This window comes from Mustela erminea, chromosome 1 (assembly GCF_009829155.1).
Source record: "Mustela erminea isolate mMusErm1 chromosome 1, mMusErm1.Pri, whole genome shotgun sequence".
NCBI classification, from domain to species: domain Eukaryota; kingdom Metazoa; phylum Chordata; class Mammalia; order Carnivora; family Mustelidae; genus Mustela; species Mustela erminea.
Window position 1 is genome coordinate 4,900,169 of NC_045614.1, and position 128,565 is coordinate 5,028,733.

Consider the following 128,565-nt stretch of genomic DNA (forward strand, 5'->3'; position numbering starts at 1 on the left):
GGGAAGCTGACCCACGAGTTCACTTATGATAGCTTGGTTCTCAGTGTTTTGCTTGTGCAGAGAGTTCAATACGAAGCCACAGTTCTAAGGAATGGTGACAAAAGACGGCATGGCTCCTACCCATCACAAGTTGTGGTAGATTGATTGCATCGGTGGCCTCAAGAGGGGACTTCCAACTCTCTACATCCCTTCCCTGACACTTTGTGACCTCTTATTGCTCTCACTCAGGCTTGGCCTTGAGACATGCTTTGGTCAGTAGAATGACTCAAAGACAGAGGGTTTCACAATTGGGTGTGCATGTCTTCTTGCCCCTTACAAGGTTAGTTTTACTTGCCCTCGCATCCTTGCCTCCACCCTGAGACCCTACCCAGCTACGTTGCCGGAGTGGTGTGAGAAACATGCGGGACAGCCATGTCACCGCATTGTACCAGCTGAGGCTGTCGTCCGTCGGCAACCTGTTGGACCTATAGCTGGCCCCAGTCAGGTGAGCAAGCCCAGCTAGTGTGGCCCCGCTGCCCAGCCCAGCCAACTCAGAGACCCAGGAGCGGCAATCAAGTATCCCTGTTTTAAGGTAGTGAGTTTCAAGAGTGATTTACTCAGGGGATGCCTGGGTGGCTCAGTTGGTTAAGCAGCTGCCTTCGGCTCAGGTCATGATCCTAGCATCCTGGGATTGAGTCCCACATCGGGCTCCTTGCTCCGCAGGGAGCCTGCTTCTCCCTCTGACTCTGCCTTCCACTCTGTCTGCCTGTGCTCGCTCGCGCTTGCTCTCTCTCTGACAAATAAATAAATAAAATCTTTAAAAAAAAAAAAAGAGTGATTTACTCAGAAGTGTTCTTTGTGGTGGTTACTAACTGATAGAGTAACCAATGGATTATCAACATCTTGTATTTAATTGCAACAATTTGGTACATATGAAAAGAAGGACTGGGGTTTTCATTTTCTCTTAGCTATCAGGATCTATAAATTTGTAATGCTTAAACTTCTTCCTGATAGAAGACTTACACAAAGGCTTGTCTTTATGATGATGTTACCTGTGGGTCAAAAATACAGTGGCCTTAAGGAACCATATAATTATGTCTATATCTCTTTATATATATGTTTAAGGGGACATGTGCTCTCATTTTTAATTTGTTTTTTTTTTTTTTTAGAGAGAGAGAAAGTAGGGGGAGGGGCAGAGAAAGACAGAGAATCTTAAGCAAGCTCCACACTCACCACAGAGCCTGACTTGGGGCTCAATCTCACGACCCTGAGATCATGACTTGAGCTGAAACCAAGAGTCAGATGATTTTTTTTTAAGATTTTATTTATTTATTTGACAGACAGAGATCACAAGTAGGTAGAGAGGTAGGCAGAGAGAGAGAGGGGGAAGCAGGCTCCCCGCTGAGCAGAGAGCCCGATGTGGGGCTTGATCTCAGGACGCCAAGATCATGACCTGAGCCCAAGGCAGAGGCTTAACCCACTGAGTTACCCAGACGCCCCAGGAACTCTATATTTCTAAGGTAAGTAAAAGCTGTAGCTTCCACAACAAGAATTTTTCTTATTCTAAACATCAAGCTACCTTTTGTATGGTCCTTTCCCCCACCACCTCCAGTGCCTCTACTAGAGGGAGAAAAGGGACTCAAAATAAACACTCCATCATTCTCCAATCCTATAAATATAAAGATCTATTCAATCAAGGAATATTTCTTGACCACCTACAATGTACTTTCCCCAGAACATTATAATAATTGAAAGAATGTTGAAAAATTGAAGTTAAGGAAATTAGAACTGAAAACATTTCAAGTTTAAATATCTTATTTTTTCCCCAAATCAGAATTTATTAAAATTTTACTTTTTTGGTTTTGATGGCAGTAAACTCAATAATATTTTCAAAATCGAGTTCTAGAAAAAAATTCAGTCTTAAAAAGTACATTAATGGATAATTTAGATAAATGGATAAATTAATGGATAAAATGGATAAATTGTCCATATACACAATGGAGTATTATGCCTCCATCAGAAAGGATGAATACCCAACTTTTATAGCAACATGGATGGGACTGGAGGAGATTATGCTGAGTGAAATAAGTCAAGCAGAGAGAGTCAATTATCATATGCTTTCGTTTATTTGTGGAGCATAAGGAATAACACAGAGAACATTGGGAGAAGGAAAGAAAAGTGAATTGGGGGAAATTGGAGGGGGAGAGAAGCATGAGAGACCAGACTCTGAGAAACAAACTGAGTGTTTGGAGGGGAGGGAGGTGGGGGGTTGGGTAATCCTGGTGGTGGGTATTAAGGAGGGCACGTATTGCATGGAGCACTGGGAGTGGTGCATAAACAATGAATCTTGGAACACTGAAAAAATAAAATTAAATTTAAAAAATAATTTAAAAACTTGAAAGTACATTAAGAAAATATATATAAGGGTACACATTTTTCTTTTTTGCCACAGGGAAAAAATGATGACCTGGCATAGTCCCGGGCATTTCGGATGTTGGGTTTATCATGCATCTTCTTGCATTGATTTTTGATGTTTTGAAATGTTGCATTGACATAGTATTTATCTTGATTACTCAAGGGATTGCCTCTTTTTCTATTGTGTCTGAGGTGGGTGCTTTCTTCTCCCTACCCTTGTGCTGGCCCTGATCATGACCTTTTGGGGGCAGATTTACACTAGTTCTTCAGGAAGTAGGACAATCTCCTTGGCACCCTTTGCCTAAAACCAATAATTAGTAACACTGTGTTAGTTGCACCTGCTTACATGTAAAGCGAAAACTAGAGTGTGACAATGATGGATGTCTCATGTCACCTGAAGATGACCTAGAGCAGGTATACCTATACTATTCTGAGATCTGTATTATTATTATTATTATTATTATTATTATTATTATTATTTTTGCTCTTGTCAGATGAACATTTATTTCAACTTCTCAAACCTTTTTTTTTTTAAGGTTTTATTTATTTATTTGACAGAGAGGAATCACAAGTAGATGGAGAGGCAGGCAGAGAGAGAGAGAGGGAAGCAGGCTCCCTGCTGAGCAGAGAGCCCGATTCGGGACTCGATCCCAGGACCCTGAGATCATGACCCGAGCTGAAGGCAGCGGCTTAACCCACTGAGCCACCCAGGCTCTCAAACCTTTTGAAACTTGTTCTGTTTTCATGGCTGCATGGTGGTCTGTGGTATACATGTGTTATAATGTATTTAATCTGAGTTATGTCATCTCCAACTTTTCAGTGTAAACAATGCTGTAAGGGACACTGTGAGCTAAATTTCAAACTCTCTACAATTTAAATGCTTTTGAGACCAGTGATAGGTTGTGAATGGGGAGAAGCTTGTATGTCTTGTTTAATGTCTGGTTGCAGAAACATGTAACTCTACCAAAGCTGTCAAAACTTTCTAAACTTCAAATTACTCAAGAGTAATGTGTACTCAAGAGAAGCTTTCCATTATCGGTTCTGAGTCATCTGGTCACCTCCTTGTCTTAACTTTCCATTCCATTGTGTCTAAAGCTATCAACCTTTTATTTGTAATACTCAGCATGTTGAATTATAATCAGATGTTCTTGTGTTTTGTCTTCATTTGTCTCTGTATGCCTATGACCAGCAGAAGACTGGGCTCACACATGGAATCTATAATGTTTGTGGAATGAATGCATCAAGAAAGTGTTGTGCCAGTCTGCTGCACAGTAATAGGACAGGTTTCTGATATTCTTCCCTCTGAAGGACATGTTCTCCTGGTTTTCCAAATCATCTCCTGCTCTTGCCCAGCGACTGAAACAGGGTCCTTTTCCATTTCCAAGCACAACTCCATGATAATTCCATTACAAATACTACTATTTCCAAAATGAAAATGGGTGACTTAGGGCAGTTTCCCTAAAGGCAGAGCCTGAGACAGGGATTTTGGTGCTCATGATTTATTGAGGGAATGTTCTGAGCAAAGAGAAGGTAAGGGAGGCAGGATGTGGTAGGAGAAGGATGTGGGTTCAGCCAGATCCCACGGTAAGCTCTGGATTGTACCTCAATGTCTGCCCCCCTTTGAGGTGGGTTTCATACCCGTGTCAGTCAGTTACGACACAGTGCTGTCCTCGTGGTATGGGGGAGGTGTGTTGCAGCTCCTATTCAGCTGAGGCCAATCTGCTGAAGGGACAGCTGGACCAAAAAGAGCTTTAACAGCAGACATCAACAATATTGACTACTTCTCCCCATTCCCATGACCATTAAATATGAAAAAGAATGTTGTGTTAATCACTTAGATACTGCTTACCTGCTCATTGTAATGAGATTTTGAACTGTATTTTATTTTATTTTATTTTATTTTATTTTTTATAAACATATATTTTTATCCCCAGGGGTACAGGTCTGTGAATCACCAGGTTTACACACTTCACAGCACTCACCAAAGCACATACCCTCCCCAAGTCCATAATCCCACCCCCTTCTCCCAACCCCCCTCCCCCCAGCAACCCTCAGTTTGTTTTGTGAGATTAAGAGTCACTTATGGTTTGTCTCCCTCCCAATCCCATCTTGTTTCATTGATTCTTCTCCTACCCACTTAAGCCAAGCAGAGAAAGACAACTATCATATGATCTCCCTGATATGAGGAAGTGGTGATGAACTGCATTTTAAAAAGTTTGTTTCAAATGATGCTTCTTAGACATTAGGATAAGAATTTCCTCTTGACGATCTTAGGGATTATTTACCATTATTATTTGGCTTTATTGAGTCTAGAATGTAATGGTGTTTGTATTTCCAAATATACTTTTAATCAACTACTTTCATCTTTTAAAAAGAAAATTGAAAGCTTCAGAAGGAGACATTTCTAATGCTTACCCTGGGAGGGGAACGTCTTTTTTTTGAAATCCTATAATGTACAACGCACGAGAGGACTTACCACTTTTCTCCCTGAATGTTACATCCCTTTAAAATCGGTATTAATCTTTGTAATGTCTCATTTCTATGGCCTTACTTCATGAATAATTCCTAAGTTTGATGAAATTATCCACTGTGTGTGATTTGAAACCTTCAAGCTGCATCTGTCTTTGCTACAAGTGTGGGCTTACTCAATTTACAAATCTAGTTTTTGACCATAGGATCTCAGATGGTCATATATTTTTATCCCCAGGGGTACAGGTCTGTGAATCTTCTTCTTTCTTACTTCTCAGGAAACCCCTTTCTCAGGAATTTGTGAGTGCTGATGAAGTAGACTCCGGTCTCTGCTCTGAATGTGTTTCTCCCATCTTGACTTTGATCTTTGTCCAAGTTCCTCATAGGCTTTCCCCAAGCATCTGTTCCACCTAGCACAGTGATCCTTACCCATGGCCAGGTCCAGTCCACAGAATGCCGAGGCTCCTCCTGACTTGTGCTGTAGGAAATAGGTTCTGTCTCCAGTGTGGAACTGCCATTGTGTCCTGGTCCCCGGAGCTGCTGTACTTGGGCACAGAGTCACTTCTGACTCCCAAATGTGGTACCATCTCTCATCTATCCCTTCACTTAAGGGACCTCCATGTAGCCACACAGGTCTGCTTGCTGGACACACAAACTCTCTCTACCTTTTTGTCTTCTCTCTTTTTTTCCCCCCATGGCTTCTTCCCAAAACTTCCATGAATATCAACTCATGCAGGTAGGTGTTTTAGAAGCGTTGTAAGGGTCCATCCTGATTGTTTGCCAAAAGCATCTAAACTCTACCTCTTGCCCAGCCAAAACACCCAGCAACAAGTAGATAAGAAAACTCAGGAGTTTTGGAGATGTTAAAGAATTTGCACAAAGTCATTTATCTATTTTATGAATATTTATTAAGTCTCTACTGTCCAGAAACTGGGGCTGGGTTACAAAGAAAGACACACACACTGTCTTTCCTTTCATGGGACTTACGTTCTAATGGTAGGGGGATACTCAATAAACAAGAAAGTGAAATATTTGAAATCTTTATTTTTGCTTTTGTCACAGTGGACATCTTTTCAGTGCATCAAACTTTTGAGATTTATTTTTTTAACTTGTTGTTTTTCTGAGTGGGCTGGCTGCCTTCTGTTGACTCCTTCCAATGCATCAAGTTGTCTGTCTGGAATGCTGACATATTTGGAGTATAACAGTAAACTTCCTTGGCCTCTGGCTTCCTGTTGGTTTTAGCCAATGGGAAACACCAACAGGATATCAGAAAAAAAGAGGAGAGTGAGGTCAAAGTATTTGCTCTGTTAGTTCCTCTCCTGTAGGTCACCACAGGCTGTCTGCCCCTTGAATGAAGACCACAGCTCCATGAGCTAGTACACAACCCTTAAAATTATAGTTTCCTACACCTAGTCCATGCTGAAATTTTCTCAAGAGCATCACATGTAATTCTGAGACCTCCTCAGCTTATCCTGTGATTTTATTTCTACATAAAATGCAAAAATATTTAGAAAGCTTCAGTTATAAAATTTGGGGTATTGATATTTATATTTTTTTGCATGAATTACAACACCTCCTCCTCTCCCACACATTGTGATCGCCGTAAAGATAAAACAAAAGGCTAAAGTTGTCTGGATTTCACAGAAAATAAGTTCCAACAAAATCCACTGGGTAAGGAATATGAGTTTGCCGACATCCAAGCAGGTCAACCATGCACCTGTTTAAACTTGAATGAGACCAATAGTTTCTTTATTTCTTTATATGTTATTGAGATTAAAGTCATAGAACACAAAATTCACCATTTCAACCACTTTAAAAGTGTATAGTTCGAAGGATCTTAGAACAGTGAGAACGATGGGGCACTTGGGTAGTTCAGTTGGTTGAGCGTCTGGCTTTTGATTTTGGCTCAGGAGGTTAGAGGCACTTAGGTGCCACACAGTCAAAAATCCAATCTGCAAGCTGGTGCAGCCACTCTGGAAAACAGCATGGAGGTTCCTCAAAATGTTGAAAATAGAACTGCCCTATGACCCAGCAATTGCACTACTGGGTATTTACCCTAAAGATACAAACGTAGTGATCCAAAGGGGCACGTGCACCCGAATGTTTATAGCAGCAATGTCCACAATAACCAAACTATGGAAAGAACCTAGATGTCCATCAACAGATGAATGGATCAAGAAGATGTGGTATATATACACAATGGAATACTATGCAGCCATCAAAAGAAATGAAATCTTGCCATTTGCGACAACATGGATGGAACTAGAGCGTATCATGCTTAGCGAAATAAGTCAAGCCGAGAAAGACAACTATCATATGATCTCCCTGATATGAGGAAGTGGTGATGCAACATGGGTGCTTAAGTGGGTAGGAGAAGAATCAATGAAACAAGATGGGATTGGGAGGGAGACAAACCATAAGTGACTCTTAATCTTACAAAACAAACTGAGGGTTGCTGGGGGGAGGGGGGTTGGGAGAAGGGGGGTGGGGTTATAGACATTGGGGAGGGTATGTGCTTTGGTGAGTGCTGATTCACAGACCTGTACCCCTGGGGATAAAAATACATGTTTATAAAAAATAAAAAATTAAAAAAAAAATCCAATCCTATCTTTTGACTCCAAAAACTTAACTATTAACAACCTGTTGTTGATTGGAGGCTATACCGATAAAATAAACAATTACTACATATTTTGTATATTATATACATCATAGACTGCATTCTTATTTGTAGTAAAGTAAGCTAGAGAAAAGAAAATGTTAAGAAAATCATAAGGAAAATACATTTACAGTACTGGACAGTATATCTATCTATCTATCTATCTATCTATCTAGATATCCATGTGAAAGTTGACCTGTAACTGTGGGTCAACTGTATGTTCCAAGGGCAAGGTTCAGTTGATTTCCAGAGAACCAGATGCTTACTTGTACTGCTTTAGTATTAAGTCTAGACTGCTGTTCTGATAGGGGATAAATACTGGGCTCTGCTTGGTTCTTGCATCCTGTTTCTACAGGGTAGAACGCTTTCACTATATTTTCCATTTCCAGTCGATGCTTCTATGGAACACCGCCATTTCAAAGTGTGGGAAGTTTTCTGAGAAACAACGGTTTCTTTGTCTTTTTAGAGAGAGGAAGAGCTGGGGGTGGTGGTGGGGGGGGAGGAGAAGAGGCAGAGAGAGAATCTCAAGAAACCTGTGCTCAGTGTGGAGCCAGTGGCAGGGCTCATCTCAGGACCCTGAGATCATGACATGGGCCAAAATCAAGAGTCAGCCACTCAATCCACTGAGCCACCCAGGTGCCCTATAGAAGCAACTGTCTTTAAATGAAAGCAAAAAGGCGCACCTGGCTGGCTTAGTTGGCAGAGCAGGAGACTCTTAGCCTCAGGGACCTGAGTTTGAGTTCCATGTTGGGCCTGGAGCCTACTGTAAAAAAAAAAAATAAATAACTTTTAAAAAATAGGGGTCTCTGGGTGGCTCAGTCACTTGAGCGTTGGACTTTTGGTATCTGCTCAGGTCATAATCTCAGGGTTATGAAATCGAGCCCTGCATTAGCTCTGCACTCAGTGTGGCATCTGCTGGAGATTCTCTTCTTCTCCTCCTGCCCCTCCCCCACTCATGCTCTCTCTCGCTCGCTCTCTCTCTCTCTCCAATAAATAAATAAAATCTTTAAAACTAAAAAAAAAAAAAAAAAGCAATGGTTAAATGACAAGCAAAAGAGGAAGTGGTGTTTGTGTTTTGTGTTTCCTTCTTTTCTTGAAATGTGGTTTCCTCTTGCATGACAGTTGATAAGAAAGGCTTGGCTTCTGGTTAGAATGGGTAGAGCCAGTGTAAGTGCCAGGGTGTGTTTTGCCTGGCAGCTTGGTGAAAAGCAGCTGGCTCAGCCAAAGTAGTTAAATGAAGAGGGTTTAACAAAGAGACTATTTATTTATACAGGTGTGGGGAGGCAAAAAAAAAAAAAAAATTGGGTTCAAGGCAAATTGAACCCAATTCTAGTGTGTGAGTGAAGTTTTTACCTCACCCTAAATGAGACACCAACATCAGCTGGGTGCTCTACAATTCAACTCCATTGTGATACCATCTACCTGGAACTAGCATAGTGTCAGATTCCATAAGAAAAAGGCTCAGTCCCACAAAAATGCCCCTGCCCCACCTCTAAAGCCAGAAAAGCCGGGTGATCACAATTTCCCCTTGGAGTTTTATTAATTTGCTAAGGTGGCTCACAGAACTCAGAGAAACCTCTTACTTACTAGATTACTGGTTTGTTATGAAAGGATATAACTCAGGAGCAGCCAGATAGAAGAGACGCACAGGCTCAAGTGTGGGGAAGGGGCTCAGGAAGTCGGGAGGGCACTGAAAGTTCCAACCCTCCATTTTTCGTTGGTTCCCCCTGGCAACCAATCCCCATCCTTAGGTGTTTTCCAAAAGTTAATATAAACCCTGTTGCGATGAAAAGGGGCTCGTTACCCATTTCATTGTCTTGTGATACTACTGTCCTCCAATGTCACAAGAGACAACATATTGTAACAAAAGATGCTCCCAGTGCCCTTATTACTAGGAAATTCCAAGGGTTTTAGGAGCTCTGTGCCAGAAGCAAGATGAACACCAAATATATATTTCTTATTATAAATCACAATATCACAGCAGAGCTAAGGGAAACCAAGAAAGGATGGGGAACGGGGAGGGAGGGAGTAGCAATAGGGGGAACTCTTATCAGTCTTTGTCTTAAAGGGGCAAAGGGATGGAACAAGTATAGGAACCTGGGATGCCTTAACCCGTGACAGAAGAATCTAACCATTGCCCAAATGTGCAGGCACTGCAGGGAAGGAGGAGCTTGGGAAATGAATATCCCCATCTCTCTCTCCTCCAGCTTTACACCTTCCTTCCACAGCTACCACTGGTCAAAAAAGGGTGGAAGCGAGAGCGCAAGGGAAGCCTGATAATGCAGTCCATATAGGACAGCCTCCCAGTGCACAGAGCAGAGTGGAGAAGGATGGAAAACAGATTCTTTCACCATAACCCAAAATGAATTGTTACAAGCTAGGAAAGTTTGAAAAGCAACCATACCCTACTGAACTGTTCCTTAGATTGGGCATTTGCTTTCTTGGATTTTCAAACCCTAACCCTAACTGACCGGGCTTCTGTTATGGTGACAGTGACAGTCTCCTGCTCCATCAAGGAGAGATGAGCAAGTAGGAGTTAAAGAAGAAGATCACCAATGGATTGTTCCTTCTGATGGTTTCTGCTTTTGTTATTTCTCAGCTTGTTCATTGTCTCAGGGACCACTCTACTGTTTATCTGTGTCTCTCTCTGAGGTTTTGCGTTCATATCTCCAAGAGAGAAACCAGCTGAATGGATTGGCCAGTCAGCATCCAATACGGAGAAGTACTCTAAGGTAGACTTCTCTGCCTGGGCCACCTCATTGTTGGTGCCGAATGGACCAGCCCATGGTCCCATCAACTGTGGTTAGGAGGGGAAGTCCCATGGTACCATGCTTGACAACACATGTGTAAAAATTTTCTTTCAGTCCACTTTGTGATGGGTATCAGTTCACCTTACTTATGTAACAAACCACCCCCAAATTTCATTTCTTTAAAATAACAACTATATTATTTTGTTCATGATTTTGCGGGTCGGTTTTACTTTCCTTCTGGTCTAGTCTAGCCCTGCTGGTCTCTGATAAGCTCATCCATGCATTTGCGGTTAGTTGGTGGGTTAGCTGGTTGCCAGATGGTCTAGCATATTCTCACTGCTCATCTGGAAGGTTGACAACCAGAGTGGTGGATTGTTGATTAGGGAGATTTAGCTCTCTCCCACATGGTCTCTCATCCTCCAGTAGACCCACTTGGGTTCATCCACATTGTGATCTTGAGGTTTCAAGTGCAGAAAGAGAGGGCAAGCCCCGATGTGCAAGAACTTTTCAAATCTCTGTTTCCATCCTGTTAGCTGCTGATCCAGTGGCCAAAGCCAGCCACATAGTCAAGTCTACAGTCAGCACAGAAGGACAACACAACAAGATGGGGGAGTTCTCTCATCTCTTTGGGCAAATATTCTGTCATTTGTAGAAAACGGGCTGAGAGCACATGAAATGCTTAAAATTTCAGGGATTTCCCATGGATTCAGGAATTTCAGTTTAACATGCAGACAGTTTTAACTTCAGCTCAGCTGACAGTGATAGGCTTACACCATCTTTCATTTATCATTCAAAGAAACATTTTGATTATCACCTGGAACAAATATTTTGAGACTCACATGGAAGGACTAATTGCCTGCATACCCTATCTAAGTGATTATTTGAATATTTCATTGCACTGACTCTAATTCATTTATAAGATAAGTGGGACACCAAAAAAGGAAAATATTTGTGTTAGGGATAATAAAGCTATGCCTCATGAATGCAACGAAACTAAGATAAGGAGCAAATCACTAGGTGCGTGTTTGGACTTGCTAAACTAGGGTTTTGTTGGAGGGGGTTGCCGTGTTTGTGCTGGCTCTTACAAAGATTCTTCTAATATGAACAAGAAGAAAATTTCAGGACACCATGCTAATGGAACCAACCAAGAATTTCATCAGCCACGTAGATGAGTGTAATTATGTTGGGTGACCCTATCTCTAAGTCCAAGAATATGGATATGTTGTTTTCCCAAGACGGTAAGCTGAGAAGTGATACCTTAATAGGGAACCAGGTCTATACATAGAGACAGAAGTGCAGTGGGATACACTCTCCCACAGTCTGGCCTTCAACTCTCTAGGAATTTCACCCACTAAAGGAACCTACTCAACGTCGGATCCATTTTCTTGATGTAGACAGAAGTTGGCGCCACTCTCCATTACATGATTTTCTGCACTGAACATTGTCAAGATTTCCAAATTCACTCTTTGAGGCACTTTAATACGATCCACTCTAATGTAACACACTATTTAAGTTGCCCAAGTGAAAAGAGAACTAAGGGGCTTTGCATTTTGCCAACTGCCCAGTCAACGCCCTCAGCCTTCTCAGGCACTCACGAAGCTCCTTAAGAAAGTGGAGCTCAAGATAAGAAGTGATGTACTTCCTTCTTCGTTAGCTTGAGAAGCTACTGGACTGGGTAAGAAACAAGAAATTTTCATCTTGTGGGTAAGAGCTGGTTAGGTCTTTCAAGAGAAAACAGAAAATGTTTCATGTGTGTTCTTGGGTCTAGAAAAACATCTGGTACTGTAAAAGTGTTCAAGGGGATCCTGTTATATGCCTTTTTGCTTTGTTTCTGAGAGGGGCTGTATGGGCATCATTTTCCAGCTTCTGCTTGGGCAATGTGTGTATTATGTGGTGCAGAACATACTGAAATGCTTTGGGATTCTTGACAGAGATGATGAGTTGTGTATTAAGGAACTTAATGTGAATCAAAGTACGGGCATACCTTGTTTTACTATATTTTGCTTTATTGTACTTCACAGAAATGGCATTTCTTTTTCTTTTTTCTTTTCTTTTTTTTTATAAATTGAAGGTTTGCACCAAGCAAATCTACTGGCACTATTTGTCTGAAAGCATTGGCTCACTTCCTGTCTCTATGTCACATTTGGGTTATTGTGATATTTCACATTTTTCATTATTATTATGTTGTTTGGTGATTTGTGATTAGGGATATGACTCTCTGAAAGCTCAGATAGTGGTTAGCATTTTTCACTCATGAAGCAACTTTTCATTAGAGGAAGTACATTTTGTTGAAACTTGATGCTATTGCATACTTGATAGATCACAGTGTAATGTAAACATATTTTTTATATGCACTGAGAAACCAAAACATGTATCTGACTTGCCACAGTGAGGGAGTTTGGATCCAATCCTGCAATATCTCTGAGCTATGTCTGTGATAAAGTTTCAAGAAACAGAGTCTGAAGCAAACATAGTATAGAACCAATTTGCGGTTAAAAATGAAGAAAACAAGACCTAGGAAGATGAATAGGTTTATCCAGGTTGCATGGTGAATTGACAAGCTTGTCACACACCACATGCCTCACCTCCATGAGAAACACATCAGCCCAACTAAATGCATTCATTGTATTATTATTGTATGTCTTATTTATGGCCAAAGTGACCTAATGTACATGTCAGTGTTCCTCCAGCTGCTGTGACCCACTAGTGGGGAGCAGAGTCATGAAACCAACTTGATGAGTAATAACCAGTATTTTAAAATAAATTTAAGATGCAATCATCATACAATGTCAAATGCAGCAGATTGATTTGTGAAACTTGGTTGAGTTCTGTCTCTGTCTGATGGAATACGTGGATCTCAGTCAAAAATCTCTCCACGTCAGCATTGCTAGAAATGTAAAAAAAGCCAGACGCAGAAAGACAAATGCTGTATGATCTCATTTACATGTGGAGCTCCAGTACTCACGTTCATGGAAGCAGAAGGTAGAATGGTGGTTGCCAGGGGTTAGGGAAAATGGGAAGTGATGGTCAAAGGGTACAAAACTTTAGTTACTCAAGATAAATAAGTTCTGGAGATGTACAATTCTACGTGGCACCCATAGCTAATAATACTGTAATTGTCTACTTTAAATTCGCTGAGAGGATAGATCTTATGTTAAATATTCTTACTGCATGCACGCACACAACTAACCACAGAGGGGCAGGAGGAAACTTTGGGAGGTGATAGATATCTTTATGGCCGTGATGGTGGTGATGGTTTCATGAGTGTGTACTTATGTCCAAATTCATTGAGTTGTACACATTAAACATGGACAGCTTTTTACCTGCCAATCATACCTCAGTAAAGTTATTTTAAAAAGTGAAAAGACCAAATCAGCATTGCTAGAGGTCTTGGCAGTTCTGGAAAACATTATCACCTCTTCCATGTAAAACACTTATTTTAGTTAAACCAGTTTCCAAAGAGGCCTCCAAAAAGATTCATCCTCATCTACATCCAAAACTAATGATGGGGGCGCCTGGGTGGCTCAGTGGGTTAAAGCCTCTGCCTTTAGCTCAGGTCATGATCTCAGGGTCCTGGGATCGAGCCCCGCATCGGGCTCTCTGCTCAGCAGTGAGCCTGCTTCCTCCTCTCTCTCTGCCTGCCTCTCTGCCTACTTGTGATCTCTGTCTGTCAAATAAATAAAAATCTTAAAAAACAAACAAACAAAAAACTAATGATGTATTGTATGGTGACTAATATAATAATAATAATAAAAAGAATCATCCTCATCTAGACACAATTTTGATTTTGGGGTTTTTTTTTTAAGATTTTATTTATTTATTTGACAGAGAGAGTTCACAAGCAGGCAGAGAGGCAGGCAGAGAGAGAGGAGGAAGCAGGCTCCCTGCTGAGCAGAGAGCCCAATTTGGAACTCGATCCCAGGACCCTGAGATCATGACCCGAGCCAAAGGCAGCGGCTTAACCCACCGAGCCACCCAGGCGCCCCTTGATTTTGTTTTTGTAAAAATTTTTAAAGTTATCTCTAAACCCAACATGGGGCTTTATCTCACTACCCTGAGATCATGACTCACATACTCTACCTACTGAGCCTGCCAGGAGCCCCGGACACAATTTCTTTACAGTGTATTCTGTAGTAGGTTTTTGGAAGGGAAGAGAACTAAGAATGAAACAGGGAAATAGATGTTGAGAGAAGGGAGTGGACCCAGGAAGTGATCAAGTATCAGTCCTCAAAGATGCTTACGTACAGAATTTGACTTGCAATTAGGTGGTATTGTCCATTGCTGTAAGCAATGTGGCCCACTGGTTCTGCATTTGGGGAAAAAGTAGAATTGAGTATCTCTAGATAGAGCCCAGGGTTTTCAGTTCCGCACCGTCCTTCTTGCTTCCCCAAAATGGCCCCACTTATTCTTATTACATGTTTTGCACTTAAGAGGTATTGGGGCTTGGGATCTTGGTGCAAGGGTTATACGGAGGCTTTGGACTCAGCCTGAATTTTCTAAGTCTTAGCTTTCCCTTTTGCTAGCAGCATCAGCTGGAGCAAGTGACAGAATGTCTTTAGGTCTCGACTTTGTCATTTGAAAAGTGGGAAGATGTTATTCGATCTACAGTATAAGGTGGTTGTGAGCTTTCAGTGAAACAATAGTGTCGGAGCACTTAGTAAGGGACTGGACCTACCATAGCAGTTCCATGAATGTTTTTAGGAAGGGAGAACAGAAGGCTTAGAGAAGGATCTGTAGCAAAATTTGATTTACATGCTAGACACCAATACCTAATATGTGACTAGGCTGTTCAGGCCAACAGAGGTAAGAGTTTTTTTATGGGATAGGTCTTCTCAGGCCACTACTTTGTTTTGGGGGGAGCTTCACAGGACCCTGTTAATTCTCATCACCACTTGATAGTGGGTCAGTCAGTCCTTAATACACAAAGTCATGGCTATAACCAGAGTCAGGAAAGAGGCATGGGAGACCTCCATCACTACCACCATGACCACCAACGTCTTCACCACCACCATGACCACCATAAGCGCTACCATCATCAACATTATGATGCTATTATCACAGGCACCACCATCACTACTATCACTGTCATCACCAAAACCACTCCCTCCACTGGCCCCGCTACCCTTTATAGTACTTACACCATTACTGGCATCACCATCATTGCCATCACTTCCACCTTCACCAACACCATCACGTCCATCACCACTACCATCATCATACCCTGTCCCCATGACAGTTAACTTTATTCAGCACTTGTCACATGCCAGGCAGGTGCCACAAGGTCGTCTTCACTGCGCCAGCACCAACGTTATTAGAAGATATATGCTCTTTCTTTCCTCCTTTTTTTTTTTAAGATTTTATTTATTTATTTAATTTTTTTTTTTAACTTATTTGACAGACAGAGATCACAGGTAGGCAGAGAGGCAGGCAGAGAGAGAGGAAGGAAAGCAGGTTCCCTGCTGAGCAGAGAGCCCGATGCGGGGCTCGATCCCAGGACTCTGGGATCATGACCTGAGCCGAAAGCAGAGGCTTTAACCCACTGAGCCACCCAGGCGCCCCTATTTATTTATTTATTTGACAGAGAGAGAGAGAAGGAGAGAGAGAGAGAGAGACCACAAGTAGGCAGAGAGACAGGCAGACAGAGAGGGGGAAGCAGGCTCCCCACTGAGCAGAGAGCCCGATGCGGGGCTCGATCCCAGGACCTGGGATCATGACCTGAACCAAAGGCAGAGGCTTAAGCCATTGAGCCACCCAGGCGCCCTGGTATATGCTCTTTCTTAGTGCCATTTTGCAGAATGAGAAAACAGGCCCAGAGACAAAGTCCCCACCTTAGAGTGACTGAACTGGTAGCTGCCGATTTGCAATCCAAACTTGGGTTTTCCTGGGCACCGAGTCTCATATAACTGCTTATAGCCAATAGCTAACTGTGGGTGAAGGGTTGCAAGAATCGCCCCACAGGCGGACCCCTAAGGATTCCAAACTCAGAGATCAAAGCAGAACCTACACATCAAAGTGGGGGCATGAAGAAAGGAAGGACCTGCCAAGAGAATTCATTTTTCATCCATTTAGTTTCCTCTTCTCTGAAACTACGTCATTGCTGTTATTATTTTCTTATTGCTAAAGTCACATATAACATATAGAGCTAGTTAAATAAAAAGAAATTTGAGGGGCGCCTGGGTGGCTCAGTTGGTTAAATGGCTGTCTTCAGCTCAGGTCATGATCCTGAGGTCCTGAGGTCCTGGGATCAAGCGAGCCCTGCATCGGGCTCTCTGCTCAGCGGGGAGCCTGCTTTTCCCTCTCCCTCTGCCCACCTCTCTGCCTGATTGTGAGCTCTATCTCTGTGTCAAATAAATTTTTTAAAAAACCTTAAAAAACTAAATTTGAATCACTCACAATGCCATTCTTCTATTAACATTTACAGAATCTCCTTTAAAAGTCAGATCACATATTTTGCTCTATAACCTGCCTTTATCCTAACGCTAGATTACAGTTACCTCCCATGTTATGTTAGTAGCCTCCTACAGCATGTTTTTCATTTATAATATCTGATTACTGGCGTTACACATCTTTAAATGCGGCCTTTCTTACATTTTATTCAAGACAGCATTTTACCTTTACATGCTCCCACTTACATTTTATGAAACTATCCAGATGCTTCCGTTCTAGCTTCCCCATTGGTGCCTTCACTGGCACCACATTTGGTGGTTGAACAGATTTGAGGGCATGTAGTCTTTGCTAATGTGCACTAGAGGTCTTATCCTAAATCTTAATTGCTCCTGGCATTACCTGAGGACAGTGCTTTTTGCATTTCAAAATGATAGCCACAGAGCAAACACTAACAACTTAAAGCCTTCTTTGAAAGGCTCTTTTTCAGTGATGGGCATCACTGCCATTGTTTTCTCCAGGAGGAGACTTAGGTTTTGAACATGAACTACCTTCACTTCAAAATTCAAATGGCATCCAAATGTGAATGAAATGTGAAGTCTCCTTGCTCCTGCTTCCCAGCAGCTCAGTTTTGAAAGGCAACAGGTGGCTTCCAGGAATATTTCATGCAAATGCAAAATCGTAATATGGATATACGTGCGTATGCCTTTATATGTTTGTGCTTAGGTGTGTATGACCTACATAAGCTAAGTACACACACATAACTGTATAGAGAACAGCTCACATCTGTGCATAGTTTCCCTGCTGTGTAAATGTATTATAAATATATGCATGCATAATTCTGATTGTGCATAATGTGCTAATGTCTTCTTTATTAACCCCCTGTCTTACACAAATGCTAGCACACATACTTCTGCCCCTTGGTATCTATCTATCTACTGAATGAACAATATATCTTAGGATAATTTCCTCTTTTTTATTATAGGACTTCTCAAACATACACAGATGTAGTGACAATGGCATCAGGAACCCCATAGACCCTCCACTCAGTTTTAGCAACCATCAACACCTGCCCAAACTTGGATCAAATGTATTCCCACTTGCTCCCCAAACCATTCCCTCACTCCAATTATTTTGACATAAATTCTGCATAGTGTACGATTTTGCCTGCAAAATTTTAGTGTCTATCTCCAAAATACCAGGACTCTGTTTGTAGCCATTTTATCATACCTACAGCTTCCTCTGGAGCAACCATCTGAGTGAACAGATAAGGAAACGGAAGTTGAATGATCATGTTCACGAGAATAAACAACCATTTCTTTTTTTTTTTTTTTAAGATTTTATTTATTTATTTGTCAGACAGAGAACCCAAGTAGGCAGAGAGGCAGGCAGAGAGAGAGGAGGAAGCAGGCTCCCTGCTGAGCAGAGAGCCCGATGCGGGACTCGATCCCAGGACCCTGAGATCATGACCCGAGCCGAAGGCAGAGGCTTAAGCCACTGAGCCACCCCTGAACAACCATTTCTTTAATGTTGTCATGATGCCAGGCTTCAAGCGTTTAAAAAAATTATGTTTGATTTGGGATCCAGTAAGACACTGCAGTTGCAACCAACCAACTGTATTTCTGTGTCTTTTTAAATCTAGGTCTCCCCTATGTTTTTCACCCCTTAAGTTTTTGAGGAGGGTGAAGAAATTGGATAGTTTGTCCTGTGGAATTCTTCACAGTCCAAATCTTGGTGGTTGCGATCGACAGGATATTTGTTCTGTTAGGGTACGGAGTCGACCACCCCTCAGTTAGACAGAGAACACTCTCGATAAAGCAAGTCACACAGCAAGGTTTATTTCCAACGAGCTGGGGTCCAAGTATCTGCCCAGCGCAGCAGGTTTCAACAAGGACCCTGAGCACTCAAAGCCAAGGGTTTATATAGCATTTTCAAGGCACTTCTCCATGGCCACATACATATCTTGTGCCCCACTTTGACAGTTTAACTTTGTCTAAACTTTTGCCACCCCAGCATCACCCTGGCGCCATCCTGGCGGTTAAGTGAGATTTAGGTTTAGAAGAAATTTAACTTTATTTACATTTCCTTCTGCCTCTGCCTCCTTCAGTTATATGGTGGGGAGGGTGACCTTAGGCTTTGAGGAACTGAGCCACTTGCCTCTGGAAATTGGGCCATTGAAGAGATAGCCTTTTTGTTGTAAATCACCAGGACATTTGCAAACCAAGGGAGACTCCTGTCTTGCAGGATTGTGATCTCTGCATGTTAACTGTTTTTCTTTAACATCTGGTCCCTGTGGCGCCACTGCCTAACCGCCCTGGTGGTGTATGATTAAGTTGTTTCTTAGGTTTTAGTTACTTTCTCTTATCTCAAGTTACATGCGCCACGTGGGCTGGTTAGGGACGCTCTGTAACATGGCTTCCCAGCCTTCAGGATGGCCATTGTTTTGCTAACCCACTCTTACAGTGCAAGGTGCCAGCCTTTGCTTTGCCAAGATGGCTGTACTTATGTCAGGGCTAGACTCGAGGTGGGTACAACCTTGTTTTTGTTGGCCTTCACACCTGGAGCTGGTTTCTGGGACTTGTTTTTAAGTCCCTTGAGGGAAGGGGAACAGGGACAGTAAAATAGGTCCTTACAGTTCCACGGTGGCTGGGTTGTAAGCTTGTTTCCTAGAATCTACTCTCCCTCGATCCTCCTCTCCTGGTAACTCCCCAGAAGTGGGTCAAAAGATCGGCCGAAATTAAAGGGTTTTGAGAAGCGTTAGCCACCTGGCCTCCAAAGTCTGTGACCCACCGAAATTGACTTTCACGGGGCTTCTTCATTACAGACATCCTTGCCACGTCCTGCTTGAGAGAGCTTCTCAGATTGGTGCCCTGAGATCTCAGTGCTATGGGAAGTAGGTGCCTGCCCCTGCTCTCAGGTAAGTGCCCATGAGCCCAGCATCCTAGTTTGGGTTGGTCCCCCCAGTTGGGGCACTCTGTGCCGAAGTGATTGTGTGCACCAGTCCTATCAGAAACTCTCACGCTGAGTCTCTTAATTGGTCTCCCCAAGCAGAGCTGAGACAAAGACTTGCATGTAAGTAGTTTATTTGGGAAGGGATCCCAGGAGGCCCAAGGAAGGGAGTGGAGGTTGCCAGACCAGGAGGAGACAAGAGCCGATGAGGGGTGTGTTAATGAAGAGTTACTCTGTGGGTAAGTGGCACTCAGGCCTGTTGGGGCACCTCTAAGAGAATGCCTTATGTGCTTTAGCAAGGCTAGGAGGCTGGGTTATTTACCCTGGGTCCTCATCCCTTGCTGCTGGATAGCCACTCTCGCATAACTCCCAAATATTTTGGGCTTGCCCTCCACAGTCTGCAGAAAATGCCCTCTTACAGAAAGATATCTATTTGCATGCGTAGGAACCCCCTCTGGGGAAGTCAAAAGGGAATACTTGAAGGACCTGCTACACTGTTCAGACTACCTAGAGGAGCCATGTTTGGAGTATTACAGATTAGTGGTTAAATAACCCGGATCCACCCACCGTTCTACTCTGGGATTTTGGTTCTTCAAAGCAATACACAAACACCACAAGAGGACTCATACAGTTTAAGGCAGGTTTGGGAAGGAGATCTTATTAGCAAGCATGTGATGTCCAGTACTCTGTGTCAGGGATGGGCAAACTTTTTCTATAAAGGGCCAGATAATTACTGTTGTCAGCCCTGTGGGTATTTGGTCTCTCTCTAAACTCACCGACTCTGTCTGCACTGCCATGTAACAGCAGCCCCAGGCCTTCTCAGACTGATGGGCACCTCTGTGTTTCAGTAAAACTCGATTTATACACATAGAAATTTGAGTTTCATATCATTTTCGCGTACCATGACATTTTGATTGTTTTTAGCCATGTAAAAACTGAAAACCGTTCTTAACTCACGGGCCATATAAAAACTAGTCCTGGTCTGCGTTTGGCCTGAGGGCAATGGTTTGCTGACCCTTGCCCCATAGGAATCAAATATTTCTTTTTGCGAAGAGAGCATTCGCAGGGAAAGTACTGATATTGGAGCATTTTTTGACTTAAAGACATGGCCATGTCCTGTGATTCAGCCCAATACCATGAGTCCTTTAAGGTGATGAGTACCCATAATATGGAGCCTAGTAAATATTACAGAGGACGTAGGAAAAGCAGGTGTTGATCTGTTCAGGGGATTTGTCCTGTTCTGCGATAATCCAAACGGGCCATAGGCAGATTTCTTACTCCTCCCCTTTCCATGTGATTCGAATCCAAATTACCTCGATTTTACTTGTCATACTTAAGCCACTTGGGGGCTGGTGTTAGCTATGAAAGTAGATGCCTCCAGAGAGAGAGAGAGCGCGCAAGCATGCATGAGTCATGGCAGGTGGGTAGGGATAGAGGCGAAAGGAGAGGGAGAGAGAACCTGAAGCCCATCCCGTGGTGAGCGGGGAGCTCTAGTGGGGCTCCATCTCACAACCAGGAGATCATGATTGGAGCCCAAACCAAGAGCCCAATGTTCAACCGACAGTGCCACCTAGGCAACCCCACCCCCCCCCCCGGCCCCGATGCCTCCAGGTTTTAGCCAAGCATCCCAGCACAACCTGCTTGCAATGAAAGGGAGGCAGGAAAATCCGTCTTTCAAGTGCCTGGTTATTTGCCACCTATGTACCTTGAGGAAGTGATATTAGGAAGTGTGTAGGGAAGTTTTCCGTAGGTCTGATTTCATCCCAGACTTTAATATAAAGCTTTATCTAAAAACGTGGGAGACATTTTTACATCATTCTACAAAATGGACCATGCCCCAAACAGGCTCATCCTTTCCAAATTCGCCACGGTTTTGGACTCCAGGATTCTTATGGTCTGTGCTATTCAGATCCCCTCTTACTCCAGAAAAAAACATGGGTTTTTAGCAGTCAGACCTGTCCTGTGCAGGACGACAGCCACCAACCACCTGTGGCTCCTGAGCACTCCAAATTAGGCCAGCCACCATGGAGATCAGCGGCACATGCAAAATTCCTACTTGGTTTCAAAGACTATCTTACACACAGAAGCGTTGGCTCTATCGGGTTAACCGTAGTGAACCTAATTCCCCCTGTTTTTCTTTGCCTTTAAAAAAAAATGTGTCTACCAGAAATTTTAAAAGGACCCATGTGGCTTGTACTTTGTCACCATCGGACAGGGTGGGGTAGAGGTCTGGACAGGCCCAGAAAGACCACGGCATAGGAAGGAGGCTGGCACTTGACCTTTTGGAACTAGATTTGGAGAAAAGGAGCTTTCTGAGCCACTGGTTTTTCAGAAATTGGGACACACAGCTTGTGATACTGTGATTTATAATAAGAAATACATATTTAGGCTTTGTCCCCCCCCCCCCCCCCCCCCAGCTCTTAGAACCCTTGGCGTTCCCGTTCCCAAGGAGAGAGTGATAAAGGTGTCTTCTGTTATGGTAATGAGGCGATTTGGGAAACTCACCGCTGGTCAGGGGATAGGGGCGGGGCTGGGAGAGGAGCCAATCCTGTATTTGAAGGCTGGACCTTTCAGGAGGAGCTGGAGACCGAATCCCGGGCCCAGGGCCAAAGATCTAATCAACCCTGGGGGTGCGAGGTAGCCTCCTGAGGCCGGGGAAGGCTGGTCTGCTGGCGTTGGTGAAGCTGGAGGCCTGGGGAGAGTGGCCACCTCTAGAGGGAGGGCATGGAGGTTCTGCGCCCTCCCCAGCGCCTGGCCCCGCCCCTCACCCGCCTCAGGTGTTCCCACATGATACCTTTTCCTAATAAACCAGCAATCTGGTAACCCGAACTGTTTCCCTGGAGTCCTGAGTTGCTCTAGCAAAGTAATGCAACTCAAGGAGGTGGTGATAACCTAGGCTTTCCATGGCTTCTAAAGTTGGAGGCAGGCTTGTGGGAGGGAGCCCTCAACCTGTGCGATCTGATACTGTCTCCAGGTAGATGGTGTTGGAATGGAGTTAAATTGTAGGACACCCAGCGGGTGTCAGAGCACTGATTGTTGGTGCGAAGAACACCTCTCCCGGAGTCCCCTCCCCCCACCCCAGCTTGAAATTGGGTGCAGACCCTCTTACAGCTGCAGCCAGATGGCCCCGGCATGCTTCAGCAGTAGATGCCCCCTGGGACTCGGGTGTTTGTAGCCTGCTTGGAAGGACCTGTGGTGAAGTTAGCTCACGTGTGCCCCGGCAGTGGGAGACGAAACCCCTAACCCCATGGGCTTCGGCCAAGCTGAACTGTCCTCTTCTCTCTGTGCCAGGTTTCAGCATCCTGCTGGCTTTGTCAGGATCAGATACCAAGAATTCTGGAGGTGAGTTTACTTACAACCAAATGCCAGGGAAAGGAAATTAGGATCTGGCAACCTGCTGGGGGGGAGGGGTGGGGAAGAGGCCCTTTCCAAGGGAGACTACATGAATCTCTTCCGCCTTCTATCTTTTCCTTGCAGCTCCCAAGCACTGCTTGCCCTTCTCCATCATCACCGCCATTTATGTAGCCTTTGCACCAGGCTCCATGCCAAGCAAATTCTGCACGTATCCCATTCAGTCCTGGCATTCCTGCAGAGAAGGTCTGGACAGTATTCTCACTCGACCAGCAGTGCTCTAGGGAAGTAGCTGGCTCAAGGTTGCACAGCTGGTGGATGGTGGATTCTGTCCTTTCTTTCCCAGAGCCTGTGTCTACGTCATGGCGGGAGATACTTTTATTTTTACCCCACGTCTTGGGTTGGGTGTCCCCCAGAAGCACACCCTGAGAAAAGGACCTGAGAGCAACTCATTTATCTGGGAAGTGATCCTGGGAAGTTCCAGCTGAGAGTAGGAAATACCTGGGAAGGTGAGGAGCCCTAAGGGTCCATTGTCAAGCAGTTGAGGGGGGGAGGGGACATAGTAAAGAGCATGCCCTCCAGCACCCCTGGCAAGAGTCCTCACCTTGAGCAAGGAAGCTGTTATCTTCTTATTTATCTTTTTAAACTTCCGGTAAAATATACATAACCTAAAATTCACCATTGTAATCATTTCTCCGTGCACAGCGTCAAACATGTTCACACTGCTGTATAACCAGCCCCACCATCCACCTCCGGAACATGTTTCAAACTCTTGCCAGACTGACATTATTCCCCCCAAGAAGCAGCCGTCCCCCATTTCCCCTCCCACCAATATGTTCGTCTTTAGGAATCTGACTCCTCTAGCAGCTTCCTGTAAGTGGCATCAGACAGTAGTTCTCCTTTTGCGACTGCTTTATTTGTATACCTTAATGTCTTCAGAGTTCACCCGTGTGGTGGCAGGTGTTGGAGTTTCCTTCTTTCTTAAAGCTGACTAATACTCCCGTGTATGGATGGACCACATTGTGTTTATTCATCTGTCAATGGACACTGGGGGTCTTCCTACCTTTTGGCTACTGTGAATAATGCTGCCATGAAGATGGGTGTGCAAATATCTCTTCAAAACCCTGCTTTCAGTTCTTCGGGCTATATACCCAAAAGTGGTATGTGGTATTTCTAATAAAAAAAGAAAATTGTTAAGACGTGCCAGGCTGCTTTCCACAATATGTGCACCATTTTACGTGCCTACCAGCCACGCACAGGGTTACAGTTCCTCCACGTCTTGCCAATACTTGCTTTCTTTTTTTTTCTTCCTGATAATAAAAAAGCCCCACCTAATCCGTCATTGATTGAGGGAACTGCTCCACTGCTAGCACACCATGTGGTGAGCACAGAGGACTCTGGTGGCCAGAGAAAGCCCTCAGGGAAAGACACACAGGTGCTGACAGTTGGAAGTTCTACCGTTGAGCAGAAGTGGTGTTGGTGGCAGAGGCTGGATGTGGGTGGAGCAGGCACACAAGCATGTGTCTGGCAGTGGGAGGGGTGCATGGTAGAGGCCAACAGAGCCTCTACCTAAAAGAGCTCTCTTCCTAAAAGAGCACTTTTCTGACTACAGCATCTGGGACATCGTATGTACTCAAGGAATGTTTCTTGAATGAATGAGTAAATTAATGAAAGAATCCTGTGTTCCCTGCAGCTTTCTGTCCCACGTGCCCTGAAAATGCCAGCTGTTTCAACAGCACCCACTGTGCTTGTAACAATGGATTTCAGTCTCTGTCTGGGAGGAGCCACATCAAGCCCCACGAGAAATGTGAAGGTAGAGACTCCTGAGATCTGGAATGGGGTCGGGGGCATGTGTGGGGTACTAGTGAGGCAAAGATGCAGTTGTACTACAAGACAGAACATATCAGAGCTGTCTCAGTGCCCTTAGAGAAGTCCCTATTCCTTGTGTCCCCCTCGCTGTCCCTGAAGCTTGTTTGATGTCTTTAGAGGAAGGTAGAGTTCCCAGGACCCTTGAAGTTTCAAGCATCAATTTTGTTGGTCTATCTGAGAATCCCACAAGAGTGCGGACCATGTCTGTTTTGTTCATTACTGTAAGCCAAAGACAGAGAATATGTCACATAACAGAGGCCCAATAAAAAAGTGTTGTCCAAGAGAAGAAATGAGTAACTTACTATCTTGATAGACATCTTCCGTGATCTGACCCCAACTTAGATCTTGACACAGTATCTTCTATGATTTGGCCTCAACTACTCGTCCAAGAGAACAAACGAATAACTTACTATCTTCACACTCAGTATCTTCCATGATCTGACCCCGGCTCTATTGCAGTTTCCCTCCGCACTACTCCCCTCTACTCCAGCCAAAATCCTTTCTCAATCCACAAATTCCAAAGGTCCATTTGACTGCCAAGGAGAAAAACCACTCCAGAATATTTGATTGGTGGAATTGTGTAAATTCAGAAGGCAAAGCAGACCATGGTAAATGACTTAGGATTTATTTTATTTGATTGTGGCAAAATATAGATAACATAAAATTTACCAGTTTAACCATTTTTGTGTGCAGCCCAGTGGCATCAAGCACACTCACACTGCTGTGTAGTCATCCCCAACATCTGTCTCCAGAACTTTCCCCAAACTGAGACTTCTGTCCCCATGAAGCACTGACTGCCTGTCCCCTACCCCACTTCTGGCTCCCACCACCTACTCTGTCTGTGGACAGGACTCCTCTAGGGACCTCCTATAAGTGGAATCATACAACATTGGATGTATCTATTTTTGAAACTTTTTAAAAGAGTTTAGGGAATTCTCTATTACCCCTTCACCAAATGCCCCAAAGGTTCATCAACAACATGGCCACACTACAATGATGAAAGCTAGGGAACTGATATTTATATAAGGATGTTAAACAAAAACATTTTTTTCCCAGTTTCATTTTTTTTTCCCCAATGCTCCCCCCTTTTTTTTCTGCTTCAAGAATTATTTCAGGGTCCCATTTAGTTGCCATGCTCCTGAGTCAGCAATCTGTCTTTTCTGGTCTTCTGTGAGACACCAGACATGTCCTTTTGCACTTTGCTTTTTTCACTTAACAGTACATCCCAGAAATTATTCCAAATCACCCAGAAATCTTCCCTCACTCTTTCATGTAGCTGTGTGGATGAAGCATAGTTTATTCAACCTTCTTCTGCATGGGGACAATTTACTTGAATCCTTGGGCTTTTTCCAGTTTTGTAGGAGATGTGTCTTTAGAGTAGAGTCCTAGTGCTGTGAATCGTTTTAAGACTGATGATTCATGAACCTGTACTCCTGATGCAAATAATACATTATATGTTAATAAAAAAAAAAAACAAGCTGAAGTAGAGTCCTGAGGGTGAGGTGCCTTAGTTAAAAGGTAAATCCATATGTAGCTTGATTAGCTATCGCAAATTTAATTCTAGAAAATTTGTACCAATTGGCATTCTCACCGGCAATGCATAAAAGCACCTGTCTCCCCACAGCCTTCCTGGCAAAACATGTTGTCAGAACGCCAGTCTACTTGGTGGGAAATGGTATGTCAGTAGATTTTTTGTGATTTACTCTAAATGATGAAAAATTTTTCTTATTAACATCTAATGTATTATTTGCTCCAAGGTTAAAGTTCTGTGAATCATCAGGCTTTCACATTTCACAGCACTCACCATAGCACATATCCTCCCTAATGTCCATTAGCAAGCCACCTTATCCCTACCCCCCACCCCTCAGCAACCCTTAGGTTGTTTCATGAGATTAAGAGTCCATTGGAGTGCCTGGGTGGCTCAGTGGGTTAAGCCTCTGCCTCTGCTCAGGTCATGATCTCAGGATCCTGGGATCGAGCCCCGCATCAGGCTCTCTGCTCCGCGGGGCGCCTGCTTCCCCCTCCCTCCCCCCTTCCCACACATGCCTCTCTGCCTACTTGTGATCTCTCTCTCTCTGTCAAATAAACAAATAAAATCTTTTTAAAAAGGAATCTTTTATGGTTTGTCTCCTTCCCAATCCCATCTTGTTTTGTTTTTTCCCTCCCTACCCACCAGGACTCCCCACCCTGCCTCTCAAATTCCTCATATCAGAGAAAGCATATGATAATTGTCTTTTACTGATTGATTTATTTTGCTTAGCATAATACCCTCTAGTTCCACCCACATCATTGCAAATGGCAAGATTTTGTTTCTTTTGATGGCGCATAGTATTCCATTGTGTGTGTGTGTGTGTGTGTGTGTGTGTGTGTATAATATCTTCTTTATCCATTCATCTATTGATGGACATCTAGGCTCTTTCCATAGTTTGGCTATTGTGGACATTGCTGGTATAAACATGCGGGTGCACGTGCCCCTTTGGTGATCCAAAAGGGATCTTTGGTGTATCTTTAGGGTGAATACCCAGTAGTGCAAGTACTAGGTCATAGTGTAGCTCTATTTTTGACTTTTTGAGGAACCTCCATACTGTTTTCCAGAGTGGCTGCACCAGCTTGCATTCCCACCAACAGTGTAGAAGGGTTCCCTTTCTCTGCATCATCACCAACATTTGTCATTTCTTGACTTGTTAATTTTAGCCATTCTGATTGGTATGAGGTGGTATCTCATTGTGGTTTTGATTTGTATTTCCCTGATGGTGAGTGATATGGAGCATTTTTTCATGTGTCTGTTGGCCATTTGGATGTCTTCTTTGCCAAAATGTCTGTTTATGTCTTCTGCCCATTTCTTTTTTGGATTATTTGTTCTTTGGGTGTTGAGTTTGATAAGTTCTTTATAGATTTTGGATACTAGCCCTTTATCTGATATGTCGTTTGCAAATATCTTCTCCCATTCTGTCCATTGTCTTTTGGTTTTGTTGACCATTTCCTTTGCTGTGCAAGCTTTTGATCTTGATGAAGTCCCAGTACTTCATTTTTTCCCCTTGCTTCCCTTGCCTTTGGCGATGTTTCTAGGAGGAAGTGGCTGTGGCTGAAGTCAAAGAGGTTGCTGCCTGTGTTCTTTGATGGATTCCTATATCACATTGAAGTCTTTCGTCCATTTTGAGTCTATTTTTGTGTGTGGTATAAGGATATAATCCAGTTCCATTCTTCTGCATGTGGCTGTCTAATTTTCCCAACACCACTTGTTGAAGAGACTGTCTTTTTTCCATTGGACAGTCTTTCCTGCTTTGTTGAAGATTAGTTGTCCATGGAGTTGAGGGTCTATTTCTGGGCTCTTTGTTCTGTTCCATTGATCTATTGATCAATGATCTATTGATCTGTTATTATTCCAGTACCATTCCGTCTTGGTGATGACAGATTTGTAATAGAACTTGAAGCCTGGGATTGTGATGCCAGCTTTGGCATCTTTTTCAACATTCCTCTGGCTATTTGGGGTCTTTTCTCATTCCATATAAATTTTAGGATTATTTGTTCCATTTCTTTGAGAAAAATCAATGGTATTTTGATAAGGGTTGCATTACATGTATAGATCGCTCTAGGTGGCCTAGACATTTTCACAATATTTGTTCTTCCAATCTTCCAATCCAAGAGCATGGAATGTTTTTCCATTTCTTTGTTTCTTCCTCAATTTCTTTCATGAGTACTTTTCTGAGTACAGATTCTTTGCCTCTTTGGTTAAGTTTATTCCTAGGTATCTTATGATTTTGGGTGCAATTGTAAATGGGATCAACTCCTTAATTTCTCTTTCTTCTGTCTTGCTGTTGGTGTACAGAAATGCAGCTGATTTCTGTGCATTGATTTTATATCCTGACACTTTACTGAATTCCTGTATGAGTTCTAGCAGTTTTGGAGTGGAGTCTTTTGGGTTTTCCACATAAAGCATCATATCATCTGCAAAGGGTGATAGTTTGACTTCTTGTTTGCTGATTCAGATACTTTTTTTTTCTTTTTGTTGCTGAGACTAGGACTTCTAGTACTATGTTGAATAGCAGTGGTGATAGTCGACATCACTGCTGTGTTCCTGACCTTAGGGGAAAAGTTCTCAGTTTAAATAACTAAGAGGCATTAGGTGTCCAAGATACACAATATAAGCAAAATACACACAAGCACTTAATATGTAAGAGGTTTTAATTTGGTCACTCATTGGTGATTACCATTCTGGCACATATAACCCTCTACCCGAAACATACCCAGAGCTTGATATAACCCACAGACTAACAGGCAAATTGCAACTATTGGTTCAATGCACTTACTTGTCCTGAGTCCTCCCAACAGAGAGAATATGTGTGAGTCATTGGCTCAGGGCAACTTCTGTCTGTGGGTCCCTTTGCTTGAACCTCAACTCTGGTCCACCAGATAGATGTGGCAGATAGATGCAGAACACATGAATATTGCATGTGCCTTTGTTCCAAAGTCCCACTGACTTTGACAGTGGGATCCTCTTGCCTCTCTTGCTCTATCTCTTTCCTTGCTACTTGCTGTGTGTGTTTTTAAAAAATTTGCTGTGTGTTTTAAATTGATTAAACAAACCTTGTGATCCGAGTATTGAAAGAACCACTTGTCCTTCATTCAGTGGTTTGACATATCACCATCATCATACTCTAAAGCTCCATATGTACTTGGGTCTGTTTCTGGACTTTGAGTCTCTTTCCCTGGACTCTTTGTCAATTTATGTGCCAGCATTCATTTTATTGAGGCTTTAAAGTGTGTTTCAGTGTCTCATTAGACAGGTCCCCACTGCAGAGTTTTTCTGGCTATTCTTACATGATTGTATCCACTGTCTTACTCCTTAAAGTCTAGCTAGATGTTTTTCAGTAGGATTGTATTGTATTTATACATCAACTGGAGGAGAACTATCACCTTTATGATATGGAGTCATCTTCTCCAAGAATGCTTATGAATGAGGGTGGGTACTGGAGACTCCATGTGCAAGGGAAGATAGTATAGTTTGATGAGAATGAAAAATGATGTTTTTCTCTTGATTTGCAGATATTGATGAGTGTACAGCTGGGCTGGCAAAGTGCAAGAAGGAATCATACTGCGGAAATGAAATTGGAAGTTACTACTGTAGCTGTTTCTCATATCGTATCTTCAACTGGCTGGCTAGATTCTTCAAGTCAGATCAAGAAGCGTGTTATGGTAAGGATTTCCAAGTACTTTCCACCGTGAAAAAGGAGTGGGGGAGGGTAGACATTGAGAACTCCATTGATTTCAGGCCAGAGTAAGAGAACAGAGATTTGTCCTGGCCCTTGTTCTGTATTCTACTCTGGTCCCTGGTAATCATTTCCCAGAAGGCACCACCCAAACCTCCAGCACCAATCAACGACCTTATGCAGCTGCCTTGCAAGAGTATGTCTCCTGTCTGGGTCCCTTTCTTGAGCTTCCAAAATGACATCTCAGATTTTCTGCTGGACTTCCCTACTTGTTTCTTCCTCTCTCACTTTAAATTCAATTTCTACATCTATTTATCTGTCTATATACTAAACCCTATGAGTTCACACTGATACCTCAGATTCCCATCCAACATCAGGGCTCCTTCTAGCCTTCCCTCTGTCCTTGTTTGTCGCTGCTTCTGCCATGCTGAAAACATGGCTCCCAATGACCACAGCATGTTTACCTATTTGCTCATTCCTAGTATAATTCCATGTTTTGAGTTCAATAGATTGGACTTAATTTCTGCCTCTACCACTTATCAACTAACTTTTGGGTAATAACTTAACTTTTATATGCCTCACCTGTAATTGGGAATAATAACAGCATCAACTGTATGAGTTATGTATTACTACATAACAGTTACCCCAATGGTAGTGGCTTAAAACAACGATATTGTCTCACAGTCTCTGTAGGCCAGGAATCTAGGTATAACTTCCCTGTGTCCTCTGTTCCAAGATTTCTCACAGCTACAGTCAAAGTATTGGGTAGGGATGCATTCTCATCTGAAGGCTCATCTAGGGACAGATCTCCTTCCAAGTTCACTCATGTGGTTGATGGCAGGATTTAGTTCTTTCAAAGCCACTGGACTGAAGGCCTCAATTTCTTCCTGGTAGTTGGAGAGAGACCACCCTCAGTTCCTAGATATGTCAGCCTCTCCAGCTTGCTTTGTTGTAGCAAGCACATGAGAATAGCCAGAAAAAGAGTGTGAAAAAAGTAGAAGTTGTAGTCTTTTATAACCCAGTCTCAGCAGTGATGTCCTAACACTTTTGCTGTGTTCTGTTCATTAGCAGTGAGTCAGTGGGTCTGGTCAGGGGGAAGGGGGGTTCCAAGGAACAGTAATTGTTGAGTCACTTCAGAAACCTACTTACCTTATGTTCTGGGTGGAATAGAATCTCCCCAAATTCACATCCATCTGGAACCTGGGAATATGATCTTATTTGGAAAGAAAGTCTTTTCAGATCTAATAAAATCAATCCAGCATGACTGGGGTCCTTATAAGAAGGGGGAAGTGGGTTGTGGGGACACACACACATACTGAGGGACATGCAAGGGCAGACACAGAGGCTGGGGTTCTGGTACCACGAGCCAAGGGACACCAAAGATTGCTTGCAACCACCAGAAGCTAGGAGATACAAAGAAGGATCTTCCTTGGAGGCTTCCCAAGGGAGTATGGCCCTGCCAATAATCTTGATTTTGGACTTTTAGCCTCCAGAGCCATGAGGAAATAAATTTCTATTGTTTTAAATTCCCCTCGTTTGTGGAACTTTTTAAAAGCAGACTTAGGAAACTAATACACCTCACCTACCCATTTTGACTTTTTAAAAAGATTTTTATTTATTTATTTGACAGAGAGAGAGGTCACAAGTAGGCAGAGAGGCAGGCAGAGAGATGGGGGGAAGAAGTCTCCTTGCTGAGCAGAGAGCCCAATGCAGGGCTCGATCCCAGGACCCTGAGATCATGACCTGAGCCGAAGGCAGAGGCTTAAACCACTGAGCCACCCAGGCACTTCCATTTTGATTATTAAGGTGTGTAAAACATTCAGTGCAGTGCTAGCTACCTAGGAAGGCTCAATAAATATTAGCTATCAAGCTACATAAGCCTGTTCTAGAACCTTCTGTGTTTCTTTGCATGAGATAGCGTGTATTAAGGCACTTTATATGCCATGTGTGTAGACAACTACAAGTGTTATTACTGTTTCTGTATTATTAACCAAGTGAACACCCATTCCTTCAGGAAGCCTCCTCTGCACCCTCCACATTCTAAGGCTTCTCTGTGGGCTCCCAAGGTATCTTGCCATATATATTAAGAAGATGTTGGAACTTTGTAATCACTTAATCATTTATTTGTCATTATTTAACTAGTGACTCTCCCACCAGACTGCAAGCCCCACAAGAGACACCTTTTGTTTCTTAGTCAACTTTCTTCCATAAGGTTTAGTATTGTTCCTGGCTTTTAGTAGGTATACCGTAAATACTATTGACTTAGTCATTGAACTGGTGGCCCTGCCCTAATCACCTTTTAAATTTCTACTTTAGAAGACATTTGGGACTTCTTGGAGGGGACTTGGGCAATGATGGGAAGCATCAGGGAAAGACCCAACTCAAGAGTGATTGGAAAGGGATGTGGGCCAGGTGTGTTAACCTTCCACATACCACTCAATGGCTACTTTTTTTCCGCAGAGCACTCCAGTGAGGAGACACCATTCTTAGAGAACAGTCAGGTGAGTGAAGTGAAGCTTGGGTCTGGGAGGCAGCTGGCCAGTCTTGCCATATTATTCTCCTGCTCAAATAACTACCATGGCTCCCTCTGCCTTTTAGGACACACTAGCTCCCATGCAGGAATGATTTGTCCTTTCTCTCAGGGGACATCTGGCAATGTCTGCGGATGTTTTTGTTTGTCACAACTCAAGTGCTACTGGGCATCAAGTGGGTAGAGACCAAGGATGCTGCTAAATAGTTATGCCCGGGGATAGCCTCCTGCATTATCTGGTCTCAGATGTCAATAGGCATTGAGAAACCATGGGGAAAGTTTTTAGTGCCTCAGCTATTGTTCAAAGACCAGCATCAGAAATACAGAGCTTCACTCCACCCCTGTCACCACTTCCCCTCCCCTGTCTTCTTCTGTAAGGTGATCTTCATGGGTTCCAGACACCTCATCCTTCAGGCCTTCATGTTCCCATAAACACAATGGAGTGAATGACACGCCCTTCACAGGGCTGTGTGTGGTCAATGAGAAGATACCTATCAGGCTGAGAGTGTAGAGCCTACACCTTAATCAGTGTTACTGCCTTCTGGACTCACCCAACTACAGAGGATATTCCTGCTTTCTCAAGTTTCAGGAAGAGCCTACCTAATTAGCTTTATTTCCTTGAAAGGAAATTCCGAAGAACAAAAGAAACCCGGAGAACATTGCAAAAATAGCTACCCAAATATTTCAAAAAATGGAAGAGATCATATGGACTGAGGATTTAGCTTCTCCAGGGAAGCATGAGAATACTACTCTTGGTATAGGTAAGAAACATAGAACATTTTCCTTATGACCAAAACATTTTAGGAGGCTGACATTTTGTTAGACCTTGTGTTTATGTTTCTATGACATGGAGAATTCATTCAAGGGGTTCTTTCCAAATGCAGACCTGCTCCCAGGTGACTTTTCCTGGAAAACTTTTAAATGTTTAGCCTCTCTTGCTTAAAAACTTAAGTCACCCCATCACCAGGTACTCCAGTATACATTTTTTAAAGTTTTTTGATCTTTAAATATTATATGTCCACCTGGTTGCAGCTCTGGGAAGCATGGCCATCCCCTATCTTCCCCTGGGTTGCTGTGGCCAGTGGATGCTGTTTAGACCATTTTGACCATCTCATCCCATCAGCCAGAGATGTGGAAGGGAACGCCATCTAGTCTACCTTGCATGCAGAAAAGGAAATCATCAGTAGGGGGCCTTTCAAAGAAGAGAGTTCTTCAACAAATTTCTTTTGCATGAGAAGCAAGCAAAGCAGAACTAACTTCCTTAATGTTTCCAGTCTATGAAATCAAGAGGTGCAATGAGACAAGTGAGAAGACTTTTCTAGAAGCTGGAAATAACACTATGGATATCAACTGTATTGATGCTTTCAAAGGAACTATAGAAGGTACTGTGTTTAAGATGAATTCTCCTGACCTCCAAATCCTAGGCACTATTGTCTCATTTCTAGGTGATTAGGCCAACTTACAAAGCCTTCAAGGCAGGGGGGACTCTACATGGTGACCACTAACCAGGCAATTTGGGGAACACAGTTGTGGGTCTTTTGTGACAGGCTGAAGTTCAAACAGTGATCCCTTGGCATGCTTCCTTAAAAGGAGGAACAGGCTATTGCATGCTCTGTTTCCATGTGATGGTCTGAAAAGGAAGCACTTGAAAGCAACAGATCCTTGTTGCCTTAAACACTCTTTCCCTTGAGAAATGTTTCATGATCACCCTATTTAAAATAGTCCCTAGCTTTCCTCTGTCCTGTGAGTTGGCAACCTTTTTCTGTGAAAGGACCAGATAGTAATTTTTTTCTCAAGTTCTTATTTAAATTCCAGTTAGTTAACATACAGTGTAATACTGGTTTCAGGTATAGAATTTAGTGATTCATCACTTACATACAACACCAAGTGCTCATCACAAGTGCCCTCCTTAATACCCATCACTCATTTAACCCATCCCTCTACCCACTGCCCCTCCAGGAACCCTCAGTTTGTTCTCTACAGTTAAGAGTCTGTTTTATGGTTTGCCCCTCTTTTTTCTTTTTTCCCCCATGGTCATCTGTTTTGTTTCTTGAATTCCACATGTGAGTGAAATCATATGATTTTGCATAATACACTCTAGCTCCACCATGTCATTGCAAAATGCAAGATTTTATTCTTTTTTATGGCTAAGCAATATTCCATCATATGGATATAGATATATCTCCCACAGCTTCCATCTTTATCCACTCATCAGTTGATGGACACTGGGCTCTTCCCATAGTATGGCTAATGTTGATAATGCTGCTATAAACTTCGGGGTGCATGTAGCCCTTGAAATCCATATTTTTATATCTTTTGGGTAAATACATAGTAGTACAATTACTGGGTCATAGGGTAGCTCTATTTTTAACTTTTTGAGGAACCTCCATACTGTTTTCCACAGTGGCTGCATGAGTTTTCATTCCCACCAACAGTATAAGGGGGTTCCTTTTTCTCCACATCCTTGTGAACATCTGTTGTTTCCTGTGTTGTTAATTTTAGCCATTCTGACAGGTGTCAGGTGGTATATCATCATGGTTTTGATCTGTATTTCCCTGATGCTGAGTGATGTTGAACATCTTTTATGTGTCTGTTAGTCATCTGTGTATCTTCTTTGGAAAAAATGTCTATTCATGTCTTCTGCCCATTTTTCAACAAGATTATTTGTTTTCTGGATAAGTTTCTTTCATAAGTTCTTTATAAAACTAATCCTTTATCAAATATGTCATTTGAAAATACCTTCTCCCATTCCAAAGGTTGCCTTTTAGTTTTGTTGATTGTTTTCTTCACTGTGCAGAAGCTTTTAATTTTGAAGGGGTCCCAATAGTTCATTTTTGCTTTTGTTTTCCTTGCTTGCTTGGGCCAGATGATCGTTGTTGTGACTACTCAACTCTGACATTTCAGTGGGAAACAGCCATAGATGATATGTAAATGAAAGGGCATAGCTGTGTGCCTTATGTACAAAAACAGGTGGTAGGCTGGATTTGATTCTCAGGCCATAGCTTGCCATCCCTGCCTTATTCCACCATCTCATTTAAATTTCTGCACAGCACATACACTATGCAACTTTTCTTAAGGTGTTTGTGGTCTATCTCTCCCACTATAATATCAGCTCTCTGATGGCAAGAGCTCGGCCTATTTTCTTCACTGTTGTTTTGCAATGTCTGGAACATTGTCAGGCACATGCTAGATGCTCAATAAATATTTCTTGAAAGAGTGAATAAATATTGGGGCACCTGGGTGGCTCAGTGGTTTAAAACCTCTGCCTTCGCTCAGGTCAGGATCCCAGGGTCCTGGGATCAAGCCGGGCATCGGACTTTCTGTTCAGCGGGGAGCCTTCTTCCCTCCTCTCTCTCTGCCTGCCTCTCCGCCTACTTGTGATCTCTGTCTGTCAAATAAATACATAAAAATCTTTTAAAAAGAGTGAATAAATACAATAATGAAAGAGTGCGTGAAAAATATTTCAAAGAGAAAGACCTGGTTCTCTGGAGAGAGTGAAATACCTGCTCTATTTTCTCCAGAAAAGTCCCAGCTACTGAGTGATCTTCACCCTGATGGAGAGCTGTCAGATGGACGAGGGGGAGGAAAAGAGCTACAAAGGAGCTGGTGTTTAAAATGGAGTAAATAATAATAGAGGTGGAGAGTAGCTTTGACTAAAACTGGGGGTGGTGGTTCACAAGCAATTGCAGCTTAAGAAATATTACATTGTGCGACAGAGCATCATATGCGAATTTACCTTCTGTGAATTAAATTGTTCTTGCATAAAAAGGGGAGGGAAGGAGGATGGGAGAGGGAGAAACAGAGAAAGATGGAGGGAAGGAGAATGAGAGAATGAATTAAAAGAATGTGTCATCCTGCATACCATCTGCCTTTGGCTCAGGTCATGATCCCAGGGTCTTGGGATCGAGTCCAGCCCCCAGCTCTCTGCTCAACAGGAAACCTGCTTCTCCCTATGCCTACTCCCTCTGCTTGTGTTCCCTCTCTCACTGTGTCACTCTCTGTCAAATAAATAAATATGAATCTTAAAAAAAAAATTAGATACCCCAGAGTGGACTTGAAATAGAAGATGAGAATATGTGATCTCCTCACTCCCACCTAAGTTCTACCTGCTCTTTTGAGGACAAATATCTTGCCTCATGGCTCTGATTTTGATGTCTAAGGGCTTATATATATTTTTACAATACACTAATGGATATTTTGCACACATATCTCTTATAAGGTGTATTATAATATGTATTACATATACAAAATATCATACCCCAAACCATACACAAGGTATTGAAGGGACAACATAAAGGATTTCCAAGGGTGATTTTGACCATACCTAATGTTTACCTTATGACTCTTAACAAGACACTGATTTCCCATAATATGGATGCCCTCTAAAGTGATTTCTCTCCTGTTTTCTCAGATAGAAGTGCAGTTGCACTTGTCACTTATCAGTCTCTTCAGGATATGCCAAATGGGTCCTTTTTTAATGATGGAAGAGGGACACAGGAAGTGAAACTGAACTCTCATGTTGTGAGTGGCACCATTAGTACGAAGAAAAAAGTATATCTGTCTGAACCTGTGTTCCTGACCTTCCAACATGTTCAGGTGAGCAAAATCCAGAGCTGGTTCTCAGTACATTACCTTAAAGAGGTGTGTTACGGTCCTGCCAAGAAACTGAATCCAACTCTGCTCGTTCGGAGTTAACAGAACCAACAAGAAATGTTGAGGCACTCAAAGATTGGCACAAGGGGAAGCTATTATCATGTTTTAAAGCCAAATAGGCAATGGAGGGATGAGCATTGTTGAGCCCAGTGAGAGCTGGAGAAATGCAGGAGGGTTGCCCTGCTGGAGACGGCGATATCCTGAAGCAGAAGAAGCATCTAGAAGAAATGCCTGACTTCCCCCTCCTCTCATCTAAGGAATTCTCACCTGCTCCTCTCATTGGTTGTCCCAATGACAAGGAGCTTGGGTAAAGCAGTTCATATGGGTCAATCCCTGGGACTCTGAGATGACCAGAGAAGGACAGGATAAAGGAAGAATAAAGCCCACAGCAGGCATGGTCGTATAAAACTCTTCCCCACAAGTGTTCTAGATAATGGGATTTTCCCATTCCAGTTTCCAATGCAATACATCCATAACTAACCGGTAAAATTGAGATAGTAAAACCAGAAAAAGCCCTACTTTCAGGCTATTCTCTTTCAGCCTGGTGGTACAAGAACAAAACATTTCTGTGTCTACTGGAATGGATCAGAAGAGGGGGGCATCTGGTCAACAAAGGGCTGCCATCATGTGAGGAGCAACAGTTCACATACCGAATGCAAGTGCTTCCACCTCTCCAGCTTTGCTGTCCTCGTGGCTCTTGTTTCCGAGGTACCAAGATTCATGGTCCCCTCCTGGTATCTGACTGTATCCCAGAAACTGTGAGATTGTCCTCTCCCTGTCTTAGAAAAGAACTCTGAGATAAGGAGTCAAGTGGGAGTAGTTTACTTGAGAGGTAATTCCAGGAAGCACAAATAAGGAGCTGGGAAATGAAACAAGAAAAAACAGAAGCCAAGGCAGATAGCATTATCACGCCGCTCATCACTTTGGGCATCTGGAACCTCATTCCCTCTAGAGTACTCTGGGAGTTAGTGTAGGAGATGCAGTTGAGTCATCCTAACTGAACTGCAAGAGAGATAGGCTATCTATACACAACCTCCTCTCAGGCATTGGTTGAAAGCTGCATCTGGGGTGGGGCCATTAATTCTGGCAGAATTCTGTCCATGGGCATGGGCAGAGTAAGCTCAAGCTAGCAGAGAAAGCCCTCAAACACTAGGAAGTTGGGTTTTCAGCCCCTATAGTGGCTGGGTCTGGGGTCTAAGAGGATCAGAAATCAAGCATCCATTACTCTGCAAGAGACAGTTACAATGGGTCAGACAGGAAAGAAGGCAACGGATTGTCACCAATGAAAAAGTATAGGTCCTTGAACTTCCCAGGTCCCAAATCTGGCTAGGATAAGCCAGATTTAAAGAAATTTACCTAACTTCTTATTCTACTTCTTTTAAGCTCTCAATTATTGAACATTCATTCTATGACAACCATTGTATTACACATTTAAATGCATGGCGTTTTCTTCATTCAACAAATTTGCATATGAGTGCCTACTATATGCCAGATGTTGTTCTAGACATTGAGGATACAGCAAAGAACAAAACAGTTAAAGAAATTCCAACCTTCATGGAAATGACTTTGGAGAGCTATGTTGTCCAATAGGATCACCAGCCACATATGGCTGTTGGGCACTTGAAATGTGGCTAGTGTGTCTTGAGAATGAACTTTTAAATTTTATTTAATTTTAATTTATTTAAATTAAGAAGCAGTATGAAATATATTTCCATCAACTACAAGTTCACTGGTAGGGCTTCATTTCACTTTTATCGTTGAAAATAAAAGTATCTGAATTCAGATGTGTTATAAGCCTAAAATACACCCTGGATATCAAAGGCTTAATTATGGAAAAAAGTATCAAATATCTCATTAATAATTATTTTACATTGATTGTAATTTGAACTGATTGCATTGTTGTTATATGACTCTATTCAATACATTGGACTGATAATATTTTAAATAAATACTATTAAATTAATTTGACCTGATTCTTTTCACATTTTTAAAGATATGGCTACTAGCAAATTTAAAATTCCACATATGACTCACATTTTCCTTTTGGGCAGCACCAGGCTAGTGGTTTTGGTTTTTCAATAGCTTTGTGTGGTGAATGTTATTAGTGTACCCATTTTGAAGATAAGAACATCAAATCTTGGAGAGGTTAAGTCAAGCTGTTTAAAGGACTGAACTGGGAAGCCCATCAGACTCCCCATCAGAAATATAACTGCAGAATTGGAAACTGTAATTGATTCTTAACTTGGTGGCTCATAGGTGGATCCTGTGCTGACTGTGATCACCTATGTGGGGCTGAGCTTCTCCCTGCTGTGCCTCCTCCTGGCAGCCCTCACCTTCCTCCTTTGCCGACCCATCCAGAGCACCAGCACTTCCCTCCACCTGCAGCTCTCCATCTGCCTCTTCCTGGCCCACCTGCTCTTCCTTACAGGGATTGATCAAACTGAGCCTAAGGTAGGTGATTTAACCAAATCGCTTTGTTGTCATCATCAAATCTAGCCATCTTGTCTTGAGGAAGGATGGGGGAAGGCAAGAGTCAGCAGCAATGGTAACAACATGGATGGAACTAGAGGGAATTATGCTGACATAATGAGTCCATCAGAGAAAGATAAATACCATATGATTTCACTCATATGCAGAATTTAAGATATAAAACAGATGAGTAGGGGAAGGGAAAGAAAAATAAGATAAAAACAGAGAGGGAGACAAACCATAAGTGACTTTCTAATCTTTATTTTATTTTTTATTTTTTTAAGTCATCACATTTTTAGTATGTTCGGTTAGCTACCATATAGTACGTCATTAGTTTTTGATGTAGCATTCGATAATGTAGTTGTGTATAACACCCAGTGCCCATCACAACATGTGCCCTCCCTCCACTCTCTTCCCCTCTGAAACCCTCAAGTTTGTTTCCTGGAATCCATAGCCTTTCATGGTTTATCTCCCTCTCTGATTTGCCCCCCTTCAGTTTTCCCTCCCTTCCCTTATGGTCTTCCATGCTATCCTTATGTTCCACATATGAGTGAAACCATATGATAGTTGTCTTTCTCTGCTTGATTTATTTCACTTAGCATAATCTCCTCCAGTTTCATCCATGTTAGTATGAATGGTGGGTATTCATCCTTTCTGGTGGCTGAGTAATATTTCATTATATAGATGAGACTGACACGTTACGTACTGCACTAACGAGGCAGCTAATTTCATTGTATATATGGACTACATCTTCTTTATCTATTCATCTGTTGAAGGGCAGTTTGGCTGTTGTTGACATTGCTGTTATGAACATTGTGGTACATATGGCCCTTCTTTTCACTACATCTGTATCTTTGGGGTAAATACCTAGTAGTGCAATTGCCAGGTTGTAGGGTAGCTCTATTTTTAATTTTTTGAGGAACCCCTACACTGTTTTCCAAAGTGGCTGCACCAACTTGCATTCCCACCAACAGTATAAGAGGGTTCCCCTTTCTCCACATCCTCTCCAACACTTGTTGTTTCCTGCCTTGTTAAACTTTGCCATTCTAACTGGTGTAAGATGGTATCTCAATATTTTTAAAATTATTTTTATTAACATATAATGTATTATTCTTGATGTGGTTTTGATTTGAATTTCCTTGATGGCTAATGATGATGAACATTTTTTCATGTGTCTGCTGGCCATTTGTATGTCTTCTTTGGAGAAGTGTCTGTTCATGTCTTTTGCCCATTTTTTATTATATTATTATTTTTTAAATTTAAGATTTTTTTATAACTGCATTCTTTTTTTAAATTTCTTTTCAGCGTAACAGTATTCATTGTTTTTGCACCACACCCAGTGCTCCATGTAATAAGTGCGCTCCTTAATGCCCACCACCTGGCTCCCCTAACCTCCCACCCCCCCACCCCTTCAAAACCCTCAGGTTGTTTTTCAGAGTCCATAGTCTCTCATGGTTCACCTCCCTTTCCAATTTCCCTCAACTCCCTTCTCCTCTCCATCTCCCCATGTCCTCCATGTTATTTGTTATGCTCCACAAATAAGTGAAACCATATGATAATTGACTCTCTCTGCTTGACTTATTTCACTCAGCATGATCTCTTCCAGTCCCGTCCATGTTGCTACAAAAGTTGGGTATTCATCCTTTCTGATGGAGGCATAATACTCCATAGTGTATATGGACCACATCTTCCTTATCCATTTGTCCATTGAAGGGCATCTTGGTTCTTTCCACAGTTTGGCAACCATGTCCATTGCTGCTATAAACATTGGGGTACAGATGGCTCTTCTTTTCACAGCATCTGTATCTTTGGGGTAAATACCCAGTAGTGCAATTGCAGAGTCATAGGGAAGCTATATTTTTAATTTCTTGAGAAATCTCCACATTGTTCTCCAAAGTGGCTGCACCAACTTGCATTCCCACCAATAGTGTAATACTCATTCTTCTCAAGTGCACATGGAACCTTCTCCAGAATAGACCGCATACTGGGTCACAAATCAGGACTGAACCGATACTAAAAGACTGAGATGATTCCCTACATATTCTCAGATCACAATGCTTTGAAACTGGAGCTCAGTCATAAGGAAGAGTTTGGAAGGAACTCAAACACCTGGAAGCTAAAGATCACCTTGCTTAAGAATGCTTGGATCAACCAGGAGATCAAAGAAGAACTGAAACAATTCATGGAAACCAATGAGAATGGAGATACTTCAGTCCAAAACCTATGGGATACAGCAAAGGTGGTCTTAAGGGGGAAATACATAGCCATCCAAGCCTCCCTCAAAAAAATGGAAAAATCCAGAATACACCAGCTGTCTCTACACCTTAAAGAACTGGAGAATCAACAACAAATCAAACCAACTCTACACATAAGAAGGGAAATAATCAAGATTAGAGCAGAGATCAATGAGGCAGAAACTAGAGATAGAGTAGAATGTATCAATGAAACTAGAAGCTGGTTTTTTGAAAAAATCAATAAGATCAATAGACCATTGACCACACTAATCCAAAAGAAAAGAGAGAAAGCTCAAATTAATAAAATTATTTATGAAAGGGAGAGATCACAACTAACACCAAGGAAGTAGAAACAATCATCAGAAGTTATTATCAACAGTTATATGCCAATAAGTTAAGCAACCTAGATGAAATGGATGCATTCCTGGAAAACTATAAACTCCCAAAATTGAACCAGGAAGAAACTGACAACCTGAATAGACTGATAACTAGTAATGAGATTGAAGCAGTGATCAAAAACCTCCCAAAAAACAAGAGCCCAGGACCTGACGGATTCCCTGGGGAATTCTACCAAACTTTCAAAGAAGAAATAACACCTATTCTCCTGAAGCTGTTTCAAAAAATTGAAGCAGAAGGAAAACTTCCAGACTCTTTTTATTATATTATTTTTTAAAATTTTGTCTTATTTTGGGCGCCTGGGTGGCTCAGTGGGTTAAGCCGCTGCCTTCGGCTCAGGTCATGATCTCAGGGTCCTGGGATCGAGTCCCGCATCGGGTTCTCTGCTCCGCGGGGAGCCTGCTTCCTCCTCTCTCTCTCTCTGCCTGCCTCTCTGCCTACTTGTGATCTCTCTGTGTCAAATGAATAAATAAAATCTTTAAAAAAAAAAAAATTTTGTCTTATTTTTTCAGTGTTCCAAGATTCATTGTTTATGCACCACACCCAGTGCTCCATGCCCTCCTAATACCCATAACCAGGCTCACCTAACCCCCAGTTCCCCTCCCCTCCAAAATCATCTGTTTCTGAGTCCACCATCTCTCATGGTTCATCTCCCCCTCCAATTTCCCCCAATTCACTTTTCCTTTCCTTCTCCTAATGTCCTCCGTGTTATTCCTTATGCTCCACAAGTAAGTGAAACCACTTGATAATTTACTTTATCTGCTTGACTTATTTAACTCAGCATAATCTTCTCTAGTCCCGTCCATGTTGATACAAAAGTTGGGTATTCATACTTTCTGATGGAGGCATAATATTCCATTGTATATATGGACCATATCTTCTTTATCCATTCGTCTGTTGAAGGGCATCTTTGCTCTTTCCACAGTTTGGTGACTGTGGCCATTGCTGCTGTGAACATTAGGGTACAGATGGCCCTTCTTTTCACTACATCTGTATCTTTGGGGTAAACACCCAGTAGTGCAATTGCAGGGTCATAGGGAAGCTCTATTTAAAATTTCTTAAGGAATCTCCACACTGTTTTCTAAGTGGCTACACCAACTTGCATTCCCACCGACAGTGTAAGAGGGTTCCCCTTTCTCCACATCCTCTCCAACACACTTTGTTTACTGTCTTGTTAATTTTGGCCATTCTAACTGGTGTGAGGTGGTATCTCAATGTGGTTTTGATTTGAATCTCCCTGAGGGCTAATGATGATGGACATTTTTTCATGTGTCTGTTAGCCATTTGTATGTCTCCTTTGGAGAAGTATCTGTTCATGTTTTCTGCCCACTTTTTGACATGACTATCTGTTTTTTGGGTGTTGAGTTTGAGAAGTTCTTCATAGACCTTGAATATTAGCCCTTCGTCTATTGTGTCATTTGTGAATATCTTCTCCATTCCATGGGTTGCCTCTTTGTTTTGTTGACTGTTTTCTTTGCTCTGCAGAAGCTTTTGATCTTGATGAAGTCGCAAAAATTCATTTTCCCTTTTGTTTCCCTTGCCTTTGGAAATGTGTCTTGAAAGAAGTTGCTGTGGCTGATATCAAAGAGGTTCTGCCTATGTTCTTCTCTAGGATTTGAAGGGTTCCTGTCTCACATTAAGGTCTTGCATCCATTTTGAGTTTATCTTTGTGTATGGTGTAAGAGGATGGTCCAGTTTTATTCTTCTATATGTAGCTGTCCAATTTTCCCAGCACCATTTATTGAAGAGACTGTCTTTTTCCATTGGATATTTTTCCCGGATTTGTCAAAGATTAGTTGACTATAGAGTTGAGGGTTCATTTCTGGATTCCCTATTCTGTTCCATCAGTCTATGTGTCTGTGTTTGTGCCAATACCATACTGTCTTGGTGATCACAGCTTTGTTTTAAAGATTTTTAAATTTATTTTGAGAGAGAGAGTGATTGAGAGAGAGAGAGAGAGAGCAAGCAGGGAGAGGGGCAGAGAGAGAGGGAGAGAGAGAATCCCAAGCAGACTCCCTGCTGAGCATGGATCCAGACTTGGGGCTTGATCCCATAATCCTGAGTTCATGACCTGAGCCCAAACCAAGAGTTGGTTGCTCAACCAACTGAGTTACATTGTGTCCCAAGAGATTCTTAATTATAGAAAACAAACTGAAGGTTACTAGAGGGGATGTGGCTGGGGTGATGGGGTAATTGGGTGATGGGCTTTAAGAAAGGCACTTGATGTAATGAGCACTGGGTGTTATACGCAACTGATGAATCACTGAATTCTACCCCTGAAACTAAAATACATTATATATTAACTAAATTAGATTTAAATTTAAATTTTTTTTGTATGTGTATGGTGTAAGAGAATGGTCTGGTTTCATTCTTCTATTTATAGCTATCTAACTTCTCCAGAACCATTTATTGAAGAGACTGTCTTTTTTTTCCATTGGATATTTTTTCCTGTTTTGTCAAAGATTATTTGACCATTAAGTTGAGAGTCCATGTCTGGGCTCTCTACTGTGTTCCATTGGTCTATGTATCTGTTTTTGCACCAGTGCCATGCTGTCTAGGGGATCACAGCTTTGTAATAAAGCTTGAAATCAGGCAACGTGATGTCCAGCTTTGTTTTTCTTTTTCAACATTTCCTTGCTACACTAATGATGTTAGCTTTTGTCTCCATTATGATCACAGTCATCATCATATCCAGGATGAATTGGAACTAGATATTTTCCAAGCTCCTTTTAACCCTAAAAGACTATGATCTCACAGCCAGAATGTTATGAAAGCACTATTCCCCCCCACCTCACCCCTCAGCCCCCCAGGAAGCTGTACATTGCTATGGTTAAGAGTAAGTATAGTGTCTGGAGACAGTTTGGGTTTGAAATCCATTTTTATTTTTTGCCAGCTATGTGATCTTGGGTGACAGTCTACCTTTTGGGACCCAGTTTCCTCATTAGGAAATGGACAGTATTGGCAGAGGATAGTGTTGATGCTGATTCTGGCCTACCCTCTGTTTCTGTTTAAAAAAAAAAAAACAAAAACAACTCTGTTTTGTAAAACAGTCTGTTTCTGTTGTTCTTGTTGTCATTATTGTTGTTGTTGTTTTACTGGAACCGCAGCCACCAATGTCTGAGAGCTGGCTGTCCCAGCTCAAGCAGAGAGCAAGTTCTCTCTTCCTCCACATAAATATTTTTTAGACCCTCAAAAGGATTGATGATGTCCACCCTCAGTCTCCTGACTCAAATGCTAATTCATAATTCCTGAAACACCCTCACAGACACACCAAGAAATGATGTTTTAAATGTTATCTGGGCATTCCTTAGCTTAGTCCAATTGACACATAAAATTAAGCATCAAGGGCATCCAAAGGGCAAGGGCCATGGACTATTCATCCACCAGCACTGGTCTGTCATGGATCTGAGGACTATTCCCAGAACATTCATTCCTCTGCATTACTGGACTGCTCCATACATAGGGTAAGCATGGGACCAGTGAAAGCTCCCCAAAACTGTGTTGTCCCTCCCAGCAAAATGTCACAGGTGTTAGAATTGAAGATGCAGGCCAATATCCAGGAAATGCTGAGTGCTAAGGAATGATCAGGTGCAGACCACATTCTTAACTCTTGTCTCCCCTCCAGGTGCTGTGCTCCATCATCGCTGGGGTGCTGCACTACCTCTATCTGGCCTCCTTCACCTGGATGCTCCTTGAAGGGCTGCATCTCTTCCTCACCGTTAGGAATCTCAAGGTGGCCAACTACACTAGCGCAGGCAAATTCAAGAAGAAGTTCATGTACCCTTCAGGCTATGGGATTCCAGCTGTCATTGTGGCTGTGTCTGCAATAGTAGGACCCCAAAACTATGGCTCACATACTCAGTAAGCATGCTCTGTGCCTTTCTGGTGGAAATGGTGTCCATGACTGATGCATGATCAGAAATCAAAAACATTTCAGTCCTTTTCCTGTTGTGAATTATACTTCACAAAACCAGTCCCGTTTTATTTTTATTTTTATTTATTTATTTTTATTGTGTACCAGTCCTGTTTTAAGCCAGAATTCTATTTGTCCTTAGAAATTCCTAGAGCAATGATTCTCAGCATCTTTGGGGTTGGATCCTTTTGAGACTTTTGGTGAAATCCAGGGCCCAGTTTCCCAAATAGGGAAGTACCTTTCAGACAAATGTACTTATGATACAATTTTGAATACAACTTCAGGACATTAGGGACCAAAAAAATACGCTCAGGAAATTCAGGGATGGAAGAGCTCACCTGTGGCCTCTGTGTTCCGGAAGATTCTGAAAGGGTATCCTGAAGAGCTTGAGATTCATCCCAAAATATAGAAAGTAACAACAATGACAACAAATCTTGAAGGACTGGGATGCATCAGAAATAGTGCATATATTATGTCTCAATCTCCCCCTGATCCTGTGGAGTCAGCACTGTTAATTACCTCATACATAGGACATCTGGGTCTTAGTGCATCTAAGAAACTTTCCTAAGGTGTCAGCTAAAAAGAGAATTAGTCAGAATTCCTCACTAAAGGAATTGCTGCCGCACTAAAGAAGTTTGCAAAGCCCGGCAAAGTTAGTTGAGGACGTTAGTATTTTGGCAGTGGGGCTTTGGTTAGAGAGTAGGCACACGTGTGCAAAAACAACATGATGAAAGTGTCTCTCTTGAAGAAGAAATGATGTCCTTTCTCCAGCCTGAACCCTATGTCCTGCCAGAACAATTCTGGAGATCTCATGATAGCATATATCAGTGGTTGGCAACTATCTATAAAGGGCCAAGTGGTAACTGTTTTTGTCTCTGTGTCCATATGGTGTTTGTGGCAATTACTCAATATTGCCTTTGTTGTGGGAGCACAGCCAATTCATAGACCATATATAAATGAATTGATGTGGCTATGTTTCAGTAAAGCTTTATTTACAAAAACAAAGAGTGGACTGGGTTTAGACTGTGTTAGTAACACCTGGAATAGAACTTAAGTGTGGGAACTTTTCTGCTCACTGAATGTGGGCAATTGCTTGTCACATTTCCTAGTTTTATGCTGCCAGGTCTTTGTTCAGAGTAATTTATACTATCTTTGCCAACATAGGGCATGACTTAATAAAAAGTATTTGGTCAAGAGAGTACTTGGTACATGGAAAATACTTAGTGTTGGTAGGTTTTCTTGCTGTAGTTAAAGTATTGCTTTTATTCTCTTTCTGATAACAGTCATTATTTTAGGGTATAATTTATTGAGCCTTACCTGTTTGCCAAGAACCATACTCAAAAACTATGTACACATTATCTCATTTGATGTTTTCTACAAGATCTATATGAGGAAAATTGCAAAAATCTCATGAAAGAAATCAAAGAAGATTCAAATACATGGAGGGATAGTCCATGTTCATGGATAGGAAGATTCAATATTGTCAAGAAGTCAGTTCTTCCCAACTTGATCTATAGATTCAATGCATTTCCAATCATAATCCCAAAAAATTATTTTTTAGATAATGATAAACTGATTCTAATATTTATATAGAGAAGAAAAAGATCCTGAATAGCTAACACAATATTGAAAGAGAGAAACAAAGTCAGAGGACTGACCCTACCTGACTTCAAGACTTGGCATATAGCCACTGTAATCATTTAATCTTTTCAATACTTGTGTTTGCCCTCACTTTACACTTGAGGGAATTGAGGCTTAGATTATATAGCTTGTGTCAGATGAGGACCCATGTCTGATTGAATCTAAAGTCTAGGTTCTGAACTAAATGGTTTTCTGTACTGGTTGGATCTTGCTAGAGGGGTCTGAATTCAAGTTCTCTGCCTTCTGAGAAATAGGCAGCTTATGCATACTCCTCTCTCAACAGCTGCTGGCTCAAGCTGGATAAAGGGTTCATCTGGAGTTTCATGGGACCAGTGGCATTCATTATCTTGGTGAGTAACTAGTGATAGTTATTTATGGGTCTGCCTGCCCTGAATTGGCCAAGCATGGAGTGTGTGTTTTTTTCCATGAAAATGGAAATGAAGTGAAGGTAAGAAAATACAGTCTAATATGATTAACTCCTCTTCCTTGAAATACTGTCATCATGTCTTTCCCTTGCTCCCTTATAGATTACTTGTTGCTTTGATATAACTCTGCTGGGTATTCCAAAAATTCCATGTTTTTTCATTCAACATTTAGCAAGTATCTCCTCTGCACAGAGTGCCACGTTCTCCTCTTTGCCAACAACTTCCTGATCACATCCATTGCCCTGGTATAGATATGAATAGTAATCTTTCACTTTCAAGGTGTCTTGATTTGAATGATATATTATATAGACATCCTAGTCAAGCACCAAGTGTCACAGGTCATATACACACAATGTGCTGTATAAAAGACCAGAGCATATGTGCATAGCATGCTATGAAGCCTGTATCTTTTGGGAAAAGATATTTAGGTCCACCTCAAATTGGGTTGCATGATATGGCCTCAAAATAAAATTCCAAGTCAATATTTCATTCTGTGCCCACAGATAAACTTGGTGTTGTACTTCCAAATTTTGTGGATTTTGAGAAGCAAACTTTCCTCCCTCAATAAAGAAATTTCTACCATTCAGGACACCAGGTAAGAAGGTCCCAGATCAGTGGTATCCATAGGACTACATTCTTTCTGCCTGGGGGAAAAAAAAACCTATACATGAAAAACCATTTCATGGTTGGATATCCATGGTATTGTATAAAGTGTGTATGAGGTGCAACTTCTAGAAGTGAAAACTATAATTTTCAGGTAGCTTAGTGTACTCCTTGATCTCTTTATTCAACAAATATTCATTGGGTGGCATTTGTGTAGCAAATACTTTGTATAGCATAATCTTCATATGAAATTCATGCCAAGAGTATTGGCATCATCCTCCCTCCTCCACCCCATGAGTCCACCCACTCCTGGGCACTCCATTATCCTTGGTTGTAGGCACTCAGTTCTTACTGTGTTGATCTAAATGATTAAAAATAATGGTAAGAACAACTAACATTAACTAGGAACTTGGTAGATGTTGGGAATCTACCAACATTCTTTCCTTTTTATTGTGTTATGTTAGTCACCATAAAATACATCATTAGTTTTTGATGCCCTGGTCCAAGAATCACTGTTTATGTACAACACCCAGTGCTCTGTGCAATATGTGCCCTCCTTAATACCTACTACCAGGGTATTAAGGAGGGCACATATTGCATGGATCAATATTCTTTCACTGAATTCTCATAACTCCAATCTATGTGGTGGGCACAACTATCATCCCCCCCATTGATAAGAGAAGCAAGTGCTTATTTTTCCCAAGAGTGGGCAAAAACCTTACATTGGTGATGAATCATGTGGACAAAACTTAAAGGAATATCTTTCCAATTTCAGACCCTGGCTTTGATCTCATCTACTTATCAGACCAACCTAACATCTCTTTGCCTCAGTGTTTTCAGCTCACCCTTCTTGGCATTTCTTCATTCCTCTACACATGTTGAATGAATGCAGGATCTCTCTCTCTTTCTCTCTCTCTCTCTCACACACACACACACACACACACACACACACACACACACATTCATACATGTCATCTCTCCTAGACAATTGCCACGAGCAAACCCATTCTGTTTTATAAAACACAACTTTCATTTGAAGAAACACAACAGCATGTTATATTCTAAAGTCATGATATCATCATCAACACATTTTCAATACAAATTTCTAGAAGGTACTTCCACACATCTCCCAATAGAACCAGGTAAAATACTTGCAGATAAATCACTTCCAAGAATAGGAGAAAGCATTATTCTCAGAAACATCCATTGAAAATGTGGGTTCTGCCTCATCTTTGAGTCATATGACTTTGCCTAAGTCACTTACGCACGTTTAAATCAGGTAATATGTGCAGAGCATTTAGCACAGCGCCCAACACAGAGTGATGAGTGATACTTATTACTGCTCTTGTTCCTTTTCAGACTCATGACATTTAAAGCCATTGCTCAGCTATTTATCCTGGGCTGTTCTTGGGGCTTTGGCTTTTTTATGATTGAAGAGGTTGGGAAGGTGATTGGATCAGTCGTTGCATACACATTCACCATCATCAATGTCCTGCAGGGCGTTTTGCTCTTTGTGGTATACTGTCTCCTTAATCGCCAGGTAAGGCTAATTATTTTGTCTCTCACCAGCCAACTCCCTAAGTCTTATTGAATGGTCATTCACATTCTCACCCTTCTCTGACCTTTCATATTTGTATTTGGGGTTGCCTTCATTCTGAAAGGAGGCTTTAAATGATGACTTGGTATGCTATTTGCTCTGAGTTAGCATTGGCCTAACCTTCACATTCCAACGTGTATCTTAAGAGAGTGCTTCTGTCATTGGAGATGACATATCAATATACCATAGACTGCGGGGCTTGGGCAACAGAAATTTCTCTTATAATTCTAGAGGATGGACATCTGTGTTCGGGGCACCTATGCAGTTGAGTTCTGGTGAGATCTCTTCTTTTTTGCAGATGGCCACATTTTTGACCCTTACATGGGAGAGAGAAAGAGAGAGAGCTTTTCTGTCTCTTCTTATCAGAACACTAATCCTATTGGACACTATCCTTCTTATCAGGACACTAATCCTATTGGATGATCCTATTCAGGGCTCTACCCTTATGACCTCATTAAATCTTAATCCTTTCTAGAAAGGATTATCATATCTTCAAATACAGTTATACTGGCAATTTAGGGCTTTAACATGCGAATTTTGGGGGTGTCTGGTTGGCTCAGTGGGTTAAGCCTCTGCCTTCGGCTCAGGTCATGATCTCAGGGTCCTGGGATCGAGCCCTGCATCAGGCTCTCTGCTTGGCAGGGAGCCTGCTTCCCCATCTTCCTCTGCCTGCCTCTCTGCCTACTTGTGATCTCTCGCTCTGTGTCAAATAATTAAATAAATAAATAAATAAATTTTTAAAATGTGAATTTTGAGGAGACATAGTTCAGTCCATAGCAGAGCATGTATCAGTCAGCATAAGGGAGGTTATGCTGCAGTAACTTATAGCCACCACCCCCTAATTTCAGTGGTTTTAACAATAAAGATTATTTCTTGCTCATGCTACATAGCTGTTAGGGTCCTTAATCAAAGGAGCGAGACTGATACAAGGCGAAGGTCAAGCAAAGCTTTATTTTGCGCCAAGCATTGGGGGAATCAAACTGACCGGTCAGGGCCTTCTCTTGGAAAGAGGCGACCCCTCCCAGCCTCACAGACTAACTTTTAGAGAGGTAGTTTAGCCGGGCTATACACAGGTGGCCAATGAGATTGCAATACACAGAGAAAACTGCACAGTCATGCTAAGTCTGCCACACACAGAAAAAAACTGCTAGGTAGCACATGGGTGGCCAATTGAATTTCAATTTACCCTAGTAGATATATGTGCGCCCCACTGATGGGATGTCTTCACCTGGCCTGACCCACCCTTGTATCTAGGTTCTGCAAGTAAGTTCCTCTGGGAAGGGTGGGGTCAATCTAAGTTCACTACATTAAAAAAATGACTCCCTCTGGCCAACCAGGCCCTTACAATAGCCATGGCTTGATCTACAATGTCTTTACTCTGGGATGCAGGTTGAAGGGCAGCCCTTATTTAGAACATTGGTATTCTCATGGCAAAGGGAAAGGAAATCTTGGCAAAGTGTAGCTTAATTAGCTCTCTTTCACTGGGTGGAGCAAGTTCCTTGGCCATGTCTGAGTTCACCAGAAAGAGGATATATAAGCCTCTTATAGGGAAGTACCCTTTAGGGAAGGATACTGGAATATTTGGCATAATATGCCAAAAACAAAGGGACTGTACCTCCCATCACGTTATCCACTGAGTAGGTGGCTGTGTGAGCTTGGCCAGTCTTCTTATCCACTCTGAGGTTCAATCTTCTCACTTCTGTACATGACAACACCTGCGTCACAGGGCTGAGATTAAAAGAGATATTGCAATATGAATCTCCAAGCATAGTCCTTGGCACACATTAAATTGTGAGGGTCATCATTATATTTTTTTATCCACTTATAAGATTGGAAACAGTTCTCCCCTTTTGCTATTGAACAGAACTACCAGTGATTTTGATGCTGGTGTCAAAAAGACCATCGTACACTTCATTAATTTCTCTTTCATCTTTTAGTGCCTTCTTTTTTTTTTTTTTTTTTTTTTTTTAAATTTTTATTTTTATTTCCAGCATAACAGTATTCATTATTTTTGCACCACACCCCGTGCTCCATGCAATCCGTGCCCTCTATAATACCCACCACCTGGTACCCCAACCTCCCACCCCCCGTCCCTTCAAAACCCTCAGATTGTTTTTCAGAGTCCATAGTCTCTCATGGTTCACCTCCCCTTCCAATTTCCCCCAACTCCCTTCTCCACTCTAAGTCCCCATGTCCTCCATGCTATTTGTATGCTCCACAAATAAGTGAAACCATATGATAATTGACTCTCTCTGCTTGACTTATTTCACTCAGCATAATCTCTTCCAGTCCCGTCCATGTTGCTACAAAAGTTGGGTATTCATCCTTTCTGATGGAGGCATAATACTCTATCCCCAGGGGTACAGGTCTGTGAATCACCAGGTTTACACACTTCACAGCACTCACCAAAGCACATACCCTCCCCAATGTCCATAATCCCACCCCCTTCTCCCAAACCCCCTCCCCCCAGCAACCCTCAGTTTGTTTTGTGAGAATCTGGCCCTGGGCCTGAGCGTCCGGCCTAAGCCGGCTAGCACAAGGCGGGGAGTTGGGAAGACCGTGGCTTGACGCGAGGCGCCGCGAGGGCGCCGTACTCTTTTAGTGCCTTCTTAATGCTTGGTACTCCTCATGCCCAGAAATGAAGTACAACTTAAGTGCTTTGGTGAAATAATGTTGAATATTAAATATTTAAATATCTTTTTAAAACATTTTAAGCAAGTTTCAGGAAGGAATCCATGCAATCACAGGGAGTGGTTCAGCATGTGGTTAGTGTCCCGGCTCTGATGTGAGAATGATGCAGTGCTGAGTGCTGGCTGTATGACCTTGAACAAGTCCACACTTCCAGCAGTGTCAGCTTCTTTACCTTTCATTGGGAGTACGAGAAGATCCTTTGTCATTTGATTTATGTAAGGATGAATTGATATATTGTGGATAATAAAGTGTATTGAAGGTTGCCATTGTTCAATAAATGGTGACCTATGTCATAATCACCACCATGACCACCATCACCTGCATTGTTTTTGTCATCATTGACCATCATCACTTCCGTGATTATCGCCATCATCTTCACCATCCTCCTCCTCCTCATTGTCAGGATCATCACCACCCCCACCACTCTGTAGACTCTATAGAAACTTTGTGATGCCTGACATTTAGTAAATACCTTTTCTACAATGAAGAAGTTGAATTTTAGAATGAGCCAAGGAGAGGATGTCCAAGACTATACAGGAAAACAATGAGGGGGTAGTCATGGGGCCCCACAAATGGGGCTTGGCATGTATATCTTTAGCATCCTATTCAGGGTCCTTTCTTCCCTAAGCTAGCTCCTGATGTGACACAAACCTTTGTATTCCTCAGGTACGAATGGAATACAGGAAGTGGTTTAGTGGGATCTGGAAAGGGGTTGAAACTGAAAGCACTGAGGTGACACGCTCTACAACCCAAACCAAAATGGTAAGACCAGCTTCTCTGCAATGTCATATACTGGCTGAAACTAACTTCTTCTACTGCCACGAGTTTTCTGGTCCCTTGATCTGAAAGAAAAGAGAAATTACATTACTTCCTCCATTATGTTGTTGGTTTCTAGTTTTTGAGAACAAAACTGGTAGAACTCTGTTCTTTTGTCTTTTCTTTTTCCGTTCCTTCCCTTCCCTTTCTTTCCTTTCTCTCCCTTTCCTCCTTCTTCCTCTCTTCCTTCCTTTCTCTCCCGCTCTCTCCATACTTTCCACAAATATCCAAATGACTTTCATCAAAAATTTAAATTTATTTAACAATGTTCATTTAACAAATATTTACTGAGAATCCAGTATGCCAGATGCTGTTTTAGTTGCTGGAGAAACAGCAGAAGATACACTGACAAAAATCCTTGCCCTCACAGAACTGATGTTCTGATGGGGGTGGCTGAGAATAAGCCCCCAAACATGAATTATGCACTATTTTACAAAGTGATGTGGGCTGTGGAAAAATACAGAGCAGTGAAGAGAAATCAGGACTCATGAGGTGGGGAGTTTGGTTTCCAGTCAGATGGCCACAGTGACAGTCTTTTACTGTCTATCACCACCTTCTATTTAATTCTCTGTATGTTGTGCCTCTCTGTGTGATATTTCTCTTACTCTGAAAAATATGACAGTGTTTACCTTTGGTCAGTATCTGCCCCCATGTAAGTTTCAGAGCTGTGGTTATTATCATTTTCCTTCTCCCTAGAGCAATGCCTGGCCCACAAAAGATGCTCACTTAACTTGTTGAGTGTCTAAGGTCCTTGTTTATTGATGAGGACACAGACTGGGAAAGTCCACATGATTGGTCTGAAGCTACTCAGCTGGGTACAGGGGTTCAGACTCAAGTCTGTTTTCCTCTGAAAGTTGACAATATTCCTTGATTGGCACCAGAGTTGTTTGTCACTCCAGATCATCAAAAACTTTGGGGACCAGTTTCCTGGGACATGTGCTTTCAGACCAAGGACAATTCTGTTTACAGGTTGCTGACCTTGTCCTAAGAGTATATGCCACTGGTTCGCTCCTCGGCTATAATCACCAGTAGTCAAAGGATATGTCAATCTAAACTGTGAAAAGGAACTGTCCCAACACATGCAGTCTCCAAAAACATGTCGCATAGTGGAATCCATTGCATGGGTTCTGGGGTTCACCAGATTTTGAGTTTGAATCTTGGTTCTTTCAGGTTCCAGCTGGTAGATGTTGGGCAAATAGCTTAAACCCCCTGCACCTCAATCTGCTCATCATTGAAATGTCATATTGAGGGAAAAAACAATGTACATGAAAGCACTTTGCTCTACTCTGAACCATGTCAACACTACTTGTATGAGCACCACATTATCAAGAGTCAACTATATAGAAGGCCTCAAACAGTAATAGTATCCCCTTATCTTTGGACAATGCTTTACTTCTAAAAAGCACATACTCAGTTCTTTCCACAGTTTGGCGACCGTGGCCATTACTGCTATAAACATTGGGGTACAGATGGCCCTTCTTTTCACTACATCTGTATCTTTGGGGTAAATACCCAGGAGTGCAATGGCAGGGTCATAGGGAAGTTCTATTTTTAATTTCTTGAGGAATCTTCACACTGTTCTCCAAAGAGGCTGCACCAACTTGCATTCCCACCAATAGTGTAAGAGGGTTCCCCTTTCTCCACATCCCCTCCAACACATGTTGTTTCCTGTCTTGCTAATTTTGGCCATTCTAACTGGTGTAAGGTGATATCTCTGCCCTTCAACGGATGAATGGATAAGGAAGATGTGGTTCATATACACTATGGAGTATTATGCCTCCATCAGAAAGGACGAATACCCAACTTTTGTAGCAACATGGACGGGACTGGAAGAGATTATGCTGAGTCAAATCAGTCAAGCAGAAAGAGTCAATTATCATATGGTTTCACTTCTTTGTGGAGCATAACAAATAGCATGGAGGACATGGGGAGTTAGAGAGGAGAAGGGAATTGGGGGAAACTGGAAGGGGAGGTGAACCATGAGAGACTATGGACTCTAAAAAACAATCTGAGGGTTTTGAAGGGGCGGGGGGTGGGAGGTCGGGGTACCAGGTGGTGGGTATTATAGAGGGCACGGATTGCATGGAGCACTGGGTGTGGTGCAAAAACAATGAATACTGTTATGCTGAAAATAAAAAATAAATTTTTAAAAAAAGCACATACTCAGGGGGGCGCCTGGGTGGCTCAGTGGGTTAAAGCCTCTGCCTTTGGCTCAGGTCATGATCTCAGGGTCCTGGGATCAAGCCCCACATCAGGCTCTCTGCTCAGCGGGGAGCCTCCTCCCCCCACCACCCTGCTCTCTCTCTGCCTGCCTCTCTGCCTACTTGTGATCTCTGTCTGTCAAATACATAAATAAAATCTTTAAAAAAAAAATTTAAAAAGTACCTACTTAGGCCGCCTAGGTGGCTCAGCTTGTGAAGCATCCCACTCCTAGTTTGTTTCTGCTCAGGTCATGATCTCAGGGTTGTGAGACTGAGCCCTGCATTGGGTTCCATGCTGAGTATGGAATTTGCTTGAGATTTTCTCTCTATGCCTCTCTCTCTTCCTCTCCCCTAACTCGCTCTCACACTCTCTCTAAAAGATTAAGTACATAAATATTTAAAAAAGCAGATATTCAACCTTACATTCTTCACTTATCCTCTATAGCATTTAGTGATAAATGCTATCACTATAATAACTATAAATGTTTGTGAGAAGAGCAGATAAATAAAAAGACTATCATAGGTGGTGTTTAGAAGAGGAAAGGCTGTAAAGTCAGTTATGAGGACCTCTTTACTGAGCTTTGGACCTTAGAGACATTCTGGCTTGTCATTTCCTGAGGTGTTAATTTCTCTTCAGCTTGTTCTACATATTATCTCCCCAAATAGGAGGAACCAGCGATGTCATCAGAAGTCTTCCGCAGAAGAGACGTTCCTTCTGTGCAACCACGGCCTCAGACTCTTGTCTCTTTCTCTTGGTTAAGAACAGAAAACTGAGCTGCTTCCGGACAGCGCCCCCAGTGGTCACATGTGGATCGGACAAATGACGCCATTGGCATCTTCATCCTGAAAGCAGTTGAGGCTTTCCTCTATTTTGGCTTCTAGCTCCATAGAAGCTAGAAGGGGGAGACCTCTGAGTCCCATACCCAGTATTGTTTATCACACGCCATTAAATGTTCAAGGAATAATTTTTAATAATGAAGGAAATAAAGAGATTTTCTTCTTCCAGCTCTCGCTTCCTTGCCAGGATTTATTGGCCAACATCTAGATTCACCTGGCAGTTTTCTCTCTCTGGGCATTCAGTTGCATTTTATGCTCCTGAAGATTTTGCAAACCCTACATTTTCAGAATTAAATAATTCCCATATGAATAAATATAAAGAAGGGGGTTGCCTTCTTGTGTTGCAAAATTCTACCACCATCCCACTTAGGAGTGCCTTGTCAACAGGCGTGTCTTGTGCGCAGAGACCAGCACTGTCTCCTTTGCTTGATGATTTTCAAATCTACTCATTTATTGGGTTCGTTTTGTTTTCTTAGTGTCATCCAATGTATTTTTGTGGAAATACTTCCAAACCAATAGCATGAGGGTCACAGCAGTTGTTTGTCCTTATATGTTTTCTTTTTTTTAATTACATAGTTATATGTATATTTTTAACATCTTTATTTTTTTCATCTTTCCAAGATTCATTTTTTTCACACCACACCCAGTGCCCCATGCAATACGTGCCCTCCTTAACATCAAGCACCAGGCTCACCCATCCCCTCACCCCCGCCCCTCCAAAACCCTCAATATTTCTAATTTCTTTTTCATACTAATTGGATTCTAGAAGTGTTTTTCAGCACTGGAATTAATAGATGCATGACTAACTTTGTTACCAGAGGTGTTTCAAAAACAATTTTACATGATTATGACAGGAAAGATAAAAAAATAGCAGTAAAGGGTTCCCATGATTCATTTGAAGAGATTTTGTGTGCAGTTTTTAGGTGGTGGACCAAAGACTGTGTCCCTTTTTCTGCTTAATCAGCTCAAGTGCCTCTTCTACATGGCAGCAATGCAACCAAAGTGTATGATTCACTCCACTTGCTGGCCTTAAAATTATGTGACTCCTCTTGATCAGTTAAAATTTCAGGAGATTCACATGGTTTCAAAAGGTGTACATGAATAAGACTTCCTGGGCTGTTGAAAAATCCCCACAAGTGTTGTTGCTGTTTTGTGTCCAAGACAGTTGCAAGAAGAGGATAAACCAGGTACTGTGGGTTTGGACCTCTCTATTCAATATTTTTCCTCCCTCCCTACATGAAGTCTGCTTTCTTTCTCTTTTCTGCCTCTCTCACCCCTTTGCTTTAAGAACTAGCTTCCACATCCTTCAAGAGCCTCTTCTTCTTCTAGCTCTCAGAAATCCATCTCCCTTACTGGCTTTATTGCCATCCATGTGACTTGACTTATCCTGTATTATGTGTGCTGTTGCATACATGATGTGTGTGCTTGTAAGTCAAGCCTGCTTGGATCATAAACTTCTGGAAGGCCAGGATGATAAATGTTTTAATGATAAATTAGAAAGGTCATAAGTGAAATGTTCCTTGCTTCCATTTAGAGCACCACTTTTCAAGCTCTGCTCTATTAACACTTTGGGCTGGATAATTCGTGGTGGTGGGCGGCTATCCTGTGCTTTGCAGGATGTCGAGCAGCATCCCTGGCCTCTCCGAGCTGGACGCCAGTCACCACCCCAACCCCACACACCCATTGCAACAATCAAAAATGTCTCCAGACATTGCCACTTGAGAATGTTGAGCATTACTGGTCTAGGCGTTAGTTCATAGTGAACAGGCAACTGCTGAAGAATTTCTTTCTGGTCAACCAGCTGTTCCAGGAAATGAATAATCAGCCAGAAATCAGAATGTAGTTGCTTGGTGCCTAGACTGTACTCAGAGTGGCGGTATATATGAGGAACACCTTTTCTGTTGTCTGCCCAGCTTTTCTTTTCTGGGAACTGCTCACCCCACTGAGGCAGAGGCCATTCACCAAAAACCCACTTCTGCTTCTAGGCAACATGCACTTTTGCTTAGAAGAGCCCATGCTTGGGTTAGTGCCCCCAGAGGAATGGAAAGAAAACTAAGGGTCTCCAAGCTGGGAACGCTTAATATCTTCTTTTATTGAATCACAGAATGGAACAGGCCTACTGCTGCCTCAGGAGTGGTAGCGAGCTTATGTATTCTCTCAGAGTTTTCTCTATCCCTAGTGTCTCCATGACATTAGTCTCTCCACACACTGCACTGTCTGTCTTCACACAGCACCTTGGCAAGGAAGCTGTCCCTGGATCTCTTTCATCTTTCCTACTTTATCATCCTGGACAGTACTCAGCACTGTTGCACAGATATTTACTTATTATTCAGATTACTTCTGTGTTACTCCACTGGAATGTCCATACCACATGGACAGGGGTTTTTGTCTGTTTCATTCACCATGTATCCTCAATGTTTAAAATAATATCCAGCACATAGTAAGCACTCAATAAATATTCTTCTTTTATGATGAACTTGCTGATTGGTCCTTCCTGTTACTGGTTTAGTTCTTACGCTCTCTGCTACTGTCTGTCTGGGTCATCCTTTCTCATCCCCACACCTCCTTATATTTTTTTTTTTTATTTCCAGCGTAACAGTATTACACCTCCTTATATTTATGCCTTATTTATATGTACACACAGACATACACTCGGTAGAAAAGACAAAAGGCCCCCCACTATGTCTACAATCAGAAGATGGCATTGTTAGTGTGTCAGCTTTCCTCCATGATACCTTTGCCTTTGGTGAAGAAGGTACACCCCCCCCCAACCCCGCCACGGGCCACATAACTTTGTCCCTACTGGCCATCACTGCTTGCAACAGTGTGGCCACCCAGGAGGGGTCAATTCATTCACAAGTCCTCTAACCCGTCAAATTTTCTCTCTTAAGCATTTGAATTAAGAGACCAGAATGGACCTGGCAGCTATTCAAGTAGTAATAATATTTGAACTCCTAGAGAAAAGGTCACTTAAGGGTACTTGTCAGGGAACAGTAAGGCGGACCTTATTCAAGGGGGGAACACTGAGATGGGTGTAAGGACCAATGCAATAGGGTCTTGGTGTCAGGAAGGAGATTGGACTCAATTCTGACTCCAACAGTGACAACTGGAGATTTATATCCAAGGAGCAGGGTGGGTGTTAGGTATGTAAGTCATCAAGAGAAAACATCAGGGCCAATAGACTCCTTAATGAAGGCAAGCCAGTGTAGTAAAATAATGGATCGTGTTTGGATACCAAGGAAGGGGGGGCTTTGCTAAATTGATTTAGCAGGATTCTTGCTCAAACTGGATTCTACAAGGACAGAGAACACCTAAGGTTGAACCTAGTCCAGCAGAGTCCAAGGAGAGTGTCTTTGTCAGAGGTCCCATTGAGACGGCCATAAAAGGACCCTGTTCACCAGTTAGAGAAAGTCAGCCTACAGATGGAAGAGGACAGACTGAACCAAGTTGTCAGAAAAAGGAACAATAATTATGTGATTCTCAGCACAGAGGTTAATGGCTAGAGCTGAGGGTCAGAGGGACCCAAGTGGAGAATCCCGGTTCCCCAGTCTTGGGCACATGGCTCAACCTTCCCTAACCCCTTCCTCCTGCCACAATGTATGAAATCTCAAGGTTCTTGCTGCCTCTCTTCAAATGGCACAGTTGTTCCCTCAATATTGATGTGAATCCCAAATTTACTGTCTAGGAAATAGACAAGATGTGTAATCTCTATCCTAATGTATGACATTGACTTCATTTAGCTTATTAGGAGAATCAGCCATTCTCCACCCGGAAGTGGATGCTTGAGGCAGGGTGTCTCTAATAGGGATCTGGGCTGGTGGGCAGGTGAAGTCAGTCAGGGGCAGTTCCAAGAAGTGAGCCCTTAAAGGCTAAGGAAGTAAGAAATAAGACAGCTGGTATTTCTATGTCTGCTTGCAACAGGCAGGGTCAGGGTCAAGGATATGAAAATCTACTTCAAAGTAATTTCTGCATGGCAGAAATACCATGAAAACCAGGAAGAAAGGCAGTTCTCAACCCCAGAGGTCAAATCCTAAAAGTCTAGAGCATAGAACTGAAGTGTTCCTATTTTACTATTATATGTTATCTCATTCCCTCACTGACTTATAATATTTCATATCTATTTATGTGGTTTTGATTCAACTTATTTTTTTCTCCCCCTTCCAACAAGCTTTACTAAGGTATGATTGACAAATAAAATTGTATATATTGAAGGTGTACAACGTGACGTTTTGATATATGCACACACGGTGAAATAAGCACCACGGTCAAACTCATGAGCACATCCAGCCCTCCCCCAGTTACCATTTATTTTTTATGAGAACGCAGAAGATGCACTGTCAGCATATCTCAGGTATACAAGCCCATAGTCCCCATGTCATACACCCGATCCCCCGAATTCACTCATCTTACCCAACTGAAAGTTCACATCCCCTGACCAGGATTTCCCCATTTCTCCCTGCCCCCGGTTCCCTGAAATCGCCATTCTACCCCCTGCTGCTCTGTACTTGTCTTTCTTAGCTTCCACATAGAAGTGAGATCATGCCACATGTGTCCTTCTGTGTCTGGTTCATTTCCCTTGGTATCCTACCCTCCAGAATGATCCATGTTGTTGCAAATGACAACATGTCTTTCCATAAGGCTGGATAACATATGTGCCTCTATATTTCCGGCCCATCTTCTTTATCCATTCATGCTTTGATAGGCACTGAGGTCATTTCCATACCTGGCTATTGTAAATAATGCTGCAATGAACATGGAAATGCAGATAGATTTTATTGTGTGTGTGTTTAGTTTTATTTATTGATTTATTTATCTGTTTATTTTTATTTTTCATTATGTTCAGCTATCCATCCTATAGTACAACATTAGTTTTTTATGTGGTGTTCAACGATTTATTAGTTGTGTATAACACCTAGTGCTCATCACACCACGTGCCCTCCTTAATACCCACCACCCAGCTACCCTATTCCCTTACCCCCCTTCCCTCTGAAACCCTCAGTTTGTTTCCCAGAGCCCAGAGTCTCTCATGGTTTGTCTCCCTCTCTGATTTCCCCCCGTTCAGTTTTCCCTCCCTTTGCCTATGCAGATGTGTTTTAAAATGTTGCTAAGCATACAGCATTGGCAGGTTGGTCGCTGGCTTGGCTGATTAGTGCCCCAAAGTCAGCGATGTCCTACTTCTTGGTTTTTATTTCAGGATCTGACATGTGACTAAGTGACCAGAGAATTCTTCAGTGAGCATGGTGTGGATACCGATGGCCTAAGAGGCTTGTATTCGTGATGCTGCCTTTAATTAGACTTTGACTTGATGCATGGAAATTACACCAACAGATTGTGGTCCTCTTGAAACCACCAAGACTCCTTGAGAAATAGGATATAAGACTCTACTGTTCCTTCTCTGTTATCAGTCATCAGTTAGAAGCTGGGGGAGCTATGGCCAAGAAGACAAACTTTCTTCTGTGTGGTGAGTATTCAACATCTTATTTTCTTTGGTTTTAGAACAGCTATAGTATTCAGTTGAGCTGGTAGAGGGCTGGCCTGAGGGGCATTTCCTGAAAGGGACAAGTCCAGATTTCTAAGTGTGTGTTCACACAGATATAGCCAACATCGCAATGCTTTTTATTTGTTTTCACTTATAATGCCTAATGTCCTTGGAAGTAAAAGCAACATTGAAAGTAGTGGTTTTCAACTGAGGGGCAGTTTGGTGTCCCCAGAGGAGACCCTTAGTAATGTTTGCAAACAGTTTTGGTAGTTGTGACTGGGCACAAGGGCGTGCCTGGAATTGAGCGGGTGGAGGCCAGGGGTGCCATCCCACACGCTCCAGTGCAAGGGCCAGCCTTTGTGAGAGGAATTATTCAGGCTAAAATGGCAATAGTGGGGCGCATGGGTGACTCACTTGGTGAAGTGACTCACTTGGTGAAGTGACTGCCTTAGGCTCAGGTCATGATCCTGGAGTTCCAGGATCAAGTTCCACAGCAAGCTCCCTGCTCAGCAGGGAGTCTGCTTCTCCCTCTGACCTTCCCCCCTTTCTCTCTCTCTCTCTCTCATAAATAAATAAATAAATAATATATTTTAAAAAATAAAATAAAATGCCATAGTGCCAAGACTGAGCAACCCTACCTAAAGGAAGGCATAAGTATTTTTTTTAATTTTTAATGGCATGAATTAAAACGACAACAACAACAACAATGCACCGAACTGGGGAGGGGGAGACCCTCATGGGGAGATTCACTGGCAGCAAACTCAAAATCTCCATGAAATTTTTGACCATTGATGTTGATTTTTTTCTTAAGTTCCAGGATGCAGTATCTCCCTTCTCTGGACTTGTCAGTATGTACATATGAACATCTGAAGTTGACAGAGGATTATGGAACTTGGGGAGAGTTTAGGGCCAGCCCATGAGGCTCTTCAGGGAATCCTGAGTCACGTAGTAGAGTCTAAAGAGAATTGACTTCTCTGTGTCCTGTTGACAGAATCTGTTCCAATTGGGCAGTGAGGGAATCTTACCACACATGTTCTCTCCTCTCTCTGTGGTACAAAACAGGACACTTTCTGGTCCCTGGGACTGTTGGTGCAGTAACTATAGTGTTAATAAAAAGGGAGAGATTTCACAAACCAAGGTTGTGAAAAGTGCTTAATGAAAACAGCGAGTGGTCGTGTAGTCTAGTGAGGGGTCGGGCTTTGTTGTTTCCCCGTTGTGTTACCTTGGGCAAGTTCCTGAGTCACTATGACCCTCAGATTCCTGTGCTGTAAAATGGGGCTCTGAAGAGGTTCTGCTTCTTGAGAGTGTCGGGGGGGATCCATGAGATGGCTGTACCTGGAAGGTGCCTATCAGAGGTTAACATTTACTCAACACTGGGTATCACTGTTAGTGATATTGCTTCCCTGTTCACCCACTCTGCTGTAGCTTTCAGCATAAATGCCACTACTACACTATTTTTAAATTTAATTTAAAAAACCTTATTAGGACAGGGCAGCTGGGGGTGCCTGGGTGGCTCAGTGGGTTAAAGCCTCTGCCTTCGGCTCAGGTCATGATCCCAGGATCCTGGGATTGAGCCTCAAATTGGGCTCTCTGCTCAGTGGGGAGCCTGCTTCCTCCTCACTCTCTCTCTCTCTCTGCCTGCCTCTCTGCCTACTTGTGATCTCTGTCTGTCAAGTAAATAAATAATCTTTAAGGATAGAGCACCTGGATGGCTCAGTCATTAGGCATCTTCCTTTAGCTTGGGTCGTGATCCCAGGGTCCTGGGAATCAAGCCCCACATTGGGCTCCCTGCTCAGCGGGAAGCCTGCTTCTCCCTCTCCCACTCTCCCTGCTTGTATTCCCTCTCTCTCTGTATCTCTCTCTCTCTCTCTCTCTCTCTCTGTCTCTCTCAAATAAATAAATAAAATCTTTAAAAAATAAAACAAAACCTTATTAGGACATAATTGGCACATAACATCGTGTAAGGTTGAGGTATACCCCATGTTCATTCAGTACATTTACATATGACAGTACGATCTCCACCTTAGCTTTTGCTAACATCTCGTGGCATCATATAAGTACCATTTCTTGTTTCTCATGGGAACCAATGAGATCTAGTCTGTCAGCCACTTTGAGGTTTATCCTATAGTTCTGTTGTCTGTCCTCACTATGCTGTGCATTCAATCTCCAGGACTTACCTCTCTACTAGTTCCAAGTTAGTGCCCTTAAACATCCCCCCCAGATCCGCCCCTGTGCCCCCAGCCCCTGGTAACCACCATCCTACTGTCTGTTTTCATGAGGTCAGCTTCAGAACCATGATTGAATTGGATGCGTGTGAGACAGGCTTCAACAGAGAGGTTGAATTTGGGAACCCACACAGTCAAAGATTCAGAAGAGGACAAGTTGATTCTTCAGCCTCCACAGAGCATCACCCTCACTGAGGGATCCATATGTTTCACCTTCCCCCCTGTGCTCTCTTATTTTTTTCTCCTCTTTCCTCTTCCCCTGGTGAAATCTAAGCCAGAGTTTCAGGGCAACGTGAGCAGGGAAGAAAGTGCCAGGGAGTGGTAAGTCTGCTCAGTTCCATTGGAGTAAAGCACTTTGGCTATGAGAGAACCACACCTATCACTGATACCTGGGTCCAGCTGCCTCTTGGGAACACTGAGCTGGCCCCCACCTGCTGGGTTGTAGGGAAGGGACTGTTCCCCTTATACTGACTGTGGAGTTAATATTGGTTCACAACCCTCCCTTTTGGGAGGTTCTTGGGCGTCCTCTGAAGCCGGCCCCATTACTTCAGGGTAGAGAGACTGAAGGAGGAGACTGGCCAGTCCACGTTGGGAGGTGGCAGTTTCAATAAGCAAAGGGAACTTACATGGGGGGTTTGTCTTGCAACAGCAAGACAAATGGACCCCCACATCCATCCACCAAATCTTATAAGTCTACATATAGAGAGAGGGGCCTTAACAGGGCTCAGTCATGCATACACCACATCACTATCCAAGGAGATGTCCTTAGAGCAGCCTCTGAAAGCAGGAAAGGCAAGGAGAACCCACTTTCCAAGGATGGGGAGGGGGCCAGGAGCCTCTGAGTGTCCAGCTCATAGGTCAGTTGGCGGTCATGTCTTTTTGATGAACTTCCTCGGCACTTGGGTTGGCAGACCTGGGAAATAGGAACACTCTCTGAGTCTAACAGTTTCATCAGAACAACCAGAATGACTCATACAAGAAAGATAAGGTGGAGTTTTCACTGCTAGGGCAATCAAGCTCTTTGCTTAAAAAGCAGAACTTCAGGGCACCTGGGTGGCTCAGTGGGTTAAAGCCTCTGCCTTTGGCTCAGGTCATGATTCCAGGGTCCTGGGATCGAGCCCCACATTGGGCTCACTGCTCAACAAAGAGCCTGTTTCCCCTCTCTCTGCCTGCCTCTCTGCCTATTTGTGACCTCTCTCCTCTCTCTCTCTGTCAAATAAATAAAAAATATCTTGAAAAAAAAAAAAAGCAGAACTTCACCTTCAAAATAATCAGGCAGTCACCCTGGTTAAAATTCACGAGTATCACCAAAAAGGCAGGATTTCTGTATTGATGGGGCTGGTGGTGATGGTGGTGATGCATATGATATTTTTCTCAAAAGGTGAATACTCTCACAGCTTCTATTCTCCAATATCATTTTATATTCCCTGGAAGGAGAATATAAGTCGCTATGTAAGTAACCCATATTTACTCTAGGAAAAGTTAGAAAATGCCCAGGAGCAAAATTGAAAACTACCTAGAAATGACCACTCTTCACGTCCTGGCCTATATTTCCCCACACCTTTTCTCTCCAGTATTTATGAGTAGTAAACATTTATTTTGTGTTGGTCTTTTTATTTTTTAAAAATTATTTATTCATTTATTTGACAGACAGAGATCACAAGTAGGCAGAGAGGCAGGCAGAGAGAGAGAGGGGAAAGCAGGCTCCCTGCCGAGCAGAGAGTCCGATGCGGGGCTCGATCCCAAGACCCTGAGATCATGACAAGAGCCACCCATGAGTCCCTGTGTTGGTCTTTTAAAATTGGCCTCCAGCCACAGCAGCTTAAACCTGATATAACTGTTGAGCAGCTTCCGAAGAAGAGACCATTTTCTTAAGTTTGCGAGCATTTGTCAGCTTTATAAAATTGATTAAAACCCTTAATGAAATGTATCCACATATTGTTAGGAAAGAGGGAACTGAATCTATTTAAATGAATAAAACATTCTGCCTGGTATGAGTGGGGTATATGGTATATGGTAGGTGATAATGATAAATTTACCTCTATTTAACATGCTGCCCTTCGTTATAGTCAAGACAATAAGTTCTGTGTTGTAAATCAAGTACTAGCCCTGGAAGAAACAGGTGGGTGGCCAGGAGTATTCAGAAGGATTTAAGGAAGATTCCTGAAATATTAATTCCTTCCTTTTATTTTTCTTAGGGCTTTCCTGCTTGGTCCTTGTTGTGAGGACATACAATGGTATGTTAGCACTTGAAACCAAAAGTAAGCTCTTTTTATTATTTTTTATTGTTATCTTAGCCACCATACAGTACATCATTAGTTTTTGATGCAGTGTTCCAAGATTCATTGCTTAATACCCAGTGCTCCATGCAATACGTGCCCTCCTTAAATCAGTATATTTGGATGGGAATGCCCAGTGCATCAGGGCACAGTCCTTCAGGATGTGGTCTTTCCCCATGGCCTCAACAACAAATGCAAAATCAACCGTCATTTCTAAAAGCTCTGCGACTCTTGGTTAATTAGGATGGGCTACATTGATTGCGATTTTGTAGGTCCAGAGTGGCCAATACTGACGCTTTTGTGCAGTTCCATTGACATTATTCCACAATTTCTATACTGTGTTCATATGAAAGACTATGCCCAGATTCATACAAGTTTTCCATTTTGCCTGACATTTTCTTTTTTTTTTAATTTTAAAAAATCAATATTATTAAATAGATACAACAGCCATAATTTTATCCGTGTCAAAAGATTGCCAGTTAGATATGAACAGAAACATACACATAATAATGATCTTCCTATGATGTAATTGAAATACAGTAAACATTTTAATAACATTTACACAATCTCTTAGGAGTTCAAAATGCCCCTTTTGATCATTTGATAATCTTAGCACTTTAATATTATAATTACAGCATGTCAGTACTCTATTTAAATTGTAATTATCAAAGCTCAGAGGAAACTGATCCTTGTGCATCTGTAATTTCCTACAATATAATTTTAAAGCTTAAGCTATTTTTCTGTTATCGTTTCAGTCATAGAAACATACTTGGAAGTCTAGGGACTTGTAGTTTTCATGCTTCAAAGGCTATTAAAAATTTTTTTTATGTTCAGTTTGCCAGCATATCATTAGTTTTTGATGTAGCATTTAATGATTCATTAGTTGCATGTAACACCCAGTGCGCATCACAACACATGCCCTCCATATACCCATCACCTGGTTACCCCATCCCTCCCCTTCTGTAACCCTCAGTTTGTTTCTCAGAGTCCAGAGTCTCTCATGGTTTGTCTCCCTCTCTGATTTCCTCCCAGTTTTCCCTCCTTCCCCTATGGTCTTCTGCATTATCACTCAGATTCCACATATGAGTGAAACCATATGATAATTGTCTTTCTCTGCTTGGCTTATTTCATTTAGCATAATCCCCTCCAGTTTCATCCACGTTGATGCAAATGATAGGTATTCATCCTTTCTGATGGCTGAGTAATATTTCTTTGTATATAGGAACCACATCTTCTTTACCCATTCATCTGTTGAAGGACACCTCAGCTCCTTCCACAGTTTGGCTATTGTGGACATTGCTTCTGTAAACATTGGGCTTCCTTCTTTTCACTACATCTGTATCTTTGGGGTAAATACCTAGTAGTGCAATAGCTGGGTTGCAGGATAGCTCTATTTTTAACTTCTTGAGGAACATCCATACTGTTTTCCAGAGTGGCTGCACCAACTTGCATTCCCACTAACAGTGTAAGATGTTTCTTTCCCCTTTCTCCACAACTTCTCTAGCAATTGTTGTTTCCTGTTTTGTTAAAGTTTTTTAATATTTTATTTTTTTATGAACATATAATGTATTATTAGCCCCAGGGGTACAGGTTTGTGAATCGCCAGGTTTACACACTTCACGGCACTCACCATATCATGCACCTTCCTCAATGTCCATAACCCCACCACCCTCTCCCTACCTGCCCCCCGCCACCCTCAGTTTGTTTTGTGACATAATCTCTTATGGTTTGTATCCCTCCCGATCCCATCTTGTTTCATTTATTCCTTTCCTACACCCTAAGAACCTCACATTGCCTCTCAACTTCCTCATATCAGAGAGATCATATGATAATTGTCTTTCTCTGATAGACTTATTTCGCTAAGCATAATACCCTCTAGTTCCATCCACATTGTCACAAATGGCAAGACTTGTTTTGTTAATTTTTGCCATTTTGACTGGTGTGTGGTGGTATCTCATTGTGGTTTTGATTTGTATTTCCATGATGTCTAGTGATGTTGAACATTTTTTCATGTGTCCATTAGCCATTTGTATGTCTTCTTTGGAGAAATGTCTGTTCATGTCTTCTGCCCAGTTTTTGACTGGATTCTCTGGTTTTTTTTTTTTGGGTGTTGAGTTTGAGTTCTTTATAGATCTTGGATACCAGCACTTTATCTGTAATGTCATTTGCAAATATCTTCTCCCATTCTGTGGGTTGTCTCTTAGTTTTGTTGACTGTTCCTTTTGCTGTATAGAAGTTTTTATCATGATGAAGTCTCAAAAGTTCATTTCCCTGGTATTTGGAGACAAGGGTTTTTTTTTTTTAATTTTTTATTTTTTATAAACATATATTTTTATCCCCAGGGGTACAGGTCTGTGAATCACCAGGTTTACACACTTCACAGCACTCACCAAAGCACATACCCTCCCCAATGTCCATAATCCCACCCCCTTCTCCCAAACCCCCTCCCCACAGCAACCCTCAGTTTGTTTTGTGAGATTAAGAGTCACTTATGGTTTGTCTCCCTCCCAATCCCATCTTGTTTCATTTATTCTTCTCCTACCCACTTAAGCCCCCATGTTGCATCACCACTTCCTCATATCAGGGAGATCATATGATAGTTCTCTTTCTCTGCTTGACTTATTTCGCTAAGCATGATACGCTCTAGTTCCATCCATGTTGTCACAAATGGCAAGATTTCATTTCTTTTGATGGCTGCATAGTATTCCATTGTGTATATATACCACATCTTCTTGATCCATTCATCTGTTGATGGACATCTAGGTTCTTTCCATAGTTTGGCTATTGTGGACATTGCTGCTATAAACATTCGGGTGCACGTGCCCCTTTGGATCACTACGTTTGTATCTTTAGGGTAAATACCCAATAGTGCAATTGCTGGGTCATAGGGCAGTTCTATTTTCAACATTTTGAGGAACCTCCATGCTGTTTTCCAGAGTGGCTGCACCAGCTTGCATTCCCACCAACAGTGTAGGAGGGTTCCCCTTTCTCCGCATCCTCGCCAGCATCTGTCAATTCCTGACTTGTTGATTTTAGCCATTCTGACTGGTGTGAGGTGATATCTCATTGTGGTTTTGATTTGTATTTCCCTGATGCCGAGTGATATGGAGCACTTTTTCATGTGTCTGTTGGCCATCTGGATGTCTTCTTTGCAGAAATGTCTGTTCATGTCCTCTGCCCATTTCTTGATTGGATTATTTATTCTTTGGGTGTTGAGTTTGCTAAGTTCTTTATAGATTTTGGACACTAGTCCTTTATCTGATATGTCGTTTGCAAATATCTTCTCCCATTCTGAATGCGAAAGGAATCCATCAAAATCCTTGAGGAGAACACAGGCAGCAACCTCTTCGACCTCAGCCACAGCAACATCTTCCTAGGAACATCGCCAAAGGCAAGGGAAGCAAGGGCAAAAATGAACTATTGGGATTTCATCAAGATCAAAAGCTTTTGCACAGCAAAGGAAACAGTTAACAAAATCAAAAGACAACTGACAGGACAGAGATGGTTTTAAGTTGTTCGTCTAATATATCAACAACAGAATTACACTGATTTAACTAGCTTATTACCTAAATCCTGGTGATGGGCATTAAGGAGGGCACGTATTGCGTGAAGCACTGGTTGTGGTGCATAAACAATGAATCTTGGAACACTGAAAAAATAAGATTAAATTTTTTAAATACCCAAAAACTTTTAAAGTGCATCTGGGAAGAGTCCTAGAGGAAAGAATTATTTTTAACTCACGAGTGAGTCAAGTCATTTGTTGACATTTTAAGAGACAGGACTTCAAATGGGGATTAGATTGATTAAATATTGAATCAAATAGAGAATGCACAGTGCTGCCTTCTGCTCTCTCTCTTTCTCTTTACAGATCCATGCGCAAGCCATCCCTGCCCTGCTAAATCTTACTGTGTCTCCAAGGAACAAAAATACTTCTGTTATTGCATAGATGGATATGTTTCGAACACAGGAGAAAGAAATTTCAAAGACCAGAACGTCGTTTGCAGAGGTGATTCTGGGCTTATAGAAAGAGTGGCATTACTGCAAGAGTATGCAAATCTTGGAAGGAAAGCTGGCCATAGGATTCTCAGAGGGGAAAGGCTTCAGTGTCCTGCCTGAAGGTCATGTCCCTTTACTCTGTAGCATCATTCATGTGAGAGTAAGAATTTGAGGTCCAGGTGAAATCGACTTGTGTTCCATCTCAACTCTAACTAAGCAGCTGTACGACTTTTGGGGCAATTGCTTGAATCCTCCATCTCAAGTGTATAGCCCATAAAATAGGAGTAATCATCCTACCTTCTGCAGATCAGAGAACTTAGGTCAGAGGAATATGTGTTTGTTTAAAGGAGCCAATCCCAAAGTTAATGAAATGCCCGGTTTAAAAAATAAGTCCTCCTATGCATCCAATGTCATGCTGGGCATTTTTCTTATTTAAACCACACTCCTAACTCCCCATGACATGGATGTCTCTCTTTCTCTTTTTTTAAGATTTTATTTATTTATTTGACAGAGATCACAAGTAGGCAGAGAGGCAGGCAGAGAGAGAGAGGAAGGGAAGCAGGACCCTGGGATCATGATCTGAGCGAAACAGAGGCTTTAACCCACTGAGCCACCCAGGCACCCTCTCTTTTAAGATGGAAGTTAGCAAACTTTTTCTGTACAGGGCTGTCTAGTAAATATTTCAGGCTTTGCAGGCCATATGGTCTCTGCTGCAACTATTCAGCCCTGTCTTTGTAATGTAACTGTAGCCACAGACATAAATGAATGGATGTGGCTGTGTACCAATAAAATTTTATTTACAAAAACAGGCAGTGGGCCAGCCCAGGGCCACAGTTTGCAACCTTGGCCTAAGTAATGAGAATACTTGCTATCCCCCCATATTCCCCAGTACTTATAGTAGGATATAGTCATATTTATTTGAAAAGGAAAATAATTTGTTTTGCTGAGTTTATCTCAATATGTTTTCTAGTGGAATCGTTTCTAATAGAAATCTAACAGAAACCACTTATGGGAGTCACATAAGTAATTTTAAATTTTATGGTAGCTACATTTAAAATGTAAAAAGAGGAAATTATTTTTAATAATATACATTTTTCAAATTTTATTTTATTTCTTCAGTGTTCCAAGATTCATTGTTTATGCGCCACACCCAGTGCTCCATGCAATGCTGGTCCTCCTTAATACCCACCACCAGGTTCACCCATCCCCCTACTCCCCTCCCTTCCAAAACCCTCAGTTTGTTTCTCAGAGTCCACAGTCTCTCATGGTTCATCTCCGCCTCTGATTTTCCCCAATTTACTTTTCCTTTCCTTCCCCTAATGTCCCTCAAGCTAGTCCTTTTGCTCCAGAAGTAAGTGAAACCATATGATAATTGACTCTCTCTACTTGACTTATTTCACTCAGCATAATCTCCTCCAGTCCCATCCACGTTGACAGAAAAGTTGAGTTTTCGTCCTTTCTGATGGAGGCATATTCCATTGTATATATGCACTATATCTTATAGTAATATACTTTAACTCAGCATATCAAAAGTATCATTTCAAGCTGAAATAAATATAAAAAGCACTAATGAGACCACTTACATATTTTTTTCATATTGTCTTTGATTTCTGGAATGCATTTTATGCTTACAGTACATTTCAGTTCAGACTAGCCATAGATTCAGGTACCTGGTGGTTCCTGTTTTGGACAATGGACTTCTTGGACCTGACTCTCAGTTGTTGTGACATTTTTTTTTCATTTTTTATATTGTTTTTTAATTTTTTCAGTTTATTTATTTTCAGAAAAACAGTATTCATTATTTTTTCACCACACCCAGTGCTCCATGCAATCCGTGCCCTCTATAATACCCACCACCTGGTTCCCCCAACCTCCCACCCCACCGCCACTTCAAACCCCTCAGATTGTTTTTCAGAGTCCATAGTCTCTCATGATTCACCTCCCCTTCCAATTTACCCCAACTCCCTTCTCCTCTCTAACACCCCTTGTCCTCCATGCTATTTGTTATGCTCCAGCAATAAGTGAAACCATATGATAATTGACTCTCTCTGCTTGACTTATTTCACTCAGCAGAATCTCTTCCAGTCCTGTCCATGTTGCTACAAAAGTTGGGTATTCATCCTTTCTGACATTTTTTAAAACTCCAGCTCTTTACATTTTGGAATCCAGAATGAGATGAAAGTAAAACTCTTGATTTACATTCATTTTATCTCAGGAATTCATAGATATCTCTTCCTTATTTTTAATAGCTAACATTCTCAATTTGAATCTTGTTTTCTTTATAATAACAGGTTTTTCCCTCTTTCTGGTAGCTTGTAAGATTTCCTCTTTTTCCTTGGAGGTAGGACATTTCATTTTGTTTTTAGTATATTTTTATATATTTTTCTTACATAGATACATATACATATATCTAATATTGATATAGAGATTTATTCTCTTCTCCCTTACAAAATCTCTTCTTGGGGTTATCTTTTTCAGTATTCTTTTTTTTTTTTTTTCAGTGTTCCAAGATTCATTGTTTATGCACCACACCCAGTGCAGGGAAATAGTTGATTGAATTGCATTTCTTCTTGTCATCTTGACAAAATTCCTTTTGGGTGGGTACTGGCCTTCTTGGATAACTCCTTCCTCTTTACTCTTCCCTCTAAATCCTAGAAGAGTTCCTCAACTTTCTTTTCCTGACTAATTGGCCTTTTGCATATTCATTCTGTTACTGAACATTGTCATTAAAATTTCAGAAACCACAGCTTTAATTTCTCAGGAACTTTTTTGGTTATTGTTCTTTCATTGTGCCATTTCCATAACAGCTTCTTCTTTCTTTTAGTTGTTACAAGATATTTGTTGAGATGAAGAGCTTTGTCAAAAGCAAAGACAGTTGTTAGATATAGCACATGTATCAACACACAATATACGTAAGCAAAATTTAAAAAGCAAAATATGAAAATATCTAAGATTAAAACTCTCTGTAGCTACACAATATTGTTTATTTGGTTTGATTCCTACTCATCTTTTCAAATCAATACACAAAGTCATAACTTACATAAGTATTACTCAAATTCAGTGTTATAACCTCTTTTTGTGTCTCAGACAAAAGATTGAAATATTCCATGATAACAGACAATTCCTATAATATATTGCTACCCATGACATAATAATAACGAAAAATATATGTAATATACATAATATAATATAGTAATAATATCTTCATGTATTTTCTATATAATAATAGTGTTATAATATTAAAATATGAAATGTTTGATAATAATTAAAAGCCAAATCATTTGCCTTAATTAAAATGTAAAATGAGAACTAGGAAGAGAAAGGCTACATATTTGTTGTTGTTTTAATACTAAAAAAATAATTTACCTCCAGTCATAGAGAGGTATAATCGACATATAGTTCCGTATAAGTTTAAATTGTAGAATAACTTGAAGAAAGCCTATTCTTTTATTATCAAACAAATGAATTCTTGAGACTTTTTGGAGATCCTTTCTGAGGATTTTAACTTCTCTCCTGTTTCCTGTATTAACTGTGTACTTAAGTCCAGATTTTCCTAGAAAACAACCTGAGGCACAACATGTATCCAAGTTTTAAAGGGTTGTGTGTGCAATCTTAAGCCAGCAAGGGTGAGGAAGGAAAAGGACATGAAACAGGGAACAAAGAAAAACAAATTAAAGATGGTGCATCCCTTTGCTGGGTACTGCCTTGTAAGACAATGCGGATGGTGGTGTGGCCATGCAAGACTTTCCAGAAAGGCCACTTATAACTGTTTCTTAGGACAGGTCAGACTCTTGGCAGGAGGATAAAGGGAGAAAGAGAGAGAGGCCAGCTCCTTCTCATCTTGTCTCTCTCCTTGGTCAAGCTTTGCCTCACCGGACTTTTCCTGACTTCTGGATTGATCTGACTGTCTGGGGAAACCAGATTCTATATCCCACAGCAGACCAGTTCATCTGAGTCCAGGTGGGAGATCCCAGAGCCTCCATGTGTATGATGAGATCAGACCTGGTGCTGGAGCTGCTATGATGCCCACACCAGGGGAACCTCATCTGGGAGAGGTCAAGTCAATCTGTGCTATCAGGAGACAAGGCACCTGAGGTAATCTCAGGAAGCTGTGGGTGGGCAAAGATAATGTTGGTTATAAACTGGGTCAAATATAATTTACTGTCATTGCTTTCTGTCTTGCTTTTCCTTCAAGCTGTAACATTCTAGTATATAGATAGATGATAGATAGATAGATAGATAGATAGATGATAGATAGATATAGATATATCTAGATATATAGATATTATATATATATATATTATATCTATATATCTAGATATATCTATATATATATTATATATATATAATATCTATATATCTAGATATATCTATGTCTCACTACATCTTCTTTATCCATTCATCTATCAATGCACATCTGGGCTCTTTCCACAGTTTGGCTATTGTGGACATTGCTACTATGAACAATAGGGTGCAGGTGCCCCTTCAGACCACTACATTTGTGACTTTGGGGTAAATACCCAGAAGTGCAATTGATGGGTCATAGAGTAGCTCTATTTTTAACTTCTTGAGGAACCTTCATATTGTTTCCCAGAGTGGCTGTACCAGCCTGCATTCCCACTAACAGTGTAAGAGGTTTCCCTTTTCTCCACATCATTGCCAACATTTGTTGTTTTCTTAACTTGTTAATTTTAGCCATTCTGACTGGTATGAGGAGGTACCTCATCGTGGTTTTATTTGTATTTCCCTGATGGCAAGGGGTATGGGGGTATGGAGCATGTTTTCATCTGTCTGTTGACCATTTGTATGTCTCCTTCAGAGAAATGGCTGTTTATGTCTTCTGCCCATTTCTTGACTGGACTATTTGTTTTTTTGGATGTTGAGTTTCTTAAGTTCCTTACAGATTCTTAAATACAAATCCTTTATCTGATCTGATGTCATTTGCAAATATCTTTTCCCATTCCATAGGTTGCCTTTTAGTTTTGTTGACTGTTTCTTTGCCATGCAGGACCTTTTATCTTGATGAAGTCCTGAAAGTTCATTTTTCCTTTGGGCCCTTGCCTTTGGAGACATCTCTAGCAAGAAGTTGTTGTGATTGAGGTCAAAAACATTGATACCTATGTTCTCCTCCAGGATTTTGATGGATTCTTCTTTTTTAAAGAATTATTTATTTATTGACAGAGAGTTCACAAGTAGGTAGAGAGGCAGGCAGAGAGAGATGGGGAAACAGGCTCCCTGCTGAGCAGAGAAGCCAATGTGGGCCTCGATCCCAGGACCCTGTGATCATGACCTGAGCAGAAGGCAGAGGCTTAACCCACTGAGCCACCCAGGCACCCCCTCTTTTTTTTAAAGAATCATTTATTTATTTGAGAAATCACAAGTAGGTAGAAAGGCAGGCAGAGGGAGATGGATTTTGATGGATTCTTATCTCACATTTAGGTTTTTCATCCATTTTGAGTTTATCTTTGATATATGGTGTAAGAGAATGGTTCAGTTTCATTCTGAATGTGGCTGTCCATTTTTCCCAACACCATTTGTTGAAGAGACTATCCTTTTTCCATTGGATATTCTTTCCTGCTTTGCTAAAGATTTGTTGACCAGAGTCCATAGTCTCCCATGGTTCACCTCCCTTTCCAATTTCTCTCAACTCCCTTCTCCTCTCTAACTCCCCTTGTCCTCCGTGCTGTTTGTTATGCTCCACAAATAAGTGAAACCATATGATAATTGACTCTCTCTGCTTGACTTATTTCACTCAGCATAATCTCTTCCAGTCCCGTTCATGTTGCTACAAAAGTTGGGTATTCATCCTTTCTGATGGAGGCATAATACTCCATAGTGTATATGGACCACATCTTCCTTATCCATTCGTTCTTTGAAGGGCATCTTGGTTCTTTCCACGGTTTGGCAACCGTGGCCATTGCTGCTATAAACATTGGGGTACAGATGGCCCTTCTTTTCACGACATCTGTATCTTTGGGGTAAATACCCAGGAGTGCAATGGCAGGGTCATAGGGAAGCTCTATTTTTAATTTCTTGAGGAATCTCCACACTGTTCTCCAAATTGGCTGCACCAACTTGCATTCCCACCAACAGTTTAAGAGGGTTCCCCTTTCTCCACATCCCCTCCAACACATGTTGTTTCCTGTCTTGCTAATTTTGGCCTTTCTAACTGGTGTAAGGTGGTATCTCAATGTGGTTTTAATTTGAATCTCCCTGAGGGCTAGTGATGATGAACATTTTTTCATGTGTCTGATAGCCATTTGTATGTCTTCATTGGAGAAGTGTCTGTTCATATCTTCTGCCCATTTTTTGATATGATTGGCTGTTTTGTGTGTGTTGAGTTTGAGGAGTTCTTTATAGATCCTGGATATCAACCTTTTGTCTTACTGTCATTTGCAAATATCTTCTCCCATTCCGTGGGTTGCCTCTTTGTTTTATTGACTATTTCCTTTGCTGTGCAGAAGCTTTTGATTTTGATGAAGTCCCAAAAGTTCATTTTCATTTTGTTTCCTTTGCCTTTGGAGACATATCTTGAAAGAAGTTGCTGTGGCTGATATCGAAGAGGTTACTGCCTATATTCTCCTCTAGGATTCTGATGGATTCCTGTCTCACGTTGAGGTCTTTAATCCATTTTGAGTTTATCTTTATGTATGGTGTAAGAGAATGGTCGAGTTTCATTCTTCTACATATAGCTGCCCAGTTTTCCCAGCACCATTTATTGAAGAGGCTGTCTTTTTTCCACTGTATATTTTTTCCTGTTTTGTCGAAGATTATTTGCCCATAGACTTGAGGGTCCATATCTGGGCTCTCTACTCTGTTCCATTGGTCTATGTGTCTGTTTTTATGCCACTACCATGCTGTCTTGGTGATCACAGCTTTGTAGTAAAGCTTGAAATCAGGTAATGTGATGCCCCCAGTTTTATTTTTGTTTTTCAATATTTCCTTAGAGATTCGGGGTGTCTTCTGATTCCATACAAATTTTTGGATGATTTGCTCCAGCTCTTTGAAAAATACTGGTGGAATTTTGATCAGAATGGCATTAAAAGTATAGATTGCTCTAGGCAGTATAGACATCTTAACAATGTTTATTCTTCTGATCCAAGAGCATGGAATGGTCTTCCATCTTTTTGTGTCTTCTTCAATTTCTTTCATGAGTGTTCTGTAGTTCCTTGAGTACAGATCCTTTACCTCTTTGGTTAGGTTTATTCCCAGGTATCTTATGGTTCTTGGTGCTAGAGTAAATGAAATCAATTCTCTAATTTCTCTTTCTGTATTTTCATTGTTAGTGTATAAGAAAGCCACTGATTTCTGTACATTGACTTTGTATCCTGCCACGTTGCTGAATTGTTGTATTTTATGGTGACTAACATAACACAACACAGTAAAAAAATTAAAAATTAAAAAATGTTTGGTAGAATTCTCTTGAGAAGCCATCTGGCCCTGGATTCTTGTTTGTTGGATGATCTTTAATTACTGCTTCAGTTTCTTTGATGGTTATGGGTCTGTTCAGATTTTCTATTTCTTCCTGCTTCAGTTTTGGTTTTTTTTTTTTTTAATGATTGATTGATTGATTGATTTGACAGACATAGATCACAAGTAGGCAGAGAGGCAGGCAGAAAGAGAGAAAGGAAGGGAAGCAGGCTCCCTGCTGAGCAGAGATCCCAGGACCCTAGGATCATGACCTGACCCAAAGGCAGAGGCTTTATCCCACTGAGCCACCCAGGTACCCCTGTTTCTGTTTTATAAGTTTCCAGGAATGCATCCATTTCTTTCTGATTGCCTAATTGGGACAGAATTGCTCAGAATTGCTCATAATACATTCTTAAAATTGTTTGTATTTCCTGGTACTGGTCATGATCTCTCCTCTTTCATTCATGATTTTACTAATTTGGGTCCTTTCTCTTGTCTTTTGGATAAGTCTGGCAAGGGGTTTATTCATCTTATTTATTAATTCTTTCAAAGAACAAGCTGCTGGTTTCATTGATCTATTGTTTTGGTTTCTGCTTCATTGATTTCTGTTCTTATCTTTATTATTTCTCCTCTCCTACTTGGTTTAGGCTTTATTTGCTGTTCTTTCTCCAGCTCCTTTAGGTGTAAGGTTAATGTGTATATTTGAGACTTTTCTCCAAAATTTTGAGAACTTTTCAAGAAAGACTTTTACTGCTATGTACTTCCTTCTTACGACTGCATTTGTTATATCCCAAAGGTTTTGAAAAGTTGTGTTTTCATTTTCATTTGTTTCCATGAATTTTTAAAATTCTTTAATTTTCTGGTCGACCCATTCATTCTTCAGGATGCTATTTAACCTCCAAGTATTTGAGTTCCTTAGAAATTTCCCATTGTTGTTGAGTTCAAGTTTCAAAACTGTGACCTGAAAATATGCAGGTAATAATCCCAATCTTTTGGTAATGGTTGAGACCTAATTTGTGACCCAGTATGTGATCTATTCTGAAGAAAGCTCCGTATGTACTCGAGAAGAATTTGTATTCTTTGTTTTAAGATGGAAAACTCTTTATATATCTCTGAAGTCCATCTAGCCAGTGTGTCCTTGAAAGCTCTTATTTCCTTTTTTTAATTTTATTTTTTTCAGTGTTCCAAGATTCACTGTTTATGCACCACACCCAGTGCTCCATGCAATATGTGCCCTCCTTAATACCCACCACCAGGCTCACCTATCCCCTCAACCTCCTCCCTTCCAAAACCCCCAGTTTGTTTCTCAGAGTCCACAGTCTCTCATGGTTCATCTCCTCCTCTTGTTTCCCCCAATTCACTTTTTCTTTCCTTCTCCTAATGTCCTCCTTGTTATTTCTTATGCTCCACAAGTAAGTGAAATCATATGATAATTGACTTTCTCTGCTTGACTTATTTCACTCAGCATAATCTCCTCCAGTTCTGTCCATGTTGATAGAAAAGTTGGGTATTCATCCTTTCTGAAGGAGGCATAATATTCCATTGGATATATAAACCATATCTTTTTTATTTATTCTGAAGGGCATCTTGGCTCTTCCCACAGTTTGGCGACTGAAGCCATTGCTGCTATGAACATTGGGGTACAGATGGCCCTTCTTTTCACTACATCTGTATCTTTGGGGTAAATACTCAGTAGTGCAGTTGCAGGGTCATAGGGTAGCTCTATTTTTAATTTCTTAAGGAATCTCCACACTGTTTTCCAAACTGTCTGCAGCAACTTGCATTCCCACCAACAGTGTAAGAGTGTTCCCCTTTCTCCACATCATCTCCAACACTTGTTGTTTCTTGTCTTGTTTCCTTTTTTTAAAGATTTTTATTTATTTATTTGACATTGCTGTGAGGGGGTTTTGAAGTCCCCTATTCTTTTTGTACTGATATCAATGTGTTTCTTTAATTTGGTTATTAATTGGTTGATATAATTGGCTGCTCCCAATTTAGGGGCATAAATAATTACAATTGTAAATAGGTCTTCTTGTTGTATAGACACATTAACTATGGTATAAAGTCCCTCTTTATCCCTTACTACAGTCTTGGTTTAAAATCTACTTTGATATGAGGATTGCTAACTCAGCTTTCTTTTGAAATCTGTTAGCATTATAAATGGTTTTCCACTTCCTCACTTTCAGTCTGGAGGTGTCTTTAGGTCTAAAATGAGTCCCTTGTAGACAGCATGTGGATGGGTCTTGCTTTTTTTTTTAATTTTTATTTATTTATTTGATAGACAGAGAGAGATCACAAGTAGGCAGAGAGGCAGGCAGAGAGAGAGAGGGAGAAGCAGGCTCCCTGCTGAGCAGAGAGCCCGATGTGGGGCTCGATCCCAGGACCCTGAGATCATGACCTGAGCTGAAGGCAGAGGCTTAAACCACTGAGCCACCCAGGCGCCCCGAGTCTTGCTTTTTTTATCCAATCTGATACTCCGTGTCTTTTGATTGGAGCATATAGCCCATTTATTTTCAGAGAGACTACTGAAAGATATGAACATAGTACCATTGTATTACCTATAAGTGCCTGTTTCTGTAAATTGTCTCTGTTTCTTTCTATGTCACTCCTGGGCTATTTCTTTGCTTACAGGATCCCCTTAATATTTCTTACTGGGCTAGCCTAGTAGTCACATATTCATTTAATCTGTCTGTCCTGGAAGCTCTTTATCTCTCCTTCCATTCTGAATGAAAGCCTTTCTGGATAAAGTATTCTTGGCTGAATATTCATCTCATTTACCTCCCTGAATATATTATGCCAGCTCTTTCTGGCCTGCCAGGTTTCTGTGGATAATTTCTTTTTTTTTTTTTTAAGTTATGTTGTTTGTCACATATACATCAATAGTTTTTGATGTAGTGTTTCATGATTCATTCTTTGCATATAAAACCCAGTGCTCAATGCACTACTGTGTATTTACCCCAAAGTTAAAGATGTAATAAAAAGAAGGGTCATATGCACCCCAAGGCTCATAGCAGCAATGTTCACAACAGCCAAACTGTGGAAGGAGCTGAGATGCCCTTCAACAGATGAATGGATAAAGATGTATTCCATATATACAATGAAATATTACTCAGCTATCAGAAAGGATGAATACCTAACATTTGCATCAACATGGATGGATCTGGAGGAGATTATGCTAAGTGAAATAAGTCAAACAGAGAAAGACAATTATCTGTGGATAGTTCTGATGTTAAGTCTGACATTCCTCCCTCTAAAAATAAGGAGCCTCTTGTCTCGAGCTACTCTCAGGATTCTCTCTTTTTCTCTAAAATGTGCAAGCTTCACCATTATATGTTGGGGTGTTGAACTATTTTTATTGATTTCAGGAGACATTGTATCTTTCTCTTGGACATGAATGCTTGTTTCTGTCCCCAGATTATGGAAGTTCTCAGTGATAATTTGCTCAAATATACTTTCTGGCCCCTCTATCTCTCCACCCTCAGGCACCCCAATAATTCTGACATTGGCTGGCTTCATGGCCTCATTAATTTCTCAAAGCCTTTCTTCATGGGCTGTTAGCTGTCTTTCTCTCTTTTCCTCAACTTCCTTCCTTTCCATCACCCTGTCTTCTAGATCACTTACTCTCTTCTGCCTCATTCACCCTGGCTGTTTGAGCATCCAATTTAGGCTGCATCTCCAGTATAGCATTTTAAAGTTTGGCATGATTAGATCTCCTTTCTGTGCTAAGAGATTCTCTACTGTCTTTTAATGTTTTCACAAGCCCAGCTATTAGCTTTATAATTGCTATCCTGAATCCATCACTGATATCTTACTTATATTCATATCAGTTAGGTCTGTGACAGAGAACATTGCTTCTGGTTCTTTCTTTTGTTTTGAGTTCCTCCTTCTAGTCATTTTGTACAGAGAAGAATGGGTGAACAAGTGAACAAAATAAAAAAATATCAATCACCAGCCAAGCAAAATACACAGTAGACAAATCCAAAGTGGTCAAAAAACAGAATAGAAAAACAAGAGAAAGCAAAATAAAAAGAGAAAAAAAGGGGGAGGAAGAGATTAGTCTCACAGGGTGAATAAAGAATTGTGATCCACTTGTTCCTGGGTGAATTTTGGTGAATTTATGTTCAAAGACACTAAATCCCAAAATTGCAAAGAAAACAAAACTTGTATATATAAAAAATTAAAATTATATAGAGTAAAAAAAGGCCAAAAATGAAGTGAATCTCTATAAAATATAGATGTAAAAAATAAAAGTTAAAAAATGAATTAAAAATATAGAGTTGGTAAAATAAGAAACTAGTTGAAATGGGAAAAAAAGAAAACAAAAAAAAACCAGAAAATTTTAGATGTAAAGATAAATGGATTATGAGAAAATCCTCAAGTTCTATATAATATTTTCTCCTAGCACTGGAGTTTTACAATCTTGTGGGATCCCTAAGCTAGTTGTGCACCTGTTCCTCTAGTTTGTCTTCTGGGGGAGGGGTCTGCTGTGCTGCTTCTCAGGTGTCTTTTTCTGGGCTGAGTTGTTCCTCCCTTTGCCAGGGGTCTGGTCTCAATGTAAGCTGGTCCTCTGTGTGGGTTTGTTCCCTCAGAGTTTTCCACACCTCTTTAGAGGATCAGAATAAAAATGTTAGAGAGGAGAAGGGAGTTGGAGGAAATTGGAAGGGGAGGTGAACCATGAGAGACTATGGACTCTGAAAAACAATCTGAGGGGTTTGAAGTGGCGGGGGGTGGGAGATTGGTGGGAGATTGGTGGTGGGTATTAGCGAGGGCACAGATTGCATGGAGCACTGGGTGTGGTACAAAAATAATGAATACTGTTATGCTGAAAATAAATAAAAAATAAATTTAAAAAGAAAAAGAATAAAAATAGCCATGCCCCAATCTCTAGCCCCAGAGCTGAAAGATCAAAGTCCACCCCCCAACTTCAGTAAACCCTCCTGGACAAACAGTTTTCACTTTTGTGTGTGTTAAACTCCGTAACTCCTGTGGTAGGTATCCATGGCAGTCTCCTAGGGGGATTCTGAGGGACTTGCATTACTGCCCTTTTTGTACCATGGGGCTGAGAGAGGTTGCAGGCTCATGCATGTACCCATTCCACCACTCCCAGGGGGATGGCTGACTGTCACCCTACTGTCATTTCTGAGGCCGCACCCAAGAGCTGTTGCTTGGTCATGGGCATACCTGTTTAACTCCTCTCAAGGGATGGCAGGCAGTGCACATGTTCCACTCTTTTTAAAGGTGCTCAGGTGGAGAGCAGTCACCCCATTAGCCTGGCTCTTGGTTTATGGCAACCTGAGTTAAGATTCCCCTCCTGGGCTCCCCAGCTATAACCAGTGTCCCCGTTCCAATGCTTGGGCACTCTCCCAGTTCAAGCACCCTGGTTAGTTTTGTGACTCCTGGGATCCCGAGACCACATTTACTCACCTGGAATTCTGCCCATTTCATCCCCTGAGTCCCTTTCAGACAGGGATATCTTTCACTGGAGCAGATTTCTAAGGGTTCTGATTTTGCCCCCCAAGGCTCTATCACTTTCCAGTAATCAGCTTATGGAGGCTCACTCCCCCTTCCGTTTATCTCTGATATCTCCCCTCCGATTTGTGTCTCCATACCTCCTACTTTGCAAAAAAGCAAGGAGAAAAAAGTTTTCTACTTGTAGAGTTCCAGAGATATGTCCTTATATCTCAGGCTGAATTCATGGCTATTCAGAATGGTTTGATAGTTATCTAGCTAAATTCAAGGGACCAGACGAAACAAGGTCCCCTACTCTTCCACAACCTTGCCTCCTACCCCTCAGTGACTGTTTTTCTATTTGTAGAGTTGCAGTGATTCTTTTCTTAGATCTCAGATTTCATTCACAGTTGTTCAAAAGGATGTGATAGATAACCAGTTGAATTCAAGGACCAGATGAAACACGGGTCCCCTATTCTTTCCCCATCTTCCCTCTGACTGAAACTTTTATTTTACAAGCCCTGTTAAGGCCTAAGCTACAACCTTCCCAACTACTTAAAAACCAAAGTAGAATTGGAGACTCATTTTTTATTTGGGGAATTATGGGATCCTCCAAGATTATGGGGACAAATCTCTCCTAATGAAAGTAGACATGGCATTGTTTTCTGTGATGAATCTATGATGTTAACCCAACTTACCTATTTTCTGTCCTAGAAATCGACATTGTGAACTGCTCTAATTTCAGTAGTGATGCAACGTTTCAGAACTGTCAGAAGCAGGTAAGGTTCATCACTTCATGGGTTTGCACAAGTGTACAGAAGACCGTCCTCAGAATCGAGTGGGTGATGTAGGGAGAGATAGCTCACCATAGTGTGCAGGTGTATTCAATATATATTGTCATGAAACAAGTGACCCCCAAACTTAGTGACTTAAACAACATTTACCGTGTCTCCATTCCTATGAGTCAGGAATCCAGGGAGTGCTCTGCTGGACATGTTGCCATGGGATATCTAACAAGGCTGTCATGAAGGTGTGAGAATGGAGAGTAAGCAGAAACCTCATCTGTGCTGACAGGAAAGGAAAACCATGGAGCTGCTTTGGTAAATGGCCTGGCAACTCCTCAAACAGCTAAACATAGATTTATCGTATTCCCAGTAATTCTACTGCTAGGTATATAACCAAGAAAATTGAAAATACATGTCAACACAAAAACTTGTACACCAGTGTTCACAGTGGCATTATTCACAAGAGCCAGAAAGTGGAAATGACTGACATGCCCGTGAACTCCTAAGTAGACAAAAGAAATGTGGTCCATTCATACAAAGAGCTCCTCCTTCCCCATAAAAATGAATGAAGCATTGACACATGCTACAACATGGATGTGCTACAACATGGAAAGAAGACAGACAAAAAATGTCACAGAGAGTGTGATTCCTTTTATAGGAACTGTCCAGATAGGCAAATCCTGAGACACAGAAAGTAGACTAGGGGTTGCCCTGGACTAGGATTGGGGGTGATGGCTCAAGAATGCAGATTTTAGGGGAGAGTGTTGAAAATGCTCTAAACTTTATTGTGGTTGTGGTGATAGTTGTACAAATCTGTGAATATACTAAAAGCCATTGAATTATATACTTTAAATGGATGAGTCTTATGGGTGAATTACATCTCAATGGAATTGTTAAAGAAAAAAATGTTTGTTGAGGGGCGCCTGGGTGGCTCAGTGGGTTAAAGCCTCTGCCTTCAGCTCAGGTCATGATCCCAGGGTCCTGGGATCAAGCCCCACATCGAGCTCTCTGCTCAGCAGGGAGCCTGCTTCCTCCTCTCTCTCTCTGCCTGCCTCTGCCTACTTGTGATTTCTGTCTGTCAAATAAATAAATAAAATCTTTAAAAAAAAAAAAAAGCTGAATTGGCTAGTGTGCATAGTTGGTCTCCCAATATAATTAATCAAAGACTTTTAGTACCTACAGACCTTATATTCTGAGCTCCTTTGTTTTTAATTAGGGACCCTGAGGCCCAGAGAGATTTAAGTGACTTTTTCAAGGTCACAAGTCTTGTTGATGCCAAAGCTGTTTTAGCAACCAGTTTTAAAGTATGTTTGGCAAAGCAGAGGATCATAGAGAAAGAGAGGAAAAATAAAACAAGAAGAAATCAGAAAAGCAGACAAACCATAAGAGACTCTCAACCATAGGAAACAAACTGAGGGCTGCTTGAGGGGAGGGGAGGGGAGGATATGGGGTAACTGGGTGATGTTCATTAAGGAGGGCATGTGATGTAGTGAACACTGGATATTATATAAGACTGATGAATCACAGACCTCTACCTCTGGAAAAAAAAAAAACAGTACATTATTGAATTTCAATACATAATTGAATTTAAATTTTAAAAATTAGGGAAAAAATGATATATGAAATTGGGGCTCATCTATCAAAACTACTAGACAACCTGCCCAAACCGATTAAAGGAAAAATAACAAATCCTTCTTTTCTTCTTTTCTCTTAGTTAAATTTGAGCAGTTCTATGGACAACAGCAGAGAGATCTGCACCGGTTTTGCAAAGCTGTCCCGCGGCTGTGGGGAGAGAAGAACCACTCTGTCCCTACAGGTCTGAGCTGCTTTTCCTTGGCTCCAGGTGCAGGTGGATGCCTTCTCCACCACCACCTCCCTTTTAAGTAGACTTGTATGGTGTGTATACAATGAATCTTGGGACACTGAAAAAATAAAATAAAATTGAATCAGAAAAAAAAAAAAAAGTAAACTTCGTCTTTCAGAGCAGTTTTAGATTCAGAGCAATGTTGAGCAGAAATAGAGAGTTCCCATGTGTTCTCGCCCCATTCATATGCACAGCCTGCCCTGGTATCTGGCACCAGATCGTGCTTTTGTGAACCTACAATGTCATGTCAATGTCACCCCAAGGCCAGAGTTGTTGACATTAGGCGTCATACTTCATGCTGCCCATTCTGTGAGTTTTATCAAATGTATAATGACAGGTGTCCACCATTATAGTATCAAACAGAATAGTTTTGCTGCCCTAAAACTGCTCTAAAAAACTCATCTCTATGAGTTTTTATTAAGGAGGGCATGTGCTGTGATGAGCACTGGGTGTTACATGCAATTAATGAGCTATTGAACACTACATCTAAAACTAATGAGGTAGTATATGTTGGCTAACTGAACATAATAAAAAATGTATTTTAATAACAATTTTATATATCCAAGGAGTACATGATGATATTTTGATATACATATATGTAATGAAATAATTACTACAGTCAAGCTAATTAGCACATCCATTTCCTCACATACCTTTGTGTGTGTGTGGTGAGCATTCCTGAAAGCTTTTAGCAAATGTACAGTGATTATATAGTATTCTTTTTTTAAAGATTTTATTTATTTTTTTGTCAGAGAGAGAGAGAGAACAAGCAGGGGGAGTGGCAGGCATTGGGAGAAGCAAGCTTCTCACTGAGCAAGGAGCCTGATGCAGGACTCTTAATCCCAGGACACTGGGATCGTGACCTGAGCCAAAGGCAGATATCTAACCAACTAGGCCAACCAGGCATCCCCATTATATAGTATTTTTAACTAAAGCCGTCATGCTATACATGAGGGGTTGAGACTCATCCTATATAAATGCAACTTTAGAATCTTTGACCAGTGCAGATAGATACTTAACCAAATCAAAACCAAACACTACTATAATACTGGAAAGTATTGAAAGACATACTAAGGAGCTGAGTCTACTGAGACTTATCTTCTCAGGATATGACACATGTGAAGATTCTCAGGATTGGGCTCAACCAGCATTTGCCAATTCAGGAAATCTCATTCCACACAGTTCCTCTGGAGTCTGTGCATACAAGGTTGTGGGATGTTCCCAGGAAAAATTTAAGGTCCCTTGGACCTCTGTCAATGAGAGTAAATACCTCCTCTTTTGTGCTTCTTGTCAATTTTAATTTTAATTTTGAATTTATCACATGGCAAAATGTTGTGGAAAGGCAATGAAAACCAAAGTCTTCTCCCAACATAGAAAAATGCACCAATAAAGTCTAAGAGAAGGAAAATGGTTTTATTAGGGAATAAGTATTAAACCAGCATGCTTTCGCGTTTACAGTGCCAGATCCTGGGCTCAGGGCTATTGGTAGATTTATCTGGCCCAAACACAAGCTTGAATTTGTTCAATTAAAGGACTTTGGTCTTGCAAAGCCTCCCATTTATCTAACAAGCCTTGTTTCTAACAGGAAATCGGAAACTCTTACCATTTTCTCACAAACCTCACTTCCCAATTAACGCCTGGAAATCAAAAACAGAAAGCAAGGCTAGTGACAACCTACCTGCAGAGTATAGAAGCGGCCGTCCTTGCCACTGCGTCCAGAAATCCAAAGGAAACACAGAAGGAGGAAGGGCCTTTTATGGGTAAGGAATCACAAGGATGGTAAGCACAGCTCCCCTTCCCTGTTGCCAGGCTCTGTTCTACCAAGTTTGTGTATCAGCTCACAAAATCCTTCTAGTAGTGCCGGGGTAAGTGTGATTACCTCTATCTTATAATAAGGGGGCTGAGCCCCAGAAAATGTGCCTGAGTTCCTGGCATCCTAAATGGTGTAAGAGTCCAGAGTCAGACTCTGCACCCAAGTCTGAGTCCACAGTCTTCTCTCAACCAGTACACAGTCAGTGTGCACTGCCTGGTGTAATTTTGCATTTCATGGATTGGTTTTTTTCCTACATGGACCCACCGTCAAAAGTTTGCGGGTAGCCGATTTCATAAAGTACTGACAGAGGAAATGAATAGGGTGTGGTTTTAATTTTGGATTGGACATACCTCTCTATTTCTTATAAACACAGAATTACAGATCAGCAAGTAGAAGAAAGTATACACTTTAATCCTGTATACCTATAATCCTGCAGATTCAGAGAAACCTACTCTAGGTTAGCGTATTATTTAGTGATTGTGGCATAACAAGCGATCACATATATAATTCATAGCTTCCATGGGTCAGGAGTCAGGGCATGGCTTACCTGAAAACTCTGCTTGGGTGGGTCTCCCAAGACTGCAGTGAAGGTGTTGGCTAGGGCAGGAGTCTCATCTAAAGGCTTGAACAAGGGAGAATTTATTTCCAAGCTCACACGGTTATTGACAAAATTCAGTTCAGTTCTATTGCTGATTTGGAAACGGTTCTTTCTCTTCTACCTTCCTTCCTGGCCTGTGAGTCAGTGCTGGGTTGAAGAGCAAATGGTAATACCTCACATCCACTTGGAGGGCTATTAACAAAAACCAGAAAATAACAAGCATTGGTGAGGATAGAGAGAAAATGGAGACCTTATGCACAGCTGGTGGGAATGTAAAATGGTACAACGATGTGGAATTTCTTGGTGGTTCCTCAAAAAATTAAACATAGAATTACTATATGAATCAGCAATTCCACGTCTGGGTGTGTACCCCCAAAGAACTGAAAGCAGAAACTCAAAGAGATATTCATATATCTGTGTTCACAGCAGCTTTATTCACAGTAGCTAACAGGTGGATGCAACTCACGTGACCATTCATAGATGACTAGATAAAATGTGGTGTATCCAGACAACATAGTATTATTCAGTCTTAGAGGAAGGACATTCTAACACCCGCTACAACAGGGATGACCCATGAGAACGTTATGCTCAGTGAAATAAGCCAGACACAAAAGAACAGATTCTCTATTATCCCACTCATAGGAAGTCCCTAGAGGAGTCCCATCCATGGAGACAAGAAGCAGATGGTCAGAGCCAGGGGTGGGTGAAAGCCTGAGGAGTTCGTGTTTAATGGGAACAGAGTTTCAATTTGGGAAGATGAAAAAGTTCTAGAAAGGGATGGTGAGGGTGTGATTGTGCTTAACACCACTGAACTGTATGCCTAACCACGGTTAAAATTGTAAAATTTATGTTATGTGTATTTTATTCCAATAATGATAAAGAAAACAGTGAAGGTGCCTGATTAATTCCTAGTTCACTTTTTGAATTTGGCTAAGTGCCCATAGAGTTTGGCCATCTCTTTTCCACACTAATCAAGAGTTATCAGTTCAGGAGTGTGTGGGCTTTTCTTTTTGGTGTCCAGGGCAGAGGATTATCACATTGGAGCAGGTGGGCAAGTGGATGTTGTTGTTGACCAAACATTCTCTGTTTTTTAGCCATCAACACACAAAGGGTTGAGAACTGCAGGCTGAAGACACTCAGTTTGAAGGCAGAAAAGCAGACCATGGATATCCACTGCAGCACCACTGAGAAAGAAATCTTGGGAGGTACTCTATATGGTGGCCCTAGAACTTAGACTATCAGTCCAAGAATTTTCCCAATGGAATTCCGTGTTGCTCCAATAAAACAGTTCATAGTAGCCTTTTATTGTTACTTGAGTAAGTTCCATGAATGACACTGATAAAGCCAGAGTCTGGGAAATTCACATTGGATTCTTACAGCCAGAAAAAAGAAAAGAATCCTATTTTGTTTACCTTGGATGTGTTGGAGCAGGATTAGAGTTGAGATTTTTTAATGGCTTCCCCTGTCTTTTCCGTGCTTAAATCACCTCCACCCTCTGCATTGCTTTAGGCTGGTTTCCTTGAACAGATGTCTTTCCCTTGCAAATGGACAATGAGCGGCTCCCCATTTCCTGGAGGAAACCAATCAGCCTTTAAGCTCTTTCTTTTTAAAGTTTCTGAATATTTGTGTTTATTTTTATTCATTTATATTTTTTTGCTTTAAGTTTTAAATTTTTAAAAAATTTTTACTTGAGATATAATTGACATATAACATGAGTTTCTGGTGCAGGACATACTGATTTCATATTTGTCTAGCTCATTTTAAAAACTGTGCAAACTGTCTAAATTTAATCACCTTTAAGATTTTTCCTTTACTATTTTTCATATGACCCTTCCCTCCTGCAAACTTAACCTGCTAATAGTCTTTTTCTTCCTCTTTCACTTCCTTGCTCTCCCTTTCATCTCTTGCCTTCTTCTCCCCTTCTCTCTTTCCTTTGTTCTTCCCCCTTTCTTCTTCCAGCCCATTTTCTTTCCCTTCCCTTTTCGCCCTTTCTTCCTTCTCCAAATCCCCCCATTCATCCACCCATTCATCCATACAATCTACCATCTTTCCTTTCAGCCACCCATCCATTCATCCTTCTATCCACGCAAGCATGCATGCATGCGTCCATCCGTCCGTCCATCCGTCCATCCATCTGTCCATCCATCTACTCACTCACTCACCCATCTATTAAACGGCCTGCCTTCTTTCCCCTCTTCCTTGATTCCTTCCATCAATTCATTGATTTGCATTGGAATTTGGGGGGAATATAATAATGACTTCACATTTTCCTAGCTCCAACCGAAAGTTGGTTATTAAATATCTGTAATCTTTTCCTTAACTGTAAAATGCCAAAGAAAACATTCCCTAGCAAAAGTGGTAGTCATGAAGAAATTTCTATTTAAAATTTAAAATATGTTAAAAAGAAAATGATTATGACTTATGTGAATGACTCAGCACATTGTCCCACAGTAAAGGCTCAATAAATGAGAACTAAAATCGGGCGCCTGGGTGGCTCAGTGGGTTAAGCCGCTGCCTTCGGCTCAGGTCATGATCTCAGGGTCCTGGGATCGAGGCCCGCATCGGGCTCTCTGCTCAGCAGGGAGCCTGCTTCCCTCTCTCTCTCTCTGCCTGCCTCTCTGTCTACTTGTGATTTCTGTCTGTCAAATAAAATAAATAAAATCTTTAAAAAAAAAAAAAAAAAATGAGAACTAAAATCATTTTTTCCAATGATCTGTGAAAGTTAACACAGATTACATTGCTCCCAAATGGCCATCCCTGAAACTAGGTGGGGTTTTCTTCTTTATCCCAGGTATTGTCGCATTTATATCTTATGCTTCTATTGGTCCCATCATCGGTGAGAGTTTTGCGTCTGAGGAAAATCTAAGGACAAAGGAAAAATTGCATAATTTCTACCTGAACTCCAAGGTAGTGAGTGGTACAGTGGGATCCAGAAAGAACATCTCACTCCCTGTGTCGGTTAATTTCACATTTCAGCATGAAAAGGTATGTGAGAACCAGGTAACTCTATTACATGTGCAGGGATTTCATAATTAAATGGGAATGTTTCCATGCTGATGAATTCACAGGTTGGAAGTCTGTAAAAATAAAAACGAATCTCACCCATCTGAGAGACGTGGTGTTGGAAAGTCCAAAATAAACCAAGGGTGTGATATGGCTTCCTGAGAAACTGGGGTATCCCTGAACTGTACTGAGGAGATAACTTCAGAATCAGCCTCTCAACTCTCCCCCAAGACTCTGGACATGTCTGACTTGTCAAACCGGTCCAAATAAAACTGGTCAGGGTTTAAGAAGGCAACAATCCAGACCAGCATGTGAGATGAGTGGTAGTCCTTAGGTGTTTTTGGAGTGCTTCCTAATGGCTGTAACGAGGCACATACCAGGCACATTCCAATAGAAAAGTTTTCAAGGTTTTAGAACTTTGCCAAAATTAAAATTGATTTGTCTTCTTCAAAGGGATTGTTTGCTGTGTAAACAATTGCCCCAGAACTTGGCAATTTAAAGTGATATGAATGTATTATCTCACTTTGTTTCTTTAGGTCAGGAATCTGGGTGTAGCTTTGTTGGATGGCTCTAGCTCAAGGTTTCTCAAAAGTTTTCTGTCAAGATGGTGGCTGGGTGTTGTCACCAGCAGACTTCACTGAGGCTAAAGGGTTAGTTTTAAAGGTAGATCCACCCTGTGGCTGGTGGCAAGAGGCTTGTTTTTTTGCCATGTGGGGCTCTCTGAGAGCTGCTTCACTGTTCTCATGGCATGGCAGTTGGCTTCCATGAGTTCTCCAAGAGAGACTACTCCCAAGGAAGTGGAGTTAGACTTGACATTTTGAAGGGAGTGCCAAATAATTGATGGACATTTCTTAAACCAGTACATGGAGAGTTGCTGCTGAACAAACTGGGTTCAAGTCCCCACTCCCTTCCCACTCACTAGTTAGGCAAATTACCCAGCCTTCTGTGCTGAGCACAGTCCAGATGCTGAGGTTCTGCTACTGGTAATAGTAATGTGTCTTCTTGTTGTGTGGGATAAATGAGTCCACATGTATAAAGCCCTTAAAATAGTGCCTCACATCAACAAATGGTGCTGGGAAAATTGTATATCTGTGTGCTAAAGAGCAAATGGACTCTTACACCATACATAACATGAACACAAGATGGATCAAAGACATAAATGTAAGACCTAGAACTATCAAACTTCTAGAAGAAAACATAGTTGAAAAGCTTCATTACTTAAATTTGGCAAGAATTTCTCAGCTACGACACCAAAAGAACAAGCAACAAAAGTAGAAATAGACAAACTAAAAACTTCTGTGCATCAAAGGACACAGTCGATGGAGTGAAAAGCTAACCCACGGAATGGGAGAAAATACCTGCTAAAGGATTAGTACCCAGAATACATAAAGAATGTCTACAAGTCAACAATAGCAACAAAATACCGCAATTTAAAAGAGAGAGAGAGATAGAGAAAGGATCTGAACACATTTCTCAAAAGATGATATACAAATGTTCAAGAAGCATATGCAAAGATGCTGGAAGTCACTAACTATTAGGTAAATGTAAATCAAAACCGCAATAACATATCACTTCATATCCATTAGTATGGCTACTATAAAAACAAAACAAAATAAGATGAAGAGGGAGAGAAATTGGAATCATTGTGAACTGTTGGTAGGAATATTAAATGGTGCAGCCACTATGGAAGATAGTATGGTTGTTCCTCAAATGCTTGAACCTTGTATTACTGTATGAAATAATATTGAATAGTGTTTAGCTTTTTTAAAAAAAATGAGCACTGGGTGTTATATGTAAGTGATAAATCACTAAATTCTACACCTGAAATCAATTTTACCATATACATTAAATAATTAGAATTTAAATAAAAACTTGAAAAATAAAGAAATACAATTTTGATATATGTTACAATAGGGATAAACCTTGAGGACATTTTGTTAAGTGAAATACACCAAACACAGAAAGAAAAATATTGTAATCTTCCATTTTGTATAAGGTCCCCAGAGTATTCAGGTTCATAGAAACAAAAAGTTGAAGAATGTTTGCCAGGAGTTGCAGAGAGAGAAATGGAAGTTATTTTTTTAATGGGCAGTGTTTCCGTTTTACAAAATGAAAAAAAGTTGTGGACAGGACACCTGGGTGGCTCATTTGATTAAGTGTCAGCCTTCTGCTCAGGTCATGATCTCAGGGTTCTGGGATCAAGTCCTACATTGGGCTCCTTGCTCAGTGGGGAGCCTGTTCTCCTTCTGCTTGTGCACTCTTTCTCTCTCTCTCTCTCTCTCTCTCTGACAATTTTTAAAGAAATTTCTGGAGATGGGTTGCACAAAAATGTGAATTTATTTAACATTATGGTGCTGTCTGCTCAAAAATGGCTAGGGTGAGAAATTTTTATATTATGAATTTTTACCATAATAAAACCTTTATTTAAAAATCTGACACATAGGGGTGCCTGCATGGCTCAGTGGGTTAAAGCCTCTGCCTACGGCTCGGGTCATGATCTCAGGGTCCTGGGATCAAGCCCCACATCAGGCTGTCTGCTCAGTAGGGAGCCTGCTTCCTCCTCTCTCTCTCTCTGCCTGCCTCTCTGCCTACTTGTGATCTGTCTGTCAAATAAATAAGTAAAATCTTAAAAAAAAAAAAAAACTGACGCATTGTAAGAATTCCAAAGCATTAGATACCATTACTTTCTAGGCTCAGCCTTTGTTGATTTTTTTAAAATGCAATTACATGGGAATTTCAGAACACAGGAAGTGGTGAGCACTCAGAATATTTTTTACTGCCTTTTATTCCCTGTCAAAGGAAATATTTAAAACCTCTAAATATCAAATAAGCAATATTCAGACACCATTTCCCCCTTTTCCCAGCTCTTGGCTGAACACAGGATTTTTTTTTTCTTACAAACAGCCTTAAACCTGGATTAAGGAAAGAAACAGGTTTTTGTCTCCTTCAAATCAAACTTTGGGCATGATTGAGTGTCCATGTGAAAGCATTCTGACCCATTTATACCTCCCACTGGGGCCCATTATACCTAAGTTGTTCACTTGTAGCAGCTTCAATGAGCAAGTCCTTTTCTGTGTCAAATCACAGAACAGTGAACCAACACTTTTGTGCATGTACTGTATTTTGGGATATGCCCCAGCGCATGCATCTGGGACAGTAACAGAACCTACACCATAAGCTGCTGTGGAAGTTAATCGAGTTATTCCATGCTGAGTCTAGAGATTGGTGCCTACATATGTAGGTATCTGTCAGTGTTGTCTCTGTTGGTGACAAGGACAATTTCAAGGGAGAAAAGAACCACTAGTTAGGAATTCAACAGATATTTTCTCTTCTTCAGGAAATCACATTGCCTTGACATCAAAAATGATCTCCTTTTTCTCTCCTCTTCTCATTTACCTTACAAATGAGAGAGACAGTAGGTAGGATGGTTAAGACTTACAGCTCTGAAGTCAGAACTCCAGGACTGGAATCCCATCTCAATTATCACCAGATTCCAACTGTCAGTTTCCCCGCGTGTAAAAAGAATATATGAATACTACCTTACAAGGGTTTTGTAACAAGTAAATGAGATAATAGACACAAAATGCCTAATATATTTTGAAATATGAACAACAATCAGTAAACGTTAGTTATTCTATGACTGGGCTAAGGCAATGTTGTTATTCTCCAGATGAAGAGAGAAAATGAGCAGTCTATCTGTGTCTACTGGCAAGGGTCGTCTTGGTCTAACGAAGGCTGTCAAGTCATTTCTTCAGATGAAAATCAAACCCTTTGCAGCTGCAACCACCTCTCCAGCTTTGCCATCCTTGTGGCAACTGCCAAATTAAAGGTAATCTCTACTTTTGTAAATAAACTTACCTTTCATTGAAGTGGAACATTATCAAGTTCTAGTAAAAAGAAGATTGAATGCATTCTGATATTGAACGGAGAGTGGTTTTAAAGCAAGTCCTCTATTCATGAAAGGCTGTCAACATTTTCAGTGGAAATCACTAGAATGTTCACCTGGAAGTGTTAGCCATTAAGTGCTTCTCACAATTTCCTGTTCCTAAGAACCATAGGGTGGGGTGTTTATTTATAATGCAGATTCTTGGCTCAATTTCCAAGAGATTTGGATTCTGAAAACCCGGTGTGGGGTCAGGGGCCTGAATTTTACAAGGGGATTCATTCCCTAGACAAATATTCCTCGAGCATCTAGGACCACTAAGTGTGTGGAAGATACCCTATGCTTCTGTGAATGGGGACATAGTAAGTAATAAACCTCAGAATAAATGAATTGTATTGTATGTTACAAACTTCTCTCTCTGATATGAGGAAGTGACAACAGGGACAACTCTGTGCTCCCTCAACACAGAGGGAAAGAATGTCAAACATCTCCTGAATAGCTCTTTACCTTTACATTGATAATACATTGAACTAATATTTGGAACCTATTGGGTTAAAGAAAATGTACTAGAGTTCCTGTGGCTCAGTGGGTTAAGCAACTGCCTTTGGCTCAGGTCATGATCCTGGAGCCCGAGGATTGAGTCCCAAGTTGGGCTCCCTGCTCAGCAGGGAGTCTGCTTCTCCCTCTGACCCTCGCCCCTCTCATGCTCTCTCAATCTCTCTCTCAAATAAATAAATAAAATCTCTTGAAAAAAAGAAAACATAGTAATAAATTATTTTATGTCTCCTTTTACATTTTTAATGGGGCTACCAGAATATGTAAAATTACCTCATAGGATATATGTTTTTTGAAAAAACCCACTTTATTGAGATTTCCTTGATATGTAAAAATTGTATATATTTAAGGTGAACAATGTGATGTTTTAGTATATGTGTATGCATTATGACAAGATCTTCATGGTCACGATACATAACTTACCCATCACCTCTATGTAGGTGTCCTGTCATGTGTGTCTGTGATGAGAAGGTTTAAGATCTACCTTCTTAGCAAATTTCAAGTACACAATACAGCATTGTTATCTGTTGATACCATGCTGCGCATTGGATCCCCAGAACTCAGTGAGCTTTCATAACTGAAGCTTGATGCCACTTGGCCACAACTCTTCATTTTCCCCTACTCCCAGCCTTTGGCAACCGACATTCTACTCTCTGCTTCTGTGAATTAGACTATTTTGGAGTCTGCATATATGTGAGATCATACAATATTGGTTTTCCTGTGTCTGGCTTGCTTCATTTGGCCTGATGTTGTCAGGATTCTTCCACGTTGTCGCAAATAGCAGGATTACCTTCTTTATTAATGCTGAGCAATACTCCACTCTAGTAATGTAATGCATACACCTCAGTGTCTTTACTCATCCATCCATCAATGGATATTAGGTTGATTCCATATCTTGGCTATTGTGAATGATGCAACTGTGATATTTCTATGGGCCATGCCAGTTTGGTGGTTTCAGTTTTCCAACAATCCTGTGTGAAAATGCTCTTAATGCCTCTATTAGCTTGCCAGGACTGTGATGACAAAGTTTCACAGTCTGGGTAGCTTAAACAACAGAAACTTATTTTATTGCAGATCTAGAATCTGGAAGTCCAAGTTCAAGATGCTGGCAGGATTGTTTTTTTCCTGAGGCATCTCTCCTTGGCTTCCACCACCCTGTGTCTTCACATGGTCCTCCCTCTCTACCTGTCTGTTTCCAAATTTCTTATAAGGGCACCAGTCTTACTGGATCAGGGTCCACCCTAATGACATCATGTAACTCAGTTAACCCTGTCTCCAAATATAGTCAGATTCTGAGGTCCTTGGGATTAGTACTTTTACATATTAACTTGTGGGTGGGGAACACAATTCAGCCTGTAATACTACCTCCATTTTAAATATGGGGACACCAGATCTCAGAGAGCTAAAGTCATTTGTTTGAGGGACAGACTTGGGACACCCATCAGGCACATAACAACATAACTGGAAACTCTAATGGATTTCTTCTTTTGCGGCTCATAGGTGGACCCTGTACTGACCATGATCACATATGTGGGGTTGAGCCTCTCTCTGCTGTGCCTCTTCCTGGCAGCCCTCACCTTCCTCCTGTGCCGAACCATCCAGAACATCAGCACCTCCCTCCACCTGCAGCTCTCCATCTGCCTCTTCCTGGCCCACCTGCTCTTCCTCACAGGCATTGAGCGGACAAAGTCCAAGGTAGGAGAATTAGCTGAGACTCACTTTTCTGTGAACATTTCCAGTGGTTTGCCGCTATGCTCTTGAAGCCCAAGGAAGGGTAGCTAGATGTAGGAAAAGGGAAGGAAGGTCCAAAAATTTGGATGGACAGTTCAACCGCCATTGCCAATGGCTGCTCACCTTAGTGCTATCAATAGTGGGTCTCTGGGAATGAATATTAGAAGGGAGCTCCCTGGCTATGAAATGGTAAAAGTTGGGGTGCCTGGGTGGTTCAGTCAGTTGAGTGTTCAACTCTTGGTTTTGGCTCAAAACATGACCTCAGGGTCATGAAATTGAGCCCCGCATCACTCTCACTCCGTAGGGAGTCTGCTTCCCCTTTTCTGCTTCCTCTGTCCCTCTCCCCTTTCTCTCAAATAAATACATAAATCTCTTTAAAAAAAGAAAGGGTGAGGGACGCGTGGGTGGCTCAGTTGGTTGAGCCTTCAGCTCAGGTCATGATCCCAGCATCCTGGGATTGAGTCCCACATCGGGCTCTTTGCTCAGTGGGGAGCTTGCTTCTCCCTCTGCCTCTGCCTGCTACTCTGTCTGCCTGTGCTCGCCCTCTCTCTCTCTCTCTCTCTGACAAATAAATAAATAAAATCTTTAAAAAAAAAATAAATGGTGAAAGTTGCATATCAAAATTAATTTATTTTAACTTGGCAAACCTAAAGCATGAGTAGAGGAAGTGACTTGCCTAATATCATATAATAGGTTTTATGAGGTTTTAGTTGAGAACCTGACTGTCCTTCACTTAATTCAGGGCACACAGTTCTAGATCTGCACTTTGTAGCAGAACCTCCTATTAAAATAAAAAATATTCTATATATGAACTCTTCAATATGGGAGTGACTGGCCATATGTGGCTATTAAGCACTTGACTTTGGCTAGTGTAACTGAGGAACTGACTCTTCAATTCTGTTTTAATTTTTTTAAAGATTTTATTTATTTATTTATTTGACAGAGAGAGACACAGTGAGAGAGGGAACACAAGCAGGGGGAATGAGAGAGGGAGAAGCAGGCTTCCCACCAAGCAGAGAGCCTGACACGGGGCTCAATCCCAGGACCCTGAGATCATGACCTGAGCCAAAAGCTGACACTTAATGACTGAGTCACCCCAGCACCCCTTAAATTCTGTTTAATTTTAATGAATTTAAATGCAGATAGTCCCATGAGTGTCTCCTAGCCATAAGGTAGACTGTGCAGATCTGTAGATATCAAGCTTATTCAGCAAAGAAGGACACTGAAGTGTTTATTTTGTGAATATTTGTGAAAATATAGTTCCTCTAAAGCCATTGGGTCACCCTCAGCACTTTGCTAAATGAAAATGTTGAACATAGGATACTCAGCTCTCTCCGATAGTATTTTATGCATGAGTGAGATGAATCTAAGCCAAAGGTCAAAAAAATTGTTTCCCAGACCTAACCGTCAGCAGTTCCTTTCTGTTGAGTCTGCTTGTGGCTTTTAATTTAAAAAGAGTTGCCAGTATCTGGGTACTTACCTCAAAGAAGGAGCACTGGGTGTTATATGTAAACAATGATTCATGGAACACTACATCAAAAACTAATGAGGTACTGTATGGTGACTAATGTAACAATACAAAAATTTTTTTTAAAAACTTAACAATGTTTTAAAAACTTTTGTATCAACTTGGACGGGACTGGAGGAGATTATGCTGAGTGAAATAAGTCAAGCAGAGAGAATCAGTTATCATATGGTTTCACTTACTTGTGGAGCATAAGGAATAACATGAGGACACTGGGAGAAGGGAAGGAAAAGTGAAGTGGGGAAAATCGGAGGGGGAGATGAACCATGAGAGACTGTGGACTCTGAGAAACAAACTGAGGGTTCTGGAGGGGAGGGAGGTGGGGGTTGGGTAATCCTGGTGGTGGGTATTAAGGAGGGCACATATTGCATGGAGCACTGGGTGTGGTGCATACACAATGAATCTTGGAACACTGAAAAAATTAAATTTAATTTAAAAAAAAGACACTTCTCTAATGAAGACATACAAATGTCTATCAGACACATGAAAAAATGTTCATCATCACTAGCCATCAGGGAGATTCAAATTAAGACTACATTGAGATATCACCTTACACCAGTTAGAATGGCCAAAATTAGCAAGACAGGAAACAACATTTGTTGGAGGGGATGTAGAGAAAGGGGAACCCTCTTACACTGTTGGTGGGAATGCAAGTTGGTGCAGCTTCTTTGGAAAACAGTGTGGAAATTCCTCAATAAATTAAAAATAGAGCTTCCCTATGACCCTGCCATTGCACTACTGGGTATTTACCCCAAAGATACAGATGTAGTGAAAAGAAAGGCCATCTGTACCCCCAATGTTTATAGCAGCAATGGCCATGGTCACCAAACTGTGGAAAGAACCAAGATGCCCTTCAAAGGACGAATGGATAAGGAAGATGTGGTCCATATACACTATGGAGTATTATGCCTCCATCAGAAAGGATGAATACCCAACTTTTGTAGCAACATGGACGGGACTGGAAGAGATTATGCTGAGTGAAATAAGTCAAGCAGAGAGAGTCAATTATCATATGGTTTCACTTATTTGTGGAGCATAACAAATAGCATGGAGGACATGGGGAGATAGAGAGGAGAAGGGAGTTGAGGGAAGTTGGAAGGGGAGGTGAACCATGAGAGACTATGGACTCTGAAAAACAATCTGAGGGTTTTGAAGAGGCGGGGGGTGAGAGGTCGGGGTACCAGGTGGTGGGTATTATAGAGGGCACAGATTGCATGGAGCACTGGGTGTGGTGCAAAAATGATGAATACTGTTATGCTGAAAATAAAAAATAAATTTAAAATTTTTTTTAATTTTTTAAGATAATTAAAGAAAAAGAATTTGAAAATAAGTTCTGAAAGAGACATTTGCCCAACCATGTTCACGGTACCATTGTTCACAATAGCCAAAGGTAAAAACAACCCGTGTGTCTTGACAGACGACAGGTACAAGAAGTGCTGTATATAAATAGGTTGGAATATTATTCAGCCTTAAAAAGGAACGACATACTGACACTTGCTACAACCTGAATGGACCTTGGGGACATTATGCTTAATGAAATAAACCAGTCACAAAAGGACACATCCTATCTGATTCCACTCACAGAGGATCCCTGAAAGACTTACACATATTCCCAAAGACAGAGGGTCGACGGTGGGAACCTGGGGTGGGGGAGGGTCGGAAGGTCAGTGTTTCAAGGGGACAGATTTCAGTTTTGCAAAATGAAGAGTTCTGGAGATGGATGGTGGGGACGGCTGCACAACAGGGTGAACGTACTTAACACTCACAGGCATTGAACTAGACCACGAACCATGCACTCATAAATGGTAAGATGGTAACTTTTGTGTCATGTACTGTGTATTTTCCCACAGGTTTTTTTTTCTTTTTAACTGTCCACATTTAAAAACTGAGAGATTTTGCTTAACAATCCTGATTTCCAGGTGTGTGTGTGCATATGTTTTAAAGAAAGGAAACACTGGCAATATTAGGCTCACATTCTTTAATTATGGTGATGATGATGATGATGATGGTGATGATGATGATGATGATAGTCACCATGCAGTACATCTTTGGTTTTTGATGTGATGTTCCAAGTTCATTGTTTACATATAACAACCAGTGCTCCGTGCAATACGTGCCCTATTACTCAGCCATCAGAAATGATGAATACCCAACTTTTGCATCAACCTGGGCTCACATTCTTGAATGGAAACCATTGCTGGAGCTGAAAACAACTGCTGCTTTTCGGAAGGGTCATGTGGCACAGTTCCAACCACTACCTCTTCCCTAACACTTGCCTGCTTGACAGATACATGCTCCCTGCCTGGCCCTCCATAGCTATTTGAGTTTACCGCCATGAGTCAACCCAGAGAAGTACAGGAACTCAACCCAAGCATCTTGCTCTGCACGACTGTGTTCCATCGACCTTGTATCCCCTTTGCTCCAAGGAATGGTGAACATTGTTCTCTGTGCACTCGTAAGGTTCTCCCAACTTCTGTCTCCCCTCCAGGTGCTGTGCTCCATCATCGCTGGGGTGCTGCACTACCTCTACCTGGCCTCCTTCACCTGGATGCTCCTTGAAGGGCTGCAGCTTTTCCTAACAGTCAAGAACCTCAAGGTGGCCAACTACATCAGTGCAGGGAAATTCAAGAGGAGGTTCATATATCCTTTTGGCTACGGGATCCCAGCTGTGATTGTAGCTGTGTCTGCAGGGCTTGGACACACCAGTTATGGAACAGAAACTCAGTAAGCACAGTGTCTTTGTTATGAGGAAGTAACAATACAAATATGAACCCAATGTATTAAACATCTACTACCTGTGCTATTGAAGGCTCTGTGGGCCCCCCGGGAAACAAAGCAGACAATAAGCAAATAGACATGCAATATGATGTTGGGCTGTGATAGCTACCACCACAGAAAGCAAAATAGAGAAATGGGAATATATGTGAGGTGATATTTGAAATAGTGTGGTCAGAGGGACCCCTAAGAGGTAAACTTCCTATGACATATGTTACTTGATTTTTGAAAAGTCTTACTGTGTTTATTTCCCAGTGCTGTTTGAACAAATTAGCTCAAACTTGGTGGCTTAAAACCACGCAATCTTGTTATCTTAGAGTTCTGTAGGTCAGAAGTCCATCATGGGTCTCACTGAGCTAAAAACAAGGTATCAGCATGTACATTCCATCTTGGGCCTGGAGGGGCATTTCCAGCCTTCAGGGACCACCCATATTCCTCAGCTCATGTCCCCCTTCCTCTGTCTTCAGAGCTGGCAACATTGCGCCTCTCTGACCTTCGGATCTCCTTCTGACTCTCTTCTGTCTCTCCTTTCCATTTCTAAGAACACATGTGATTCCATGGCATCCACTCAAGTAATCCAGGGTAATCTATCTCCCCATTCCAAGATACTTACATTCAATTATATCTGCAAAGTCCCTTTTGCTTTGTAAAGTAGCAATTCACAAATTCTGGGCCTTGGGACTTGGACACCTTCGGAGTGGAGAGAAGCTCAAGTTATTCTATCACACCTATAAATTTATCTTCTTTCATAATTTGTTCTAACTTGCAAAATTATTTTTAGGACCAAGTGGGCAATTGTGGGTTTAGGGTGGAGATAATTTTGGAAAAGAAATAACGTACAAAAAAGTGTCCTTTGAACTAAGCAGTAAACAACATACTTTTGAAATACAACTTGAGGAAAGGGTACCGTCCTTTATGAATGAAAATCAGAGTTGAAATTAAATATTTTTGTTACTAAAAGCCAAATCTCTGTTTATCCTGCTATTGGTCTATTCCAGCAGTTCTTAGGTAGGGTGATTTTGTCCCTCACAAGAGACTTTCAGCAGTGTCTGGAGACCTTTTCTGTTGTCACAACTTGAGGGAGAGAGGTGGCTAGAGATGCTACTGAATGTTTTGTGTTGCACAGGGGGTTGACCCATGTTGACCATGGGCCCCAAATGTCAGTAGTACCAAGACAGAGGAATTCTGGTCTATTCAAAGCCACCGCTCTGGGTTTGTAATTGAATTCTGATAGTGGAAGGATGGGTCAGCATTCACTGGGTCCTCAATGCTTAACTGAATGAATGGTCTGGGCCACTATACCCAGAATATAAGTTTTCCATGAATGTTAATCATTGTTAATTTTTCTCCATGTTATGGTTGTCATTGTCATATTATTATTTCGCCCTGACCCAGTTCCTGTGCCCATTTTTCTCCCTATGTTTCAGTTTAGGGAAAGTTTTTTTTTAAGATCTTATTTATTTATTTGACACTGAGAGAGAGAGAAAGAGAGAGAGAACACGGAGGGGGAGCTGCAGGCAGAGGGAGAGGGAGAAGCAGACTCCCCACTGAGCAGAGAGCCCAGGACTAGAGGGCTGAGCAGGACTAGAGCCCAAGACCCTGAGATCATGACCTGAGCCAAAGGCAACTGCCTAACTGACTGAGCCACCCAGGTGCCCAGGAAAGATGTTTTTTTTAAATGCACACTAAAAACCTAATGATGTTACTATAGGGTGACTAACGTAACATAATGAAATAAATTTTTTTTCTTAAAATTTTTATTTTTATTATTATTATTATTATGTTATGTTAGTCACCCTACAGTACATCACTAGTTCTTGATGTACTGTTCCAAGATTTATTGTTTACATATAACATCCCAGTGCTCTATGCAATATGTGCCGTCCTTCATAATTTTTTTAACTTTTAAAAACTTTAAAAATTAAAAAAATAAAAATAAATAAATGCATTTGTTTCTTTTTATGAAGATCTGGAAAGTTGTTTGTTCTGTTTTTCAGCTGCTGGCTCAACTTCCATGGAAGATTTATTTGGAGCTTCATGGGACCTGTTTTTGTTATTATTTTGGTAGGTGTATAATTTTTGTTGTCACTTTGGATATAGAAAATACCGTGTTTTGTGATTTGACAAAGGAATCATTGGATAGAGACCTATTTAAATTTTCTTTAGAGTCTTTAGACTTAGAACAGAACATACTAAGAGACTATGTATGGACCCTTCTCTTTGTGGAAAGAGTCACATCTGAGCTGAGATGAAGACATCTCATGTTACCTCAGCGGAATCACTGATAATTTGGCTTTCTAAAAAAATATGTGGTCACTGTCAATCAGCTTTTTAAAAATTATAATAAAATCATTTAACATGAGCTGTATCCTCTTAGTAAAATTTTAGGGGTTCAATGCAGTATTGTCAAACATGGACATGATGGCGTCATACAGCAGAGTTCTAGAGCGTAATCAGCTTGCATGACTGGAACATTATACCTCCTGAATCATAATTCCTTATATCCCTTTTCCAGCCCCAGACCCCAACACCACCATCCTACTCTCTGTTTCTATGAGTTTGACTATTTGGACACCTCGTGTAAGTGAAGTCATGCCGTATTAATCCTTCTGTGACTGGCTTATTTCACCTACCATCATGTCCTAAAGGTTCATCCGTGTGGCCACATAGTGTAAGGTCTTCTTCTTTTTTAGGGCCGAGCAATATTCCACTGTGTCTGTCCATCTATTTACACAATGAGCTATTGCTATCAAATCTACTCTACCCATTCTCTTAATGGATACTTAGGTTGTTTACGCATCTTGGCTTTTGTGAATAATGTCGCATGGAGTATGGGAGTATGGATATCTCTTCAAGATTTGAACTTCAATTCCTTTTTTATTATCTAAATTCAGTTAACCAACGTATAGTCCATTATTAGTTTCAGATGTAGTGTTCAATGATTCATCATTGCATATAACACTCAGTGCTCATCCCAACACAAACTCAATTCTTTAGGATAGATATCCAGAAGTGGGATTGCTGGATCACAAGTCAGTTATATTTTAAATACTTTGAAGAAGCTCCATACTGTTGTCTACAGCAGCTGCACCAACTTACATTCCCACCAAGAGGTGTGCAATTGTCCCAATTTCCTCACATGTTCACCAACACTAGCTATCTTTTTCATTACAAATAACTTAAAATTCACAAGAACTTGCAGAAATAGTTCAAAGAGTTCCAAGTAGCCTTCACTCAGCTTTACTCAAAGATAATATTTTACATAATCATGGTAAAATACCAAAACCAGGAAAATGACATTGGTACAGTCACATCAACTAGACTACAAGCCTCAATCAGATTTCCTCTCTGAATTAATAGAATGTGTTTTGCAAATACAATTTGACCATCAATCTTGGGTGTTTTTTAATGGTTGTGTAAAACATTTAGTGATCCTAAAATTTTGTTATGAAAAGGTAAGCACCAAAATGGAAATAGTGCTTATCTCTGCATATGAGTTTCTTCACCAGAATTTCAGGTAAGTTCTGTCTGTTTTTCTGCATTTTCCTAATTTTGGATAATGAACATATATTGCTTCTCTGGTCATAAAAAAACGGAGGCTAGGGGCACCTGGGTGGCTCAGTGGGTTAAGCCTCTGCCTTCGGCTCAGGTTATGATCTCAGGGTTCTGGGATTGAGCCCACATCGGGCTCTCTGCTCAGCAGGGAGCCTGCTTCCTCCTGTCTCTCTCAGCCTGCCTCTCTACCTACTGGTGATCTCTATCTGTCAAATAAATAAATAAAATCTTTTTTAAAAAAACGGAGGCTAATTTTTTAAAAAATCAAGGCATATGCAACTAATGGACTGTTGAACACAACATCAAAAACTAATGATGTACTATATGTTGGCTAACAACATAATCATAGAAAATAATCGAGACATATATCCAGAGAGTTTCAGAAATCCTGAACATATTTTACAAGTTTCAAGAATGAATTCCTTTTTTAAATCTCATTTTTTTATTTTATTATCAGATATTAGCCTACTTTAAACTCTGCCCTTCATGTCATTTCCACAGATCAATTTTTCCTTCTATCTGACCACCCTATGCATTTTAAAAAACCAGCTTAGCTCCCTCAATAATGAATTATCCAGGATGCACAACACAAGGTAGGTGGGCACAGCGCCAGAAAATGCAAAAGAGGTTTGGTTTTTTTTCCCCCTCCAGAATATTTCACTGTGTAAAGTGGGGGCAGTGATTCTAAAATGAGGGGTAATTTTCTGGAGACATTTTTGGTTGTCGCAAGATGGGGTGGAGGGTGAAAAGGGGAAGGCTGCTACTGGCATCTAGATGTTAGCGACCTGGGATGCCATGACATCCTATGACATCCTATGACGCACGGGACAGCTCCCCCCATACACATATATACACACAAAGGTGACCTACCCAAATGTCAGTAGTGGTGAAGTTAAGAAACCCTGAATTAAGAGAATAATGTCTTTGCAATTTCCCTTATTTTTATAATTTGGGGGAATGTCTATGGTCCAGGTAAAAAGCAAAGTTTATCCAGCACATGAATCTCTAATAGGGTTGTATTTCTACAAGAAGTCCTTTTCCGTACTTAATGTTGTGAATCATAGGTTGTAATTAATATTATTGTATTAACTTGCTTTATGCACGGTGTTATTTAGGTACATAATAAGAACACTAGATCAGGAGGGAGCTGCCATTGAAAAGATAATTTGTTATACTCACAGACCCTGAGAGGCAAGGCATGCTGCGCCACAAGAAGGGGATTTTCTGGGGAAACACCAGAGTTGGCTAGCAGGCGGGGGACAGGGGAAATTGTAGGCAAGTACCTTTATTGTGGTGTCTGTGGGAAATAGGTATAGCAGGGTAAACAGGCTTAGGATCGACTAGTTTGAAAAATTCCAGTAAGAGACTCTTTTTAAATGTATTTTATTTAAATTCAATTAGTTAACATGTGGTGTGGCATTAATTTTCAATGTAGAGTTGTTACCCATCCATTGCGTGACTTAATGTTTACTAAGTGCCTCCTCAATGCCCATCACCCAGTTACCCCATCCCCCCACCCACCTCCCCTCCAGCAACCCTCAGCTTGTTCCCTAGAGTTAAGAATCGCACGGTTTGTCTCCCTCTCTGACGTCATCTTATTCTATCCTTCCCCTATGATCCTCTGTTTTGTTTCTTAAATTCCACATATGAGTGAAACCATATGATAATTGTCTTTCTGTGATTGACTTATTTCACTCCGCATAATTCCGGTTCCATCCACATCCATGTAAATGGTAAGATTTCATCTTTTTTGATGGCTGGGTAATATTCCATTGTGTGTGTATGTGTATATATATATATATATAGACCATCTCTTCTTTATGCATTCATCTGTCAATGGACATCTTGGCTCTCTACATAGTTGAGTTATTGTGGATATCGCTATTATAAACATTGGGATGCGGGTTCCCCTTCAGATCATTGTGTGTTTTTTTTTTTTCTTTTGGGTAAATACCTAGTATTGCAATTGCTGGGTTGTAGGGTAGCTGTATTTTTAACTTCTTGAGGAACCTCCATACTGCTTCCCATAGTGGCTGTACCAGCTCGCATTCCCACCAACAGTGTAAGAGGGTTCCCCTTTCTCCACATCTTCACCAACATTGCTGTTTCCTGTTTTGTTAATTTTAGCCATTCTGACTGGTAGGAGGTGGTATCTCATTGTGGTTTTGACTTGTATTACCCTGATGCCGAGTAATGTGGAGTAATTTTTCATGTGTCTGTTGGCCATTTGTATGTCATCTTTGGAGAAGTATCTATTCATGTCTTCTGCCCATTTCTTTTCCAGATTCTTTGTTTTTGGGGTGTTGAGATTGATAAGTACTTTATAAATCTTAGATACTAACCCTTTATCTGGTAAGACATTTGCAAATATCTTTTCCCATTCTATAGGTTGTTTTGGTTTTGTTGACTATTTCCTTTACTATGCAAAAGCTTTTATCTTGATGTAGTCCCAATAGTTCATTTTTGCTTTTGTTTCCCTTGCCTTTGGAGATATGTCTAGCAAGAACTTGCTGTGGCCAAGATTGAAAAGGTTGCTGCCTATGTTCTCCTCTAAGATTTTGATGGATTCCTGTCTCAAATTTAGGTCTTCCATCCATTTTGAGTCTATTTTTGTGTGTGGTGTAAGGAAATGGTCCAGTTTCATTCTTCTGCACATGGCTGTCCAATTGTCCCAACACCATTTGTTGAACAGACTGTCTTTTTGCCATTGGATGTTCTTTCCTGCTTTGTCAAAGATCAGTTGACCATAGGGTTGAGGGTCCATTTCTGGGTTCTCTATTTTCTTCCATTGATCTATGTGTCTGTTTTTGTGCCAGTACCATACTGTCTTGATGATGACAGATTTGTAGTAAGAGCTTGAAGTCTGGAATTATGATCCCACCATCTTTGGTTTTCTTTTTCAACATTCCTCTGGCTGTTTGGGTTTTTTTCTTGTTCCCTATAAATTTGAGAGACTCTTGACTATAGGAAAACACACTGAGGGTTGTGGAAGGGAAGTGGTTGTGGGGATAGGGTAACTGGGTGATGGGCACTAAGAAGGGCACTTGATATAATAAGCACTGGGTGTTGTATGCAACTGATGAATCACTGAACTCTATCTATGAAACTAATAATACACTCTATGTTAATTAAATTTAAATAAAATTTTTAAAAAAGAAAAGAAAAATGCCAGTGTGTTTCTGGGCATAGGGACTTTCCCCAGTTGTCTGGTACCTGGCCCTGGGGTGATTAAGGCAGATGAATAGTGGCCTGGAATGTGAGAGACCCATAAAGGAGGTGGTTGAGGGTGTGAGCTTTGGGTTGGTTGGTTTGCATTTGAAAGGTACACTCTAAGAATTGGCTAACCCCAGGAGGGGCAGGCCCTGGGCGGCTGGGGGGGAGGGGGGGTCGGTCCGGCAAGGTTCCAGTTGTCACACCAACAGACTACAGAAAATAAAAAACATAGTTAATACACTTATGGTATATAATTCTAATAAATGCCATTATGTTACTATTATGAATACTGGAACATATGCTATTTCATTATACCAAACAAAAATGTATACTTTTTGTATATTTGTAATGTATTACTTTCTATCAATAATTACACGTGATATTTAACACTTCACAATATATTATACTAGCATTACATACCAGTCAGTCTCTATAACACTCCTGCCAGGGGTAATCATGTTGAACAGGCTGACATTCTAAGTCCTGAAGCCCTGAAGCAAGAGTAAAACCATCCCAGTATGTGAGAGAAACCATTGCCGTGAGCCATGGAGCTGAGATGAATAACATCATGCTGTGTATTGGTTTTGGCAGGATGCTGGCATTCAAAGCCATTGCTCAGCTTTTCATTTTGGGCTGTTCTTGGGGCCTTGGTTTCTTTCTGGTGGAAGGAGTACTGGACCCCATCAGGTCAGTAATGGCCTATTCCTTCACCATCATCAATGTCCTACAGGGCGTCTACATCTACCTGGTCTACTGTCTTCTCAATCACAAGGTAAACCAATCTGCCCTCCACATATTCCACTGTCTCTGCGTTTCTCACGTTCTACTGCTACTTTCTGTCTCTTGGGCTTCTCCATTGCTTGGGTAGTGGTTGTGTATGTGTGTTTGGGGGGTGGAAGGGTGAGGGAGGTGGGGCTCTTTCTTCCACATCTTAAGTTTTGTCCCAGGGACCACCTTTCCAGGATTTCTGTCTCTTGCTTCCAGTAATTTGAACCTGCATTGAAGTAGTAGAAACTGGGTAGAGCCATACAAGGCCCACAATCAGACGTTAAGAATCTGACAATGAGAAAAAAAAAATGCAGAAAACACAGTAAATGCTGAGAGATCGTCTTATAGGACTTTACAAAAAATCCCTACGCTACGAAAACAATTCTGGGTTATTACATTTAAATACTGAGTTTGTAATTGTAAACGTGGGCTAATTCTTAGAATGACAAAAGAATCAAATGTTGACTTTGAAGGGGCATTATTTTATGCATTATGGTGTGGGAGCTATAATAGAATAATTTTTATGTGATGCTCAACTTTTATAAACTGCAATTTCACACAAATAGTTTGGAATTTGTTAATTTTACAAGGATCTCTGAATCTTTTGATGGCTTAATCATTTTCTTGGGTGTGCCTATCTTGTCTTTTTAGAGTTTCACTTTTTTAAATTATCTGGTCCAATTTGCAAGATTTTTGTCTATTGTAAGGGTTGGCAAACTTTTCTTAAAGTATCAGGAAATATTTTTGGCTTTGCAGGCTGTAAGATTTCTGTTGTATCTATTCACCTGTGCTCTGGTACCATGAAAGTGCCCATAGACAGTATGTCAACGAATGGGCAAGGCAAAACTTTATTTACACAAATAAGTAATGGACTACATTGGGCCTGGGGGCGTAGGTTGCTGACCCCTGGTCTACTGTGTTTTGAAAATTCTCCAACATCACAGTCACTGATTTTATGAGCTTACAGATTTTTAAATTTTTTTATTATGTTATATTAGTAACCATAAGGTACATCATTAGTTTTTTTAAATTTATTTATTTTTTATTTATTCTCAGCATAACAGTATTCATTATTTTTGCACCACACCCAGTGCTCCATGCAATCCGTGCCCTCTCTAATACCCACCACCTGGTTCCCCCAACCTCCCACTCCCGCACCACTTCAAACCCCTCAGATTGTTTTTCAGAGTCCATAGTCTCTCATGGTTCACCTCCGCTTCCAATTTCCCCCAACTCCCTTCTCCTCTCTAACTCCCCATGTCCTCCATGCTATTTGTCATGCTTCACAAATAAGTGAAACCATATGAAAATTGACTCTCTCTGCTTGACTGATTTGACTCAACATAATCTCTTCCAGTCCCGTTCATGTTGCTACAATTTTGGGTATTCATCCTTTCTGATGGAGGCATCATACTCCATAGTGTATATGGACCACATCATTAGTTTTTGATGTAGTGTTCCAAGATTCATTGTTTGCATATAACACCCAGTGCTCCGTGCAATACTTGCCCTCCTTAATAACTATCTCTGGGCTAACCCATCCTCCCCACCCCCACCCCCTCTAAACCTCTCAGTCCACAGCCTCTCATGGTTTGTCTTCCCCTCCGATTCCCCCCACTTCACTTTTCCCTTCCTTCTCCTCCATGCTATTCCTTATGTCCCACAAATAAGTGAAACCATATGATAATTGTCTGCTTGACTTAATTCATTTTTACAAGATTTTCAATTTCACTTTGCAATCATTGCCATTGGGACTTACTAATTGGCTGTTTTACTGGCTGGTAGAATGATGGGTGTGAAAAAATACAGTAAGTACTACATGTAATGCTATTAAACACGTGATGGATATTAAGGTCACATGTTGTGATGAGCACTGGGTGTTACACGCAACTGATGAGTCATTGAACACTACATCAAGAACTGATGATGTCCTATATGTTGGCTAACTGAACATAGTAAAAAAATAAAAATAAAGGTCACTTTCAGCAAAAAAAAAAAAAAATTATCTTTAAGTCATCTCTACACTCAGCGTGGGGCTCAAATTTATAACCCTGAGACCAAGAGTCACATGTTGCACAGACTGAGCCAGCCAGGTGCCCCACATGTATGGAATTAATGTTCAATCATTAAATTTATATGGTAGCTAGTTAACAAAATGAAGTAAATTTTTCTCAATCATTTCATTGCAACTTAAATTTAAAATACAATAAAACGTTTAATACAACTGAACCCTTTAGAAACCAGGAAAAATTAGACAGCAGCAAAAGTACACAAATATAGGGGTGCCTGGGTGGCTCAGTGGGTTAAAGCCTCTGCTTTCGGCTCAGGTCATGATCTCAGGTCAGGGTCCTGGGATCGAGCCCCACAGGGGGTTCTCCCCTCAGCAGGGAGCCTGCTTCCCCCTCTCTCTGCCTGCCTCTCTGCCTACTTGTGATCTCTCTCTCTCTCTCTCTCTCTGTCAAATAAATAAATAAAATCTTTTTTTAAAAGTACACAAATACAACAGTTATAATACTTACCAAACTTCAATGCATTTTAAAATACCAGCACCAGATGTTTACTTATGTTTCCTAGTACCACTAGATTTGGCCATCACTTTCAGAAAGCTACAGGAATACTACACTATACTTATAATGATCACTTCCTAGGATTGATTACATTAATTTTATAAGACCCCAAAGATAAAGAGTACTGTCTCCTACCAGCCAGCTTTACTTTTTTTTATTTCAGTATAATTAATAGTTCAGTATAATTAATAGTTCAGTATAATTAATAGTGTTATATTAGTTTCAGGTGTGCAATATAATGAGTCAACATTTCCATGCGTTACTCAGTGCTCATCATGATAAGTGCACTCTTTTTTTTTTTTTTTAAGATTTTATTTATTTATTTGACAGAGGTCACAAGTAAGCAAGAGAGGCAGGCAGGGAGAGAGAGGAGGAAGCAGGCTCTCGGCGGAGCAGAGAGCCCAATGCAGGGCTCGATCCCAGGACCCCGAGATCATGATCTGAGCCGAAGGCAGAGGCTTTAACCGACTGAGCCACCCAGACGCCCTGATAAGTCCACTCTTAATCCCCCTCACCTATTTCACCCATCCCCTACCCACCCCCCCCTCTGGCAACCACCGGTTTGTTCTCTGTAGTTAACCATCTGTTTCTTTGTTTGTCTCTTTTTTCCTTTTTGTTTGTTCATTTGTTTTGTTTCTTATAGTCCATATATGAGTGAAATCATATGATATTTGTCTTTCTCTGACTTATTTCGCTTAGCATTATAACGTCTAGGTCCATCCATATTGTTGCAAATGGCAAGATTTCATTTTTTATGATTGAGTAATATTCCACATAAAATTCATTTTTTATGATTTTTTATGGTTGAGTAATATTCCACAGACTCACAGATACACACACACCCCTTCTTCTTTGTCCATTCATCTATCATTGGACACTTGGGCAACTTCCATATCTCTCCTACCAGTCAACTTCAAAGGATAATCTAATGATGGGTTTTTGATGAGGACAGGACCCAGCATCACCTTCCAAGTTGATTCAAACTCAAACTCTTTTTTTAAATCATTGCATTTTATTTCTTCAGTGTTCCAAGATTCATTGTTTATGCACCACACCCCGTGCTCCATGCAATACATGCCCTCCTTAATACCCACCACCAGGCTCACCTAACCCCCCACCTCCCTCCCCTCCAAACCCTCAGTTGGTTTCTCAGAGTCCACAGTCTCTCCTGGTTCATCTCCCCCTCCGACTTCCCCCAATTCACTCTTCCTTTCCTTCTCTTAATGTCCTCCATGTTATATTGATCAATGGGACCTTATAAATATATGATTTTTACCTACAATTTTGCTTTCCCCTAAATAACTTAGTCTCCATTTTTTTGTTTGTTCAGCTTCATGTAATCTAATGTCCTGTCACGTTATATTTTTTTAATTTTTACTTTATATATTTTAATTTAAATATAAATATTTTTATATCTTCAAAAATTTTATATTTATCTCTAAAAATTTAAATATAGGGGCACCTGAGTGGCTCAGTTGTTTGGGTGACTACCTTTGGCTCAGGTCATGATCTTGGAGTCCTGGGATCGAGTCCTGCATCGGGCTCCCTGCTCAGCGAGGAGTCTGCTTCTCCCTCTGACCTTTTCCCCCTCTCATGGTCTCTCTCTCTCATTCTCTCTCTCTCAAATAAATAAATAAAATCTTTTTAAAAAAATTAAATATAAATGTGTTTATATGTGTATATAAGTATATGTATAAATATAAAATCTGGTCTGCTCGCTTTTTAGAAATATGCAATACCTTCCAGTACATTGTCATCAGCAAGATCATATTATAATTATATCACACATTATAGTTACTTGAGTATTCTAGAGGTTTTATATCTAGAGTATTCTAGAGTTTTTATATCTCAGGAGGCAAGGGAAGAATTCTCAGTTGTTCTCTCTAAGACGTCTAATCCATATCCCATAGGTCTTTCTTCTTTTAGAGAACCCCCCTTAGTATTTCTTGCAGGGCCAGCTTAGTGGTTCCATATTCTTTCAGTTTTTGCCAGTCTTAGAAGTTCTTTATCCTCAAAGAGTTCATCATTATTATTATATATTTTTAAATACCATAAAGGGGCACCTGCGTGGCTCAGTGGGTTAAAGCCTCTGCCTTTGGCTCAGGTCATGACCCCAAGGTCCTGGGATCGAACCCCACCTCGGGCTCTCTGCTCAGCGGGGAGCCTGCTTCCTCCCCCCCCGCCCCGCCTATCTCTCTGCCTGCTTGTGATCTCTGTCAAATAAATAAATAAATAATCTTTAAAATAAAATAAAATACCATAAAAATACTTAAAACTTTCATGCCTTATCAAACTACAATTGTATCTTTTCCCTCTGTATGATCCTTATATGTGTTTCACAAAGTCACTCCAGGGACAAAACTAACCCTTAGTGACATGCTGGATGAGCGTCAAAGCTAACATTCGGCAATTAGGGACATCTGACTGGGAACCAGACTTGAGTGCTCTGCTTGTTAGGGGGTATGGTGGGGGACTTCTGTCACAAGTGCCCTCATCATAAAGAGACCCCTCGAATTTCTCTTCATTGCTTGCATTGCATGCTCATGAGGTCTCATTCTGAATAACAGCCATTTAGATACGTTCCTTTTTTAAATTTTTTTTAAAATTTTATTTATTTTACAAGTAGGTAGGGAGGCAGGCAGAGAAAGAAAGAGAGAGAGAGAGAGAGAGAGAGAGAAGGAAGGCTACCTGCGGAGCAGAGAGCCCGATGCAGGACTCGATCCTAGAACCCTGAGATCATGACCTGAGCTGAAGGCAGCAAACATCATCAAAAGAGATAGGAACTGCAATGAACATTGGTGTACAAGTATCCATCTAAATCCCTATGTTCAAGTCTTTCAGATGTAGCTAGGGGTGGAATTTCTGGGTCCTCTGGTATTTCTGTCTACGTGTTAAAGGAACCACAGTGGTTTTCCACAATGGAGCACCATTTTCCATTCCCATCAGCAATGTACAGAGGTTCCAAATTCTCCACATCCTCACCAGCACTAGTTATCATTTAAAAATCCATATGGCCATCCTAGTAGATATGCAGTGGTATCCCATACAATGGACTACTATCCAGCCATAAAAAGGAATGAAGTTTTGATACATTCTACAGCAAGGATAAGTCTTGAAAACATGATGCTAAATAAAATGAGCCAAAGATAATGGGCAAATTTTGTGTGATTCCACTTACATGAAATATCTACAATAGGTAAATTCATAGGGACAGAATACAGCGTAGACGTTACTAATGGCTGGGGAGTGGAGATGGGAAGGTGCTGCTTGATGGCTATCAGGGTGATAAGAAAGTTTTCAAAAATGGATGGCAGTGATGGTTCCACAATGTCATGAATATAATTGACACCACTGAACTGTATACCCAAAAAATGGATACTGTGGCAAATTTATGTTATATATGCTCCATCACAATGAAAATTGTAAAAAAAAAAAATGCGTTAACGATATAAATGCAATTCATAAAACATTAATGGGAGGGTCTCTATGGCCAATGAGTGAGGTTGCAAGTCACTTGAAAAACTGGCAGGGGAAGGGAGGAAGGAATTCACGCCCTCCAGAGCCCATTTTATGGCATTGATTCCTTGTTCATACTCTCTGAAATGAGGTCCATTTCTGTGTGCTTGCATGTTAGGTACGAGAAGAATACAGACGCTGGTTCAAGAAGATGAGGAAAAGGACAGAAACTGGCAACTATGACTTTTTTGGCTCAGTCACCCAGACCAAAACGGTAAGATTTCCTCTTCTCTCATTTCATGCTTCTCCCCATGTCTGACCTTTCTTGATTTCATCATTTGAGATACCTGATCCTTGCTTTTCATAGAGGGAGCAGTCTTCAAAAATGAGGATCTTCAGCCAAGGGTGGAATCTTTCTGGACTTATTTGTACAAGACTCTACTGGAATATTCCACATTAATTTGAGCGGGGTGGGTGGTGGGGAGAAGCAGGCTCTCTGATGAGCAAGGAGTCCAATGCAGGGCTCGATCCCAGGACCCTGGGATCATGACCTGGGTTGAAGTCAGTCACTTAACCATCTGAGCCACCCAGGTGCCCTCAGATACAGGAAAGTTTTAATAATTTTACAATGAATATCCATCTATACACTACCTATAGTCTACAATTAACATTTTCATGCAGTAGCATTATCTCATCTCTGCCCATCTATCCATCCCCAATCACTACCTTATGCTTTCTTATTTTTTATATGATTGCTTTTTTTTTTATTTTTTCAATTTATTTATTTTCAGAAAAACAGTATTCATTATTTTTTCACCACACCCAGTGCTCCATACAATCCGTGCCCTCTCTAATACCCACCACCTGGTACCCCAATCTCCCACACCCCTGCCACTTCAAACCCCTCAGATTGTTTTTCAGACTCCATAGTCTCTCATGGTTCACCTCCCCTTCCAATTTCCCCCAACTCCCTTCTCCTCTCTAACACCCCTTGTCCTCCATGATATTTGTTATGCTCCACAAATAAGTGAAACCATATGAAAATTGACTCTCTCTGCTTGACTTATTTCACTCAGCATAATCTCTTCCAGTCCCATCCATGTTGCTACAAAAGTTGGGCATTCATCCTTTCTGATGGAGGCATAATACTCCAGAGTGTATATGGACCACATCTTCCTTATCCATTCGTCCTTTGAAGGGCATCTTGGTTCTTTCCATAGTTTGGCAACCGTGGCCATTGCTGCTATAAACATTGGGGTACAGATGGCCCTTCTTTTCACGACATCTGTATCTTTGGGGTAAATACCCAGGAGTGCAATTGCAGGGTCATAGGGCAGCTCTATTTTTAATTTCTTGAGGAATCTCCACACTGTATATGATTGCATTTTCATCATTCAGTCTGTAGCTTTCAGAAACCCAGATCTGTTGCTTTTGTTCCTTGAGGTGAATCATCCATGAACACTTCAATCCACTGGCAATTTTCTTTCGGTCTCTTATAGCCACACACACTGTGCTGAGTCCTGGGGAGTCAAAGGTTCCCTGAAGATTAAAATCTCCAAATGAAATGAGTTAATGCTAGTAAAGCATTTGGAATAATGCTGGAAGATAATAAGAGCCATATCAGTATTTGTTACAGAAAAGCATAAAAGAATAGTGCAATCTCCACAGTGGAGGTCATGGGCATTGAATGTGTGGGTTCCCGTCAGTATTTCCACCCACAGCTTTCTCTCAGAAATCTGGGGACACTCAGATTCTGAAACCCATGGTTTGAAGTTTGTTTCTACATGATGTTCAGCTTTCTTTTTTTGTCCCAGAGCCTTCAAAGCTAAGCCAGGCATTTCTTCCTCTTTGCTGCTTCAGACCTTGAAAAAGGTCTGTGGAAACTGAACAAGTAGCTTGATCGAAGGGTGTAAATCAGAGGCTCAGAATTCGTGTATCATAATATAACAATAATCTGGGAATGGTGTGGTTTAGTGGAAAGAGCAAAACATAGGGCAAGCATGATACAGAGAAAGGGAGAAATAGAGCATGCAGAGATTCAGTTAGGAGTAAGAAATGAAGGCATCTCATCAACCACTAGAAGCTGTTGAAGGTGGACCCATTCTAGTTGCAACCCAGCAACCTTCTCTTTATCTGACCATGAGCAGGTGTTTTCAGCTCTGTGGTCCTCAGCTCCTTCTGTCCATTGAGGATGCTAAAGCCGTGTGATTCTTCAACAAATATGCACCGACAACCTGGTCTGTGCCGGTCACTGTCTAAGCACTGAGAGCACAATGGTACAGAACAGAGCTGTTCTCGCCTTCAGAGAATTCAGTGAGCAAAAAGATGGAAACTGACTCATCACCACATGGGCAATGACTCATCGGGTTCTCTTTCTGGCAGACTACTTGAAACCTCCAGTACATCATCTTTTGATGCAATCGTCTATATGGCTCTTTGATTTTAATCCGGGAAGCACCTACCCACCTCTTCTTTTACTTAAAATTGACACGTCATTAATGCGTTTTCTTTCCCTTCTGTCAATTTCCCAAATGGAGGTGGAGAACACAGTGGACTTCCCTGGGAAAAGCAGCAACATATCTTCATAGCATAACGCAACCCATGCTCCAGACTCACTACCGGCTTTCCTGAGAGTGAAAAGGACGATGGAGAAGAAAGCAACCTATTCAAAGGTGTTTGGGTTAACTCTTCCAGCATCCCCTGGACATGTGAATGGAAGTCCTGTTTTAATTCTATAGCATGGTTTGGGGAGCTTCCTTCAAACTCTTGACTCCTGTTTTCATACTTGGTAGATACATACCCGGGTTGCTGTGGAAGCAAGCTGTTCTATCTCTCTCTCTCTCTCTCTTCCTCCCTCTCCCCTCCCTTCCTCCATCTTTCATTTTACACTGGGGCACGGCTACCATCTGTCACCATACAACATTATTAAAATATCAATGACTATACGCCCTGTGCTATACCTTTCATCCCTCTGACTTTCCTAACTGGAAGCCTAGATCTCGCACTCACCCTACCCATTTGCCCATCTCCCCCATACCCTCCCTACTGGCAACCATCAGTTTGTTCTCTGTACTTATAGGTCTGATTCTGGTTTTTGTTTGTTTATTCATTTGTTTTGTTTTTTTAGATTCCACATATAAATGAAATCATATGGTATTTGTCTTTATCTGTCTCTCTTATTTCGCTTAGCATAATATCCTCTAGTTCCATCCATGTTGTCACAAATGGCAAGATCTCACCCCTTTATGGCTGAATTATATTCCATTGTATATAGAGACCACATCTTCTTTATCCGTTCATCTACTGATGGACACTTGGGTTTCTTCCATATATTGGCTATTGTAAATAATGCTGCAATAAACAGGGGGTGCGTATATCTTTTCGAATTAGTGTTTTGGTTTTCTTTGGGTAAATGCCCAGTAGCAGAATTACTGAATCATATGGTATTTCTTTTTTCAATTTTTTGAAGGACTTCCATACTGTTTTCCATAGTGGTTGCACCAATTTACATTCCTACCAACAGTGCCCTTTTCTTTGTGTCTTCACCAACACTTGTTATTTCTTGTCTTTTTTATTCTAGCCATTCTAGCTGGTGTGAGGCAATATCTCATTATGGTTTTGATTTGCATTTCCCTGTTGATGAGTGATGTTGAACCTATTTTCATGTGTCTGTTGGCCATCTGTATATCCTCTCTGGAAAAAAGTCTATTCAGATTCCATACCCTTTTTTTAATCAGATTGTTCTTTTGGTGTTGAGTTGTATAAGTTTTTTATATATTTTGGATACTAACCCCTTAATAAATATATCATTTGAAAATATCATCTTCTATTCAATAGGTTTCCTTTTCATTTTGTTGATGATTTTCTTTGCTGTGCATAAGTTTTTGTTCTGATGAAGTCCCGAGAGTTTATTTTTGCTTTGATGTCCCTTGCTTCAAGAGACAGATCTAGTAAGAAGTTGCTACAGCCAGTGTCAGAGAAATTACTGCCTGTGCTCTTGTCTAAGATTTTATGTTTTCAGATCTTACATTGAGGTCTTTAAGCAAAAACACCCAAGGCAAACAGACCAAGACTAGAATGTCAGCAGCATGAGTACCCCTTGTCTGTGGATCAGGGAACATCTGGGAATGAAGGGTACAGTCCTCTCCCCTGGCTCACACATGGATCACCCCCCCCACCTCCAACACTCTCCAGTACTGACCCAGTGGGTTTCTCCACCTCCAGCCAATGCTAATCATGCTGCAAATGCAAACTGTTTTCCTTAAAGATACAAACAAATGCACTAAAGAAATGACCATTCCCAGGGTACCATTCCCAGGGCACCTCTGTCAGTTAAGCATCTGCCTTCAGCTCAGGTTGTGATCCTAGGGTTTCTGGGATCCAGCCCTGTGGACTCCCTGCCCAGCAGGGAGTCTGCTTCTCCCTCTCCTTCTGTCCTCCCCCACTCCCGCTTGTGTTCTCGCTCTCTGTCAAATGAATAAATTTTAAAAATCTTTAAAAAAAAAAAAAAGAGGACCATTCCCTTCTCAACTTTAGTTACACTGATTAGTGCTTAATGCCTAGGGAAAAATGAAACTCTTTTTCCTCACATGCACAGTCTGGCTCACTTTGTCAGCTTCTCCACACCGCATTGGGAGGTAGTTCCTCCCAGGGCCATCCCAAGATTGAAGGTGGTGCAGAAGCTATGTCTTTAACGAGGAAGGAGTGACTTCCTCTTTCCTATCTCTGGTAGCTAAAGGGGGAGCACAGGGAAGGCTGCCCCATGAGACACCCCCCAGGGTGACCTGAGACTCAGGGGGCAAAGCAAGGGAGTGGGAATCCTTAGACAATATAGGTGCTGGTTCGGATAATCTAGAGAACTCGGCATCGGGGCAGTGAGTATCCCAAGACAGAGAGTATGGCCAGCAACAACATCATTAGAGTCAAGAGCCCCCTGGGGGGTTTTCTTGGTGCCCTCTTTGCCTCCCTCTTCATGTGCCCCACTCTCATAGCACTTAACTTCCTGATCGCTGAGCCTGTTATCCAAAATTCCTCTTCCTTCCAAAAGCTGCCCCAGCCTGTAGCTGTTGCAGACCAGTTCCCCCAGAGGGAGAGCAAGAATCCGTATTTGTCACCTGGCATCACCTGTTGTTAATTGTGATTAACATCAGGTGATGATTTAACTGGTCTCAGCCTGGATGTACATTGGAATCAGCTGGACAGTTAACAACCACTGATAACTGTGTCCAGTCCTAGCCCTTCTCATCTGCTGATGCAGGATGCAGCCTGGTCTGCAGGAATTTTACAAATCCCCAGGGATCTACAGAACAGCCAAGGATGAGAAACTACGCCTCTAGCTGCTTGGGGGGCTGTGGTCCTGGACCCTGACTTGTGGGAAACACACCTGGGATGCTTTTAACGCTGTGGGTATTTGGACATGTTCCAGACCAAGTGTATCACAATGGCTGTGGGAGGGGCCAGGAAAACAGAATTTATTTTCTAAGAACTCCAAATTTTTTGACAGTAAGACGAAGGGCTCTTTTTCTCATGTTTTTTCAGGCTTTGGAACACATTAGAATTACCTGGTAATATTGGAAAGGACTAGATCCCAGGCAAGATTATTGGCATCTCTGTACATTACACGAAGGGGATAAGGAGTATTTCAAACAGTACTTTAAAACTTACCTAGGTGACTTAAATATGCAGCTAATTGTGCCAGTCACCGCATGAAGGTTGAAGAAACGTGAGTTCGCGGCAATCAGTGGAGAAAGAACTAATTACATTGCTCTCTGCGTCGACTAGTATGGGTAGCTATTTAAGTGACCTTGGAGATGAAGGGCAAACTAGCATTTACCTGTATAGAAGGCAGGAGGAATTCAAGAATGTGGAACAAGGTGATTTGGTTTTAATTTTTTTTTTTAAGATTTTATTTATTGGGGCGCCTGGGTGGCTCAGTGGTTTAAAGCCTCTGCCTTCGGCTCAGGTCATGATCCCAGGGTCCTGGGATCGAGCCCCGCATCGGGCTCTCTGCTCGGCAGGGAGCCTGCTTCCTCCTCTCTCTCTCTCTCTCTGCCTGCCTCTCTAACTACTTGTGCTCTCTCTGTCAAATAAATAAAATTTTTAAAAAAAGATTTTATTTATTTATTTGACAGACAGAGATCACAAGCAGGCAGAGAGGCAGGCAGAGAGAGAGGAGGAAGCAGGCTCCCCGCTCAGCAGAGAGCCCGATGTGGGGCTCGATCCCAGGACCCTGGGACCATGACCCGAGCCGAAGGCAGAGGCTTTAACCCACTGAGCCACCCAGGCGCCCCTGGTTTTTAATTTTTTAAAGATATTTATTTATTTTGATATAGAGACAGCAAGAGAGAGAACATAAGCAGGGGAAATAGGAGAGGAAGAATCAGTGTTCCCCATGAGCAGGGAGCCTAATGCGGGGCTCGATCCCAGGACTCTGGGATCTTGCATGACCTGAGCGGAAGGCAGAGGCTTAATGGCTGAGTCACCTAGGCTCCCTGTGATTGGATTTTAGAGTACAAAACAGCATACAGGAAAGAGTAAAAATTCTGGATAGAGGTTATCTCTCCATGTGCTGAGAGGGTAAACAGGGATCAAAAACCAATGCTCTGAGACGCCTGGGTGGCTCAGTCGGCTAAGCGTCTGCCTTCAGTTCAGATCATGATCTGAAGCATGTGGTATTGCTTCTTCATTTTGGCTAATCTGATGTGTGTAAGATAGTATGTCCTGATTCGTTAGCATTTCCCTCAAGCCAAGAGGTTAAACGTTTTTTCATGTTTTCTGGTTTGTTTTTTTCCAGCATTATTAAGGTTTGATTGTCAAATTAAAATTGTATATAATTAAAGCATACAATATCATTTGATATACACATACATTGTGAAATCATTATCCCAGTTAAGCTAATTAGCATATCCATCACCTCACCTAGCTATCATTTTCTGGGGTGGTGATAACACACTTGAGATCTACTCTCTAAGCAAATTTTAAGTATGCAATACATAATTATTAACTAACTATAATCACCATGGTGTACATTAGGTCTGTATAATCTGTTCATCTTATGACTGAAATATTGTATCATTTTTATTTTAAAGATTTTATTTATGGGGTGCCTGGGAGGCTCAGTGGGTTAAGCCTCTGTCTTCAGCTCTGGTCATGATCTCAGCGTCCTGGGATCGAGTCCCACATCGATCCCTGCTGAGCAGGGAGCCTGCTTCTCCCTCTCTATCTGCCTGCCTCTCTGCCTACTTCTGCCTACTTGTGATTTCTCTCTCCATCAAATAAATAAATAAATAATATTTTTTTAAGAAGCTTTTTTATTTATTTGACAGACAGAGATCACAAGTAGGCAGAGAGGCAGGCAGAGAGAGAGAGAGGAGGAAGCAGGCTCCCTGCTGAGCAGAGAGCCCGATGTGGGGTTCGATCCCAGGACCCTGAGATCATGACCTGAGCTAAAGGCAGAGGCTTTAACCCACTGAGCCACCCAGGTGCCCCAGATTGTATCTTTTGATTCAAATCTTTCCTCCCCCCTCCACAACCCAGCCTCTGATAAATTCCATTGTATTTTGTGTTGTTGTATTTTGACTTTTTTTAGATGCCATATAAAAGTGAGACCATGCAGGATTTGTGTTTCTGTGTCCAGTTTATTTCACTCCAGCTTTATCCCTGTTGTTGCAAATAGCAGGACTTCTTTCTTTCTCATAGGTGAATAATATGCGCGCACACACACACATTATAGAATAATCACATTTTCTTTATTCCTCTGTCAGTGGACAGTGTTGTTTGCATACACTGGCTACTGGGAATAATGCTAAGGTGAACATGGGAGTGCAGCTATCTCTTCAAGACAGTGATTTTCTTTCCTTTGGATAAATACCGGGAGAGTGGGATTGGTGGATCATGTGGTTGTTCTAGTTACGTTCCTGCCATGTTTCTCTGTTCTCTGCACCCTCGCTCTTTCCAATTTTGTAGACGTTCCACTTTCATAGAATAACCATGCTAACAGGTATGAGATGGTATCTAATGTGCTTTTCATTTACATCCCTCTGATGATTAGTGATGTTGAACACCCTTCCAGGGACCTCATGGGCGTTTGCGTCTCTTCTTTGGAAAATGTCTACTCAGCTCCTGTGCCCATCTATTAACTGAGCTAAATGCCAACATTGGGTGATTTTTTTTTTTTTGGTTGTGTTTTGGTTTTTGTGGGGGTTTTGATATTTGCATTGAATGAGTTCCTGACATATTTTGGATATTAACCTTTTATCAATTATATCCTATTTGCAAATATTTTATCCCATTTCATATGTTCCCTTTTCATTTTGTTGATTACTTCCTTTGTGTGCAGTAACTTTTTTGTTTGAGGTCGTCCCACTTACTCAGTTTTGCTCTTGTTGCCTGTGCTTTCGGCGTCAGAGACAAAAAAAAAAAATTATGGCTAAGATCAATGTCAAGAAGTTTTCTTCCAAATTTTCCTCTAGGATTTTTAGTTTCAGCTCTTAGGTGAAGTGTTTAGTCTGATGGGTATTAGGGACGGCACCTGTGTACTGAGTGTTATACAGAACTAATGAATCATTGGACACATCAAAAACTAATGATGTACCGTAGAGTGACTAACTGAATATAATCAATCAATCAATCAAAAGTTGATCTTTGGGGCGCCTGGGTGGCTCAGTGGGTTAAAGCCTCTGCCTTTGGCTCAGGTCATGATCCCAGGGTCCTGGGATCGAGCCCCGCGTTGGGCTCTCTGCTCTTCGGGGAGCCTGCTTCCAACTTCCTCTCTCTCTGTCTGCCTCTCTGCCTGCTTGTGATCTGTCTGTCAAATGAATAAGTAAAATTTTTTTTTTTAAAAGTTGATCTTTGTGCATGGTCTAAGAGTCCACTTTCAATCATTTCCATGTAGATATCTGGTTTTCTCAAGCCATTCACTGAAAAGACTATCCTTTCCCAACTCTACATTCTTAGTGACTTTGTTGAAAATTAGTTGACCTTATGTGTGTGGGTTTAATTGTGGACCCTCCATTCTGTTCTATTGGTGTGTCTGTCCGTTTTTAGGCCAGTACCATACTGCTTTGAACACTATAGTTTTGTAATATTATTTAAAATCAGAAAGTGTGTGGTGCATAAACAATGAATCTTGGAACACCGAAAAGATAAAATAAAATTTTAAAAAATAAAAGCAGAAAGTGTGGTGCCTCCAGCTTTTTTCTTTTTGTTCAGAATTGCTTTAGCTATTTGGAGTATTTTGTAGTTCGGCGTGAAAAATTTTTTTTTTTTAGTTTCGGTGGTGAAGTTTAGAGATTCTTCAGTTGCATGTAACACCCAGTGTTCATTCCAGCACGTGCCCTCCTTAATGCCCACCTCCTAGTTACCCCCTCCCCCACCCATCTCCCCTCCAGCAGCCCTCAGTTTGTTTCCTAGAGTTGTCTCTCTTATGGTTTGTCTCCCTCCCTGATTTCATCTTGTTTTATTTTTCCCTCGCTTCTCCTATGATCCTGTTTTGTTTCTTAAGTTCCACGTATGATTGAAATCACATGATAATTGTCTTTCTCTGATTGACTTATTTTGCCTTGTTAGCATTATTAGCATTATTATTACCATTATTATTAGCATAATACCCTCTAGCTCCATCCACATCGTTGCAAATGGCAAGGCTTCATTTTTGATGGCTGAGTAATATTCCATTGTAGAATTTTTTTTTTTTTAATCTGAAAAATACCAATAGAATTTTGATAGAAACTGCATTGAATCTGTATATGGCTTGGGGCAGAATAGGCATTTTAATAACATTCATTCTTAAAATCTATGAACACAGGATATCTTTCCATTTATTTGTCTTCTTCAATTTCCTTCTGTGTCTTATACTTTCCAATGTACAGAACTTTTGCCTCCTTGAAATAAGAAAAAATAAAATGCAACAAGCCAAACTGGTATGGTTTGGTGGTGGCGGGGCGGAGAGAGACATCTGACAGGGCTGAACAGAAGCCCTGAAAATCAGAGAAATTGTGACCATCCAGAGAGAGCCCAAAGAACCAACTGGGTCCAGAAGTGACAAGGAGGAAAGGTGGGAGCTGAGGTCAGGGAGGAGAGAGCCAAGAATGGAGGAAAGAAACCTAGTCTAGCCAAAAGAGAAGTGGCAGGTAGCACACTGCACTCAGGCTGGGTTTAGAGTGGGCCATAAATGCAATGACTGGTGTTTTTCTAAGAAGAGAAGATTCATAGATATGTGGAGGGAAGCAGGCTGTGTAAAAGCTGCAGGCAGAGATTGGGGTGTGCTGCCACAAGCAGCAGGAATGCACAAGCACCGGGACCTGGAAGAGGCAAGGGAGGATTCTCTGCTGTTGATAAACCATGAATTGAGCGTAGGACTCCCCATTTATTCTCATTCAAGCCCTCAAAAGCTAATATAGTACATTGTCTTTAAAATTCTAATTAATGCATGGCCTATCATACAGAGGTCCTGGAGGTCGCTGACCATGCGGGATGTCGTCATGTAAATTTCCCCGGTCCCTAGTTATCACGCCTGAACACCTTCTTCTTCTTGTTCTCTTCCTCCCCTCCTCCCCTCCCTTTCCCCCTCTGCCTCCTCCTCCTCCTCCTCTCTCTTCCTGCTCCCCCTCCCCCTCCTCCCGCTCCCCTCCCCCCTCCCCCCTCCCCACCCGCCTCCTCCTCCTCCTCCTTCTTCCTCTTCTCCACATCCTTCCTCTCCTTCTCCATTTTGTAGTTTTCAACCTTTACTTGACAATCAGCAATTAGTTCCCATCCACATTAACTATCTGTAGATTTTTTTTAAGGTGTCATTTATTTATCTGACAGACAGAGATCACAACTAGGCAGAGAGGCAGGCAGAGAGAGAGGGGGAAGCAGGCTCACCGCCAAGCAGGGAGCCCGATGCGGGACTCGATCCCAGGACCCTGAGATCATGACCTGAACTGAAGGCAGCGGCTTTAACCCACTGAGCCACCCAGGTGCCCCTATCTGTAGATTTTTTTTAAGTGGTAACACGTACATAGATAACCAACATATAGAACTTCTTTGGTGAATCTTCACCCTCACTACATTTTTCTGGACAGCCACACATGGATACTGTCTAGAATATCCCTTATTCTTTGGGCCCAGACAGCTTTGTTGAGCCTGGCATCAACATGCACGTCTGGAGGTCCCATCTCTTTCATGGCAAATTTCCAGATCTCTCTGAGTGCTCAAGAGGCACACTTCTCGAAACCCACTCCATGCATGGGCTTGTGAATGTTGGTGGTGTACTCTCGGGTCACTACCTCGCTGATGGCAGAACGGCCCTTCTTCTTAGCACCCTTCTTTGTGAGAGCCATTCTGCTGGGCCTGGGTTGGGAAGGAACCCCTTCGTTTTTCAGCTTCACTCCCTGAAATTTAGCCTACATCTGGAAACCAGTCAGGAATAATTTAAATGCATGGGAGGGAAAAACCCAACAGAAATTAATGTAAAAGATGAGCCTGGGTGTTATATGCAACTGAATTATTGAACACTACATCTGAAACTAATGATGTACTTTATGTTGGCTAATTGAATTTAAATTAAAAAATAAATAATTTACTCCTCCAAAAAAATAAAATAAAACTAACTTAAGATAAAATGATTTAATAGAAAATAAAAATAGCAAAGATTCAATGAGGGTAGAACTCAGCTATGTTGATGGAACTTGAATAGATTATGTCCAGACATAGATACTTGCAGAATACAAATGAGGGGTCTTGTCCTGCCCACCCCTACTATGCTGTCCTCCCAGGTGGTCTCAAACCCAGGCAGCCACTCCTACAGTGACCTCACTCAGCTCCACCTCCCAGAATGCCAGGTCTGGCAGGTAAGAGCCCTGTATACTGGGTTCCACCTCATGCTCCATAAAGGGCTCTATGCCTGGATCCTACTGGACCAGAGTGAGAATGTCCTACCCCAAGACACTGAGAATCTGGAATATGCAGATTAACTCACACTGACGAGTCAGACCTGTCCCTGTTCTGGGGTGGAATCAGGCTCCACCAAACCTGCTGGCTCCGGGAGGGAGTTTTCCACTGTTAAATCCAGTGCCTATTGTAGGAGGCACGGAGTACAGCTGTCTGAGGCATAGCTGTCCACTTCCACTCACTCTCTAACCTTTTGTTTTTCAGTCTTTGACCCTCTGAAATCAGGCTTCCTTCCCCATCTCTGCTAAAACTATCTGAGGGTTTTGAAGGGGCGGTGGGGGTGGGGGGGTGGGGGGCGGTGGGAGGTTGGGGGAGCCAGGTGGTGGGTATTAAGGAGGGCACGTATTGCATGGAGCACTGGATGTGGTGCATAAACAGTGATTTCTGTTACACTGAAAAGAAATAATAAAAAAAAAAACTACTCTACCAAAAGTTTAAAAAGTCCAGAAAACTCCAGAATCTTCCAGAATCACATCACTTCTTTTCCTTCCTGACCCTAGTGAGACAGTCTCCCCCTCTTGACTTCTGTGATGTGACACCTGTATTCTATCAATTATTTGTTCACCATAAATGATTATAATGTTTACTGGATAAATTGTTTATAAGTAAAATGAATTGTTTATTGAATAATTTCAATGTGTCCTGTGCTGTGGGGTGGACAATTTTCA

General features: G+C 41.4%; 2 protein-coding genes across 6 annotated transcripts; both read left to right on the plus strand.

The window, feature by feature from the left end:
- Window positions 1–1,419: 1,419 nt before the first annotated feature.
- Window positions 1,420–57,206, plus strand: LOC116570829 (putative adhesion G protein-coupled receptor E4P). 3 transcript variants are annotated; one of them, XM_032308425.1, is made up of 17 exons: window positions 1,420–1,499; window positions 19,478–19,570; window positions 22,894–22,944; window positions 24,647–24,766; window positions 29,869–30,018; window positions 32,493–32,533; window positions 33,188–33,323; window positions 33,837–33,944; window positions 36,974–37,158; window positions 37,756–37,923; window positions 39,472–39,666; window positions 45,940–46,175; window positions 48,152–48,218; window positions 48,797–48,888; window positions 50,256–50,436; window positions 53,851–53,946; window positions 56,868–57,206. In XM_032308425.1, the coding sequence occupies exons 2-17, from the start codon at window positions 19,540–19,542 to the stop codon at window positions 56,973–56,975; spliced, it is 1,965 nt and encodes a 654-aa protein (XP_032164316.1). In that variant the 5' UTR covers window positions 1,420–1,499; window positions 19,478–19,539; the 3' UTR covers window positions 56,976–57,206. The 3 variants fall into 3 exon arrangements, with proteins under 3 accessions (XP_032164316.1, XP_032164314.1, XP_032164320.1); XM_032308423.1 differs by lacking the exon at window positions 1,420–1,499 and adding an exon at window positions 11,849–11,944; XM_032308429.1 differs by lacking the exons at window positions 1,420–1,499; window positions 22,894–22,944 and adding an exon at window positions 11,849–11,944.
- A 5,077-nt stretch (window positions 57,207–62,283) lies between these two features.
- LOC116570852 (putative adhesion G protein-coupled receptor E4P) lies at window positions 62,284–119,188 on the plus strand. 3 transcript variants are annotated; one of them, XM_032308439.1, is made up of 16 exons: window positions 62,284–62,499; window positions 66,941–66,979; window positions 70,890–71,027; window positions 84,590–84,654; window positions 86,375–86,476; window positions 88,110–88,284; window positions 90,030–90,140; window positions 91,727–91,920; window positions 95,609–95,767; window positions 97,877–98,071; window positions 102,121–102,356; window positions 104,405–104,471; window positions 106,464–106,555; window positions 109,767–109,947; window positions 116,145–116,240; window positions 118,504–119,188. In XM_032308439.1, the coding sequence occupies exons 1-16, from the start codon at window positions 62,469–62,471 to the stop codon at window positions 118,552–118,554; spliced, it is 1,932 nt and encodes a 643-aa protein (XP_032164330.1). In that variant the 5' UTR covers window positions 62,284–62,468; the 3' UTR covers window positions 118,555–119,188. The 3 variants fall into 3 exon arrangements, with proteins under 3 accessions (XP_032164330.1, XP_032164338.1, XP_032164344.1); XM_032308447.1 differs by lacking the exon at window positions 66,941–66,979 and having other exon boundaries at window positions 62,403–62,499; XM_032308453.1 differs by lacking the exons at window positions 66,941–66,979; window positions 70,890–71,027 and having other exon boundaries at window positions 62,444–62,499.
- Window positions 119,189–128,565: the final 9,377 nt, after the last annotated feature.

Coding starts and splice junctions, on each gene's coding strand:
- LOC116570829 (XM_032308425.1), top strand. CDS start 19,540: ATGGGAAGTAGGTGCCTGCCCCTGCTCTCAG. Junction 22,945..24,646: donor AGATACCAAGAATTCTGGAG/GTGAGTTTACTT, acceptor TGTTCCCTGCAG/CTTTCTGTCCCACGTGCCCT. Junction 48,889..50,255: donor TCTACCATTCAGGACACCAG/GTAAGAAGGTCC, acceptor GTTCCTTTTCAG/ACTCATGACATTTAAAGCCA.
- LOC116570852 (XM_032308439.1), top strand. CDS start 62,469: ATGGCCAAGAAGACAAACTTTCTTCTGTGTG. Junction 62,500..66,940: donor GACAAACTTTCTTCTGTGTG/GTGAGTATTCAA, acceptor TATTTTTCTTAG/GGCTTTCCTGCTTGGTCCTT. Junction 88,285..90,029: donor GGAGGAAGGGCCTTTTATGG/GTAAGGAATCAC, acceptor TCTGTTTTTTAG/CCATCAACACACAAAGGGTT.